Source organism: Oryctolagus cuniculus, chromosome 21 (genome assembly GCF_964237555.1).
Source record: "Oryctolagus cuniculus chromosome 21, mOryCun1.1, whole genome shotgun sequence".
In the NCBI taxonomy this organism is placed as follows: Eukaryota; Metazoa; Chordata; class Mammalia; order Lagomorpha; family Leporidae; genus Oryctolagus; species Oryctolagus cuniculus.
The window spans coordinates 21,280,436-21,423,885 of NC_091452.1; the positions used below are offsets into that span (position 1 = coordinate 21,280,436).

The 143,450-nt window shown below is 49.0% G+C and overlaps 1 protein-coding gene across 3 annotated transcripts; it reads right to left on the reverse strand.

Annotated features, from left to right (window-relative positions):
• Positions 1–20,743: 20,743 nt before the first annotated feature.
• On the reverse strand, positions 20,744–82,511 carry PITPNB (phosphatidylinositol transfer protein beta). 3 transcript variants are annotated; one of them, XM_051826658.2, is made up of 12 exons: positions 82,360–82,507; positions 77,910–77,940; positions 74,673–74,818; positions 66,184–66,275; positions 65,628–65,635; positions 65,069–65,143; positions 63,289–63,372; positions 43,687–43,764; positions 28,295–28,405; positions 26,336–26,458; positions 23,513–23,598; positions 20,744–22,577 (listed from the first exon to the last, which is right to left on the reverse strand). In XM_051826658.2, exons 1-11 carry the CDS (start codon positions 82,377–82,379, stop codon positions 23,551–23,553), a joined length of 816 nt encoding a protein of 271 aa, XP_051682618.1. In that variant the 5' UTR covers positions 82,380–82,507; the 3' UTR covers positions 20,744–22,577; positions 23,513–23,550. The 3 variants fall into 3 exon arrangements, with proteins under 3 accessions (XP_051682618.1, XP_069921879.1, XP_051682617.1); XM_070065778.1 differs by lacking the exon at positions 23,513–23,598 and having other exon boundaries at positions 28,295–28,402; positions 82,360–82,511; XM_051826657.2 differs by lacking the exon at positions 23,513–23,598 and having other exon boundaries at positions 82,360–82,509.
• Positions 82,512–143,450: the final 60,939 nt, after the last annotated feature.

Below are 143,450 nucleotides of genomic sequence, written 5' to 3' on the forward strand. Positions count from 1 at the left end.
CAGCCTGGTGCCATGTACTCTTGAAAAGCACTGCTCTCAGGGCTCACGGACCGGCGGGAGCCAGACTGACCCCGGGCAGGGCGACTGCTCTCCCAGCACGCTCCCAGATCCCTTCACCCCCACTCATAGCACGTGCCATCTTCCCCTTGTCGCCTAACCCCATGGCCACCTGTCAGTTGGCAGAACTGGGCCATCCGCCCAGGGGGGCTGTGTCTCACCTGTCTTTGTGGTCCCAAGGCACCAGGCTGAGTACCCAACACGCAGTAGGTGTGCAGGCTTAGTGCCTGACACACAGTAGGTACTCAGACTTAGTGCCCAACACACAGTAGGTACTCAGGCTGAGTGCCTGACATGCAGTAGGTACTCAGACTTAGTGCCCAACACGCAGTAGGTACTCAGGCTGAGTGCCTGACACACAATAGTACTCAGACTTAGTGCCCGACACACAGTAGGTGTGCAGGCTGAGTGCCTGACACGCAGCAGGCGCACAGTGTTGTTCTAGAGATGACCAGCACGTGGATTCGCCTGGGGTTTCGAGCCTCAGGTACGTGGGCTCAGACAGGCCCTCCCGCTCACAGGGGTCCCACTTCCAGGGGTAACGCAGGTTAAGTCTTTCTCCAGATCCCTTGCGTCCCAAGTGTCTGGGGCTTCAGACCTTGTTGGAGTTTGGAGTATCTGGCTGGACATCACAAGATGTCTAAGGGATTAGACCCAGGTCCAAGGGAAATGCACCTGCGGCTCATGTACGCTTCAGACGCAGGGCCTGAAGGCCGTTAGTCAGTATACTGGGAGCGCACCTGTGTGCTAACTGCGGCCCCGAGACACCAGGCCACAGGTGGATCCGGGCTGGGGTCTGGTCAGGGCTCAGGGATGTTCTGAGGGGCAGGTGTTGGGGCACAGTGGGTTCGGCTGCTGCTTGCCATGCTTATACCCCCCCATCTGAGTGCTTCTTCAAGCCCTGGCTGCCCCAGCTTCCTGCTGCACCTGAGAGCCACAGGATAATGGCCCATGGGGCTGGGTCCCTGTACCCACGTGAGAGACCTGCATGGAGTCCCTGGCTCCTGACTTCAGCCTGGCCCAGTCCTGGCTGTCACAGGCATTTAGGGGGTGAACCAGCGGATCAAAGATCTCTCTCACTAGGTCCCGCTGCTTTTTAAATACATAAATAAAGTTGTGCATCTTGGAGCATCTTGGATTTCAGGTATACAGACCAGGGATGCCGTATCAGCCACTGTCATTTGTTGGGCAGACTCTTTGTTAGTGCTTTATCAACACTGACTTGTTCATTCAACAAACAAGCACCCACCACATGCCAGGCGATTGTCTTCATGCATAAAAGCTGTTGACCGACCGGGCGCGAGGCACAGCACAGGCCCCGGAGAGTCAGAGTGAGCAGGACAGGCAGGTCCTGGGTTTTCTTCTCATCAAATCCTCACAGCACCCATTGTACAGATAAATAAACTGAGGCCTGGAAGTTCTGACTCCAAGCCTAGCCTTCTGCTCCTCCCATCACTCTACGGGGGTTGCGCAGCCAGAACCTGAGAGCAGTCGAGTTCCTTCTCTTCCCGCAACAGCTTCACGAGCCCTACTACGTGCTGGAGCCATTGCCGAATGCCTGTGCCCAGGGCCTCCTGCCTCCGCACACGCACAGCCCACCCTGGCCTGACCCCGTGCCGTCTCCCAGGCAGCCAGAGAGAAGGCAGGACCTGGGGAGGCAGGCCTGCTGCCAAGGGTGGTCATCTCAGCGGATCCCGCTGGGCGCCTCCTGTGCACCCGGCGCCCGCGTGATTGTGACGTCATACTATTCACAGGAACTACTCTGTAATGATGGCATGGAGATAAACGGTTCTGTTGATGGTTGTCTGCCAATGACCATGGTCATCCCCTGAGCCAAAAAAAAAATGCTACGACAGAGACCTACAGTCACGGAAAAGGAGGCAGAGTAAGACTTTATTTATTTCTTTCTTAAATGTATGTATTTATTTGAAAGGCAGAGTTACAGAGAGGCAGAGGCAGAGAGAGAGAGAGGGGTCTTCCATCTGCTGGTTCACTCCCATATGGCTGCAACAGCTGGAGCGGGGCCAATCCGAAGCCAGGAGCTTCTTCCAGGTCTCCCACGTGGGTGCAGGAGCCCAAGGACTTGGGCCATCCTCCACCGTTTTCCCAGGCCATAGCAGAGAGCTGGATCAGAAGAGGAGCAACAGGGGCTTGAAACGGTGCCCATATGGGATGCTGGCATTGCAGACGGAGGCTTAACCTACTGCGCCACCACGCCGGCCCAAAAAAGTCTCTTTGTTTCATGTAGATGAAATGCACAGGGCATGAAATTGACTATTTTTTAAAAGTTATTTATTTACTTATAAATAAGTAAAGAGAGAAGTAATAAGTAAAGAGAGAAGAGGGTGAAAGAGAGAGTGAGCAAGAGAGAGAGCGAGAGCGAGAGCGAGAGAGCGAGAGAGAGAGAGGCACTCTATCTGCTGCTTCACTCTCCAAATGCATACAAGGCTGGGACCGCAGCAGGCGGAAGCCCGGAGTCAGGAATTCAGTGCAGTTCCCACGTGGGTGGCAGAGACTCCAGCACTTGCGCTCTCGTCTGTTGTCTCCCAGGTGCATTAGCAAGAAGCTGGCACCAGAAGTGGAGGAGCGACTGGGACCCTGGCCCCCTGCTGCGTTGTCTTCGCCGCTGTGCCGAGCCCCCTCGGGACCGGGTAGCACCACCCCACCCCCCCGCCAGGGTGAAGTCCAGTCTCATGAAGCAGCCACTGCCCCTGGCACGGCCACAGCCACCAATCTGCCTGCCGTCCATAGAGACGTGCCTCTTTGGGACCTTTCATAGCGATGCATGCTCCCTGGACCCTGGGCCTGTGTGACGCAGCGCTCAATGAAGCATGTGGACCTCAGGGCCTGTTACCTGTGGCCAAGGTCCCCCTTGGGTTCCCCAGTTCGTGGCTCCACAAATATTGGAGGGACAGCCGAGCCTTGTTCGTTGCTGGATCTGTAGTGTCTGAGTAGCCGCGCTGTGGGTCGAAGGTTCCCTTCCCTCCAAAATGCACCTGCTGGGGACTTGAGCCCCAGCTCATCAGTGTTGGTGGGAGGGGGCTACTGGGAGGTCTTGAGACCCATCGTGGGTTAACACTGTTATCCTGAGCGCTGATTGGTGGTGGCAGGAAGGGGTTACTGAGAAAGAGGGTGCGTTCATGTGTTCCCTCCACACTCTTGCTCTCTGGCCTTGCTGTCTTCCGCCATGCAACGCGGCCCCTCCGCCTTGGGACGGCCCCGCCTCCACAGGAGACATACCTATCTGAGAATCGGACTTAAAATCTGGCAGCTGGCCCCGGCAGAGGAGCACGGGGTTTGAGTGCAAATCCCAGCTCACGTGCATGCTGGGTGACCGTGGCCCAGGCCCTCTCCCTCTGCACATCTGGAAATCAGGGCCAGCGCAGGGGGAGGGGGCCCGCGCTGGCTCCGGGGGGCCGGGCCGTGCAGGGTTAAGGCTCTGCCGAGTCACGTGGCCGGTGGCCTTTCTCAACAGGACAAAAGGCCCTGATTTCATCCCGGGCTGCCGTAGCCACCACCGCTACCGCGGGGGCACAATGGGGCGCCGTCTGCCGCTCAGGTTTCGGGTCATAGCCCCGCCAGCCGGCCCGGCCCCACGGACAAAAGCCTCTTTGTTGCAAACCTATTTTTTTTAAATCCCTGAAGATATTAGCAGTGCAGGGGAGCTTATGCCGCATAGCAAGATGGTTCAGAAAGTGCGCTAGGAATGCCTTCCACGCGCAGGAGCGATCGCGCAGACGGATTCTGCCCGGTGTTTCCTTACCGAGAACAAGAGGGGCTTGGGGCACGCTCAGGGCCTCTGTTCTGGGCTGGCAGCGACGCGTCCAGGGCCAAGCGATCCTCACTCTCACCACCACATCCTCACCGGCCACGAGGCCCCGCCGGTGCCAGCCTGCCTCTGCACGAGACTGCCAGACCTCAGCACTTAGCTTCCGCCTTGTGGTCCCATTCCACAGCCGGGAAAACTGAGGTGCAGGGAGGCGTTGGCCTAAGGGACGGAGCCTCAGAATGGCACGCTCAGCCCCATGTTGCCCCCGTGGGCAGCTGATGGCCACCCAGTCCCACATCAACCCTGTCCCTTCAACTGCCCCACAGAGCAGTTGAGCCTCCCGCCGCTCTCCTCGCCATCAGCCCCAGACCACGTGAGAGCCCTGAGTTTGGAGGAAGTGACCATGACAGAGACCCAGGGTTCCCCAGCTCGTGCAGGCACTCACACCCCTCAGACGCCAGAGGCCCCTGCGGGGACAGCTCAGACTTGGAGCAGAAAGGCCAGCTTCCCGTTTGCCGTCTGTGGCCGCGCGACCCGAGGCCAAGGGCCGAGTTAACTCAGGGCCGGGCATTCGGCTCTGCGTGGGACCAGGCAGCAGGGCTAAAGGCCAGCCTCGGCCGCTGGCCCCGCTTCCGGCTGCCATTCGCTTCGGGAAGCGGCAGGCGGTGGCTCGAATTCCTGCCACCCACATGGGAGATCCATGGTGTGCCAGGGTGTGCCTCGCCCGGAAGCTGGAGTCGGAGCCAGGACCAGGGTCCGAGCTAAGGCTCTGGGATGTGGGATGCGGGAGTCACAACGGATGCGTCTTTTTTATTTTATTTTATTTATTATTTTTTTTTTTGACAGGCAGGGTGGACAGTGAGAGAGAGAGACAGAGAGAAAGGTCTTCCTTTGCCGTTGGTTCACCCTTCAATGGCCGCCGTGGCCGGCGTGCTGCTGCCGGCGCACCGCGCTGATCCGATGGCAGGAGCCAGGAGCCAGGTGCTTTTCCTGGTCTCCCATGGGGTGCAGGGCCCAAGCACTTGGGCCATCCTCCACTGCACTCCCGGGCCATAGCAGAGAGCTGGCCTGGAAAAGGGGCAACCGGGACAGAATCCGGCACCCGACTGGGACTAGAACCCGGTGTGCCGGTGCCGCAAGGCGGAGGATTAGCCTAGTGAGCTGCGGCGCCGGCTGCGTCTTTTAAAACATGCATTCGTTTATATTTATTTGAAAGGCAGAGAGAGAGAGAGAGAGGTCTTCCATCCACTGGTTCACTCGCCCTCAAGAGCTGAGGTGGGGCCTGGCTGGAGGCAGGAGCCAGGAGCTCCATCCAGGTCTCCCACATGGGTGACAGGGACCCAAGCTCCTGAGCCTTCGCTGCTGCCTCCCAGGTGCGCGTGAGCAGAAGCTGCAATTGAGATCAGGGCTAGGACTCGAACCCGGGCCCTCTGCTGCGGGTGGGGTGTGGTCTCTCCAGGGCCGGGCGCCATACACTCCCTCGTCATCATCGCCACCTGCAGCCTCTACACAGTGGGTGCTCGCAGGCAGCCCCTGCAGGGGTGCAGGGCGCTGGGCTTTGGCAACAGGCAGACTGGATCCGGATCCAGGCAATGACCCCGGGCGCCCTCCCGCGTCCCTGACCTTAGCGACAACGGGCGGACACATAGCAGGAGGGAGAGCGGAGACGCGGGTCAGAAGTGCCTGCCTGGCACCTGGCGCCGGCCGAGCGAGGGAGAGTCCATGGCGAGCTGGAAGATCAGAGAGCCAGGAGCCGGCGGCCGCCAGGAGACGCAGCCCCTGGACGCGAGGCAAGGTCAGCCTCCTCCAAGTTCCCGTAAGGCGGCCGCTCCGACTCGCTCCGTAACTTCGGAAAATATTCTCTTAGCTGGTCTTGATCCGAGTTCAGCAGTGACATGAAGGCAGGCTTTTCTCTTCTTGACAGCGTGAACACAGGGAGCAGCGGTGGGGTTTGCAGAGGGGGAGGCAAACACGGCCACGCGCGCCCCAGGTGCACACACACACACACACACACACACACACGGCAGCCCCGCGCCCGCCGCACCCGCGCTCCGCGTAGCTGCGGGTTATGTAAGTGCGGTTTGGGCCCGGGAGCTGGGCCGTGGCCTTGGGTTCTGCAGGGAGGCAGAGGAGTGTGGGTGAGGAGCCACTTGGCTCAGAATAAATCCAGAAACTCAAGGCAAGGGGAGAAAAAAATAAAAGTCCATTGAAGACGGACAGCTTGGAGCGCCCTGGACAAGGCACCGGAGCCAGGCTGGGGTGACCCCATCACGCAGAAAGTGGGGGCCAGAGGCCAGGGGAGGGGGTGTGCTCCCGTACCCTTTCTTTTTCTAAAAAAACATTATTTTTATTTTTGTTTCAAAGGCAGAGAGTCCCGCCCACGCAAGCGCTCACGCACGCACACAGAGAACTGGTCCTCCAGCCACTGGTCCACTCCCCAGAGGCCAGCCACCCCAGCTGGGTCCCCCACATGCGCGGCAGGGACTTGGGCCGTCACCTGCTGCCTCCCAGGGTGCACATGGGCGCCTGCCCGGTACCTGGCCAAGGGCCACCTCCCCAAATGCCCGCCTGGAGCCTGTGACCCCTCCAGCGGGGTGTAGGGGGAACCCCCATTGCTAACATGCCCACAAACACTTTGCATGGCCGTCCGCCGAGACTCCAGCCATCTCTCGGGGCTCTGGGTTTGCGGGGGCCCCCACTGGTGAGGGGTCAGGGCCAGCCAGCGAGAGCTTTGCTCCAGACGAGAGGAAGATGGGGTGGAGGGCGGCCAGCTCCTCCTGACCTGCTCGAGACCTTGTCGATTCTGAAACTGACAGTTTCACATTCTCGAACACTCCTCGGGCCCAAGCAGACAGAGGCAAGCCCTCGTGTTCCCCTCCCCCAGCAGCCCTGCGGGCCGCCACCATTGCCTTGGCACAGCGGTTTCACGTGGGTGTACAACACTCATTTTCCATAGGAGGCCAGGGGAGTCCCAGGGGCAAGACACACAGGGGGAGGGGCGAGGAAGAGAAAGACGGTGAAAGATGCCAGGGCTGGCGTTGTGGCGCAGCGGGTTAAGCCACCCCCTGTGATGCCAGTGTCCCCTATGAGCGCCAGTTTGAGTCCGACTTCCATTCCAGCTCCCTGTTAATGTCCTGGGAAAGCGGAAGATAGCACAAGTGCTTGGGTCCCTGGCTCTGTTTCTAGGAGCTTTGATCCTGTACCTTGGAAGGGAGGGAGTGACCCAGCCCTGCCCCGGGCTGGGGCCCCTTTTGCCTGAAGCGGGAACAGAGAGGAGAAGCAGCTGGCAGGAGGCCACACAGCAAGCCCAGGGCAGTCAGGACTCAGGCCTTCCCTCAGGCTACCAGGCAGGCCAGCAGTTCCTAGCATGGCCCCTGCAGGGTGGAATCGGACCAAAGACACGGCTTAGAGATGCTCAGGTTTTCAAAAACCGACTGTAGCCGCTGCCCGCTGGCCAGCCACATGCTGGTATCCCAAAGTCCTGTTGGTGGATATTTTTCATTGACAAAAATTCTACCATAGCTACGCATCACGGAATGTTGTAGCCGTATAGAAGACGGAAATGTTGGCCGGCGCCGCAGCTCACTAGGCTAATCCTCCACCTTGTGGCACCAGCACACCGGGTTCTAGTCCCGGTCGGGGCGCCGGATTCTGTCCCGGTTGCCCCTCTTCCAGGCCAGCTCTCTGCTGTGGCCAGGGAGTGCAGTGGAGGATGGCCCAAGTGCTTGGGCCCTGCACCCCATGGGAGACCAGGAGAAGCACCTGGCTCCTGCCATCGGATCAGCGTGGTGCGCCGGCCACGGCGGCCATTGGAGGGTGAACCAACGGCAAAGGAAGACCTTTCTCTCTGTCTCTCTCTCTCACTGTCCACTCTGCCTGTCCAAAAAAAAAAAAAAGAAGAAGACGGAAATGCTGTCATCGCGGTCACACGGGTGCAAGATGCGATGCCAAGGGAAGTCAGCCAGGCACAGGAGGACAAGTGCGGGGCCCAGCGCGGCGGCTCAGAGGGGTAAGCTGCAGTCCACAATGCCAGCAGCCCAGTTTCAGTCCCTGCTACTCCGCTTCTGATCCAGCTCCCTGCTGATGCACCTGCAAAAGCAGCGGAAGATGGCCCGAGTGCGTGGGCCCCTGCCAATCACATGGGAGACCCGGATGGAGATTCAGGCTCCTGGCTTCAGCCCGGCCCGGCCATTGTGGCCATGTGGGGAGTGAGCCAGCGGATGGAGGATTCGCTCTCTCTCTTTCTCTCTCCCAACCCTTCAAATGAATCTTAAAAAAAAAAAAAAAAAAAAAAAAAAAAAAAAAAAAAAAAAAAAAAAGACTGAACAGGGTCTGGAACCTTCCAGAATGACCCACGCCTCGCCCCTTGGCCTCTCCGGGTCACCAGGTTGCCAGGGGCAGAGTGAGTGGCTGGCTGACGGGGCTGAGGTGCTGAGAAGCGGGTGACCACAGTGAGCGGTCGTCGGGCACCGTCCCTTCTAACGCACAGAGCTGCCCACAGCCCTGGGCCTCCTGGTCACCACCCGGCGTGGCACGCACGGAGCCCTAGAAAAACGATTGCTCAACCCAAAGGTGCTTACTCCGGTCTCGTCTGGCACAGTGGAAATCTCACCACAATCCGAATGCTCTGCGGAGAGCAAGGACTCATGTGTGCACATGTGTGCACCTGTACACAGGTGTGTGCATGCGTGTGCGTGCACATGTGTGCGTATGTATCCATGTGTGTGTGTGTGTGTGTGTGACTCAGTTACTCTTCAGACACAGCCACAACAGGCAACTTAGCAACTGCTAAAAACGTGAGCCCTGAGAAGCCCGCAGGGACAGGGGGCCTGGCCCCCTCAGAAGGGGAGGAGAAGCGTGTGGTTTTCCCCGCAGCCACGCAAGCTACACGTGCACCGACAGCCAGGGAGCAGACAGCCATGCGGTCCGAGCGCCGGCCCCTCAGATGGCCTTCCTGTTTCTTTGTGAGTGACTTGTAGGTTCAGGCTCAGGCCGCTGTGCGAGAGGAGACGCGGCCCTGGGTTCCCGAGCCGAGCCGTGGACTCCTTCCAGATCCCCGCCGCGGCACGGAGCAGTCGAAGCCTGGAGCAATTATGCTGGCGGGGCCCGCACCCTTCTCCCAGCCTCCTCCAAGATGACTCAGCCCCAGTGAGGCCCCTAATTGTCTCAACCTGTGCGGACGCCCAGCCACAGCCCGGCCCGCCCCAAACCCGCACTACTGGATCCCCGAGGGCCGCAGAGGCTGTCCGGGTTTTTGTTTCCGGGAAACAGGGAGCTAGCTGTCCCCCTCTCCTCTGCCTCGGGGGAGGGGACAGTCCTGGCCAGGTGGGCCAGGATTCCCAGCGCACTGTCCACAAGAACGCAGGGGCCTGCTGCACGCACCACGTGTTCCTTGTGATTTTCACTGGGGAGAGATGGGGTGGAGCGTTAACTGGAAGCTGGATTGGAAGTGGAGCAGCCGGGACTCGAACCAGCACCGCAGGTGTAGCCCCCTACGCCACACCACCGCCCCAGCTCCAAGCGTTATTTCTGACCTCGTCTTCCTGGTCCCCACCGCTGCCTACCACGGCCCCCAGGAACTCCTGGCCCCATGGGAAAGACACGATTCTCAGGCACACGGAAGGAACCTCAGGGACGTGCGTGGCGTCTCACTCACCTCCACTGCTCTGCCCAGCGCCCCGCACTCCTGGAAGACGGGAGCCCCCAGGGCCCTGGTGGCCCGCAGCTCTGCTGATCCCCACCCCACCGCGGGGGGCACCACACCCCGCGTCACACAGCAGGAATCCTCTTCCTGCAAAATCCAGGAACTCACCCACCATCACCGCACACAGAGCTGCGGCCGTGGGCTCTCATTCCTCCCTCGGCCCTGGGGAGCTGCCCACAGGGCCTGCCGAGAGTGGGTCCGGATTTGATGTTGCAGAGAACAAAAAAGAAACCAGAGACCCCGTGGAGGAAACTCAGGGTCGGAGCTGCAGCCCCGCGGAAGCGCTGCCCATATGCTTAATTGTGTTCCAATTATACAGAATGTTCCAGAATCGCCGCTCTGGGGTGGAGAGACACTAATGGCCATTATTACATTTGGACAGCCCTGATCGGCTTTATGGGCTTGGTGTTTTTTTTTTTTTTTTTTTTTTGGCCAGTACCGTGCCGCTCGCTGAGAGTGGCCAACCTGTTCTGACGTGGAAGGGACGCAGTCACCCGCGAGCAATGGCCTCCCCTGGGCGCCCAGGCATGGGGACTTGGCAGTGGTGTGCAGATCCGAGCAGCACAGACAAGCGATGCCAGGAGCTGTGATGGCCGGGAGGGCCCAACAGGTGGTCCAGGAGCTGCCAGGTGAGGCGAGGGAAGGGGCCGGGAGCCGAGGCAGAGGAAGAGCGCTCCAGCCGGAGCCGCGGCCCAGGGCCCCTGCCTGGTACATGCAGGAGTCGCGGCGTGGCTGGAGCGGGTGCCCCTGATGCTGGGCTACTGGGTAGAGCTCTGAGCAGAGGCGTGGACAGGCGGTGACCTCGCTGGTCCTTGAAAGAATCACCGTGGCTCCTCCGGGTGGGGGTGGGGGCGTGGAGAGGAGGGAAGCTCCCCCACCCCAGCAATCCAGGCTGAGAGGAGGGGCGCTGGGCTGATGAGAAGGGGGGTTCTGGACAGAGCTCGAAGGGAGAGCCAAGGGGCTCTGCTGATGCATGGGGGGGGGGGGGATGAGAGGTGCACTTGACCCAGGCAGTGGGCTGGGGGTTGAGCCCAGCCCCTCACACAGCCGCGGCCCAGCCTCTCGCCACCACAGCCTGCAGCGGGAGCCGTAGTGGACTCGCCTGCCTGCCTTGAAACAGCACGCGCAGGCAAGTGGCCCGCGGGGTCCGTGGGCTGGCGAGGTGATCACTCCGCCCCTTCTCCGGCTGCAGAATCGGCTCTGCTCTCTCGCTAGAAAGATGGGCTTGGGTGGGGGGTGGGGCCAGGCCCCTGGGTCAGCCGCAGTGTTTTGTTTTGTTCTTTAAGATTTATTTATGGGGCCGACATGGTAGGACAGTTGGTAAAGCTGCTGCCTGCAACACTGGCATCCCATATGGTTCAAATCCCGGCTGCTCTACTTCCAGTCCAGCACTTGCTAGTGTGCCCGGGAAAGCAGCAGAAGATGGCCCAAGTGGTTGGGCCCCTGCACCCACATGGGAGACCTGGATGAAGCTCCTGGCTTCAGCCTGGCCCAGCCCCAGACACCGTGGCCATTTGGGGAGTGAACCAGCAGATGGAAGATCTCTCTCGCTCTCGGTCTCTCCCTCTCTCTCTCTGTAACACAAATAAATAAAATAAATCCCTTTTAAAAAGGAAAGATTTATTTGAAAGGCAGAATTAGAAAGAAAAAGAGATTCCATCTGCTGGTTTACTTCTCAAACGCCCACAACAGCTGGGGGTGGGCGAGGCGGAAGCCAGGAGCCGGGAACTCCATCAAGGTCTCCAACCACCTGGGCCATCCTCTGCTGCTTCCCAAGGCACGTTAGCCAGGAAGCTGGATCCGAAGTGGAGCAGCCGGACTCGAACCAGCGCTCTGATATGGGATGCCGGTGTTGCAGGCGGTGTCTTAATCCACTGTGTCACCATGCCAGCCCCAAGCTGCCGTGTTTTGTGGACAGCTAAAACCCGTGCAGATGATCCCTCGTCGGCACCCGCTTCCAAGCCGCTGTGCAGAGAAGCAGGGGGTCTGCCCCTTTGCACAGACGAGGAGGCGGGAACAGAGGTGGCGGAATGCGCTACCCAGAGTGACTTTGGGGAAAGCCGGGTGTTGCGGTCAGGAGAACGGGAGACAGTCACGGCCTGGGCGAACCCTGCTCGGGGTGAGTGAGGGAGAGAGCACAGGGCGGGGGCTTGCGGAGCCCAGAGTGGCTGGCTTCCCAAACTCCCAGTCCCCACCACGGGGCCTGCACGAGTTGAGCACCCAGGGAGCCACGGGCTTTAAATTTTTTATTTATTTATTTATTTATTTTGACAGGCAGAGTGGATAGTGAGAGACAGAGACAGAGAGAAAGGTCTTCCTTTGCCGTTGGTTCACCCTCCAATGGCCGCCGCGGCAGGCACACTGCGGCCGGCGCACCGCGCTGATCCAATGGCAGGAGCCAGGAGCCAGGTGCTTCTCCTGGTCTCCCATGGGGTGCAGGGCCCAAGCACTTGGGCCATCCTCCACTGCACTCCCTGGCCACAGCAGAGAGCTGGCCTGGGAGAGGGGCAACCGGGACAGAATCCGGCGCCCCAACCGGGACTAGAACCCGGTGTGCCGGCACCGCAAGGCGGAGGATTAACCTAGTGAGCCGCGGCGCCGGCCTTTTTTTTTTTTAAATTTAATTAATTAATTTATTTATTTTGACAGGCAGAGTGGATAGTGAGAAAGAGAGAGAGAGAGAGAGAGAGAGAGAGAAAGGCCACAGGCTTTAGATGTTCGGAAGCAGAGGGGTGCCGGGCTTCCTCGCTCAGGTTCGCGGGGTGCAGCCTCGGGTCCCCTCTGCCTGCACAAAGCGGGGCGGAGTAATTCCATCTCCCAGGCTCACCGTTCCGCTCCATCACGCTTTAGTTCTTAGACCTCAGGCATTCTTTGTTCCATCTTGAAAGTTTCAAGGTTTTCATCCCCTTAAAAAAAAAAAAAAAACACAAACTGCCTAGATCAAATTCCAGCGCGGCTAGAATTTCCTACCCAAGTCCACCCAGAACGTGGGAGACGGCCGTGGGAAATCCGTGTGGGTCACTCTCCTTCGCATCCCAAGCTCTCTCTCTCTGCTCAGTCTTCTCTGAGTGGGAGAAGCCGGGCCCGGAGCTGGAACCTCCGATGGGACAGTGTGAGCAGGGTGGGGAGTGGGGGCGCGCGCCGAGGGGCCAGACGCCGCATCCCACACTGGAGTGCTAGGGTCAGGTTCTGACTACTCCTCTGCTTCTGGCCCCGCTTCGGGTGGGGGGCACACACCCTGGGAGGCAGGAGGTGATGGTGCAAATGCTTGGGTCCCTGCCACCCAGAGGGGAGACCTGGATGGGGCTCCTGGCTCCTGGCTCTGGCCTGGCCCAACCCTGGCCTTGGAGGGCATTTGGAGAGTGAACCAGCGGATGCACGGTCTCTCCCCCTCTCTCTTTCTCTCTCTGCTTTTCAAATAAAATTCTTAAAAGAAAAAGTGGCCTGGGCAGGGGGAGGAGAACACTGTCAAGCACGAGAGCACTCTGCTAACTTCGTGCCAGACGGTCCCCAAGCCCGGGGTGTACCAGGCACCTGTGCAGGGGCCCTGGGGACACTTGAGGCTTTCTGCCCCAGTTCCCAAACTCAGGCACTCTTCAGAAGCACACGCGGGAATTGGCCAAACACAGAAGCTTAACAGTTCTTCTGCAGGTCCAGGGTGCATAGGGACACCAGCTGAGAGATTCTCCAGCTCAAAGATTTATCCATGCACCTGAGAGGCAGAGTTACAGACAGAGTAAGAGGTCTTCTACCCACTGGTTCAATCCCCAAATGGTTGCTACGGCACAGCCAGGAGCCAGGAGTTTTTTCTGGGTCTCCCACATGGGTGCAGGGGTCCAAGCATGTGGGCCACCTTCCACTGCTTTCCCAGGCCACAGCAGAGAGCTGGATTGGAAGTGGAGCAGCCGGGACTCGAACAGGCGCCCATACTGGACGCAGGCTTTGCCCTCTACGCCACAGTGCCAGCCCCCTAGAGACTAGTTCTACAACCAGGATAGTCCCAGGCTCATCCTCCACCCAGCAGTCTGCGTGTGTAACATGCGCCCCAGGCGACTCAGACGCAGGCAGCCCACGGGCCAGTGGGGCACAGGGACAGAACTCTGAGTCCCATCTTCCCGGGGGGCAGGTGAGTCGGGGCTGGGGGTAAGGGGGTGCGGGTAAGACTGGCTGGAGGGGCTGGGGAACCCGGGCAGAAGGGGCAGCCAAGGTTCCCTGGGGTGAAAGAGACCTTAACCCTGACTCGGGCGCAGTGGGTCCGCCTCCCAGCAGCCCCCAGCACAGCGGGCCACCGGAAGCAGACGCAAACCGTGCAAGGGCTGGATTCGCCCGACCGGGTGCCGACGTCCGAGCTGCTCAGGACAGCCGGGCCAAACTTCCCGGCAAGCCCTGAGCTTGGCTTCCGTGAGCGGTGGGATAGCTGGGATGGAGGCTGAACCTTGGAGAAGTATTAATGAAAATGTCGCAGGCACTAAAGTCATAGCAGATGTGGCTACACGGGCAGACAGAGCTGATAAGAAACAGCCAGAGAGAGAACAAAAGCTCTTGAGATTAGGTCAAGGGCAGGCACCTCCCTCCTAAAAAAACATCCAGGGGTCCCCCTGGGCCAGCGGGCGGAGCGCTGTGGCTCGGGCGGAACGAGCTGACATTTTGGTGCCACTGTGTTATATATCGGCATCGCGACAGGGCAGCGTCCGCGGGCCTCCACGTCGGCAAATAAATATTACGTCTCCATCCTCAGCTAAGCAGGGCTGTGGTTGCATTCCTATTACTTCATGTGGATTAACCATCTGGAAGTTGAATCAAGCCACAGAGTGAAGAATGGGATCCAATTTTGAATTCACCAAAATAAGCCGTACTAGTCTCAATTTACGGCAGATGGCTGTGCCGTCTCAGCGGGCCAAAAAATCTCTCTGCAAAAAAAAAGAATAAAGTTTATGCCAATTACTGTAATAGGAACCAGCATAACAACTGCGCGGGGTTGGGGGAGATCGCAGATAGCGTTCACAACGGCGGGGGGCCGGGAGCGCCATGGGGACCAGGCTAATTCATTAAGAGAATGCCAGGGCAGAAGCACTCCCTCACAGAGGCCGGGAGGGGCCGACCTGGAGCGGCTCCGCCTGGGAGGGGGCCGGGGCCGGGGCCGGGGGCCCGGGGCCGGCAGTGGTTACATCAGGTTATGGAACAAGGCTGCCTGCTTCCCATACGATGTTGCTTCAGCTCCTGCGTCTGTGTTCTCTTTAATTTTTTAAACATTTATTTGAGAAGCAGAGAGACAGAGAGAGAGAGAGAATTTTCGATCTGCTGGTTCACTCCCCAAATGGGCCAAGAGCTCCATCTAGGTCTCTGCTATGTGGGTGGCAGGGGCCCAAGCTCCTGGGCCACCACCCACTGCCTTCCCAGGCGCATCAGCCCGAAGCTGGATGGGAAACGAAGCTAGCAACCAGTGCTCCCTGTGTGGTGCTCCCTGTGTGGATGCCGGGGTCATGAGCTGCGGCTTCACCTGCTGCACGCCGCCGGCCTTTTCCACCTGTTCTTTTATTTATTTATTTGAGAGGTAGAGTTACAGACAGTGAGAGGGAGAGACAGAGAAAGGTCTTCCATCTGCTGGTTCACTCCCCAAATGGCTGCTACAGCTGGCGCTGTGCCGATCCGAAGCCAGGAGCCAGGTGATTCCTCTTGGTCTCCCATGCAGGTGCAGGGGCCCAAGCACTTGGGCTATCCTCCACTGCCTTCCCGGGCCACAGCAGAGAGCTGGATGGGAAGAGGAGCAGCCGGGACTCGAACTGGCGCCCACATGGGATGCCGGCGCCGCAGGCGGAGCCTTAACCTACTGCGCCACGGCACCAACCCCCTACCTGTTCTTAATTCAAAGTGCATCTGACTTCTGGGGCTCAGCACCAGGCTCACCCAGGACTGTCCTGGTTTTTAAGCACCTTGGAACCTTCTGTCCCAGGCAAACAGAGATGCCTGTCACCCTGGCTAATAAATAAACCAAACCAGGGGCAAGCAAGCCCAGGGACGTGGAGGCTTCCATGCACTGCTTAGATGTTTCTTGGGGCACCCATTACCCCGCTTCCAGTGGCAGGGCAAGGCTCGGAGGGGCCGTGACTCACTCATGGCTCCGTCGCTCAGTAAGTGGAGGTGGCAGGCATGGAACGCAGGCCCTGGGTGCTGGAGCTCCCCCAGGCAATGCGGCCTGAGTCAGCCTCCAAGTCCACCAGCAGAGCCCGCGGTCCCCGGGGCGACTGACAGCAAGGGAGGGAGGCTCAGCACATGCTGTGGCCCAGACAGCTCCTGCCTGCTCCCCCAGGGCCTGAGCAGACACGGGGGCTGCGGTTCATCCTGGCGGCCCCGAGCCAAGGCTGGACCAGTAGGGCTGTTCAGGGTCACCAGTGCCCTCCCCTCCGCACCCTGGTCCAGGCCAAGTGGGAGAAGCCCCCGTCCAGGGCCGGGACGACATGTGCGCGGGGGATCTCGCCGGCAGGAATGCAGGCACACAAGTGGAAAATCTGGGCCTGCCGGGCTGGAAGGGGCCCGAGGAATCCAGAGAGCCTCCCAGCTCCCCGCCGGCTTTCTGGCACGCGCCTAGGGGAGAGGAGTGAGCTCATGGGCCAGCCACCAGATGCCGGGCTCAAAGTCCTGCTCCCCGGCAAGAGACGCCGCTGCCTGCCTGTCACGTAGGGCGAGTATGCTGGACGCCTCGGGCATTACAAGATTCTCTAGTGAAGTCCAACAGCGAGGACAACTCCCGGGGTGGGGAGGAGGGGACAACCAGGCACAATCCCAGCACGCGAGCGGCTGCAGGGCCTCCCTGATGTCCCGGCCCCGTGCGGGTGACAGGGACAGCAGCAGCTCCGACCTGGCACCTCCATGGGGTGCAAGTGCGGCTGAACCTTCGCTCGCAGGCCGCTGCCCACAGGGCCCGGGGCGCAGGAGCAGGAACCCTGCAGCTGGGGTGGGCTAGGAAGCGGGGGGGGGGGGTTCTCCCGGCCCCCGGGGCTCTGGGCAGAGACGGCGGCAGCAGCTGGCTCCCAGCGGTGTTGAAGAATGCGGGAGAACATTCGTCCGTCACTTCGGGCCTCGGTGAAGGCCAAGGCAGTTCTGAAAGAGGCCAGGACGAGTGCAGCCGAGTGACTGGCCCTCGACCACAAGCCTGGCCCCACCACTCTGAACAGTCCGACCCGGGGCAAAGCCGCTCATCTGGGCCCGTCTCCCCGTCCATACAAAGGGGAGCGAGGCCGCACCTACGTCATAGGGTGGTTGTGAAACTGGCGCTCTGGAAGGGGGTGCAGGTGTCACAGTGGGGGCTTAACCCGCCGGCCACAGCACTGGCTCAGCCGTGAGGATTCAGCGAGACTGGTGACGTGCTGCCTCGGACCGGCTGGGCGTGTTCCTTTCTCATCTGCTGATTTAAAAGGAACAACCCTAGGAGGAAGGACCCCGGCTGCTCTGCTTCTGATCCGGCTCCCTGCTAATGCGCCTGGGAAAGCAGTGGGAGATGGCAAACTTGGGCCCTCGGGCCAAACCCAGCCCGCTGCCATTTGCGTCAACAGCTCTGCTGACATTCACGGATGTCACGTCTATGGCTACTCCCACGCTAGAGGTGGAGCGGAGACCAAATGACCCACAGAGGCCAAAATGTTTGCCGTCTGGGCCTTGACAGAAAGCTCCCTGCGCGCAGCTCTTCTGGGCTGGAGCCTAAGCCTCTCGGGCGTGGCCAGAAGCACTCACAGCACCCTCTAGGGGGCGGGGCCGAGGCTTCAGAGCTTGTGGGCCCCGGGAGAGCAGGTGCTGCTGACCACAGGCGCCTGCAGGGAGCTGGCCAGCCCTGGGGCGCCCTGAGGTGCCGCCTCCTTTCAGCACACCTGTTGTAAGCCGTAAGCCGTGCCTCCGTTCCACCCCATGGGCCACCCCCACTCCACTGAGCCTGGAAGGGCTCGCCAAGGGGGCGCTGTACTGCTTCTCACAGACCCGAGGGGCTGATTCCACCCAAGGCGGCGTCTCGTGGCCCCGGGGAGACTGAGGCCACTTTCTAGGCAAAGGCCTGGCTCACTGAGCCCCGTCAGAAGCCACGACGTCGAGCCCAGGCTCACACGCCGGCGGTGGCATCTAAGACGCCAAACCTCAACTGTGGGAAGGCACAGGAGACGCATAAACCTCTGTGAGTACAGCATTTACTTCAACAGTCAGATGGCAGTATCTGGACAGCACCGGCAGAGTGAAGCGAAATTTCCATTGGGAAGTTCAACCTCCCGCCCGATGGATCGGCGCCCCCACTGGCACCGACGGCCTTGGCATCTTCAGTTTCTATTGGCTGGGAGTCGCGAGCAGGTCATGTGGTCCACAAAACCTACTGTTCAGCCTTACTTCGGAAGCCTGCAGGCCCCTGTCCCCGCTGAGGATCAGCACGGAGGAGGGACAACGGTTCACAAGCATCCGGGGGCACCTTCGGAGACCTGGGACCAACTCCGCTTTCTGGCTTGAGAGGCACGGCCAGCAAGGGGTTCAGAGGAACGCTGGGCACACACTGGGGGACGAGGCTGGCTTTCCTCTGGCTTGCAGGAGCCTCAGAAACCTCTGGTCTAGATGCCCAGCTAGGGAGAACGTGTTCCCTTCTCGCAGTGTGTGCCAACAGCTCCCGGGACTGCCAGGCCGGCTCAGCTGGTCAGCAGGCATTCACGCCCAGGACAGACTTGATCCTCCGGATCCCCGCCCACAACTCAGGACTCACAGGGGCCTCCGCACAGGCCGGACAGCGCCGTGAGCACAGGAGGAGTCATTTCTGTTTCCTTCGGGAGGGATATATGGGGTCCAACTAGCTTCCAGTGACTGTGGGGCATAGATGACACCCACTGCACGCTAGGGAACGCTTCCTGGACTAAGTGGCACCGAGCTCCGGGGCTTTGAAAACTGGGCAGGGAGCCAACTACCTGGAGGGAAGATCTTCCGGGAAGACACAATGGGAATCCCGTCACTTTCCCCACAATTCGCAAAGGGGGCCACCAAACCCAGGTCTGACAAGGGACATCTTTAAAGGCTTTCCACTCGATCCTAAGGCACCAGGGAGTACACAAGCGGAATTACTTCACACCAGCACCTGGGGCATTAAGAGCCGACACTCAAGAGACCACAGACACTGGGGACGGTGAGAAGGGCATGGCTGGCCCAGGGGAGGCCGTCCTTACTTACATGACTTACAGAGAAACTTGCAAACGAGCGAGCAAACCACGCAGCAGCAGTGGCTCCGGACAGATCGCGGCCTCTCCCGGGGACTGCAGGCCACTCTGAGTGCCAGGGAGCAGAGTGGGCTACCCCGCAGTAGACGCCTCGCCCCAGGGGCTCCGCCGGGAGGGATGGGCCCTGTGCTCTTCTCTGCAGAGGGCTCCCAGGGCTGTGCACGCTTAGCTTGGTACGGGAGCTTTTCTAGAGGTAGCATCAGAGTACCTGCCAATCCTCCTCTGCCCAATGCAACCTGGCTGAACTGGTTTTGGAGGGACCAGGAAGCGCTGCTTAGCTTGCAGCGGGGTTCCCTCGGCAGCAGACTGTGACCTGGTCCACAGCTGTCATCTCTGGGTAGCCGTTGGTTGCTGCTCAACATTTCCACGTTAAGAGGCACAAGCCTGGGGCGAGGACTGTGGCTTAGTGGGTAAAGCTGCCGCCTGCGGTGCCAGCATCCCCTATGCGTGCTACTTCCAGAACCAGCTGCTCGGCTTCCGACCCAGCTCCCTGCGAATGCACCTGGGGAAGCAGTGGAAGATGGCCCAAGTCCTTGGGCCCCTGCACCCACGTGGAGACCCGGAAGAAGCTCCTGATTGGCCCAGCTCCAGCTTTCGTGGCCATTTAGGGAGTGAACTAGAGGATGAAGAGCTATTTCTGCCTTTCAAATAAAAAAAGAAACCCAGGTCTGAGCAACACTGGCAACGTCCCTGGGGAAGCACCCCTGTTGGCAGCAGGACCTCCCTCCCAACTGCGCCAAGTCTCCATCTCCACCACCACAGCCAGTGAACTTGAAAGCGGCTGTCTGGAGGCAATGAACTCCACCCCACTATTGTGTGGCTCTCCTGACAGCAGATCTGGGGGTCTAAGGACCAAGTCGGAACATTCTCATCACAGACTGCACCGCAGTCCCCCACGGAGCCCTGCCATCCTGAGAGATGTGTGAAGGATGCACACCCAGCTTCTCAACTTGGCAAGCTGATGGCACACAGAGCAGCAGACACTGAGGCCAGGGGTCAGGTCCCCCAAGGAGCGGAGGAGCCCCACCCTGGAGGGCCCTGTGGGTGCCACGGACACAGCATCTACACGGACCCGGCCTCCACGCAGCTCGAGACGTGGCCCCTTGGGTCCCAGCTGCCTGTGGCTGGACCTTCTCTCTAGTGAGGCTGAAGACCCCTCTCTGACGGGAAGTTCACTCGCCAGGCGTCTGTCTCCCACGCCAGGCTGCAGCTTTTCTGCACCTCGGTGCCTCTCCAGATGCAGAAAATCCACCCTGGCCACCTCTCTCAACAGGCAGCCCCAGAACCTAAGGTGGAGAGCAGACCGGCAGCACGCGGTCCTCGCAGGGGGGAGGTGAACCAGCCCTGAGCCCAAACGCCTCAATCCTCTACTGGCCGGAACTGAAAAGGAACTTCCTAACACTTAAGGATTTTCCGTATTTTATTTGTTTAAAACCGATTTTCAGAAAGCCAAGAATCATAGTATGTAATACTTTTTCAGTTACTGTTCCAGTGCTTTTTAAAAAAGATGTCATTTATTTGAAAGGCAGAGTTACCAGGATGGGGGTGTGGGGGGAAGAGAGAGAGCACTCCCATCCCCTGATGGCCCCAACGGCCAGGGCTGGGGCAGGCTGAAGCCAGGAGCCTGGGACTCCATCCAGGTCTCCCACCTTGGTGGCAGGAGTCCAGGCACCTGGGCCACCTTCCACTGCCCTCCCCGGAGCAGCAGCGGGGAGCTGGATCCGAAGTGGAGCAGCTGGGACTTGAATGGTGCTCACGTGGGATGCCGGCGTTGCAGGCTGCACTTAGTTTTGAAATCCAGAGTTATTTTAGAAACCCAAGGTAGCAACTTAGTGTCGCACAGGCGCACGGCGAGGGCGAGGAGAGGACAGAGCCTTTCTGTGGCTCCCTTTCCCAGAGCGGTGGGAAAGCTGGGCGCAGCGCTCCACGGCGCCTCAGGCGGATGCGGCATCAGGAACAAGCACTCAGCACACAAGGGGCATTTCTGTGAAATTTATTTTCTGTTTAAATTTCATTTACTTTGTTTTACTGTAATTTACACAAGAGACTGCCAAGTAAACTAGGTATTTTACGTTCACCACACATTCCCTCAAGTCTCCACAGTTGTTAGGAAAACATTAGAATCCATGTGCCGGGCTCTCGTTCGCATGTGCGCCCAGGCTCCCAATGATCCTACAGACGCCAGTGAGAGTTAAGTTCATGATAAGGAGAGGACTAGACTCTTCATTTCACAAAACCAGCAATGACCTCCCTCGCGCAAACCTCTGCAGATGACTATGTGCTGACGGAACCCATCTTACATCAGTGCCCAGAGAGCAGGCCTGGGGCTTCATCCTGAGTACACGGAGGATGTGAAGTGCGGCGGCCTTCCTGGAGGAGGACAACAGGGTCCTTGTCTGACTCCCAGCTGTCACTCCAGGGGGACACAGGCCGGGCAAGGAGGCTGGCTGCCAGCGGGATCTGACTGCAGGGTGTGGTGTGTCTCAGGAGGCACGGGAGGTTACAGAAGACAGTTTGTGACCTGAAGGCTTCAACATCATCATTCGACTCAAGATTCCAGGGCTGACAGGAGAAAAACTGAACCCGGACAGAGAAAGCTGATACAAATCTTACCTAGGCACTGCGCCTGCCTTAAAAAAAATAAAAATGCGAAGAGTGGCAGTGGCTTCCAGTGAGCATTCTCAGGCCGCCTGCGCAGGGTCTGTTCCACGCCGTCCTATGTGAGAGCACAGCCCCAGGCTGGAGGTGCACGGCCCATGGGGGCCTCCCAACCCCAGGCAGGCAGGCCCCACGCCGTGGCTGGAAGCGGGCTTCAGCACACTGCATCCCGTGAGGGCCCCGAGCACCTGCAGGGCTTCCACGCAGCTCCGGAGAAGAGACACTACAGGGACGAGCCCCCCTCCCGCGCTCTACGGCCGACTTTCCTACAGGGCCTACGATACCATTAAGATGAATTTTCTCATCGATTTCTTTGCTTGCCTAGCAGGAACCTACAAACTGTCTAGTGTTTATTATAAATCACAAACCATCATCTCCATTTTTTGCTAGGTTTGGTGTAGAAAAATACTTGAAATGTAAAATACAAAATCCAATAAAAACCGGGCATTTTTTTTTTAAAAGGACTTTCCCCTTAGGGAAAACAAGTAAAAACTGGCCTGTAACTTTACTCCTCACTTAATAGGCTTTGTCAAATTTGGCTGTAAGTTAATGACCATCCAGAAATAAATAGTTATAAATACATTCAGAGTTTATAGTCTAGACTCATTGGAATACCAAAAAATTTCAAAGATATTTTCCTGTGGGAGTCTGCTGATTATGGGATTAAAATAAAAATTTATAGGATACTCATTTTAAGAACAGAAAAGTAAGAAAAGGCTATATATATTGGTCCACAACTTGACATTTATGAAACATACCAGCTAGTATTACATTGCAGTCAATCTGTCCATTAATGGTATTACTCTGATAATTATTATTAAAATCTGTTCCAGGTATATATATTGAAAATATTTTCTCTTGCATTCTCGCGGAAGATAGGTACAGTACTTTGGAGACGCTGGGCTAATCCCTCAGTATTCTGTATGTACATATACACAAGTGCGTGCCTGTGGTCTGTAGCTCTACATGCGTCCTATAGACAGCTACAGACACACGCACACACACATATATACACACGTGGCTGGGGACCTGTGCGTGTGCCAACATCACCAGCCCACGTCTGGCAGACGCCGACACTGCGAGACTCTGGTCAGATTCCTCTTCACTCGTCACTGGCTGCACTTGTTCCCCTCACTTGACCTTGATTGCGTAACTGTAAGAAAAGTGAAAGGCGATGCAGAAGACGTTATTCCACAGCAAGGGACAGAAATGTTAGACAGCAGCTTGTCCCACACATTCTTCAGGAAAAAAAATTCAATGCAGCAAAACTTTTGGCAGAGAATGTTCCCTAACTACTGCATCTTAAAAATTTCATCTGTTCGAAAAAATTCTGGTCTCACTAATGGTATCACGTGTTGTTTCATTGGAGGGAAAATACATTAGAAGCAGAATCACAGGAACTCAGGCAAACTTAACAAAAATAACAACAAACTTAAAGAAAAAAATGTAAATGAACACTGAATTTAAGGAGCAGGCTTTGGAGGCATCCTCAGCTCTTCATTCTTGCGGGGTCCAGCCAGCGCTCTCCGTGGGCGAACACTTCACTGTGGTCGTGCCCAGGGACTAAAGCGCTCACGGAGGGAGGCAGGCAGGGTCAGGGCATGTCGGAGCTCAACACTTACAAGTGCCGACAGTACGCTGTCCCGGTCTTTGCTCACTCACACTGCTTCCAAAGGGGACACAGGGTCTGATGCTCTTTTCCTCCCCTCGTGGAAAATCTGTCAGCTGGGCATACAATGTGTGATAAAGCAGACCACAGGCATGCTTCATACTGTGAATTACAGGGTAAAGCCAACTGCAAAGACAGCTGACGAGCAAATGAAGACTTTCTGGTGCACAGAACACGTGCGCTGCTGTGAGCTGCAGAGGCTGGCCTGCGGGCCGGGTGAGGGGCAGCTGTTGACACCGAGAACTGCCTCGGGATCACCGCAGTCAACCTGCCCCACGGCTGACACCCTTACAGAACAGGAACTCAAGTACTCACTGTCGGCTTCTCAAAACACAACCACATTTAACAGACAGAGCCTCTGCCCAGGAAGTTCGCTGCCCATCACCTTTCACACATTCTTCCCCCAGGTCTTCACTTACACAGTGTGATTCTGTCTCTGACCCTACAGGGGACTCATCTAGACATCAGCAGCCGACGTGCCTCGGACGGAGCCCTTCTTACGCATCTAAACGCAAAATAAAACCGTGAGCTGCTGAAATCAGACTCTAAATAGGGGTTAGTAAGCAGGAGAAGGAAAACAAGGGCTCTAGGAGAGAACACGAAGTGGCGGCTACCTGCTCATAACACATTCCCACTCAGAGCTGAATTCTGAGGTCTCTCTGGTCATCCTGGTTTACAGCCCATCTTATAAAAGGCTCCCCTTGCACAGCACGGTCAACGTGTGCATTTTTGAATCCAAGAAACGAAAGGCTGTGGACTGATGACCTGAGGTTATGGAAGGCCAACAGGTCAATGCACTGCGTGGCTGTGTGTGAGCCCATGCCCAGTGGTCTGGTCCCTGTCTTCACAATCCTAGACAGGAAGCCATGCATGCGTGGCCACTCCTCTGCTTCCCAAGACCAGGGCTTCTGGGCAGTTCACTGAAGAGAGGGGGACTGGGTAGCACAGGAGCAGTACACAGGACACAAGGAAGCACACAGATGCATTGGAGAGAACAGGCACTCACAGCAGCTACAGAGACAAAAACTCAAGGAGAAAATCAATAAGCACACAAATGCAATGAAGACATTCCAAAACCCAACACCCCGCCCCTCGCCCCACACCAGGTGAGAACAAACAGGGCTAAGGTTACTCACAGAGCTCATGCAGGGAGGAGCCCAGCCCCAGCAGCTTTGGTGGGAAGATGGGCCAGGGCCATCTATCCTTCTGTCCAGGACCAAAACCCATTTGAAAGGAACCCGGTTTTTAACATATTTGTGAAGTAAGAGCATCACAACGCAGAGGGGCTTCTGAGAGTGCTCAGCCCCTGGGGAGGGAGGCACGTATGGCCTGCAGGCCTGGAGATGCTCACAGGGCAACTGGGAGGGCTCCAAGCAGCCGCATGGCAATGCCACAGGGAGCCAAGAGCAAAGAACTTAAACAGCACCCAACGCTAAGGAGACCAGCACTGAACGCTGAGGTCTGTCTTCACATGTCTCTGAAACATTCCACGATGAAACTGCTCCAAGGCTGTGTCCTGCTGACCATCCCACAGCCAGGTATCAGAAGACTGACAATTTGCGAGGGAAGCCAGGGGGAAGAGGCGGCCCCAGCCAGGGAGACCTACTCTCATCACCCAGTCAGCGCTGACGACTCTCCTTCCTCTGACAGTTCTTCAGCATAAAAATCAGAACCAATGAGACTTTCTAGACAACTTGCCACAACAGAAATAACCCTGTTTCCTGTCTCTCTGCACTGGGAGCCTGGCATGAAGAGCGGACTCACATGCTGCTCTCTCCCGTGCAGGACCCCTGCTGCTGGAGCAGGAGGCAGGCTGCAGGCTGCAGGGAAGGGGTCGGGCTCGGGGCCGCGGGGCGTCTGCCTGGAGTCGGAGAGGGACTGGACTCTCGCACACGGGACAACAGAAGTGGGAGAGAAGCATGGAAGGAAAGGCAGAAGTGCCCAGGGCCGGCTCTTTAGCTCACGTGTAGGCGAAGCCCCTCATGCCCTACTCTACTCTTTAAATATTTCATCAGGGACTGGCCTAAAAATAAGGGGGCCCGGGGGAGGTTTTAATCACCCTACTCCTAAGATCTAGATAGAACTCAGAGTCCTATCATTAGTCTCAGAAGTTGGGACCAAGGAGGCTTCTACTGGCTGACCTAGAAACCAAAACCCAATTTATAATGTTTTCTCGATAGGAAAGTATGTTCCAAATTCCAAACAATCAAGTTAAAAATTTTTGGAACAAAATCCATTCATAAGTTGGAGTCTGCCTGTAGTTTACTTTTTGTGTAAGATAAGGTTAAAACATTTTATTGCCTTATAAAGAAAATATGTCCCAGGCCCTCTCAGAACATTTGTATAAAGCTAATTAGAAGCAGGCCCGCCGTAATCACCAAACGTAAGCAATTTTAAACACAGATTCTTCAGGATGCGATGTGCCAGGGAACCCGACTTGCTGCCATTCTCCTGTGACTGAGCCAGCCTTGCACGCAGCGTCCATCGCACACTCCGCACCTGCGGGGCTTCCAGACCCGGCCTGCTGGCGGGACTCGGGATGACTGCATGGAAACCACGGCGGGCCCTGGACATTCCTTGGTTTGTTTCCCCCACGGGGCCTCACTGCCAACTGCAGACAAGCGTGGTCCAGAGCAAAACCAAAACCAGACGCACGCAGGAGGAAGCCAGGGAAGAATTCATCCCCGAGAGAGAGAAGGCACCCACTGGCGGCAGGGCCTGCTCACTGGCGAGGGAGGCGAGGTGCTGGGGGAAGACCTGGCACCGACACAGGGTGCGCTGGCCGCCTGCCTGACAACCACCTGACTCTGCCTGAAGCCTCTCAGGAAATGACGACTCACCGCTGGCAGAGGGAGGACGCCCGTCTGCGGTGAGCCCCCAGCCCTACCTTCTCTAGGCGAGGGAGCAGTGCCGACACTAACACTGCGGCTGGGACACAACCTGAGTGCCTGGAAAGCAGTGCCGTGCGGGCGCCATCAGAGGACTGACGCAGAGCAGAACCCAGAGCCACCAGACCCCTTACAGGCTACAAGCTCCAGATTGGGGGCGCTCTCCGATACCTTCATCAGAGATGCCCATGACAGAGAAACGAGGACAAGGGAGGGGCTGTCAGTGTCCCGGAGAATCCAGAGAGGAAGGAATGGCCGAGCACCCTCTTCCTAATCCAAAGTCTACACTTCCAAGCACATGCAAAGTTTCAGAAAAGAGGAAATGAAAGAAGCCTCATAGAATGCAAGTCTTACTGTTTCTAGTTCTTTTTGAGTTTCATCTTCCATTCTCCTAATGTCTTCCATTGTCAGATCAATCCACTTGTCAATCCAACAAAAAAGCTGGCGATGAAAGTTTGTAAATATCCTTTTTTCTTGCTTTTAAAAACAAAGGAGAAAAGTAGCATAAGCTGGCAAAACCCCAAGATTAACGACAATTCAACCTTACATGCCATGATTGACCCACAACATTCACACAGACTTGTTATGAGAAGACTGCTCCCAATCGACTAGCGGCAAGCTTAATTCCAGGCTGTTACTCTGAATAGCAAAGTGAGAAGAAACATTTCTCTCAGGAATGGCAAGGAATCTCTCCTGGCAAAGGTGTCACGATCTAGCAGAACCGGGGAAAAGGAAAGCGTGCTGTGCACAGCTCGATCCAGCCAACTCCCGCTGCACCTGATGTACTTTCAGCTTGTTCTAAATGTCGACGAGCAAAGGCCGACCGCACTTCTTCTGCTTTGAGACCATCACTGCCATGCCTCGCTTCTCTGCCATTCAAAGGAAAACCACGAGGCGGCACACAGCACTGCACTCAGGGAGCCCTGCGTTCTTTATGATACAGATGCTTCACACACTGAGAACTTCTGTAAACTCTACGAATGCTTCAAGATTTACTTATTTATTTTGAAAGAGTTACAGAGAGGAGGGACAGAGAGAGATCTTCTACCCACAGGTTCATGCCCCAGATGGCCCAACAGACAGCACTGGGCGAGGTCTCTCACATGGGTGACAGGGGCCAATCACTTGGGTCATCTGCTGCTGCTTCTCCCAGGCCATTAACAGGAAGCTTGATTGGAAGTGGAACAGCCGGGACACGAACCTGCACCCATATGGGATGCTGGCGTCACAGACAGCAGCTTTACCCGCTACGCCACGGCACCGGCCTGTCTATGAGATGTTTCTATGCTGTATGTTGCTGCCATTATATATCTACAACCATGCATACAATTAGAAGTTTTAGTTTCTGAATTATTTAAGTTTAAACTTTCCCAAGAAGATAGAAAACTGACAGAACCATGAGTATTTTTGGATGGTTCTTGACTTTTTCCACCCCATGAATAGAAGGGACTTCAACTATGAGGGGCTTCAAAAAGTACATGAACAATTCGCATTATTTTTTAACTCCATTTTCCAGGAATTGTGCAGACATGTGGATTGATCAGCTATTACCATGATCCAGGTGGAAGGAAGGAAAGCAGTGTTTACACAGTGCCTGCAATGGGCCGCCTGTACGCAGGCCCAAGACTGATTACAGTTTCCAGCACTGTGAGGTCCTTCGCTTTCCAACGTGACAGCAGCTGCAATTTCAAAGCAGGAAGGCGATGGTGAAACACAGACATGACGAGTCATGGGACTGGGCGATGCAACGGGGCGTCCTCATCAGGATAATGGAATAAACACGCACACTACGGGAGAAGTCCATTCCAGGGACACCTGCCGCATTCCATGGGTATTTGTACAACGGCAAGTCCTCTTCCTGGATGTGACTGCCCACGTCATTTTCACTTTCACAAAGACAACAATTAGGAGCTGGACCCTCGGGAGTGCCCATTCTCAGGGAGGACCGCTAAAGTGCAAGGTACGTGGGTGGCTCTCGAGAGGTGTGGGCTCCAGCTGAGCAGGGGCAGGACACCACGTTCCCGGGGGGACCTGTCGTACGTGCAAATGGCTCTCTGCAGAAAGGCTGGGCACGGGACCAGGAAAGCACAATTCAAAACGCTGCTCTGCTCGTCCCCCAAGACAGCCCTGAAAGCCTCCCTTGCATCTGCCTCCGCTGCTCCTGGGGATGAAGGGCAGGGCAGAAATGCATGAGGCGGGGCCACTAATGCTCACGCCTGAAAGACGGAGAACGCAGTACCAGAGAATGGCTCCGTAACGGAGACCTCAGGTCTCCACCGAAACGTCAGTCCCCACACTCTGAACAGGCGTTACCTTCTGAATGAAGTTCTCTACTTTGCTTTGCAGCCCCCACCACTTGAACTTGATGGTCACCAGCTTATAGGCACACATCTGAGGACAGTCAGGCTTGTTTGCCAGCTCCTTCTAGAAGAAAATGGAAAAGGGAAAACTGTGACTGAAACATGTATGCTTCGATTACAATGGACGGTTGTGGGACAACATCAAAGCCGTTCACGGAGAACATCACAATCTCTTCTGCGTTTAACTTGGCTATCTGGGAACGCAAAATCACTGTAGCCAAAGCGGCACTGCTCCCCTGCTGCGAGCCCTCCTTCCACAAAGCAAGACACCGCTCAGCTGAGTTTGACAGGTGCACTGCTCTACCTCAGATTCACGTGATTCAGTTTTCTTATTAAGTATCAAGTTCTACTCACACATCGATAATGCCATCATTGCACTCCTACCATGAGGGTGTGGTGGGGCACAATGAAAAACGATGAGGAATCTTAGTTGTCTTCTGTAGCTTCAAACACTTGCAGAGTGGAGTGGCACTGCTTATTATATTAACTGAGGTGTTTCGACAGAAGAGAGAGATAAAAAGTGAGGGAGCCACAACACTGATCTCATTATCAAGCATTCGAAGGACATCCTTTACATACAGACTTCTAATGTCCTGGCTCCTAACTGCACCAGTCTTAGCTGTTGTGGCCATTTGGGGAGTGAACCCACAGGGTGGAAAATCGTCTCTCTCTTGTTCTGCCTTTTAAAAAATCTCAAAGACAGAGAATGAAGAGACAAAATATAATGTCTGCAACTGTTTAAGGCAGCAAAAAAGCTGCATCCTAGGATGTCACCCTATGTTCAGAGTGCAAAAATTTACTCTATTTTTATAGGTAGCCAATTTTTGTTTTCAAGAAAATGCATGACTATTCTTCCCACCATCACCATGTTCCACACCTCCAAGCTCTTTCTGCCCTGTATCTCTTTTTTTTTCTTTTTAAAGATTGAAAGTCGGCATTACATAGAAAGGGGGGGGGGGAGGGGGAGGAAGGCAGGGAGGAAGAAAAAGAGGGAGAGGGAGAGGGAGAGGGAGAGAAAGAAATTAGCCGCAATGGCCGGAGCTGTGCCCACCCGGAGCCAGGAGCTTCTTCCACATCTCCCATGCAGGTGCAGAGGCCCAAGGAGTTGGGCCATCTTCTACTGCTTTCACAGGCCACAGCAGAGAGCTGGATTGTATGTGGAGCAGCCAGAACTCAAACTAGGGACCATACGGGATGCTGGCACTGTAGGAGGCGGCTTTACCCACGATGCCACAGCGCTGGTCCCCAGCCGGCAAAAGGGAGGAAGGGAGAGAAAGGCCTGTGCAGAGTGAGTGGGTCTGGCCAAGCGTCAGCAACTGCAGACCACAGGTGGAGTTCACTGCTCTGTTCTTCCAGACCCAGACCCTCAAGGGCTGACCCAGAGCAGAGCAGGCCTGCGGCAGCAGGCACACACATTTCCCCACAAGGGAGGGGCGCACCAAAGGGGAGCAGAGAGGAACTGCAGGTACGTTGTGGGGAAGGGCCATTCTGTGAACCCATTTATTTGACAGGTAGAGTTACAGACAGTGAGAGGGAGAGACAGAATGAGCGGTCCTGGGGCCGGTGCTGTGGTTCACATGGTTAATCCTCCGCCTGCGGCGCCGGCATCCCATATGGGCGCCGGGTTCTAGTCCCGGTTGCTCCTCTTCCTGTCCAGCTCTCTGCTGTGGCCCGAGAGGGCAGTGGAGGATGCCCAAGTACTTGGGCCCTGCACCCAGGTGGGAGACCAGGAAGAAACACCTGGCTCCTTGCTTCGGATCGGTGCAGCACCGGCATTAGTGGCCATCTGGGGGGTGAACCAATGGAAGGAACACCTTTCTCTCTGTCTCTCTAACTCTACTTGTCAAGTAAAAAAAAATCTAAAAAAAAAAAAAAAAAAAAAAATGAAAGCGAGGTCCTCCATCTGCTGGTTCACTTCCCAAATGGCCACAACAGCCAGAACTTGGCTGATCTGAAGCTGGGAGCCAGGAGCCTCCCTCTCTCTGGATCTCCTACGTGGCTGCAGGGGCCCAAGCACTTGGGCCATCCTCTGCTTTCCCAGGCCAGCAACAGAGCTGGATTGGAAGAGGAGCAGCCAGGACTAGAACCGGTGCCCTCTGTAGGCAGAGGATGAACCTACTGTGCCACAGCGCAGGTCCCTGTTCTGTGAACCCTGAGCCCCGACAGCAGTGTTTCTAACATTCTGATTTTATAAAAAAACAAGGACAAAGATAAAACTGTCACCCTAGGACCACTGTGAGGACCACATAAGACAGAGCACTCAAGGGCTTAATGTGCGTTCATTCCCTCTCTCCCTTACCCTGTAAGAGTCGCTTTTGCCACTTCGAGTCTGCACAGTGTTAAGCAAACCCCTCTAACAGTGAGTGGCTGTGCACAACGCTCTGGGCCGCACACCACAGGGCCAGTCGCATGCTGCCACCCCGCTTCCTGCCGGATACACTCATTCGCAATTCCATTTCAGAACGCTGTGCGAGAGTGACGATCCCTCCCATTCAGAGCCTCAATTCAAAACCTGATGTACTTCTAGGTCTTCCTCCAAAACCTCAGGATTATTCCTCATCAGCCCCCACTTCCCCTCAACGGTCTATGATGCCCAGATAAGTGAGCCCGAGGGCTCCCCTCCATGAGAAAGTCCACATTGCTTTATTCATGGGCCTGAAAGTTCCATGGAGTCCCACGTGATTAATTAACCTTTCCCAAGAGAGGTCTGTCCTGAAGCAACACTGCACCTTCTGAATGACCTGGCTCCTTGGTTAAGCCCATGAGGTAACACTAGTAAGCATTCAATAAACATATTACAGTGCCGTGTCCTTCTGCAAGTGAGCTCTAGTCAGCAGACGTTAGCTAGTTCAGCTGCACTTTTCCATTCGGCACCCCGTGAAGCAGTACCAATGTAAGAACTCAGCACGCGTGTGTGCGCATGCGCCCCTCACCTCACACCTGATGAGGAAGATGGACTAGCAAGCAGTGAGGAGACCCCGTTTACCCCTGCGTCTGTGCTAGGTGTGGTCAGATGACGTCCGAGCAGCTCATGGACCAGTGCACAATATCCGGTGGTGGACCCTAAATTCAATCCATCTACAGCAGCCTAATGTTTGAGTGATCATTTTGCATGGCCTGTGTATGCTGTTATAAATATCCACATGGCCCTTGGCAGAAAAAAGTTCCTGACACTCATACAAATAATAGTGAAAAAACATCTCTGCCCTTGGTGCCCTTGTGCCAAAAATTTTTTCCAGAAGGGAGACCCTTTGCTGCGGAGGCTGTAGCCCCGAGCTACAATCCTGTAAATACACTGCCACCACAACTCCTTCATCTGCAGGCCCCTGGCACCACGCAGGGCTACTATGTCCAGCAGTGGTCACCCAGCCTTCCACTGGACAGCGCTAGCTTCTGAGGCCCCGTTTTACTGAAATAACAAGGTTGGTCTTCATAGATACATTCTTCAATAGACAATGATCCAATGCTGAGGTACTAATCCAGAGTGCTACCAAAAACCCTCCAGAAAGTGGGTTTACAACCCTGAACTTGCAGGACAGGCCTGCCCAGCAGCAGAGCTACTAGGCAGGTGGGAGGGGAACGCGGCTGCTCCCATTATGCAAGCTGCCACGGCAGGATCCTAGCCCTGTGCCTGACAGGAAGGGCTGGACTCCAGCAGAGCTCTCTCCATCTTCCACTGAGGTGAATCTAAAGGCAGGGAGGGGCGAGTGAGCTTCGCGTTAGCTGTCGGCTGCAGGTGGTACAGACGTGCAAGGTGCTAGGCTGCGGATGTAAAAGGACAAAATGTCCTTTCTGTCTAACGGCTTGTCTTAAAACTTCCTACTGTTCGGTGTCTTACACTATGCTATGCCTGGGCTTTACCTAAACATTAACACACAAAACCACAAGCCCTGCAGCACCACTGGATAACCCTCACACACCTTCCAGATCAAACCCCGGGCAGTCCTGGGAGTTACACTGCCGAGACCTTCCTGCTGGAACCGAGTCACTGGACACCTTGTTCTGAATGCGAACCCCAGGCAGTCCCGAGTGGAACACTGACTTTTTGGAGTTCTCCAACAATCTTATGAAACAGCAGGATAAAGCATGGTTCTAATTAAAGGAGTAGGCGCAATGTAATACAAACATGTCTCTTCCAGACATGGGTCTCACGTACAGAATGACACACGTGACTAACAGTTAACCAGGTTTGCTTCTCATTCTTCCTGGTGACTGCCAAGCTGCTCACATCAACTAAGTCAACACTGGTAGTCTATAAAGTAACACTAGTTTAGAAAATTTATTTTTAAAAATGGAGTTCTTCAGGCTCACCTCTCTAAAAGGTACATTCAGTCTTCCTCTTTTCCCTCTGATTCACAACTGATTTCATTAAAATGCCTTCTAGGGAAGGGCACAAGAATCAGCTGAAAACCAGAAAAGTGAACAGCTGGCTGTTTTGATTTCCAGGCCCAATTCTGCACTGCACCAACTCCTCCAGGGTGAGTCACACAAGGGACGGTACAGACACAGAACCTCAAACACGCCCAGGAGGCGGCCGAGGACACTCAGGCTATTCCCTGTTTTTCTTCCATTATTATTAGTAGTAGTATCTACATGATATTAATAATATATACATGATATTCAAGATGTCATCTAATCCTAAAACTGGGAGTCATCTCAATCTGAACAAGTCTTCAAACTGGTGGTTAAGTTAGGAACGTCATCTTTAGTTTTCCACGCTTAGTGAGGAAACAGATAATAGGCATACAGACTAGATGTGAAAGCAAAGCCTAAAAGGAACCCTTCAGTGCCATCCCTCTGGGGTGCAATGTGGTACCTCATAGCATCTACCACACCCCCTTTAACCTGGGAATCCACTCTCAGAAACGCATCCTATTCAGCAGGTGAGGAAATCACACTGTGGATTAATTTATAACAGCAAAAGCCTAGGCTCATTAATGATCAACATCAGCGCCCACTTAAGCAGAGTGGTGAAACAGCTCATGGGCCTTCTCGGCAACCAGGGCATCGTGCACACTCATGAACAGGCAACAACATGGCGGCGGCAGGGAACTGGAATCCACATAAACAGTATCTGTGTATGGAATAAACATCTGTTAACAAAATACATGAATCAGGAAATACACGAGAGAGTAGTAATTAAATGGTAAAAAAATCTAATATTTTATTTTCTGATGGGTACAACTCCTTATTTTCAAAACTAATACATAACATTTTATTATAATCAGGGAAGAAAAAAAAAGCTACTGCTTAAAAGACTTGAAAAAAAGTTTGGGCCCTCAGCCAAATGTTTTAGGACAAAGACTTACATTGTCCTAAATTATCTGGGTACCATTTCAAAACTTTTTTGACTAAAACAATCTAAATGTTTTTCTGCTTCTTTTCTCTTTGATGTTTAATAGATCAAAGCTAAACAAAAGTAAACAAAGTCAAGCTAACAGCTGAATCACGATCTTTATTATAGATAACCTTAGTCCAATCCACATTCAGTTTTTCTCAAAAGCAATCACAGGGAATATATGCAAAGGGCATCACCATCGACTCATCAGGCTATCAGAAACCTCCCGAAGAATGTGCTTCCTCAACGCATGCAGAGTCTCAACAGGCTGTCTGGGACCCCCGTTCAGAGAACGTTCTAGGACCCACAGGAGCTCCGGTTTGGCCAGCTCCCAGGAGGGCCACAGCCCGGGTTGGGACAAAGCTTTTCTTTGGTCTTAACACAGATCTCTTCTGATCCTTTCCTTTTTGTAGAGTAAAAGGTAACCACAAAACAAAGTCAAAATCTACTGTAAGATTTTACACACATAACTCCAATCTAGCCCAAATTTGGTACCATCTCATCTAAAGCAAAATGGTTAATGATTATATGTTTCTTAAGAGTAAATAAAATTATTGGGCTATTAAAGGAGTTTATGTAGACTAAAGCATGGAAATATAAAAAGACTTTTTTAAAAAAGAATGTAAAGACTGGTTAGTTACAAAAAGCAATCAAAATTCTCTAAGTTGTGGGTTGACGGAGGAACCCCAAATCATGGCCCATCACTGCATAATTTAAACTTCATCTGTAACGCAACAAGCACTAGTTAGTTGTGAAATGTTTCCAAAATTGTATTTAAATAGTTTGTATATTCACTGAATTCCTAACATTTCATGTTTCTAACTATAAATGTAACTCCCAAACTCAAATCCTGTTTCCAATTTAACAAGACGTATTGGGTTACTCTAAGGTATGTGGACAAGGCCCGAGGGGGAGTAATGTATACTGCAGCCACACAACATAACTAACTAAACAAAACGCAGTGTGTTTGACTGGAATGGGGAGCAATCAGTCCACGATACCCACAAGAAACCAGCTTCTTGAATCTGTGACAAACAAATATATACAAATGTGAAAGAGGATTGAACAAAGGACTCCAAAAGCACTCTGGAAACTCACTTTCTAGAAATGTTCTCTCACGGCCTTTTGAGATGATCTCAACGTTACAGACTTTCCAATTTAAGAACATGTTAGGGAGAGCGGGCATTGAGCCTAGCCATTAAGAGTCTATCCATGTCCCACACCGGAGCGCCCATGTTCAATTCCTGGTTCAGGTTCTGCTCCTGACAAGTGCAGCTCCTGGGAGGCAGTGATGATACCTAAGTAACTGGGCCCCTGCCACCCACACAGGAGACACGCACTGCGTTCTCTGCCACTGCGGACCAGCAGATGGAGTGCGCTCGCTCGCTCACATAAACAAAAAAAGGAACAGAGCTGAGATGGAGACAGAATAGGTATATGCTGCGTTTAATCAAAGATAACACAGCAGGTTCTAGAGGCTCACACACCCTTCATATGCTGATTTTCAATTTAAGCAATCTGAATGCTCAATTTCAGCTGTTGATTCTGTAAGATAAGTTTCCAACCAGATTTCCCTAAGAAAGTTAAAAATAAATGTGCTGCTGGGGCTGCTGCCAGCGTGCGTTTCAGTCAATACCAACACAGGGCTACACAACATACATGAATGATGTGCACCGCAATTTAAAGCCAACCACCCACCTCAGGCCCTCTTCAACCGAGAGCCCTGCTCTCATTTTTGTGTAGGTAGCCATGGGTCAAGATGTGCCGTGGACATGAGGGCAAGTCCAACATCAGATTTTCATCTGGTTTAAGACAGTTAACATATCCAGCCAGTCCTGAGCACCTACTCTGAGCCAGCCTCTGCGCCAGCACTTCCACACACAGCGAGCAGGCAGCCAGGCAGCCAGGCAGCGGAGAAGAGGGACAGACCACTGCCCTGACAGAGGCACCAAGTGCTGTGAAAAACCGTTGTCCACACTCCTCCAAACGAGTATTCTGCACAGCTTATACCCACCCCACCCCTCCCCCTTTGTAAAGCATGCAGGACTGTGGGGCTGGCATTGTGGCACACTGGGTTAAGCTACTGCACGTGATACCAGCATCCCATGTCACAGCGTCGGTTCGAGTCCTGGCTCCCAATTCGGCTCCTTGCTAATGTGCACAGGAAGGACCAGAAGACTGTGGAAGTGCTGGGGTCCCTGCCACCTGTGTAGGACACCAAGCTGGAGTTCCTGACTCCTGGCCGGCTCAGCCTGGGCTATTGTAGCCATTTGAGGAGCGAACCAGCAGGTGAAAGGGCTCTCCCTCTGTCTCTCTCTTGCCACCTCTGCCTTTAAAATAATAATCAGAGGCTGGTGTTGTGGTGCAGATTAAGCAGCATTCCCTATGAGCACTGGCTGGAGTCTGGGCTTCTTCACTTATAAGCCAGTTCCCTGCTAACGAGCCTGGGAAAGCAGCAGAAGACGGCCCAAGTATTTGGGACCCCTGCTACCTATGTGAGAGACACGGATGAAGCTCCTGGCATAAATATGTATTTTAATAACTGAATTAAAAATCCAGTTGCTAGGGCCAGCACTGTGGTGTAGTGGGTAAAGCCGCTGCCTGTAGTGCCAGCATCCCATATGGGCGCTGGTTCTAGTTCCAGCTGAGCCACTTCCAATCCAGCTCTCTGCTATGGCCTGGGAAAGCAGCAGAAGACGGCCAAAGCCCTTGGGCTCCTGTACCCTCATGAGAGACCCGGGAGAAGCACCTGGCTTCAAATCGGCTCAGCTCCGGCCATTGTGGCCAATAGGCGAGTCAACCAGCAGTTGGAAGCTCTCGCTCTCTCTGCTTCTCCTTCTCTCTCTGTGTAACTCTTTCAAATAAAATAAATAATCTTAAAAAAAAATCTAGTTGTCAAAGGACTCAAAAAAGGAAAAACAAAAGCAGCTATGTTTAAAGGTCTGCCTTGTCACATGTGCTCTGAAACCTGCTCTAACCGGAACCCAGTGATTGCGCCTCTGGGTTACCACTGGGAGGTTTCAGAAGTGCGATTACAGGGCGGGAGCTGTCGACTGCCTTCCGTCCTCCCGAGCCTCAGCGCCATGCCCTTACAAGACACAAGAGCGCACCCTCAGTCTTTCTACCAAGGTGACCACCAATAAAGCACACTGCCCTCCGGCCCCGTGAGATGCTGGTCACTCTCCTGACAGTCTATCTGACATTTCCATGGCTAGATTTCAACGTCTCTCTTATCACCTGCTTATATTCCTTAACTTAGGCCACCAACAACCAAGGCTGCATCACCCTTTTATAGATTAGGGTAAAAAGAACAAGGTACCACGGTAATAAGGCAGGCAGCCAAACACGGCGACCTCCGCTGGTGTGGAGGGTCCAGGGCGACGTGCAGAGTCTACGGCTCAGTCTATGGCTTAGGACAAACCTGAAGGCCCTGCTAGAGCTGCTAGAGCTTCTGCTCAGACCAGAGTGGCAAGCGGGACCACACCTTTGTGATGAGAGAAAGCACATGCATGAAGACGACACATGAACATCACTTCTACATCAACTCCATCCTGACCCTTCTGCATGCCAGCCTTCAGAGTGCGGGCTGAAGTTCTGGAGACATGGAGACAGATGCTTTGGCAAAGCCTCTACAAAGACCTTTCAAGGCCCAATTCTTAATAAGGAAATAGATGTAGACACAGAAGCTCAAGTCTTCAATAGGTGTCTGACTTAAATTTGAAGAAAGAATACAAGGGCTTGCCACAGGATAAACCGGAAATCATAACCTTCAAAGGTAGGGCTTCAATTTGATAAACAACTGCATCTCACCCAGATCAGAACAAGGCCAACTGGAAACCTAGAAGAAATCCACGTGGGCAATGTTTTTGATAAGCCATCAGAACAGGCAGTCCTGTCTACACAGAGAGCACACACCCACACCTGAAACCACAAATGGAGCACGCACACAATGCACACGTGTGCATGCAGCGCTACAGGGAAGCAAGACATTTGCGTCCACCAGAAATGGACAAGGGGCTGGAGATGGGGCACAGAGGGCAAAGCCCCCACCTGCAGCGCTGGTATCCCATGTGGGTGCTGCTTCCAGTCCCCGCTGCTCCCCTTCTTTTTATATATATACATATATATATATATATATATTCTTTTTTTTCGACAGGCAGAGTGGACAGTGAGAGACAGAGAGAAAGGTCTTCCTTTTGCCGTTGGTTCACCCCGCAACGGCTGCTGCGGCCGGTGCACCACGCTGATCCGAAGCCAGGAGTCAGGTGCTTCTCCTGGTCTCCCATGGGTGCAGGGCCCAAGCACTTGGGCCATCCTCCAATGCACTCCCAGGCCACAGCAGAGAGCTGGACTGGAAGAGGAGCGACCGGGACAGAACCCGGTGTGCCGGCGCTGCAGGCGGAGGATTAGCTTATTGAGCCGCGGCACCGGCCTGCTCCACTTCTGATCCAGCTCCCTGCTATGTCCTGGGAAAGCAGTAGAAGATGGCCCAAGTCCTTGGGCCCCTGCACCCGCGGACCTGGAAGGAGCTTCTGTCTCCTGGCTTTGGATCAGCCCAGCTCTGGCCGATGTGGCTATTTGGGAAGTGAACCAGCAGATGGAAGACACCCCCTACCACTCCGCCTCTCTGTAACTTTCAAATAAATAAATATTTAAAAAAAAAAAAAAGAAATGAACAATTTTGCTTTGAAGCAAAAATTTTCATTAGGTTATAATTTGTACTCTTGGGGTCGGTAATGTGGTTTAGTAGGTAAAGCCACTGCCTGTGATGCCAGTATCCCATATGGGCACCGGTTCTAGTCCTGGTGCTTCACTTCTGATCCAGCTCCCTGTTCATGTGCCTGGGAAAGCAGCAGATGGTCTAAGTGCCCCTGTGGGAAACCAGGAAGAGGCCCTTGGCTTTGGTCTGGCCCAGCCCTGGCTGTCGCAGGCATCTGAGACGTGAACCAGTGGATGGAAGATCTCTGACTCTCCCTCTCTCTGTAAATCTGCCTTTCAAATACATCTTCTCACACACACACACACACACACACACACACTCCTATTACTATGCACACAGTTACTTAATCAATTGGTGAACTCAAAGTAATAAAACATGTGCTCAGATTTTTAAAAAATCTTTCTTCATGGGGCTGGCACTGTGGCGCCACAGGTTAACGCCCTGGCCTGAAGTGCCGGCATCTCATGTGGGTGCCGGTTCAAGACCCAGCTGCTCCACTTCCCATCCAGCTCTCTGCTAAGGTCTGGGAAAGCAGTGGAAGATGGCCCAAGTCCTTGGGCCCCTGCAGCCACATAGGAAACCTGGAAGAAGCTCCTGGCTCCTGCCTTCGGATCGGCACAGCTCCGGCTGTTGTGGCCAATTGGGAAGTGAACCACTGGATGGAAGACCTCTTTCTTTCTCTCTCTGCCTCTCCTTCTCTCTGTGTATAACTCTGAATAAATGAAATAAATGAATAAATCTTTAAAAAAAACTTTCTTCATAGGAAAAATGAAGTCTACATCTGGGTTTGTTGTTTTTTGAAAAATAAAAGGTGTGTATTATATAGTAGGCTAGACAAATGGTATGGGATCTAACTAATGTGGAATATATGACAATCTGTTCCCAACAAAGCCTACCTTCCCTGCTGTCAAAGGCTTTCTAGACTGTGTGGCCCTCTGCTTTACAGCTGCCCAAGTCAGCCATAAATACCTAACCACGAGGGCCAGGGCCGGGAAAGGCAGGAGGTGGTTAACCACCACCAGGCACCAGGATGAGGGTAGGGAGTAACGATGTCTCATAAGGGTGAAATACAGCTCTCGTCAATGCCAGAGTGTTGAAAGGGAACAACTTGGTTTTCAAAGACAAAAACATGCTGACAATTGTTGCTCCCCCTCTTCGTGGAGGAACGACACAGGACCCTGCGCTGTTCTTTTGTCTGCTCGGCCCTCCCCGGGTTTGCTGCTGGTTCTTCCCGGGTTGGCTACTGTCCCTTCCACCTCCGTGGAAGGGCGGTTCCCCCTGCCACATTCCCCACTTCCGCGGGGGAGCGGCACACCGCCGGCCGGCTCTCTCGGGGGCTGCACAGTTGTTACTTCAGATAGATGTTCCCCTTAGATGTTCCTGGTGCATGCTGTCTCTCTCCTCCTTTATAGTCCTCTTCCACCAATCCCAACTCTGCTACCCACACGCCGAGTACGCTGCTCTCCTCCAATCAGGAGCAGGTCCTACAGTTTATTGGTTGAACTGGAGGCAGCTGCGTAGAAGCTGTTTCTCCCTTCTCAGCGCCATATTGTGGGAGAGCAGATGCATAGAATAAGTCTTAATTCCAGTAACTTAGTCTAGTCCGAGTTGCTCCCCACAGACAATGACGAGAGCTAACATTCACTGTGCACCGTCTCTGTACTGGAAACCTAACGTTCATGGCTTTACTCAGGCAGGCATTCGGTACAGCTGCTGAGCCACCAGCTGGGGCAGCTGCACCCCATCCCAGAGGGCCGAGGTCTGCGTGCTGGCTCTGCTCTCCATTCCAGCTTCCTGCTTCCTGCTCCAGCAGCGTTGGTTCAAAGACTTGGGGTCCCTCCTACCAACAGAGACACAGGGTGAAGTCTCGGCTGTGGTGGGCATTTGGGGAGTGAACCGTTGGGTATGAGATCTCTAATCTGTCTCTCTGCCTTTCAAATAAATAAGAACTTAAAAAACAAAAACAGATTTTCCAACTTTGAGGTGGTAACAAACACCACTCCCATTTCAAAGATGGGGAAACCCAAGCTCAGAGCTCTCTTGACCCTCTGGTCAAGTCCATCCATGCCACAGTTGTGCAGATTCCCAATGGACACGTAATACACTTCCCTCAGTGCCCGTCAAGGGGGTGTGTTCCCCCACTGTTATACAACGTATTGTGTAACAGAAATGGTCAAATTCTGGACAATACCAGACACACACAGAGTGTCACACAATGGTCATGGTTCAGGAGGGCATGGAAAGTACAGAGTGGTGACCAGGACTCTCTGCTACGTCTCCACGCCTTACATACTTGTGACTAGCACTGGATCCAGCGCTCCAGAAACGGCAGACATCATGCTGTTCTCCCTACAACCATCATTTGTGTTTCTCTGGCCAAGTTCCTCATTCAGAAAATGAAGCAGCTGTACTCATCCCACAGGAAGGCTGTGAGACGTGACCTGTGAACGTGACCTGCTATGGTCCCCGTGCTAAGGAGATTGCTCTCTCCTATCCAGTCCAGTGCAACAAGCGAGGGCAGTGCACTCTGGGAGCGACTGCACACAGGCTTCTCACCAGGCTCATCTGATCTGCACTTGGCCTTGAATGCAGAGTGTAGTTTACTGGCGAACGAGCACCATTCTGCTGAAAGGCACGGGGTGGCTGGCTGAGGGCTCGAGAGGCTGGGGAGCCACCAGGCAGCACTCACTGTGCATTCTTCCATACAACCATGGCGAGGCATGTCCAGAGCAGGGTTTCCTTTTCCTTCTCGCTTATCATGTATTTTCTATCTATTACTTCCTCCCATTTCTGAAGTACAGTCATCCTCCCCCGGTGCTACTGACAAAGAGGGCCTGCCCAACGTCTTTACAGAAGCTGCCCAGAAGATCCAGGCCACAGGCTCCTACTTTCCTGTGTCGTAGTCAACTCCTTCCGCCTCTTCTTGCAGCTGGAAGCAGACGGTTCATTACTCTTGTTTATCCCCTCACTACTTCTGAGATCACAGGGACGCACTGAAAACCAGTAACTCAATTTTGAGGTGGAGCAGCCTCCACCATCACCTGGCTGAAGTAAAAACCAACAGGCCAGTGAGTGGAAAGGTTTCCCGTTAGCCAGCAGTCCACCATCATTAATGTTTAACACAGAAAAACCAGGCGGGGAAAGACTGCCACTACGCTACCCACAAAAGTGTAAAATTTGTATTATTTCTAAAAACCTACTCCGAAATTTTTAAGTAAATGTTAATCAATAGTAAAAGAAAAGGTTTGTTTAAAAAGGTCAAAACAACAATCCAATACATTCCAAGTTCCTGACCAATTGGCAATCGGAGAGAAACCACTTCAGGTGCCTCTTATAAACTCAGTCAGGAGTTCTCACAGGAGAGATTTGAGCGCATGCCGAAGAATGGCCCACCATACGACACAGCGATTCTTTTAGAGCGTATACTTGGAAAACTGATGATCTGAAGAAAAATCACTGTTTATTTCACCCACGAGTCTCAATGCCCGGCTCTTTTACTCTTTTACTCCCTGTGGAAGTCCCACGGGCTAGACAGCTGGCACTCAAGGGAGCAGCCACCTGGCTGCTGCTCTCACTACAAGACCCAGGGCCAGCTCAAATCTCAAAGACTCTTACCTTTGGAACCAGGAATGTGAAAAGGGTGAGTCCATTTTTCAAATCCGTTACTGGATGATGCATACTGAGTTTATTCGTGTAATAGGCAAGTAACATCTATCACTTTCTGAGTGTTAAGCATGTTTCCTTTTTTAGATTAATTCATTTTTTAAAGTTTTTTTTTTTTGAAAGGCAGAATTAGAGAGGCAGAGACAGAGAAGGTCTTCCATCTGCTGGTTCACTCCCCAAATGGCTATAATGAATGGGGCTGGGCCAGGCCGAAGCCAGAAGCCTCTTCCGGGTCTCCCAAGCACTTGGGCCATCCTCTGTTGCTTTCCCAGGTGCATTAGCAGGGAGCTGGATCAGAAGTGGAGCAGTTGGGAATCGAACAAGTGCCATATGGGATGCCAACACTGCAGGCTGGGGCTTTAAACTGCTGTGTCACAGCACCGGCCCCTAAGATTTATTTATTTCAAAGTGAGAGAGAGAGAGAGAGACAGACACACAGACACACAGACACACACACACACACACAGAATGAGAGCTCTTTAATCTGCTGGTTCACTTCACAGATGGCTGCAACAGCCAGTGCCAGGCCAGGCCAAAGCCAGGAGCCTACAGTTTCATTCAGGTCTCCCACTTGGGTGGCAGTGGCCCAGACACTTGGGTCATCCTCTGCTGCTTTCCCAGGCCATTAGCAGGGAGCTGGATCAGAAGTGGAGCAGCGAGGACATAAGCCAGCGCCCACATGGGATGCTGGCATCGCAGGCGGCAGCTCTACCTGCTATGTCACAAGGCCAGCTCCTCTGGTATTAAGTTTAAAAGTTTGCAGTCATAGTTGTTAAATTCGAAGAATTTTCAACTGATCTCTCTCCAAAGAACGAGAGTGAAAATAAGATACTATGAATAACTCCTTCTAAAACACAGTCACAAGATGGTCATAAGCAGTCTGACACCCATGGAGAACCACTCAGCAACAGGCATCCTCCACCTGCAAGCAACAACCAGTGCCAAGACATCATCAACGGATGGCCTGTGACTGGCTACGGCACCAGCAGACTGTGGGGGAAAATCTGTTCTGGGCAGGTTTAGGTCTCTCTGACCCTCCTCTTCTGTCGAAACAGCTGTAATAACTTGCCATCAACATACTAAGCCTCCATGAAGAGTCTGTCCTTTAGCTACTGGACGTCTTTAATGCATTCTTTTCTTTAGCACTGTAAATGATTGCCTTGGCATTACTTTTTTCACTTCCATGAATAAAGGTGTTCTTCTCATTCAAGAACAGCCTCTCCCCAAGACTGCTCCCCAGCATCCTGCTTCCCAAAGGTCCAGCTACTGAAAGCGCAGGAACGTGAGCTTGGTTGAAGGGAACTTAAACTATAAGCCTTCATTTAACATGGATTTCTGCAGTGCTTCAAGTCTCGGAGGGAACATTAAAGTCCCCAAAGCCTAAGTCACTTGTCTGTTTAAGGGCTAGCAGCAGAGCATTCACTATGCTCCGAGTGACAGTCTGGCTCCACTCTGTGAAAGCAGCACAGACTTGCTGGCCACTTGCACGTGGTTCTAAGTCCTTATCACAAATAAAACCATTTTCATGCCATTTCTATTTTTCACTTAAGCAGCTCAAGACTCAGGACCTGTCAAGCATTCTCTTGCCAAGACTCTGCTTGTCAGAAAGGTCAGAATCCAGTACCTTCCAGTTGGGTCCCAAAGGGCCTCTCTTGGTCTTGACTGACTGGAATAATGCTGGATCTTCATCAGCTTTGTAGTCCTATAAAGCAAAACAAAGTCAGAAGAAAAGAAAACCAGAGAAATCCCCTAACCTGGACACAAGAGTTCACTTTCCAGCCACCAAAACCCATGAGAGAGCAATCAGAACTGGAGGCCTCGCAGAAAAGGGGAAAACGCTCCGGGGCACTATGCTTCAGCCCAGCCTCCCCTGCTTTAAGCGTTCACCTGAGGCACAACCGCCACGCAACAGGAAATAGCAACAGTGCTGACTAGCACGCAGCTGCCTGGACAGCTTTCTCTAAGCACAACTCTCACGCTTGGCAGCTGCCTCAGAATTCTGACACTAGAATGCACCAGACAAATCCCACTCAAACACAGCCATTCCAGTTGTGACAAGGACTCTGGACTCCTTACACCCCCCAGAAGGCTGCCACTGCGATGGAGCACAAACCAGTACTGCAGATCTTCCAGCACCCCCCAGTGGCTTCCATGTGGGGTCTGTGCGGGAGACCTCCATTTCTTGGTGGGCCTCTGCAAACCCTTGCCCACAGACAGCAACAGTCCACATTTACTTTGGCTTCCTCATGGAACAAGAATGACACAAAGGCGGGTGAGGGAGGGGCATCATGGAACTGCCCTGTTACATTACTCAGCAGGAGAAAAGACCCAGATGTTGGTTTCAGTAAGGTTCTAGTGTGTGTAAATTGCTTCCCTTAGCATTTGCTACTATTGAAAGGCTAACACCAGATTTTAAAAACACAGAAGTGGGTTGTAACAGTTAACAGTAGCCAAGGGTCAGCAGGTCAGTTTAAAACACCCCAAGGAAAAAGAGCTCCCCGGCCTTCCTGAGTGGATTTTCTGAACTGGGGTCCTGTACAGCATTAGTGAAAGGACCACCTACTTCGGACAAAACATAGGCAAGTCAGATATGAAACCCTGGGTAAAACTGACTGTTCTAGAGATAAGGGCAGCAAACACTGATATGTTCTGAAGTACAATGCAAACTTCCACAACTCAACACACTGAGAAGCAGCCACTTACGACTCAACAACTACTCCGGTAAATGCAAATGGCAAGTCAGAAATTCCTAAACAGAATGTAATCAACTAATTACACAAGGAAGAAATGGGAAAAAGGGGAGAAAAATGAAACTTTGAAGACTTGGGCATGTGATCCTGAGCTTGAAGTCTGTCTAAAGGTTGTCTAAGAAGTCATAAAAGAGGACAGACACTGAGCTAAAATAATTAAACAGGCACACTTAGCTGGCTATGAGGGTTCTGCATGCTCTCAGACATGCAACTTGGGAGAGGAATGAGGAACTGGGATGAGCCGCCTGGCAAGGAGATGGACAACTCGAGTTCCTTCGTCTGTCTGGGCACCAGCAGGAAGTACAATTGCTGTCAGCTGGTACGAATCCTTAGCTTCCTATTCCAAAAGCATCCTCAGAATTAAACCCTTTGCACAGGTGGTCACAGGACCTGGAGTCACAATGGGGCAAACGTTCTTCTGCTAACATAAATCAATCTGTAAGTACAGAAAATATTTTTCTACATCAGAAGCTTAGAATCCAAATCCAAAGACACGTTCAAAAAAAAAGACTTTTCTCAATAATTGAAAATACTGTGCATGATATCAAATAAGCGCTCTCAGCCTCACTGCCTTCAGCACCTAAGTAGAAGGTTGTTAAGTTAAGGGGCAGTTCAAGGAATGAGGCACTGAGAAGAACCCACCCAGGGCTCCAGAACCTAAAAAGCCAGTACAGCTGAGAAAGGAAAGCAAACAAAGAAAAGGTAACTAAAACCCCAGGACCTATGGTTTAACTGACAAGAGAATTCAAATCAGAACAGAAACCAAAGAAATGCATTTCTAAAACCAAGTGCATGGGCATCTAGTGGTTTTTCGTCTTTTTTTTTTTGACAGGCAGAGTGGACAGTGAGAGAGAGACAGAGAGTTTTCGTTTTATTTTAAACAAAATCTGAGTCTGGATGAGTTGAACAGTAAACAGCACCTTTCCCAAGTGGAAGTGGCCAGCAGTAACAGGACAGTCACTCCATGAGCTGATGTGCCATTAGCAAGTAAACACTCGGCCAACACACAGGCCACGACTGGACAGGAAACTTACTTTGGGATTTATTAAAATATGAGGGGAAAAAGAAGTGGGAGCTTTGAATTGATGATGTAGAGCCTACAGAGCTACCTCTTTTGAGTTTTAAAGCTGCCCACTCCTGGTGAAACACCGAATAAAGTATACACAATTATCATGAGGGCTAAAGGAATAAAACTGGTAACATTGTATAAATGTTGAATATACATGAAAAAACAAGTTTAAGAGGTCTAAACTGTGGCCAGCATAAATCTCACTCACGAAGGGGCTACTTGACCCCAGGAGAGGCCTAGGCACGACGGGCACCCAATGGCAGTGTTGTGAGCGAACGGTTTTCCTTCCTAAGCTCAGCTCCCTACCGGGTTGACAACGGCAGGCATTTTCCATACCTACCGGACGCAGTGGTCACTAACTGAACAAAACGGAGAGGCCCTCCGGAGCTTCTCCACTCTAGGGCCCACTGTCAGTGAGGTCATTCAGTTCTGGAGACACTGTTCTGAACCAAGGCTCCACAGAATCCAAAGGTTAATTGGGGGGCCGGTGCTGTGGCACAGCTGGTTGAACCTCTGCCTGTGATGCCAGCACCCCACATGGGTGCTGGTTTGAGTCCTGGATTCTCCACTTCTGATCCAGCTCCCTGCTGATACACCTGGGAAAGCAGCAGAAGATGGCCCAATGCTTGAGCCCTTGCACCCCCATGGGAGACCGGGAAGCTCTGTGCTTCTCCTGGCTTCGATCTGGCCCAGGCCTGGCCTTCTGGGCAGTGAACCCATCTCTCCCTCCCTCTGTGACTCCACCTCTCAAATAAATAAATAAAACCTTAAAAAAAAAGAGAGATTAACTGACGTTTAAAGACCACCCACAACCACACATTTCACAGAGGAGGAGATGCAGTCCAAAGAGGAGGTGTGATGGCCTACAACTCAAGCCACTGTGCTGGGCAAACCCTGGCTCACCACACAGGAGGGGAAAAGGTGTTGACAAGACACCAAGGAGTCACCAAGAAGCCACAGCACCAGAAACAACAAGGCAGGTTTTTTTATGAGACACAAGTTTGTGTATACAATACACACACACACACACACACACACACAAGAAACCAAGTCTTCCCCTCTCCACCTTTTCCTCTCCAATACAAAGCAGCAAATATTAAAGATAGTAAACTGAAAACATAAGAAAACCCAATCATTAACAGCAGCACCTTAACCCTGACAGGTGAGAATAATACATCTTGTCAAAACTGAGGAATGTTTGTGCTTTTTTACGTTAGCTGGAATACGTAAATATTTACTCAATTGCATTAAGCAGCAAGATATTAAAGAGCAGGAAGTAGGTGTAGTTTTAACAACCTCAGTTTTGTATCTCCACAACATTTAATTTTTTAACAGTGCCGTTTTTGCTACAATTTGATTGTTGGGATCTAGTTTGGTCTTCCTGTATTTGAAAATCGGCCGATTTACATCCCTATCACAATGAACAAATATATTCCTTCATGTATGACAGTTTCAGCATACAGAATGCAACCTCAGCTACCAATTATAGCTGCAAATGAGCAATAGTGTGGAATGAGACAGCCTGCTGGCTTTGTTAGTATTCTGTCTCCTTTGGGATCCCATGGGGAAAGGGGAGGCTCTGATGAAGAGAAGCCCTTGGCTCATGGTTTATTGTGCTTGCCACCAGCTGCAGACTTCTCATCTCATTAGCTCTTTTAGAATACTGTGGGGGAAGACAGCTGTAGCCTGCTTGAGTCTCCAGCTCCTGGGTATTCTGAAGGCTGAATTTGCTATGCACTCTCTGTAATCCTTGGGAAAAAAAAGAAAGCAAATGCACCAGGCCAAGGAAATGCATTTTTAAAATGAGTTTTAAAATCATGTGTGAAAGAAAAATCTCATTGCTAAGGTACATTGTGTTTAAATTTTTCTATGATCTGATTTTAATTATCTGTGCAATGCCCAGAGGCCTGGCCAGGACAGCGGCTTGGTAAAACCATCATTATCAAGGTGGAGTAAGGTCCCCAGACACCACCTGCTCTACCAATGATCGCGACTTAACAACAGAAAAACACAATGATCGCAGCAAACAGTAGATTCAGATAAGAGCTAATACAACTCTATTCAATTGAAAATTCTTCTTTAGGTAAAAAAAGGAGGCAAGCGAAAGTCAAGACACCCTTTAGAGAACAAAATAAAATATAATATGGTAAATAAATGGATTACTGAATCTGCACACTGGAGCTACAGAAGACATTCATTAAATTCTTATAAATCACTGTTTTCTGTCACTGGAATACAAAAGTTGTGCTACCTCTTGGGTGTACATCTGTTACTCACTACAGCTCTCAACACAAACTCTCAATAGAAACCAGATTCATTCTGAAGGCAAAGAATATTAGTTTTATGAATCTTTTAGCACAGTGTCTGTCCCCCAAATGCCAAGTACAAAATCTGTGCTGGGCCAACCTAAGTGTCCTTGAGCCCAGATTTAGCTCATGATTATGAATGGGGAACTGAGCAGGAGGTGGGGGGCAGGCTGGGAGGAGTTTCTTGACAGCTTGTGGAAAAACTGAGATGAGCTCCAGACACTGGAAACTGCTTAAGGAGCCATGCATGGGTGACCAGAGGTGAGGCTGAGTGTAAACCAGGGAACAGGGAGTCCAAACCTCCAGCATTAGCAACTCCTTGACACCTGCTTATAAAAACCAGCCCTGCCCTCTGCGGGGTCTCCCCTCACCCCTCACCCCTCACCAGGCAGGGAGGAGTTTACAGGGCAAACACATAAACTTGAGAGGGATATTACTTATCCACTGCCTGCTATAAAGTGCTTTCCTTTAGCATTAGATGATTGTCTATTCAAACAGCACACCCAACGATAACCACTATGCATGGGCACTGCTGCTTAACTTAGCAAAGCTTATTTAATCATAACTCAAAAATAAAGCACAGGATTGGAGGAAACGCTTAAATAGGAAGATACATAGCAAACATCACTTATTAGAACTGCCCTGCACTTTCCAGTATTGTGCCACATTAAAAAAAAAAAAAAAAAAGAAAGAAAGAAAGAAAGAAAAGGTGTTTCCTGGATCCTGTCGAAGCTGACCCTAGAGCCAAATGCCTGACTAATGAGCTGACAAAACTCAAGCCAGATTCCTAGGGGTAAGCCCATTAAAAAAAAAAAATATCTGCATTAAATTTTGCAATTGCAAAAGATGGAGGTATACAGATAAAGAACATTTACTAACTTGTTTAAGAAACTGATTCCAACAGTTTATTTTCTAATAAACAGCTTTCTTTACAATTTTTAATTACCTCTCCCCAGTGACTGCTCACCCTTTCAGGTTCCCACAGAGTACTATTAATATAGTATAAGTAAATCTCATTAATTCAGGTCCTACCACCTCGGAATTCATAATCATTCGGACAGGGGCTGGGCTGAAGTTTATCTTTGCGTGATCTATGAAAAAAAGATTTGCTACACAAATTAATAGAGTAACAAGATCTCAGGAGGGCTGTTTAAACAGTTCAGAAGTGTTTTAGAGCAATTCAGAAGCATTCATTTGCATATAATTATTATGCTAATTACAAATCATTCTTATCTATTCATTAAAGTAGATTCCCAAGGGACCACTAATTGTCAATAACTTGTTGGCCTAGTTTCTGTTACTGAATGTACCTCAGAGGAACAAAACTGCATTAAAAAATATTCTATAATTCAGCCCTCTCATTAATCCTAACTGGCTTTCCACCAATGAATCCTAAAAGCTGAGTTTTTAGACTGTAGTGAGATGCAGTCAAATCTGCACATGTGAACAGACCACCTTTTTGTGTGACTTTTCTACTCTTTTAGACCCTCTATGAGCACTGGGCAGTGGAAGGCCCCACAGTTCCACTCCAGGAGAGCCCACTTGGACCCCCATGGAGGCGCCTGGAGGGCACACAACTGGGCTAAAGCTACTGCCCTCTTTCCTGATCTTCTCTCCACAGCCAGAGGTCACCAATACTGTCACGCTCAGTGTGCTTCATGCACAAATACTCGGGATTTCAAGAAGTTCATAGAAAAATGGAATTAAAAGATGATTTGGATTTTCATGACTTTCCTGAAGCCCCTTTGTATAGATATTAATTTTGTAACAAATTTATCGGCATTTTTAAAAAAAATATGTATTTATTTATTCGAAAGAGTTAGAGGAAGAGGTATCTTCCATCGGCTGGCTCACTCCCCAGATGGCCGCAACAGCCTGGAGCCAGGAGCTTCTTCCATGTCTCCCACATGCGTGCAAGGACCCAAGGACTTGGGCCATCTTCCGCTGCTTTTCCCAGGCCATTAGCAAGAAGCTGGATCAGAAGTGGAGCAGCTGGGACAGGAACAGGTGCCCATACACAATGCTGGCACTGCAGGCGGCGGCTTTACTAAGCCACAACGCCAGCTCCCATCAGCATGTTTTTCTATAACATTTTAAAATGAAGACCTTTCAAGCTTTAGACACCAACGAAATAAGTTTTAACATATTAAGTCCAGTCAGTCAAAGGTCTTTAGCATCACGTATTTTAAAATTAAATTACATATACCCGAAACATTAAACAGGGTGTTTAGGAGAGTACTATTTAACAAACAGGTATGTATTTCCTTGTATGACAGTAGACCAATGAACACACAACATCAGATTCCTTAAACTGAAAAGGGGGGAAAATGTACTATTGAAAATTCATCGAGCCGGCGCCACGGTTCACTTGGCTAATCCTCCGCCTGTGGCGCCGGCACCCCGGGTTCTAGTCCCTGCACCCGCATGGGAGACCAGGAGGAAGTTCCTGGCTTCGGATCAGCACAGCGCGCCGGCCATAGTAGCCATTTGTGGGTGAACCAACGGAAAGGAAGACCTTTCTCTCTCACTGTCTAAATCTGCCTGTCAAAAAAAAAAAAAAAAAAAGAAAAGAAAAGAAAATTCATCGTAAAATGTTAGCTCACTATTTGGCCTTCAGCTCCTAACTCTTGAGATTCCCTTTAATCCATTAGTGTATTTCACAATAGAGAAACAACTCGCTGGAAAACAAAAAACAGTTAAACACCATCTTTCAAAGCAAATATCCAAGCAGCAGTAGGATCCTCAGCCCGTTGGGGAGTGCTTCCTCCTGCGCCAGGGATGCACATTCCCCCAGCCGCCCCTCATACACTTGGAACTACGGTGTCGCTATCACCTCTGGGAGCACTGGCCCAGGCCCACCACTGGACTCAGACGTTGCCCAGACTCCAAAGCTAGCTAAACTTTATCCCAACAATATGACTGAAGCTTTGTCATTCGCTCAGACCCAAGTACCTGAAGGGATCTTTGCTCCCTGGCAATCCAGATAGTCTTCCTCGAGAAAGAGATGAGACGCTGTTGAAAGGGCGCTTTTATGAAGAAATGGACTCTCAACACTCGCCCCGGAGCTGTTGTTACCAATTTCTCAGAAAGCTGGGCAAAAGCAGCCTTTCCTGGCTCTCGCCAATCCCTACCCAAACACTGGGACCAACCACTTCCCACCCCACCACCTCCACCACTTTCCCACCTTCCTACCTGAGGACACGGAAAGAACCAGGAATGCATCTACAATTAATGACGGGTTTGAGTGAAAAACCATGTAGTGCTGAAGAGGCTGTACGTCAAATTTTAACAGAAATCCGACAAGCCCTGCTAAGATTCCAGCATGCTGCTTTTCCACAAGAGGGCACTGCCATCCAACTAGGCCTTCAAAGACACAGGAGGGTCTCTAACTGTGCCACTGAGGGGGCCTCCAAGTATCTGACCATATAAGGCAGCAGACTAGAGTGGGAAACACGTTCACACTTCATTCAAATAGGAACCAGGCTCACACATATTAATTCCTATCTTCTGTGAAGATGAGGGGAATAATTAACTTACTACAAAACAGCTGGACAAGTTTGCCTCCCCACATAGCAAAGGCAAGATGAGCATTTGATAAGTGGAAATTTCTTACGCACATTACTGCTACCTCACAACCTGTCTGTGGACTGTTTCTTCCCCACGTGAAGGGGGCTGCGAGTCCAGGCCTCACCGAGCTAGGAGCAGCATCACAATCAGCTGCCTTTTGAGTTCCTGGAGAGCTCTCACGTACATCGAGGGCAAGCTAGCACTCTGACGAGGGGAACGTCCAGGCTCCTCTCAACAGCAAAGGGAAGAGGCACTCACTTGGGCCGGTGTCTGCTCAGGCCCTAGAGAACAAGCCCGGCGGCAGCAGCTGGCTCCCACAGGGCCTGCTGGCTCTCTGCCACAGACTGCTGAGAGACAAAGGCGCTTTTCAGATCTCAAGACCTGGGGAGCCACTGGGCCGCTCCGAGAAGCAGAAAGCCTTCTTAGGAAACAAGGAGCAACAGTTGGAACAGACCTAACATCGAAAACACACAGGCGTCTGGAAAGCTGTGAGACCAATGCAGCCCTGGCCAGGAAGAGCCGCTTTGAGTAACCTGGAGGATGAGCTGAGCTCACCCGGACAGAGATGTCATTTCTGTAGCTGACAAATATTAGCAATGTCACAGAGGTGACCTAGAATTAAACCTTTTCCCGCCACCTGTATTACATATGGAATAGGGAAAAATCTAATCACCTTAAGATGATTTAGAAAATACATTTTCAGGGGGCCGACACTGTGGTACAGTGGGTAAAGCCGCTGCCTGCGATGGTGGAATTCCACTGCTCCACTTCTGATCCAGCTCCCTGCTGGTGGCCTGGGAAAAGCCACAGAGGAGGCCCAAGTGTTTGGGCTCCTGCCACCCATGTGGGAAACCTGGATGAAATTCATGCTTCAGTCCTGTATGCTGGGGCCACTTGGGAAGTGAACCAGCAGATAGAAGATCAATCTCTCTCTCATTCTCTCTGTGTAACTCTGACTTCCAAATCACTAAAATTTTAGAAAAAACAGAAATACACGTTACAATTCTTCTATGTTTTTAAAATCATGAAGCTTCTCCTGAAGGCAGTGCAGCAGAGCATGTTACCAAGACACTGCCAAGCTCTGCAACCCTGGACAGGGCTCCCAGGCCGCACGATCCACGGCACAGGTAACACAGGGCCCCTCCCAGGCGCTCAGAGCGCAGGGAACACGGTCTGCTCAAGGTGTGGCCACGCTTACTGCCTGAGGAGTCAACCCCAAATAAACCAGACCAAGTCCCATCAGCCTAGCAACACTAATGTTTAGGACAGGGAATTTTTATGAGCAAAATACTGTAAAACAATACACACTCTTGGCTTAAACCAATTAAAAAGTGTTAGACTATTTACCAGAAACACTCAAAATAGTGCGATGGAATGTTCCAAATGCAAACAGTTAAATGCACAGAAAAGCTAATCACATATACTCGTTTCCAAAGGCAACTGGGATTTCAGAATATCAGGTACTGGCTTATCCCCGGCCTCTACCGAAAAGCGACATTGTTCTGCCCACCCAAACACCCAACAAAAATGACCCTAACCACAGAATGACAGTGTTAGAAAGAAGCAGTGAAAAGCACAAACTTAAAAAAAGCCAATTCATCTTCCTTGACATCACAATCCTTAACATTATCCTGGCCCTCCACAGGCTGCTCGGGGGAGCAGCAGAGATGAGCCTGACGATCCCATTACAGTCCTGTGGAGTGCAATTAAACCGAGAAGGGGCTGTCCACTCCAAACCTCTGATGAGCCTTTGGAACCCTGACTGGCTTCAGCCTGGAGTCTGGCGCTGGCCTCTCAGCAGCAGCACAGCCACACAGCCAAGAGCGGCAACAGACGAACTCCCAGTCACTTACGTTCACTGATGAAGAATCTTGTTCTCTGTTTAGACATAAAATTATTCCCTTATCTGGAAAAGCATTTACTGCACCAGCCCAGAGCAAACAGTACATTCCCATTAAATGTTTATTAAACGAACAAATGAGAAAATGAGTACTGTTTCCTCTAAGAATCCACACCAAAACACATCTTTGGTTTTGATCTCCAATCCTGGTATTCCACAGCCTTCTGCAGTTGTGGAAGGAGACGGCCAAGGCCACTGTGAAAACTGGTGTTTCAGGTGGCTGAAGACCAGGCAGCCGCTTGACCATCTCCCTTACTAGTAATGGCTCCAACCAACAGTCCTCCAGCTCCCCCAGTCCCGAAGGCTGCTGATGACCACGGTCATCATTAAGTGATCTGGAGCACAGCTGACTATTCACCTGAAGAGCAGGCCAGAGCCCTGACCCCTCTCCAGAGACTCTCAACAGGACACGGGCAGCCCATGCTTCACTGGGAAGGGACTCAAATGTTTTGGCCGGAACCCAATGAAAGGTTCCAAGAGACAAGCTCTAGAATTAGCTCCTTAGAAACCCTCAGGGGCTCTATAAAGAATCACTTCTTAGCTCCCAAGGGAAGTCCAGAACACTGAACCACTGGGCAGACCAGCCCACAACTGGGACTCCCGTGGAAGGGCATTCTCAATGGCTGTGCTGGTACATCTCTCCAAAGGAGATGAGATGGATGGGGAGGTGCAGGAAGGTTACTCCAGGTACTCCAGAGGCTGAACTTTGTCAGCCACTCCAGCTGTCCTCTCGCTGAGCCTCACGAGTGGCCTGTGTCCTCTAGGGTAGTAAGGAAAGAACAGTGATGAGTGAGGGGACAGGTGCAGCGATCACAGGAGTATGCTGGGAAAGTGGCTCCCACAGTTGTTCTGATGGAAGGAGATGTGCAGAGCAGCCCAGAGCGCGGCTTCCAGTGGGACAGCCATCAGGGCTGCAAAGAGGACTACGGCTGTGAGCCCCCAACGTGAGACAGCCTCCCTCCAATACTGCCCGGGGGCACCTGCCAATGAGCAGACTCGGGTAAACCTCACATGGAAACTGTGCTCATGGGCAGGTACGAAGAGGCGCATGGGAGTATGGGAGTTAGTAATCAGGGCACAGGGATTACAGAGGACAGAAAGAAAGGTGGCATGAATGAAATCTGAGCCTCATCTAGAGTTGGCTGGTAGCAGCCCTCTCCAAGTGCTACAGGGAGCTCCCCGTAGAGGACCCCTCCCTGGAACCCCACACTCTTCGTGACCCACAATATGGCACAGGACTTTCCGGCTTTTCTCTCTTCCTTTCAGGAACACAACCTTTGGTGCAATGGTCACAAAAATGTGTAAACCTTGGTTGCGAGATGCCTCATTTCAGAAAATCTTTCACTAGCAATCAAAACACTACACTCAGATATGCTGAAACACAATGAAGGAAAGTTCCATTCTTCTTCTGACCTGCTGTGTTTTAATATAGAATATTCTAAAACTACATCTTCCAAACAATTTAATACTTTCATATGATTAATATTTGCTTACTACTGACATCTAAAACACAGATGTCATCCTCCATCATTCACAGAAATGTAATCCTTGACATTTTGAATTAACATCTTTTCTATTAGAAAAAACCCCCACTTTGAAAACAATAGTCACACGGCATGTACGGAGGAAGGCAGGCACAACCCTTTCTTGTTACACATAAATACCTTCAAATGTGCTTCCAATTTTTTTTTTAAACTGTGCTCATTTTCTTTCAAATTATTTCCAAAAACGAAGGTCTCTCTGATGTTAATCGTGTGTACACTTCGGCTTACACTTTAAAGGCTCTTCCTCTCCGGGGAGGTGACTTTTGTATACAAATCATGGAAAGCTACTTAGACAAAGTGCTGGAGATGATTAAAAGAGGTTAGATTCAAGTTTAGACCTTAAAGAAAGCAGAAGCAGATGTCAACCAACTGGCTCGCGTGTGCTGTGGCAGTGAGCTGAGCTTGCCTGCACACTTCGTGAGAATCCCCTACCGCTCACTGTGGTTCTGTGTCAACGACAGACGTTTTCCAATTTTTTTATACTCAGGAGAAAAAAAAACTTTAAAATTCACATTCTGGGGTTTTATGCTGGCTACTCTGCCTCTTACTGCAATGTGATGTAATCAAAACACCTTTTAAAATATGACCAAAAAGAAGTACCGGCTCATTCACATAGTCTGATATTTCAGAACTGAAGGCACGTCACATACATTTCATCACCTAGAATCATTAAAAAAAAAAAAAAAAAAAAAAAAAGCAAGAGCAGTATTCTGTACATGTACTATGTGAATAAAACCTCAATTCCTCCCAATTGTCTTTTTCTTCTTTTTACCACTACAGAAAAAAAAAATCTGCAAATTCCCTTGGATCCCAAACCTTTACTGAAACATCCACACCATGTCAGGAACTGAGCCCCCTGCTAGGTCCTGGCAACAAAGCCTGATCGCAGTGGGTGCCGTCCAGTCCTGGCCCCCAAAGGTCACTCAGTCAGAGGAAGCTGCTCAGGAAACAGGCGAGGAGGGGAGAAGCGTGGAGAGGGTGCAGAGGGCAGGCCGCACAGGTTCCGCTGGGGCCCCTGGCAGAGGACCTTTCCTTCTCCAGGGATAGGAAGCCTACACCACTCTCTCCTTCTTCTAACCGACCAGAAGAATCAGGTGGCAGTGCCTGCAGAAAGCCTGTTCTGTCAGGCAATGACATACACACAGAAAATTACAGAGAACAATGCTTAAAGAGCAACAGTTGCACAGAGACTTCCCATAACCTATCTACAAAACCCCCAGTAACCCATATATTTACACGTGTGTCATTTCCATAACAAACTATTCTGTGATGCTGACAGACTTCTACAACAAACCTTGTTCCTGGAGTTATTGTGACAATGTCACCCTTTGATCATGTAAACACGTCAAAGCAACCACCCAAGCATCCAGTCACACCACGGGTCAAATCACATCCCTTCTGTGCACTGTGGGGTACAATTTGCAAGCACAACTGAAAAACAGCCAATCTACAAGAGCAATACACAAGCTGCACAACAACCAGGCAGAGTTAAATCATACAAGTAATCAACTGAATTAAAATTTGTTAATTTTAATTGATTAAATTAAAATGTGCGGGGCCTGGGCCGGTGCGGTGGTATCGTAGGTTAAGCATCTGCCTGTGGTGCTGGCATCCCGTATGGGTGCCAGTTTGAGTCCCGGCTGCTCTACTTCTGATCCAGCTCCCTGCTAATGCACCCAGGAAAGCAGAAGATGGCCCAAATGCTTGGGCCCTGGCACCTGCGTTGGAGATCCAGAAGCAGATGCTGGCTCCTGGCTTCAAATCGGTTCAACTCCCGGCCATTGCAGCCATTTGGAGAGCAAAACAGCAGATGGAAGACCTCTTTCTGTCTAAATGCTTTTCAAGCAAATAAACAAATCTTTAAAAAAATAAAAATATGTGGGGCTTTGTTAGCATCAAATCCATCTGCAGTGACAAAAAGTCCCCACCAGGTGGAGCTACAAGATTCAAACTTCACGTTCAAATTCTTGGTATCTAGGACATTCAAGTATTTCACATTTGTCCTATTTTTACAAGACTTGGCTACTTCTCAAAATTACTAACGTAATCTTAAAACTTCTTTTAAGGCAAATAATATGAGGGAAACACCGCCATTTTTTTTTTAAATGAACTCACTCAAGGAAAACCCAATCAGTTCATTAAAAAGAGTGAAAACTCACAGAATGAAGGCAGACTGAGACTAAAATCTCCAGGACTCAAGATGCTGGTCTGAACGCTGAGAAGTCATTGATGTCTTTAGAAGGTCTCCCTGATTTTTTTTATCTAAGGGAAAAAGGATCAACTTTATCTTTTAAACTGGGTAGGATTCAACACACTCATCTCCCTGTTCATTCTGGGGTACTGCTTACTGCACAAGTAACCAGCTCTAGCACATGCGACAATGCCATCAGACACATGAGCACAAGAGCAGAGGGACAGGTCCCAGCAGTCACAGGACCTCCTATTCAGAAGACATCCTCCTTAACTCACACAGCAGTGCTGAGAAAAGGCAAGCAGCGCCAGGCACAGCCTCCCAGCACAGCCCTGAGAGGATGGTGGCCGGCAGGAGGGGATCGCACCCTGCTCACAGAGCTCACCGCAGGAGCCTGCCCGCGTGACGGGGTAGGATCTGACCACCAGACGCTCCTTACCCAACCGACCGAGGCCTCCACACGTCATTCTGCAGCCCCTGCACAAGGCAGACTGAGGGCATCTGGAAGGGGCTTCTGCCCCAACTCTCCAACCCCACCCCACCTGCCCCAGGTGTAACAGGTGACCTACTCCACCAGGTGCAGCCCCTCCCACCCTGCTGCTGTTAGTTACTCAGCTCCAGTTCTAGTGTTGCTCCAATCCCAGGTTTTCTGGCACTAAAAGGTGATGCGGGGGATGGCAGGAGTACCTTAGTGATCACCATGAATCACACTCTGCAGAAGCCCCTCTCCTAAGCACAAGTGGAACTGACTTCATTCCAACCAACAAACCGTGGCAAAGGAGACGGGCTGCCATCTCTTTGATTAGGTTACATTACCTGCCGATTTGTTGTGCAGCAACAGAAGATGGGTACAGTTGGTAAAAGATGACACCCCCAACTTATCCTGAGAGAACTGTCTTGGTACACACAGAGCTCATTCCCTTCTAGTGACTGCACTGAAATCCATCACCCGGATGAGCCGTCCTCTTTCTACCCAACTCCCGCCTGTGGAAACATCCAGACCCCAGGCCACTTCCAAGCGTGCGTCTGTACACTTGCCACCTCACACCGGACAGGGTCAGTCCTGAGCAGTGGAATTTTGCAGGGTTAAAGGGCACACAGAGCCATGATTCTGCCAGACAGGTTGCACCAATGCTTCGTTCCCCCAGGCAGTGAGCGTGAGAGCCTGTTTCAGCACCGCTTGCCAACCCATGTGTTATCAAACTGACATCAAACTGATTTTGTATTCCAGCGTGAACTCCTGATTCACTTGGTTAGCTTCACCACTCTCCTCAAGCACAGCAGGTTCATGTCAAACCGCCCTGGAGGAAGTGAGAGCGACCTAGATCCTGAGGGACACACAGGCTTGACAGAGGGGGCAGGAGGTGGCGACAGGCAGTGCCCCAGGACGGGAAGGCACAGATCTTGATCAGGGCAGACCAGTGGGTGGGGAAGATCATGCTCAAGCCACAGCTCAGAGCGTGGCTGACAAAGGCCTTCGCTGGGAGGAATCACGAGTCAGTGGACACAACACTGCACTGAGAGTCACAATTCTGACTTCTGGCATTAGCTAAGTGACCTTGAGAAAAACCGGTTTACCTGGGCTCCAGTTTCTTGTAGAACAGGGATGCCGGCCTGAAACCAAGCTTCCTGTGGTCACAGACCGTGCGTTCACGGCAACTCAATGAACAGGACACAAACTGTGCTGACAGAAGAGCAGTTGGGAGCTCCTCAGCCCTAGATTCTACTCACCCCACCCGGACTTACAGATGCCAACAAACTCAGGATTGCAGTCAGCACGGTCAGAAAGAGGACAGCCTGGGTGGCCAGATCCCTTTCATCTCTGAACACACCACCACCTCATGTAACGCTACACTGTGCCTTCACAGCCACTCAGCTCGCCTACAACGCACTCCTTCCCTCACCACGCACTCACCAGGACCCTGCTCCCTCTCGGGCACTAACGAGGGGCTGGGGCCACAGGGGCGGGTGAGCAGGACCGAGACTTCCCTCGGAGGCATGATTTCTACTGAAGGACCCAAGGGAAAAGAACACCTGTATGTGTCGGGGAGAGTGAGCCAGGTGGGTGCCATCTGACGGCCACCCAGTAGGTGCCTTGGCCCCCGGTCTGCTTTTCTGGATTTGCACCCATAGGTCTGTTCTCTTCTCTGAAGTCCTGCACACTCTGGATCACCCAGGAGCCTTGGTCACCTGTTAACTGTTTCCTGCGCCAGGCCTGTCCCACTCAGAAGGGAAGTCCCTCGCGGGCACTACACCAACCTGGGCTAACAGCCACAGTGCTGCACCTGCAGCCACCCTGGATCTGCTGGCTTCCAGGGTAACAGTGCCTTTTACAGCTGCACGCTCACTCTTACAGCTTTCTTCCTTTACCCAACACTAGGAACTACGATTTTCAATTACCTAGAAGAGCAGTATCAAGTGAACACACATGCTCAACCTACATCTGGTAAGTAGGGCTTTCCAGCTGTTTGTGATGGACACTCATTCTAAAGCAAGCAGGAACCACAAGGGCACAGCAGAGTGGAACCTAAAGGGAATGCAGGTAGGTCCAGGTGTCCGTGCCAGGGAGTGGACAGATGAACACGTGCTGAAGGAAGGGCCGACTCAGAGCCCTGCACCCGTACACCTCACAATTAGCGCCTCCAAGGGACGGGGGGCCTGGCCACACGGCCTCCCCAAGCACCCAGGCCACACAGACCCCAGACAGATGAGTGCTCTGTTCCTACCAGTTGTGGCAAGAGCACCTCTGGCACCTCAAAGTTCCCTTCCTCCTCTTTGTATTACACAAAAATGTGCTTGCTGGACACGGTACTTTTCTTCCCATCAGAGAAAGCACACAGGCAAAAGGCTACTGTGACACCAACGTTCAGAAGCACTGCTGACAGCAGCCACGACCCAGAAACAGAACGTGGTATTGCCCATGCCGTGGAACATTACGCGGCCATAAAAAGGAATGCAGTGCTGACCCATGCTACAAAGTGGACAGACTATGAAAATATGATGTTAATACAAGAAAGAAGGCAGACACAGCAGGCCAAATGTTGCACGATTCCATTTCCATGAAGCATCTGGGAACAGGCAAACTCAAGGAGACAGAATACAAACTAATGGCTGTCGAAAGTCGGGGGGAAAAGAGCAGTGAGGGTGACTGTTATCGGGACAGGGTGTCCTCTGTGGCTGACAGTAATGTTTTAGAGCTAGATGGTGGTGATGGGTGTACAACACCAGCAAAGCATTACATGCCACTGAACCGTACATTTTAACGTGGCAAATTTTATGTGTCTTTTATCACAATAAAACAAAGCTATTGTGAACTCAACAAACTTTAAAATAAATTCATACTCTACAAATATCCAAGATGTAATTCGCAAAATAGGAACCATGAAGAACAAAACCACGTGCACACAGTGGAGCCTCGGAATCTGAAGCCAGTTTGTGTACAGTCACAACTCCGTGGATCCCCAATGCAGACTGTCCACTCATCTGGGCCCACTGCACCTCATGCCTTTTGGCTCACAGAGAACCCCCACCCAGCCCGGCCCCTGCAGAGCTGTCTTCTGAAGACCAGCAGTGCTTCCTCCAGTCTCTGAAGGCCATGCTGGTGCAGGATGGAATGAGAAGCAGGGCCTCCAGGGCTCTCACGGGACCTGCCTTACACGGCTCCTTCCACCCACACTCGGGCCACGAACACTGACCGCCTGCCCATCTTCACCTGAGGACATGAACAAAGAACTGCTTTTCTGTCCCCAGCAAAATCAATCGTCCCTTGTACTCTTGGTGGTAAACAGCATGGAATGAAAACCTATGACCAGAAGGGACCAGTGGAACCATTTTGTCCGGCCAACTCAGTGTTCGTAAACACCAAAAACATTCTCTAAACCCTTGCCCAGGGCACCCGATTCCGGTGTGCCACAGCACTGCTCCAGATTGTCTTGTGGCCAGTGGCTCCGTGCTTGCAGGCTATCATTTTTTTTTAAAGACTTATTTATTTATTTGAAAGTATGAGAGAGAGAGAGAGAGAGAGAGAGAGAGAGAGAGAGAGAGAGAGAAAGACACAGAAAGAGTTCTTCCATCCATTGGTTCACTCCCCAACTGGCCGCAACAGCCAGAGCTGCGCTGATCCAAAGCCAGGAACTTCTTCTGGGTCTCCCACATGGGTGCAGGGGCCCAACGACTTGGGCCATCTTCTGCTAGCAAACTATCCTTGACCCAGCCATACACAGACTCACATACAAGTTGAGTACCCCAAACCCCAAATCCCAAAGCGGCAATGCTCCAGAATCTGGAACATTTTGAACCCCAGGCCACTGCAGATCTCAGATCAGGGACGCTCAGCCAGTCAAGTTTACACAGATATTCCAAAACCTAAAAAATCCAAAGTGAAATACTTCCGACTTCTGCTCCCAAGCATTTTGGATAAAGGACACACAAGCTGCATGGCAAATCACAGTTGGGAAAGACACTAAAGGTAATCAGACAGCCAAGCAGAGATGGCATCTGAAAACAAAACATGTTCACTTTCAAGGATTACAAACTCCCCATATAATTCCAAAGGTGGAAATGCCTCTAAAATTGAAATAATTCGAATAACTGCATAATGAAATCTACCACTTTTCACAAGTCCCGACTTTAACTCAATGCTTGACCTGTCAGCAGGAAGGGGGCCCTCGAGAGCAGGACCCAGGCTGGCAGAGGGTCACTGCTGGAGGTTCCAGCCCAGCAATTTCTGACCTCTGTTTTAGAAGGTTTACTTTTCAATTTCAACAGCAAAAGCATTTTGTGTTTATTTCTGTTCAGCTTACAGCACTGCTCAAGTTCACAGAATAAACACTAGAAATAGAAAATAGAAGAGGATGCTGACTGCACAAACTGTGCTTGACCATTACAAAACAAGGGTGCCATCCTCACCCCAAAGCCTTAGCTCTCTGAATCAGCAGGAAGGGGCTCTGGACATCCTAAGGTGGAAAGTCCTCAAGTGAACTCTGCAAAGTCAAGGCAGCACTCAGCACATTGCACAACAGGAATCGAATTCAGATCTCCGCACCACAGCAGAAGAGGATGTGGGTCTTCATTAATTGTCAGGGGGAGTATCTTCACTTGTAGAAAAAAAATTATTGTCAGAACCCTGGAGTACAAGTATTTACATCTATTAAGAATCAAAAAAAATTTATCAAATTAAGATATTCTACATTAGGGGTCCGCATTGTGGTGCAGTGGGTAAAGCCTCTGCCTACAATGGTGCATCCCATATGGGCACCAGTTTGAGTCCCAGCTGCTCTACTTCCAATCCGGCTCCCTGCTAATGCCCCTGGGAAAAGCAGCAGAAGATGGCCCAAGAGCTTAGACCTCTGCTGCCCATGTGAGAGACCTTGAAGAAGCTCCTGCCTTTGGCCTGGCCCAGCCCTACCATTGTGATCATATGGGGAGAGAACCAGAGATGGAATATTTTTTTGTCTCTCCCTCTTTCTCTGTAACTGGCTTTCAAATAAATTAATTAAAAAAAACCCCAGATTTCTACATTAGCCATTTCTCGCAAATGACAACTTCAGCTCTAGCTGAACGCTGGTATAGTTTAATTTTTACTTTCTTAATAATAGTGAAAAGTACAACTCACATTATTTAAAGAAGGTCAAGGGAAAATTTTTACAATGCAGTTGATTTATTTTTCCCCAATGGAAGTACATACCTACATATCTCAGGTACACTGGGATTTCTTAAGGGTAAGTAGTACTTATACCAAGGCAAAACTTGCACAAAAAGCAAATCACATACTCTCTGGTGTTTCTGCTATAGACCCAGACATGTTCCAAACTCACTTCAGTGTAGAAACGTAGGCCATGCAATAGAAACTGTTTAAGTAAAAGGGAGCAGGCTCAGACGGCACTGACTTAATACTTACTGCTGGTTCAACTTGACTTCGATCTGCAATATCTATGTGGACAATTTCAACTGTTTTCCACGTGTTTGGATCTAAACCATGTACCTATAAAAGACAAGGTGAAACAAAACAAACTACAGATTACCTATGCTGGGTAAAACTACTACACTGCACTTCAAAAGCCTCATGGAATAGTGGGACTGAAAACTACTACACGGCACTCAAAAACCTCATGGAATAGTGGAATTGAAAGGTAAGGTTACTTTGGAGCAGGAATTTCAAACTCCACGCAGAGCTTTATGTAATACGCATTTCCTCCTATGATCTTTCTGATGACATCTCGTATAATCTTCGAGTCTCTCAGTGCACATTATGGAGAACTTAAAAATCTGAATTACTGCTTCAATTAAGTTAGCTGTCTGGAATCTGAACAGATCTAGAAATCTTTTATTGTCCCTTGTAACTCCAAATAATAAGGTATATGACCACATGTAGACAACGCCAAATGAACAGAAATCTGTCAATATCAGTATTATTTTCTGGTAGTTCTTAGGAGATGATTTACATACAGCATCGTGGTGTTGATCTGTGTTTAACCCAAATGATACCCGAAAAAGTTCTTGTAACTCAGAAGCTCTACACAAACCTAAAGCAACACAACCAGATTGAAGGAACTGCACTCTATGGTATTAAAACCTCTCTTGAATCTAATTATCCCAAAACTATTCGGTGTTAGTGTGATGTCAACTCCTCTGGACTTCATGTTGTGCAATCACTGATTTCTGAAACTCCATCTACGACTTGTTTAAAAATTGCCAAGATCCGCCCATCTGAAAGCTGAAAATGGCAGATTAAATCATACATAGATTAAAGCATATCAAATCATCTCATTTAGACCCTAAAAATTCTACTATAAAAAACAATAGGAAATGTCAAATGATCACTTGAAAGAAAACTCGAAAGTCAAATGTTACAAATTAATATTCCAAAATTCTGTTCATTGGCATCAATAACATGACAATACAGTCAAGGAAAGTTAATGGAATTGACCAGAATTATTAATTTAATTCTCCTCTAATAGCAATATCATAAGGTTGGAAGAGCACTCAGCAAATCGGGGCATGCACTAGAAAACAGACTGCTGGGCCCCAACCCCAGGCACCCTGACCCAGCAGCTCTGGGTGGTGCAGGGACTCCGACCTCCCAGGAAGTGGCCAGGTGTCACTGCTGCTGCTGCTGGTCCAGGGACCACACTTTGAGAACTACTGGGCCCAGGGTATCTAAAAAACTAGGTGACCCCCAACCCTGGCCAAAATAATGCAGTCCGAACTGATGCTCCTCAGGATAAAACACAACAACTTACAACTACCTAAGTGAGGAGCCTGTCAAAGCTTCTGCAAGTTATGCAAAGGACTTTCTCCTGCCTTCAGGTCACTTCTGTGACACCAACCCACATCCCACCAAAGCAGACGCAGGTGAAAATTAAAGCAATCATCCTGCTATACAGAATAGCTCTAGCAAATACAGAGATGAAAGCAACCGAAAACAAGTGGCTAGAATTGGACTGGGGATTATCTGTGAACTAATGTTTGTCCATATTCCCTGTATTCCAGAAAACACAGCAACCCCACCAAGGTCTCCTCAAAGGTCTAGCTGCTCACTTGCCTCAGTTCCACCCGAAAGCCAGGGTGTCCAGATGCTAGTCTAACACAGGCCCTCACTCTACTGAAGACCAAGTGGACCACATACAGTAAACCCTGTATCCAGGGGCTCCTGCACTGGAATTGCCATTGAAACTTACATTTTCTAATGTTCCCAAGTCTGGTTTGTGCCAGGTTTCAATTTTAATGAAGAAATCATCTTTCATATATTCATTCTGCAGAAACACAACAGGAAAAATGAGTGATCTTTCACTAGTTCTCTGCGGCTACTGTCTACACAAGCCTCACCAGCATAAACACACGTGCTCTGACCCATGAGCTGATTAGACTCAAGTGACAGAGGATCATTAGCCACCGATTTTTCCCAGACTTGTCAGGCAAATCAAATACTGCACGCTCTTGAATAATTTAAACAATCTTACCTTTCATGCAGCACACAGGACTAATAAAGAAGCTATGAGATTGGTGAACAAATTTGACATTCAAAGAAAATAGCAAGAGCAAAATAAAATCAATAGGGAGATTCTGAGACAGGGCTGGCAAGTGACCATTGACACGGGAGCATGTGGTGAGGTGTGGGCTGGTGGAAGAGCACACTGGATGAATCACACAGGGAGGGGCAGTTTTAGAGAAAATAATTACAATGTAAACCAAAGTTTGGAGATGAAGAGTATGTGACATAAAAATAGTTTTACTCACCGTTACAACTGAAGCACAGCACAGCAAAGAGGTAGGCAATAAAGAGGAAAAATTTCAAAATATTAATTGGAGTCAGTACAATCTGTCCCAATATTTAAAGTCACAAAGACTAAACTACCTGAAAACAGAGAACAGTTAGGAGCTATGTGTACAGTTTTTACACATGACACTACCAAATATATTACAGAATACAAATAAAATATGAAGAATTTCCAAATAACGCTAAAAAGCAAAACATTACTTCTGAAGTTCATTTGGCTAACAACAGGACGCTGACTCAGAAGCTGGACACATTACATAGCCATTAGAGTAAACTACACCAAAGACACTCCTGAGGGTGGATGTCCTTCCGTAAGGGTCCTGGAGCCAACACGGCCCTCACAGACCCGATGTGGCTCTTCCCCAGAAAGGAAGCCCTGCCTTTCCCACGGCTGGAGGACCCCACGGCAGCCTCCCTCTCCCAGCACCCAGGTGGTGACTATCTGAGAACCCACAGAAGGGCTACTTCCTTATGCTCAGGGCAAAAAGGGCAGCAGTCACGGGGAACCAGGCTTACTTGTTCTACAGTAGGGGTAGGCGTTCCAGGCTTTTTCGTGAAACACCAAGGAACCCTCGGGAGCAATCATCCTCACGAAGGCAGGAACTTTGCTGAGGAGAGAGGTCATAGATGTGTATTTCAAACGCACCATCAATTCTTTGTGGACACGTATCTTTCAAAGTGTACTGAAATCTAAGTTTGATGTTTAGTACTCAAGACTTCCATCCCAAAATAACCATGTAGAAAACCCAGATGAAAATAATACAACGGGGCCGGCGCCGCGGCTCACTGGGCTAATCCTCCGCCTAGCGGCGCCGGCACACTGGGTTCTAGTCCCGGTCGGGGCGCCGGATTCTGTCCCGGTTGCCCCTCTTCCAGGCCAGCTCTCTGCTGTGGCCAGGGAGTGCAGGGGAGGATGGCCCAGGTGCTTGGGCCCTGCACCCCATGGGAGACCAGGAAAAGCACCTGGCTCCTGGCTCCTGCCATCGGATCAGCGCGGTGCGCCGGCCGCAGCGCGCCGGCCGCGGCGGTCATTGGAGGGTGAACCAACGGCAAAGGAAGACCTTTCTCTCTGTCTCTCTCTCTCACTGTCCACTCTGCCTGTCAAAAAAAAAATATAAAAATAAAATAAAAAAAAAAAAGAAAAAAGAAAATAACACAACGATTAAGAATGTCTAATTACAGAGAGGTTTACTGCTTAACAGAAAACAATTCCTTTTTCTAAGGGCTGTTGATCTACTCCCCTGATGTGAAATCTAAGAGTTAACTGAAACTGCCCAACTGGCGTAGTAATACAACAGACGTCCTCTAGTGTGGCTACAACTCCATCATTCTGTTTCTTAATGCAGAAGGCCCTGGAATAAGGGCTTTCACTAACAAGTTTTAAACACATTTCACAGAAGAGACTAATGAACAATGACAATGTCAAAGACCCATTTAGAGAATGAGAAAGCAAAGTTCAGTCCACATAGACCAACTTGTAGGTCTGCGATGACTCACTGGCTACCCTGAGGGCAGTCTGAGACGGACTGGAAGGTTTACATACACGTGAACACTTAGAGGGCGTGTGCAGATTCTGAGAACAATCAGGAACAACCTCCACAGGTAACCAGGCAAAGGACACTCCGACACATTACAAACATCACTCAGTGACAAACCAGTGGGGGATCCACCTTCAAAGGTGTTTCACATACACCCTACTCAAATCCCAACATCACCACTTAGAAGCTTTGTAACCTCGGACCTATTACTTGACTTTCATGCGTTGAATGGAGTTCGTACTATTCACTCTGCAGGCTCACAGACCGAATCAGGTGTCAGTGATGTGCTTTACCTCACCGCTTACTGCAGTGAGAACTCAGACAGTGGCCGCTGTTCTGCAGTCACAGGCTGACAAGAAGCTGGGTTTTTCACGGGCCTTTCTTCATTTACACCTTCCACTAACTGCGAGGCACAGGTTATTTCTTCATTTCAGTGGCTAAATAATGCAGGTCAGAATCCTGTCCCTTACCTTCCACAGCCAGTCACTGCTGCTTCTAAGAGAGCTTTCAAGTATGTCTGTAGCCAAGAGAAGAACCAACCAAGGAAACGGGGGAACAAGACCTCAGCTGTTGAGACTGAGCAGTGGCCCACTCTTCCTAGACCAGAACCTGCGCTGTCCACCAACATCAGAGATAATGATGTGACCACCCTTTCAATTCTTCCTCAGTCATCTCCTCATTTACCCACAGGGGCACCAGTCTGAGTCCCGGCAGCTCCACTTCTGATCCAGCTCTCTGCTATGTCCTGGGAAAGCAGCAGCAGATGGCCCAGTGCTTGAGCCTCTGCACCTGCATGGGAGACCAGGGGAAGCTCCTGGCTTTGGATCGGTCCAGTTCCGGCCATTGTGGCCATTTAAGGAATGAACCAGAGGATGGAAAACCTCTCTCTCTCTCTGCCTCTCTGTAACTCTTTCAAATAAATAAATCTTAAGGAAAAAAAAAAAGCCCAGAGGCAGGTGTTTGATGCAGAAGGTCAAGACACCACCAGGGACACCCAAAACCCACACCTGAGTATCTGAGTTTCGGTCCTGACTCTGCCTCCTGCAGATTGTGGACCCTGGGACACCGAGTCTACTAAGATACCTGCCACTCACCCAGGAAAACCGGGTTGAGTTCCAGGGTCCTGGCTTTGGCCTGGCACTGCCCTGGCTGCTGTGGGCCTTTAGGGAGTAAACCAGATCTGTCTGTCTCCCTGTCTTTCAAACAAAAGTCAAAATAGAAAAAAAACAAAAAACAAAAACACTAATTTCTTTTAATTAGATAATGATAATAGTTGCCTGTGAGTACACTAAAAATCACTAAGTATATATTTTAAAAGGATGAATTTCATGGTATGTAAATTTCATCTTAATTTTTTAAAAAACCCAAAGGGGAAAAAAAAACCTAGTAGGCTATCAGTCTGGAGGTAACAGGAAAGTTGAGTAGACAGATAATGGTAACTTCTATTAACACAGTAAGTGATGGGGATGGAGGAAAGATGAAAAAAGAGGAGACACACCAGAAGCAGAAAACTGCAAAAATAATTTACAAATCCCAATTTGTGGGAAAAGAATAAAGTAATGAGATACAAATTGGCTAACTTCTAGGAGATCTAAGACTCTAAAAGTAGGGAATTACAGAAACAGAGAAGGAACATGTTCACTTAATGAGAGAACAAGAAAAATGAGATAGACAATAAAGAGGACACAATGCATTTCAGAAAGTAAGTGTGATGTTCTGTCAGAGGCTCACTTTTGATTTAGAAAGCTTTGAGCTGCACAAATTTTAAGACTCTGAACCACACTGAGAAAAAATGACATGCTCTTTCTATGGTGTTTAATTCTTGACTGAAGAATTAGAACTACAATCAGCTAATATTTGCTAATTACTTGTGTAAGACACCCTGAGAATGAGCATATACATATAAATGTATGTGTGTGTGTATAAACAATCTTTTTGCATCTTCAGGTGACATAAACCTAACTGAAGTTCTTGGCAAAAGACCCTTTCAGTTCCAAAAATGAACTCGTACCTTAAACCACATAAGATTTTAAAAGAATGGTAGGTCTTTTAAAAACCTTTAAAAAAGATTTATTATTTATTTGAAAGGTAGAGTTAGAGAAAGGAAGAGACAAAGATTTTCCATCCTCTGGTTCACTCCCCAACAGGCCACAGAAGCCAGGGCTGGATCACACTGAAGCAGGTGCCTGGAACTCTATCTGGGTCTCCCACGTGGGAGCAGGGACCCAAGGACTTGAACCATGTTCCACTGCTTTCTCAGGAGCATTGAGCAGAGAGCTGGATCAGAAGTGAAGCAGCTGGGACTTGAACTGGCACCATATGGGATATCGGTGTTGTAGGCTGCAGGTTAACCTGCTGTACCACAACACCAGCCCGAAAAGGATGACATTTCACTAAAACCTGTGCTGTTTCAACTTCTGGGAAACAAGGCCATTTCGGGGTCAGCCAAGCTTTACAACTTCTCCATCACCCAGGGCTGACCGGAGATGAAGGTATAGTGTTTACGCAGATGAGGAAGAAGACAGCTGACCTTCCCCAAGAAGGGAAGGCGAGCAAATACAAAGAACTGCTAAGGATGTCATATGGAAAGATCTCAGGAGAGCTCCATGTCCTTCTCTGCAACATGGGGTAATTCTTTGTCCAGTAAATGCCCTCCTGCCAAGCTACCGTCCACTACTAATTCAGTGTAGATTAAGTAAACACTCAGCTTTTTGTGGCCAATGTGGCACAGGACAAACACGTACGCATCTGGAAATTCAAAAGGTGTCAAAGTGAGAAGGGAGCAGCACTGATGAGTTTAGGAGAGAACAATCGATTGGATTTAGTGTAGCCAAGAAGCACCCTGGTCACGAGGCTCACACCCAGGGAAGAAAGGTGCAGGAGGGACTGCACCAAGGTTCAGGGTCTGCCTAAGAGGAGAAGGTGGCTCGCTTATAGACACAGATTCTCATTCTGGATGGACTTACAACAACTGGGGACATGTGATAATCCTGAGTACACTGTTAACTTTATTTTGAAAGGAGATTTTAAAGAATTATGAGAAAATGAAATATGGTGAAAACCTTATTTGGGAAGAAGTTTCTCCGTGACCTTCTGTGGAGCACAATCCAGAAATGGGAAATATTCCACCTCTCCCACAGGGCCCAGCAGAACAAAGTGGTGACGAGGGCAGGGGGCAGTCCCTTGACCCTTGCCTGGACCTGTCTTCATCACTGCACGAGGTTGCTGCAGAGCAGATAAGCACCCAGCTCCAGCGCTGACTGGAACCCAAGGAGCAGCACCCAGGAGGACGAGAGACGGGATCCTCTGCACACAGCATCATGGGTGTCACTCACTGTCAACTCGGAAACACAGACAGAAGCGCACTGCTAAGTCTTCTCCGTGACAGTCAAGGAAATCAGACACTTGAAGGTCCTGGCAGTGAGTCACTAACTTCTGGACTGTTTCTCAGTCTTCTGCCTGAGACCAAGTATATACATCTTAGAGTTCCAACTGGAAGCACACCAGCCAAAGAATTCACAGACTGGTCACACTGGGTTACGCTAACCCCGGAATTCCAACCATCTCAAATGTAAAATAAGGTGTTGATGGTCAGAGCCAAGCCTGCAATTTGAGTAATGTCATATGGTGACAGCATACATAGCTTAACAGAGCAGGGCTGGAAAAGGAAACACATAGCACCACATAGGTAAGTTTCTTAAGAAGGGAACTCTAACACTCCATAGGGTCCACGAGTTTGTCTTCCGCGATGTGAACTAATGCCACTATGGAAACTAATAAAAATTTAAATACAAAAAAAAGCTAATCAAGAAAAACTTTACCAGAACATGTAGAATGTTCCTTGGTGGTAGGATGTGAGTGTTAAAATGTTTTTATTCACCGGTGCTGTGGCACAGCGGGTTAACACCCTGGCCTGAAGCGCCCGCATCCCATATGGGCACCGGTCCGAGACCTGGCTGCTCTACTTCTGATCCAGCTCTCTGATGTGGCCTGGGAAAGCAGTGGAAGATGGCCCAAGTGTTTGGGCCCCTGCACCCACGTGGAAGACCGGAAGAAGCTCCTGGCTCCTGGCTTCAGATCAGCGCAGCTCCAGCCGTTGCAGCCAATTGGGGAGTGAAGCAGCGGATAGAAGACCTCTCTCTCTCTCTTTCTCCCCTCCTCCTTCTCTCTCTGTGTAACTCTTTCAAATAAATAAATAAGTCTTTAAAAAATAGTTTTTATTATTCCATATCTTAATTTTTATGAAAAAAAAAGTTAAATATTTTTTTTCAAAGATTTACTTATTTACTTGAAAGGCAGAGTTACAGAGAGGCAGAGGCAAACAGAGAAAGGTCTTCCATCCACCGATTCACCCCCCACATGGCTGCAATGGCTGGAGCTGCGCCAATCTGAAGCCAGGAACTTCTTCCTAGTCTCCCAAGCGGGTGCAGAGGCCCAAGGACTTGGGCCATCTTCTACTGCTTTCCCAGGCCATTGCAGAAAGCTGGGTCAGAAATGGAGCAGCTGGGATGCAAACCGGCGCCCATAATGGATGCGAGCTGCAGACCAGGGCTTTAACCGCTGTGCCACAGAGCCGGTCCTTCAATATTACTTTCTGAAACACCTGACTTAGGCCCCACGTCAGTGTAAGTGATGGAACCTCTGAATAAGGGGCTGTACCGCCAACCCTGTCCTGGGTGCAGCACAGCGAAGGCCCTGCTGAATGTGTTCTTTCCCCTTCCACCAGGAGCTGCCCTGCCAGGTTAAGAGGCCACCTGCAATGCCTGCATCCCATACGGGTGCTGGTTCAAGTCCCGGCTGCCCCACATCCTATCCAGCTCCCTGCTTATGTGCCTGGGAAAGCAGTTGAAGATGGCCCAAGTCCTTGAGTCTCCGTACCCACATGGGAGACCCTAAGAAACTCTAGACGGCTTCAGCCTGGAACAGCGCTGGCTAATTGAGGCCATTTGGGAAGTGAACCAGTGGATAGAAGATTTCTCTCTCTGTCTCTCCCTCTTTAACTCTGCCTTTCAAATAAATAAATCCTAAAGAAAGCAAGCAGAGTATAAATAACAGTATTATCAACATTATGTAGACTATACCTTCAAGAATGACAAAATTTTCTTTCTACTGACACATTTTTTTGGATATTCAGTCATCTACCACTCCTGTCTGAGAAGAATCGGTTCCAGTGCCCCAGAAGATACCAAAGCTCACAAAGCTAAAGTCCCTCACATAACACAGGATAGTGTCTGCATATAAACTACACACACCTTCCTGTAGGCTTTAAATCATCTCTCGAAACTTAAAATACGTAAGACAACATAAACACTATCAACACAGTCGCTGCACTGTACTGTTCAGGGCATACCGACAGGAACAAAGTTTGTTCGTGTACATAACAGATACAAATATTTTCCCCAAACAGTCTGATCTGAACACATAGTTGAATCCTCAAATGTGGAATCCTTAGACATGCAGGGTGATTATTCTTAAGGTGCCAACAAATGAGAAGAAACCATGAGTAACAGTCTATAGGCAACTGGCTAATCAGTTACTGTCTTAATTTTCAAGGCAAACAGAAGCAAAGAAATGTTGTATTCTAAGATAGACTAATAATCAGATCTAAAGTTCTGTACAGTGATGACCTGTCTTCCATTCTTATGCTACTTTAAAGCAACCAGCAAAGTTTAACTGAGTAAATGTGAGCTCTATAGCAGTATGACTCACCTCAATATTAGAGAATAAAGGCTAAGAACAAGATTCCCTCTTACCGTGACTTTGGGAAGATTACTGATCAAATGGAACCTTAAAGGGCAATAATGTTTAGAGTGGGCTTTGTGGCACAGGGACCAAGCCACCCTGGCACCCCCACATCCTGTCTCAGAGTGCCAGGGACCAACTCCGGCCTCTGCTTCCCATCCAGTTTTCTACTAATGGGCTGGGGAGGCAGAAGGTGGCCCGGGTCCTTGTTCCTGCAACCCACAAGAGACATGTCTGGGTTCCTGGCTCCTGTTTTCAGCCTGGCCTAGCCTCACCTTTTGCAGGCATTTGGGGAGTGAATCAGTGGATAGAAGATCTTTCTCTTCTGTCACTCAACTTTTCAAATAGATAAACTTTATTCCTTTTACTTTTTTTTAAAGAAAGAAAGTCATTAATGGTCTTTGTCCTTATATAAATACTGACATTTTCCATTTTAAAGGATCTATGCCAAAAATAAGAGATTGTCTTTGTCAAAGTCAGGAGAATGTACAAAAGATATCTGACAAACCAAAGACAAAAAAAAAAAAAAAAAAGAAATGAACAAAGAATCAGAGCAGCAAGTCAAAGAAGGAATTCAAATGGTCAATTAACATGAAAAGACATTCAACTGCCTTAACAAATACAAACGTAAAGGAGACTATTTTCTCCCTATGAAAATGGCCAAAATTAGTAAGAGAAATCAGGAAAACTGAATACTGTCAAGTCTGGCAGGACAATCCGGCAGCAGTGCAAAGTCCTCCAAGCAACCATTTCGTGACTCTTACCCACAAAAGGGGTAACCTGGGTGGATGGCCATTTATCTACATATACATAAACATCTGTGACAGGCAGACACAGCAAAATCCGTAAAAAGTCTTATCATTTAGGCAATGCTTACGTAAACTACACAGTGACACACCAAGAAACCTCAGTCAGCTTTAAAGGAATCACACAGGTATTAAACTACACTAAGGACGTTTGTGATACATGGTTACGTGACACACCGCAGAACCACATATAAAGCTCGAGTCCACCCAGAAAACTGGGGCCAGCGCTGTGATGCAGCGAGTTAAAGCCTGACCTGCAGTGTTAGCATCCCACATGGGTGCCGGTTCGAGTCCCAGCTGCTTCACTTCCGATCCAGCTCTCTGCCATGGGCTGGGGAAGCAGTAGAAGCTGGCCCAAGTCCTTAGGCCCCTGTACCTACATGGGAGACCCGGAGGAGGCTCCTGGCTTAGGATCAGCTCAGCTCTGGCCGTTACAGTCACTTATGAAGTGAACCAGTGGGTGGAAAACCTCTCTCTCTGGCTCTACCTCCCTCTGTAACTCTTTCAAATAAATAAAAATAAATATTTTTTTAAAAAAACTAAAAAGGCACATGTAATATATCTTTGACTTTTTTTACAATTTCTTTGAATATATACAGAAAATTATCTGCAATTCCAGTGTTGCTCTCTGTGGTTGCAGATATTTGATGGCAAGGAGTGGAGACCAAGTTTTTATCTGACAGTCTTCTCTGTGTGAATTTTTGCCATAAGCAAACATACTACCTTTAAAAATTTTAAATAATTAACATCAGGAGTCTCTCAAAAAATTAAGATGCAACACATTACCATACTGAAATAAAAAATGCCTTTTAGCATTATCTACTAGCAAGGTAGTTACACACTTCCTAAGTAATCTAGGGAGCTACTTCGTAACTGTTCCATATAATGACTACGCATCAAATGTGCATGCCCCACTTACCTCTTCAGGTGGTAAATTTTATGTGTGTATTGTCCCTTTTCTCCATCTTTCTCATAGGGTTCATTCTTTAAGACTTCAATTCCTTCTCCACCACCAGTCTCATTCTTACTAGCTTCTGCAACAGAGTAAAGCTGTCCAACCTGATACTGAAATATCAAAAGGCACAGAATTTCAGCAAGTCAGCAGTAATATACAAGATACAGAAAATTGTATCTATACTATTCAGCATATATTTTCTATATGAACATATGACTTAAATTAGAGTAATATATTTAGGAAGACAAACACTAGATAATCATAAGACTTTAAGAAACTATTTTACAGGATTTCTGTTCTTTGAAAAACCTCTAGTTACAAATATTCCATGCTTGAATATATACTATTTACTTATCAAAACATGTCTTGACAGTTGGTACAACTCACAAACACTATAATTTGTACTTTCCAAAGCATATTCACATCGACTGTACTTCATTTAATTTCATAAACTTCTGAGGAAGTTGTGGCAGGAATTTGTCACTGCCAGTTAACACTGACCAATCAGATTACGGTTCTCAATGACAAATAGGAGCTATACAAAATATAACAACAAAGAAACCCAACATTCAAAAACCATGACAGCTCTGAACTCTGGTCTTTTTTTAAGCCCTGGCTTGTGTATGACATGCCCAATTTGGCCCTTGATCAACCAGTCAGAAACAGTGCTCAGGCTCAAAATCATTCAATAAGATTCTTCAGTAAACAGAATTCTTAAGGTATTACAAATACACAAGGCAATCGCAAAAATTTTGTGGGAAAATGGAAATAAAAGTTTATTTTGATGTAAAAAATCTGTAATCCAGTTTTTTATAATATGAATTTCCCATGACAAAGACCCCTTGTATGCATGGATTTCAAAACTTTTTGTCCCAAAATAAACTTAGCTTTCAATTCCATTTTCCTTAACGTTCTAGAAGTACCCTCATACAAGCCCAACCAAGAGCCAGGAAACTGCTGTCTGGAGTCTATCTCATTTAAAGTGAGCTCTAACACCTGAGAATCAGCAGTATTGCTCTACACCAATCCGGAGTTGCTAACAGCTGCAACAAACGATAAAAAGCAAAGGTCTTGTGTTCTTTTTCCAGTTGCCAAGCCACAGCACTACCTCCAATCTCTTCAAGTCTGGCCAGATTTTTTTTTTCCCAATGAAGACAGCCGAAGAAGCATTCTTCTTCTTTACAAGCGTATTTTCAAAGAAAAATACTAAAAATCTACCTCTAAGAACTTGTAATCCAAAACTAACAGCCCCAGGAGAAAAACACAGGTCACTGTATTTACATGTTCCTGTCCAAGAAGCTACTGAGGATATGACGCCACTCTGCAGGTCAATTTAGTCACGCACAATCTTACTCCACGTGGAACCGCTTGGAGCGCAAGCACACTTCTCACACGCTCCATAAGTGTCTGCAGGGACTGTGGACCGTGCAGAGGGCTCCCTTACTTCTCTTGGTTTTTCATGATACAATACATTCAAGTCCTTCAAAAAATACTTTTCAACAGTCATTTTTTTAAAAAAGGACTAAAATGTGTCTAAATCAAAAGGTAATTTGTCTTAGTCAAAGATACAGAGTAGGAGAAACAATCAGACAATAGTACCCAAAACTATTATTGATGGAGTAACATTTTTGTGGTACGCTACTACACTTTCCCCTGCTTCTGTTACGAATAGTTTAAATGGAGACATGAGGCAGGCTTATTAATCTTAATATGACAAAAAGCTGAGATTATTTGGGGGGTGATAATTTCAAGACTTGGATTTCAACAAGTTGATTCAACCAGCTAAAATCAGAAGAGAAAAATCTAACAAAAACAAATGTCAAATTCCACATTCAAGTTCAAACAATCAATTGCACAAATAAAGAACTGGGCTGTCTGGCTTCCCTCCAGTGTGGTTTAATATACTGAAAACTCGGGCACTACTCAGATACATACAGCTGTGTTCAAGTCTACACTAAACAGGGCCAGAGCTACTCCTTCTTAGTGCCTGGCATTTTCTTCTGTCTTCTGTCAGCTGTCACTTCATAGGTTATCAGTTTGTTTTGTCCCATTTCCAACTCACTGCTTCTACTCTACTGTCAACTCCAGGAAAACCAGATAGCTGAGCAAGTCAGAACTGTAAGCAAGTTCAGAAGGGTCTGGAGGTTTTCTGGGTTTTGCTACACATTTCTTGATTTCTCAGAAATCTTTTCTGCTTTTATTCTCTGCTTTATACTACAGAGAGCTCCAACTGCAGGATATGCATGTTCTGAATAGCTGATGTGTTTCTATGTCATGTGCAGATAAAGATAATAACTCTCACAGCTACGTGCTGGCCAGACCATGTCTGGAATACTGTTTTCAGCTCACAGCAAATACAGCATTTGCAGTAATGAGGCCCGCTGTTGGGGAAGTCTAGAGGTCATGTTATATTAGGCCAAATAAATGTGCCAGGAATGTTTAACCTTCTGACCTTTTGAGATGAAACAAAAGGGCTGGGGACAGGGAGGTACTGGGAGAACTAGCATCCAAACACCTGAAGGGACACTGTAGGCAGGATAGCAGCATTATCTCCTCCTGCTTGAGGGGGATGAACCATGAACAGTATGAACAGTCAAACATTACAGGAAAGTAACGTGGTTGAAAGTAAAGACAAAAGTTTTAAAATGTCCAACAATCAAGTAGGTTGCTTCTCTAAGCAGCTAGCTACTAAAATTTTAAAGAACTTAAGTTGAGGTTGGAGCCTCATTTCCTGAGATGTAGAAAGAGTGCCTCACTGGCACACAGTTTAAACTACTTTCCAATTTCATTTTTAAAGGCAAAGAGATATCTCTCATCTGCTGGTTCACTCCCCAAATGCTAGCCACAACTGGGGCAGGCCAGGAGGAAATCAGGAGTTAGGAACTCCATCTGGATCCCCACCTGAGAGAGAGGGACTCAAACCTGGGCACACTCACATGGCCTATGGGTGTCCCGAGTGACATCCCAACCACTGGGCTAAATGCCTGTCCCCTAAACTACACCTCCTTTAGATTCTTCCAAATAAGACAGTGTAGAAGAAATCATTTGCAATTGATCACCATAACCCATTCCAATTCATGTTGTCATATAAACTGGAAGGAAAAGGTAAATGGAAAGTACAAGGAAATGCACAAAAATAAGTTCAAACAAAGACACAAAGTGATTCATACCAGGTAACCACGTACATCATAAAAGACCTACCTCCTGGACTGAACATGGTAAGACCACACGGCTGAAAAGACAAAAGGGAAAAGGGTATACGTTACATATTACATAGCTTTAAAACATGGCTTTCAAGACTAAAAAGAGCTTCCAAGTCCAATGATACCATAGACAGATCTTTTAAATCTGAAAATATGAGCATGTCGTTCACGGAAGGAGTTTTTGCAATGCGTACAGCCCTCACAGCTGAGGATTTTTAAATCCGGGAACTCAAAGTACCATTCCTGGATCTCAATGATCATTTGCAGTCGTGTCCTCACACCAGGACCCCAGAGATGCAGCTGCAGAGTGGCAAAGCAGCCAGCAGAGTGCACTGAAAATTGCAGGGGACAGGTGTGTGATCTGTAGGCTGTAGGTCAGGCTGCCCTCATGAAATTGTTAGCATGGTTTCATTTCCCATCTTTGCACTGTGCATTTTGTTTTTGACACTTCTTACAGAAAATTCATATCCTTTTTGAATCTTTTTTTTTTTTTTTTTTTGACAGGCAGAGTGGACAGTGAGAGAGAGAGACAGAGAGAAAGGTCTTCCTTTTGCCGTTGGTTCACCCTCCAATGGCCGCCGGGGCCCGCGCGCTGCGGCCGGCGCACCGCGCTGATCCGATGGCAGGAGCCAGGAGCCAGGTGCTTTTCCTGGTCTCCCATGGGGTGCAGGGCCCAAGCACCTGGGCCATCCTCCACTGCACTCCCGGGCCACAGCAGAGAGCTGGCCTGGAAGAGGGGCGACCGGGACAGAATCCGGCGCCCCGACCGGGACTAGAACCCGGTGTGCCGGCACCGCTAGGCAGAGGATTAGCCTAGTGAGCCGTGGCGCCGGCCTTTTTTGAATCTTATTAATGAGTGAAATGTTCCCAGAAACTGTTTCCCTTACTACCCAATTATTCCTCAAGTTTAATAAGATAAAAATAAGAGGTCCTTTAGGAATTAGTAACAAAGAACTTCAACAAGGAAATCTAGCTTTATGACTTCTTCCAGAGCAGATTTAAGGTTGATGCGAATTTGATCTTGTCCAGGACTGTTGGTTATTGGATATATCAAATGAATGTCATGACAGTTCCGTTTTACCTGTGACACAGTACTGAAGGTGAATCCACAAACACTACAGTATATTCTTTTACAGAATACTGCCTTGTATCTCCAGATTTTAAACTATATGAAAAGCACAGGAAAAAAACTCTTGTAGCCAATCTTAATTTAATGCAAAATTCCCAATAGTTTTACTATTTCAATTTCAGTTTCTCTTTAGCTCCACTCTTAAGATTTTTTTTTTCTGTTTCTAATAGTGACAACATTTTAACCTACACATTCTTGGTTACTAGATGTTCTTTAAAGAAACATAAGAGGACAATATAACCCAGACTATTCTATGTAGCTTTCATTCCAGGCGCACTTTCCACTCAGCTATCTATGTCCGAACGTTCACATCACTATCTCCAACATGTACAAAACCTGTCTCCTATTATTCCCTCCTCTCTGACTTCGGGGGGGGGGGGTCCCCTCATTACTGTCCTTCTGATAATGGTGATCTAAAAACAACTGCACATCCTCCTCAAAGTCACAACACTACTTATTTCCATTCTAATCAAGAAGAAACTTAGCCTAGATCCTTCCATACCTCCAAGTCTCAACCATCCTAGCTTGTCTCCTCAGAGTACATACGAACTTGCTCACTGTCTCAGTAAACTGGGGAAATGGAAGTTAAAAACACAGGGTTCGGGACTGCTTTCCCAGAGGCTGGGATGCTAGGGTAAGAGATGCGTTAAATTCATCAGGTAGTAAGAACTCCTGAAGGATTGTTCCAAGGAGTGAGTGATGTACCCAGCGCTGAGCTGAAGTCACCTGTAGGTGGTTAAAAACACTGAGAAACAGGAGGAGGGAGGAGGCAGAAGATGTGCTGGGGAACTGTAAGGGGCTATCAGCAGAGGTCACAGCCAGGATGAGTGGACAGAGTGGGAGTGTGGTACAGCTTTCCCTGAAGTGTCGTAAAGCGAAATTCCCGCTGCGGATGACTACTCACTAGCAGAAGCTCCCTCATTTTATTTAACACTTTCTTTCTTTCTTTTCTAAATTTATTCATTTGAAAGTCTGAGTTACACAGAAAAGTAGAGGCAGAGAGAGACATCTTCCTTCTGCTGGCTCACTCCCCAGATGGCCGCAACGGCTGGAGCTGCACCAATCCGAAGCCAGGAACCAGGAGCTTCTTCTAGGTTTCCCATGTGGATGCAGGGGCCCAAGGACTTGGGTCATCTTCCACTGCTTTCCCAGGCCACAGCAGAAAGCTGGATTGGAAGTGGAGCAGCCGGAACTTGAACAGGCGCCCATATGGGATGCTGGCACTGCAGGCACTGGCTTCATGTGCTATGCCACAGTGCTGGCCCCTAACAACACTTTTGGAGAAATTTCTTTCTAAAAGCTGAAGTAACTGATTAAAACATTCTGAATGCGGAGTCAAGTCACTTCAAGATTTACTTGATAGCAAGTGGCCAAAGGGACAGGTTTTGATTTTTCATTAACCAAAAAAGCAGTATTTTAGAACAATTTGAAAAAAAAAAAAAAACTAAAACTTATGAAAATCATTTCCAAAATGGGACTAGGAACTAATCCTCTAAAACGTCATCTACTGCTCAGGTACCACCTGGGAAAGTCACTTCTGACCTGAAACAGGAGGAACTTTACAGCACTGCAGATCCCTGCGGAAGCGCGAAACCCCACCAGCCTCGCCACGCTGGAGCGCCGTGCTTACTGCTCCTGAGGAAGAGGCCGGCCTTCCCAGGGTCCAGGAGGAAACCATCGCGGGGAGCCGCATGCGCGTGAACGAGCTGCCACTCTGGGCACATCTCGACATCTGTCACTTCGGCGAAAGAAAACAAAAGTCTGCGGAGAGCGTGATGGGGGCATTCCTGGTGGGTGCTGCTCTCCCTGTGTTAGGCTGACAAGCTCCCTGGACTGGCAGAGGGCTTTCCTGAACACCCGATTCACGTATTTGGAAGAAGGAAGTAGCTCTGATAAAACGCAAATCACTAAATCCATCTGGCCTACATCAGTTCTGCAACCCCCTTGCTAGGAAACTTGGTCATGTCCACTTCCTCGTCCTGGTCCTCCATCTGTCTTAACTTCTGCCACCCAACTGCATCAGGCGCCAGAGCACTGAAAGCCACTTGCTTGAAACAACGTACCAACCTGGAAGCTTCACGTCCACCCCGAGTGCAGTACTGAAACCAACTTCAGTAGCAACATTTCACTCTACAGCAAAATGCAAAAATAAACAAAAAAGCATCTTTTCCCAGGATCCCTGTCACCGACCAAAGCTGCAACCCTTCCTCCACGGACTGAAGCGTTTACTGAGCACCTGCTATGCGCCAGGAACTACTCTAAAGGCTGGGCGACGCGAGTGCGCGCCGCGGGCAGGTCCGCGGACCTTACACAGAGATTCCCCGAGAGGACAACACCTGAGCAGAGACCTGGACGACGAGGCGGTGGGCTGGGGTCGCAGGCCCAGCGCAGGCCAGTGCAGGGCCCGGGACGGGAGGCACAGCAAGGAGCGGTAAGACAGACATCAGATGGCCGCTGGAAACACTTTCGCCTCTTTATTCGTGGTGCCACGGGGAGCTTTGGCAGAGTTTTACGCACAAAAGTGACAGGTGACTTTTTTTTTTTCTTAAAGGTTTCAGAGTTAGCATGAATAATAACGTGCGGGAAAAAGCAAATGCGGCAAGAAATGTGTGACAATTCTAAAAGCATGGGCCATCTTGGAAATCCCGAGCGGCGACAGCGAGCGGGCCACCCGCCGGCCGGCCACCGACAGCTCCCAGCTCTGCACACCTGGAGATCCCTGCATTCCACACACCACGTGCTATCTCATCTCTACCTCCGGCAGCAGGTGGGGCCCGCGGTGCCGCCCCGTCTGGGCCGGGCGCCCGGGACCTCCAGGGCGCCCGAGTGGCCCCTCGAGTCCCACCCCAGGGCCGCCTCCGCCCCGCAGCCCCGTCTCCCGCCGAGGAGGAGCAGGCTCCACCCCAGGAAACAAATCACAGTCAGACCACCACCCCCCATCCCGCCCCGCGCCGCCTTCACCCTCGGACCAGGGCTCCGCGGCCCCCGGCGAGCCTGAGGGTGGGCCCGGGCCGGGGAAAAGGCGGGTCCCGACGGAAACTCTCGACCGCGCCTTCCCGAGCCACGCGCTTCGGCCCAGCAGCCTGCCCCCGGGCCCAGAGGGCGCCCGCGTCGCCAGCGCAAGGCCTGGAGGACACAGGGGCGCGCGGAGACAGGACCCCGGGTGGGCCGGGGGCGCCTGTCGGGGGGAGGGGACGAGCGCCGGGAGCGGCCGGCCCGGGTCTCGCCCCGTCTTAGGAATATCCCGTCACTCCTCAGCTAAAGGAACCTCCCACTCCTGCCCTCCAGGAGCCTCGCTCGCGACCACCGACCCACTCACAATTCCTTAATGAGCACCATCTTCCTGGAACCCCCTCACAGCTGCCGCCGCTACCGCCGCCGCCGCCGCCGCCGCCGCTACCGCCTCTCACAGCGCCTGCGCGGCCCCGCCCCCTGGCCCTCGAGCCACCGCCGCGCCTGCGCCCCGGCACCCTTCCGCCGCGACCCGTCGCGTCAGCGCACCAGGGGGCATGGCTCCGCCCAGTTCCGCGCCCCACCCCGGCCGCACGAGGCCGGCACTGCGGCTGCGCGTCCTGAGGGGCGGGCGCACGCGACGTCTCCTGCGGTTGCGCGAACTCGAGGCGTGCACGCCCGTCTGCTTCCTTGTGCTCCTCCCTCCAGCCTCGGTCCCTCGGGGCGTCTGTGCAGCCTACGCTTTCCGGTGAGTGTTCCAGTCAGTTCCCGGCAAGGCGGGCCCGACTTTTTCTCTCTCTGTCCTGAGAGGGCGCCCGCCTTTCTGACCGACACGTTGCCTCCAAAGTCACATTAAAGGCTTCTGGGAGTGGGGCTGGGGGTTCCATGACCTCTGACACCCCCGGGGTCTGTCCGCTCAGGCTCGGCAAGGGCTTGTCCTACCCGGATGGCCGCTCCCTTGGCCGTTCCAGAAACTTCCGGAGTGCCCACCGCCCCCCCCCCCCCAACCTGCCTAGGGCCAGCAGCTGGGGCCACACAGCCTCGGCACCCGGACCGAGACCCCCTTGGGGAGAAAGAGGGCCGGAGCGAGGGGCTTCAGGCTGGGTACGGCCGAGGGGCCCCTCGCTGTGTGCCAGGCGCGGTTCCAGACCCTGGGGTACAGCCGGAAACGGAGTGGACCGAGAGCTGCCCTCAGGAGGCGCCCTGTCTGGACGTGGAGCGAACTCCCTTGGATAAAGCCCCCGGGTGTCGCTGGTGGCGGTGCCCGGGGAAGGCAGGCCCGCGGGGGCCAGGTGCGGCCAGCACGAAACGGGGCATCACGAGAGCTGTGTGCGTGGATTGCAGAAAATGTCTACGCTACGCTTCCATTCCTGCGCCAACTTTTTTTTTTTTTTAAGTATTCTCATAACCTAGATCGCTGGGTGTTAGAATTTCTATCTTGAGAACCATGGAAGCTATGGCAAGACTACTAAAAATAAAAACGGAAACACGTGTGAAGCTGTGGTACCTCTGACACTGGACTATGTAGGGTTACAGCCGCTTCTAAAGTCACGGGGGGAGGGGGCAGGCGTTTGGCACAGCAGGACGTCCCCGCGTGGCACACCTGTGTAGGAGTCCTGGTTCAAGTTATGGCTCCTCCACTTTTTTTTTTTTTTTTTTTTTTTAAGATTATTTATTTGAAAGGCAGAGTTAGCTTCCATCCACTGGTTCATTCCCAAATAGTCCCTGGGGCTTGGCCAGGCTGAAGCCAGGAGCCTGGACTTGCAGCCTGGTCTCCCACCTGCCACTTGGGCCATGTGCCGCAGCCTTTGCAGGCACCTTAGCAGGGAACCGGATCAGAAGTGGATCAGCGGGGATTCCAGCCTCCGGCCCCTGGGCCCATGTGCGGTGCTAACCTGCTGAGCCACAGTGCTGGCCCCTTCTGCGCATGTGCACCCTGGGGGTCCGTAGGTGGTGGCTCTGGGTCTTGGTTCCCTGCCTCCCAGGTGGGAGATTCAGTTGACGTTCTGGGCTCGTGGCTCAGCCCTGGCTGTTGTGGGCATTAGGGGGAGTGAACTAGCAAATGGAAGGTTGGTTGATCTTTTTCTGTGTTTCAAATAAAATGAAAATTATGAACGAAATGGAAGTGACCTAATTGCCAAAATGCTAGAAACTTTCCTGTAAGTCATTGCGTTTTTGCTGTATGTCAGTTTTTAAACAAAATTTTTTTTAATTATTTATTTGACAGGTAGAGTTATAGCCAGTAAGAGCGAGAGACAGAAAGAAAGGTCTTCCTTTCCGTTGGTTCACCCCCCAATGGCCGCTGCGGCCGGCACGCTGGGCCGATCTGAAGCCAGGAACCAGGTGTTTCCTCCTGGTCTCCCATGGGGTGCAGGGCCCAAGCACTTGGGCCATCCTCCACTGCCTTCCCGGGCCACAGCAGAGAGCTGGACTGGAAGAGGAGCAACCGGGACTGGAACCCGGCGCCCATGTGGGATGCTGGCGCCGCAGGTGGAGGATTAACCAAGAGCCACAGCCAGGCCCCACTGTTTGTGGGTTTATGGACTAGTTATTGTGAATGCAGGATTCAAGGAAGTTACCTGCTCTTGGGTGCTTAGAAGCTGACAATCACTCATATTGTTTGGGCACCTTTATTTTTTTATTAAAGGTTATTTTATTGGAAAGGAAGAGACAGATTTTCCATCTGCTGGTTAGCTCCTCAAATGCCTGCATCAGCCAGGGCTGGGCCAGGTCCAAACCAGGAGCCCAGAAACCCACCTGGGTCTCTCACGTGGGTGGCATCTGCTGTCTCCCAGGTACGTTAGTTGGGGGCTGAGTCAGAAGCACGGAGTAGGGGATTAGTCACTGTTAGGGACACCAGCCTGTACCCCACAGCAGAGTGCCAGTTTACCTGTTTGTGCTAAACACTGTTTGAAGTGATAGAGATGTTAGTGGAGACTGTAGCGTGGGGTTCTTGTCTTCGCGCAGTAGAGAATTCAGGGGTGAGTCAGAGAACAGAAGTAGCGAGGTTCATTGGGCATAGGGCATCCGTCAGAATGGAATGGGCAGAGAGAGTGCGCAGTCACTCAGACTGGGGAGAGCGAGGGTATGTGGTTGAATGGAGAGAGTGCACCTGGCAGGCCAGGCTGGCTCAGCAGAGAGCTGAGCTGGTGGTCTTTGTTCAGACTGGGGTTTTAAGGGACTGAGCCACCTTCTTCCCACGGTTTCTCTGTCTCTCCTACCCCTTCTCCAGGACGGAGGCGTTGCTGAGTGTAGACTGGGACCGTTCCTCCCCAGGCTTAACCACTCAGTGCCCTCAGACTGAGTAGCCCGCCTGCCGCAGGGCAGGGCCGCTGCCCCAGGTGCCTGCCTTCCGGGAGGCCGAGGAGGTTTTATTGCTCGGTGTTATCAGGCCAGGTAACTCATTTGGGGGTGAGGAGAGAGGAGTGTCCTGGGGGGCTTCCCTTAGGGGGAAGGGCTGGGACCACCTGGAAGGTTGCAGGGTCTGGGCAGGACAGTTGAGCCATGCAGGCAGTTCTCAGAGAAAGGATGTGATTATGGTCAAAATCTAGAAGGTATTTAGAGACCGTAGGGTGGGAGTATCACACTCCTGTGTCGGAGGATGTCATTTAGATGGAGCAGACTGATTGCCGCATTTATGTAAGTAGTCACGTCGTGTTGTGGATCACTTTGTGATTTTTTTTTTTTTTTTTGACAGGCAGAGTGGACAGTGAGAGAGAGAGGCAGAGAGAAAGGTCTTCCTTTTGCCGTTGGTTCACCCTCCAATGGCCGCCGCGGCCGGCGCGCTGCGGCCGGCGCACCGCGCTGATCCGATGGCAGGAGCCAGGTGCTTTTCCTGGTCTCCCATGGGGTGCAGGGCCCAAGCACCTGGGCCATCCTCCACTGCACTCCCCAGCCACAGCAGAGAGCTGGCCTGGAAGAGGGGCAACCGGGACAGAATCCGGCGCCCCAACCGGGACTAGAACCTGGTGTGCCGGCGCCGCTAGGCGGAGGATTAGCCTAGTGAGCCGCGGCGCCGGCTTCACTTTGTGATTTACATGCTTTTATTATTATTATTATTTTTTTTTTTTTTGACAGGCAGAGTGGACAGTGAGAGAGAGAGAGAGAAAGGTCTTCCTTGTTGCCGTTTGTTCACCCCCCAATGGCCACTGCGGCCGGTGCACCGCACTGATCCGAAGCCAGGAGCCAGGTGCTTCTTCTGGTCTCCCATGGGGTGCAGGGCCCAAGAACTTGGCCATCCTCCGCTGCACTCCCGGGCCACAGCAGAGAGCTGGCCTGGAAGAGGGGCAACCGGGACAGAATCCGGCGCCCCAACCGGGCGCAGGTGCAGGTGGAGGATTAGCCTATTGAGCCACGGCGCCGGCAACATGCTTTATCAGTAGGAGAAATTGCAGCATTGCGGAGTTTCTCTGATTAGTGAAGGCGCCCCAGAAGTGTTCGCACAGCTTCTGCTCGTAGTTAATACTCAAGTGTCCAGACGACTAAAAGAGTGCTGGGGGCTGGCGTTGTAGCGCAGCAGGTTAACCCACTGCCTGACACTGGCATCCCATGTGAGTGCCGTTTCGGGTCCTGGCTACTTCACATGGATCCAGCTTCCTGCTAGTGTGCTGGGAAAGCAGCAGAAGATGGCCCAAGCACTTGGGGCCCTGCACGCATGTGGGAGACCAGGATGAAGCTCCTCGCTTTAGTCTGGGCCAGCCTGGTCTTTGGGACATTTGTGAACCAGCAGATGGAAGATCTCTCTCTGTCTCTCCCTCTCTTTCTCTAACTCTTTCAGATAAGAATCTTTTTTAAAAAAATTCCATTCTACATTACCAGTAAGTCTGTGCTACAAGTATGCTTAAAGGATAAAAACAGAATGAGAGAAGGATGAGAACTATCCAGTAGAAAAGACATGAGACACCCGTAGTGAAATGAAGGCCATGAACAAGGGGGCTGGTGTTTTGGCAAAGCGAGTAGAGCCGCCACCTGCAACACTGGCATCCTTTGTGGGCGCCAGTTCCTGTCCCGGTTGCTCCACTTCAATCAAGCTCTGTGCTGGGAAAAGCAGTGGAAGATGGCCCGAGTGATTGGGCTCCTGCCACATTGGTGGGAGACCCAGAAGAAGCTCCTGGCTCTGGGCTGGCCCCACGCTGGCAATTGCGACCATTGGGGAATGAACCAGTGGATGGAAGATCTGTCTGTCCCTCTCTGTAACTCTGACTTTCAAATAAATAAATCTTTTAAGAAAAATGACTAATGTATTAACACCTCCATTGTGGAAAGTTGTATTACAACTAAGGAAGCTGAATTCTGTGATTGTTTTTTTTGCAAATATACCTATGAAGTGGAGTATAACTTAGTAGAAATTGTCTCTAGATAAGAATGCAAACCACTTTTTTAAAACGAATGGCTGCCTTGTCCTTACTTTCATCCTTACTTTCATGAGATTGGATTAAAGTAACTCATTTTTCCAGGAGTTTATTTTTAAGATTTACTTATTTGTAAGGCAGAGTTAGAGATCTCTGTCCACTGGTTCCTACCCAGATGGCCACAACAGCCAGGGCTGGGCCAGGCTGAAGCCAGGAACCTGGAACTGTATCTGGGTTTCCTACATGGGTACAGGGGCCCAAGTAGTTGGGTTGTCTTCTGCTTTCCCAGGCATATTAGCAGAGCGCTGGATCAGAAGTGGAGCAGTCTGGACTTAAACCCACGTCCATATGAGATGCTGTCGTCAAAGCTGTTGGGTTAACCTGCTGAGCCACAGTGTTAGCCTTGAGTTAAACTAATTCTCCCAGCCTCATGTAACCACCTGTCTCGTTACTTTACGTAGTTCTAAAGTGAAGAGATGATTATAGTGAAGAATGAGCTAGCTTTTACTGAGGCAGGTCAAGATTTCAGAACAATCCGTGTGTGAAACACTTTATGTAGTTGACAGAGCACAGCTGTGGTCAAACAAAGACATTTGCACAGTCCTTTAAATATTAGGATTGAGGCCGGCGCCGCGGCTCACTAAGCTAATCCTCCGCCTAGCGGCGCCGGCACACCCGGTTCTAGTCCCGGTCGGGGCGCCGGATTCTATCCCGGTTGCCCCTCTTCCAGGCCAGCTCTCTGCTGTGGCTGGGGAGTGCAGTGGAGGATGGCCCAGGTGCTTGGGCCCTGCACCCCATGGGAGACCAGGAGAAGCACCTGGCTCCTGCCATCGGATCAGCGCGGTGCGCCGGCCGCAGCGCGCCGGCCGCGGCGGCCATTGGAGAGTGAACCAACGGCAAAAGGAAGACCTTTCTCTCTGTCTCTCTCTCTCACTGTCCACTCTGCCTGTCAAAAAAAAAATATTAGGATTGAACTTCTTTCCCTAAAGTAGATACTTTTAACCTGAGAGCCAAGAGCCTGTTGATGGAGCCCCAGGGTCTTTGTGAATCACTGAAATTATATGGGTAGTTTCACACCTGAACATTTTTCTGCGGGAGGGATCAGTATTTCATTCGCCCTATTTAACTGGCCTTTTGCCATCCCCCCCCCTTTTTTTTTTAAATTTGACAGAGTTAGACAGTGAGAGAGAAAGACAGAGAGAAAGGTCTTCCTTCCATTGGTTCACCCCCCAAATGGCCACCATGGCCGGAGCTATGCCAGTCCAAAGCCAGAGGCCAAGTGCTTCCTCCTGGTCTCCCACGTGGGTGCAGGCGCCCAAGCACTGGGGCCATCCTTCACTGCCCTCCCGGGCCACAGCAGAGAGCTGGACTGGAAGAGGAGCAGCCAGGACTAGAACCCAGTGCCCATATGGGATGCCGGCGCTGCAGGCGGAGGATTAGCCAAGCGAGCCACAGCGCCAGCCCATGCCATCCCATTTTTAAAAATCTCTATTCCAGAATGATGTTGAGAATAGTTCTACAAAAACTAAAAATAATCCCAAAAAACGTCCAGGTACAGGTTGTAATTACTTTACCACTGTGTGGGAGACAGGGTTGGGCTTCGGGATAGACGGACTTGGGCTTGAATCCTGAACACCTGGGCCTGAACACTTGCTGGCTGTGTTCCCTGAATAAAGCAGTCTCTTAGAGACTCAATTTATGCTTCTAAAAAGGGTGACTACAAATGTCCACAGGACATAAAAGGACACAAGTATATACAGCACCTGTGTTACAGATTGCCTAATAGGTAAAGGAAATTCAGTGAGCTGGAGCCATCTAGAAGTTTCTGAAGAGCAGCAACAGTAACCTTGTTCTTCAGATTTTTGTTGGAGGGGCAGAGAGCTCCCATGCACTGGTTTTCTCCCCAGATGCCAGTGGCAAGGACTGGTCCAGGCAGATCCCAGAACTCATAGGGTCTCCATGTAGGTCAGGAACCCAGTTACCTGAGCCGTCACTGTGGCTCCTCAGGGACTGCGTCAGCAGGAAGCTGGGGCAGGAGCCAGAGTCAGGTATTGAACCCAGGCACTCTGGTGGGTCATGGGCCGCTCAGCTGCCACGTGCCTGCCCCAGGAAGGGTTCATTTAAATTGAGATAAACACGTCACTCCTGGAGGTACCCACTGTCCCTGATCACTGTTGGCGATTCTACTGTGTAGTCTGTATGGAACATCATTCATGTTGGCTGCAGTCCACCCTTTCCTGCAGTGCCCAGGACGGATTTCTGTTGATGTCCTCACCAACATTCATAATTATCACAACTTGTATGTTTTGCCCTTTCATTTGTCTTAAAGGGCTGTCTCCTGTATTCACTTTGCATTTGCCTGCAGGGTCAGGATGTTTTCTTGTATTGACAGTGTTCTTTCTTGTTCCTTCCTCTTTTTCCTGTTTTTTGTTTTTTTTCCTGGTAGGAGACCTTTACAGCCCTCCTGGATTTGAATGCCATGTGAAGTACCTCCTCTCCTGCGGAGGGTGGTTTTGACACTGTGTCTATGGCTGGCTTTCTCAGCCTATGTTGTATTGACCTTTGGGGCCAGGTACTTTGGGGTAGTGGAGGCTGTTCTTGTGCCTCACACAGTGTATACCACTGCCCCTGTTGTCTCCATGAGATGCCCGTAGTATGTTTTAATCGTTAGAAGTGTAGGTAGTCATTGCCCAGGCCCCGGTGGGTAAAACTGTCCCTAGTTGAAGTCCTCTGGTTTGTAGTGACCTTGTCATACAGGGTTAGTATCTTTAAATGAGGAGAATTTTTATCTTGGTAACATTTTTTTTAAGCTTTTATTCTATGTCAGGCAGTTCTTCATGCTTCCCACAAACTCATCTGACCCCATTTACTGGTCACAACGTATGGAGTAGGTATTGACTGGCATTGTCCCCATCTTAGGGAGGAGAAATCGTAGTCCAGCCTTCTAATGTGCAGAAGATGTTAAACTTGCTTTACTGAGGGATGATTCACATACAGAAAATACGCTCCCTTTAGGAGTTGTCTGATACGTGCTCATTAGACTTTGCTTTTCTAGAGTGTGACCTCCTTGAATTATAGTGTGTGATCTTTCATCCAGCTTCTCTAAGCATAAGATTTTTGAGAGTCCCTACTACTGTTGTATGTGGTTCAGGCCTTTCACTGCTCAGTGTTCTTCTTCTGTATGGGTCTACCAGGGTTGGTTTCTGCATTTATCTATTGATGGACTTTTGAATTCTTTCCAGACTTTGGTCATAAATAAAGTTGCTGTGACTATTTGTAAAGGAACCTTTCTGTGAATGTGTTTTCATTTCTTATTTTTTTTTAATGTTTATTTAAAAAGCAGCTCGACAGAGATCATCCATCCACTGGGTTGGTCCCCAAATGTCTGTTAGGTCTGGGCCAAGCCAAGGCCAGGAGCCCAGCATGCCCTCCATGTCTCCCAGGTGGTGCAGGGAACCATCACCTGCTGCCTCCCAGAATGCGTTCGCAGGAAACTGGTTTGGAACCAGAGTAGCCAGCAGTTGAATCAGGCACCCCCATGTGGGATGTGGCTTAACCCACCCTGCCACAGCCCCTGCTTCCGTGTTTTCTTTGGGAAAATTTCTCTTGGACCAGGAAGTGTATGTTAGGAGCAGTGGCAGAATTGATTTGGGAAGTGATTGCACGGGTACGCCGCCTCACGCGCAATGTGTGAGTCAGCCACCCCATACCTCCATCAGCACGTTTTAGCCATTCTAGTGGAAGTGCTGCGCCATCTCACTGTGGTACACTTGTAGTTTCTCTAGATACTACTGATGTTGAGCAGTTTTTCATGTACTTATTGATCATTTGTATCTTTTGTCAAATGGCTGATCAAACCTTGTGCCCATTTTTAACTCAGTGAGTTTTTTTTTTTTTTTTTTTTTTTTTTAAGATTTATTTGTTTATTTGAAAGGTGAACTTACAGAGAGGGAGAGACAGAGGTTTTCCATCTGCTGGCTCACTCCCCAAATGGCTCCAACTGCTGGGGCTGGGCCAGGCTGCATCCCGGAGCTTTCTCCAGGTCTACTATGCGGGTGGCAGGGGCCAGGCACTTGGATCATTTTCCACTGCCTTCTCAGGAGGAACAGCAGAGAGCTGGTCAGAAGTGGAGTGGCTGGGACCTGAACTGGTGCCTGTGTGGGATGCCGGCACCCCAGGCAGCTGCTTAACCCACTGTGCCACAGCACTGACCCCAGCTTGGTGACTTTTACTGATCTGTGAGAGTTCTCTTTATATATTCTAGATAGAAGTCCTGTCTCAAGAGGAGGTGCGGGTATTCTCAATGAGCAGCTTGCCTCTTTGTTTTCTTAGTGGTATCTTTCAAGCAGCAAAAGTTCTAAATTCTGATGAAGTCTAAGTTGTCAGTTTTTTCTCTTATGAGTCTTGCTTTTTGTGTCCTTAACTTCTCCAGTCACAGGCACTTTCATGTCTGTGTTTGTGAAAGTTCAAGGTTTTAACTTCTACATTGAGGTCTGTGTGTGCACCATTTCAGGTAAGATTTTTTTTGTATGTGCAAGGTAAGAATCATGATTGAATTTTTTTTTTTTTTTTTGGGGGGGGACAGGCAGAGTGGACAGTGAGAGGGAGAGACAGAGAGAAAGGTCTTCCTTTTCTATTGGTTCACCCCTCAATGGCCACTGCGGCCGGAGAACCACACTGATCTGAAGGCAGGAGCCAGGTGCTTCTCCTGGTCTCCCATGGGGTGCAGGGCCCAAGCACTTGGGCCATCCTCCACTGCATTCCCGGGCTGTAGCAGAGAGCTGGCCTGGAAGAGGGACAACCGGGACAGAATCCAGCGCCCTGACCAGGACTAGAACCTGGTGTGCCGGTGCCGCAGGCACCTAGAGAGCCTAGAGAGCCGCAGCGCCGGCTCATGATTGAATTTTTACATATGGATATCTAGTAGTTGTAGCCCTTTTTGTTAAAAAAAAATTTATTTTACTTATTTGAAAGGCAGAGTGACAGAGAGGAAGAGACAGATATCTTCCATGCACTAGTTCACTCTCCAAATGGTCACAATGCCTAGTGCTGGGCCAAGCCAAAGCCAGGGCCCAGAATTCCATCTGGGTCTCCCACAAGGTGTCATAGGCCCAAGAGTTGGGCCATTACCTGCTGTTTTCCCGGGAACGTGACCAGGGAGCTGGATTGGAAACAGAGCAGCTGGGACTTAAACCTGTGCTCCGATACAGGATGCCAGCCTCGCAAACGGCAGCTTAACCCGTTGTACCACAGCACTGGCCGTTATAGCTCTGTTCCCCCCCCCCCCCCTTAAAGATCTGTTTTTATTATTTGAAAGAGTTACAGAGAGAGGTAGAGCCAGAGAGAGAGAGAGAGGTCTTCCATCCACTGGTTCTCTCCCCAGATGGCTGCAACGCCAGAGCTGAACTGATTCGGAGCCAGGAGCTTCTTCCAAGTCTCCCACACAGGTGCAGGGGCCCAAGGACTTAGGCCGTCTTCTACTCCTTTCCCAGGCTATAACAGGGAGCTGGATCGGAAGTGGAACAGCCGGGACTGGGATGCCAGCGCTGCACGTTAAGGCTTTAACCTGCTGCACCACAGCGCCGGCCCCTGTAGCCCATTTTTAAAAGATTTCTGCTTTACTCATTTGTTGCAGATCACCAGACCGTACATGTAATATGTGTGTGGGGGTCTGTTGCTGCACTGCGTCCTGTTGGCATTGGTCACTGTGTCTGTCATTGTGCGAAAGTACCGCAGTTCCTCCAGTTTCTCTATTTTGAAAATTGTTTTGGCACGTCTAAATTTTTTGCATTTCTCATAATCATTTACAATAAATTTACTAATTTGTATAGAAAAGAAGCCTTATGGAATTTTTATAGGAATTTCATTCAGTCTGTAGAACTGTTGGGAACAACTGACATGTTAATATTGAATCTTCATGGATGGTAAATTTTGTCATTTAGGTCTTTAATATTTCTCAACTGTATTTTTTTTTAAAAATTTTATTAATTTGAAAGGCAGAGTTACAGAGAGAGAGAAAGAGAGAGGTCTTCCATCTGCTGGTTCACTTCTCAAATGGCCAGAGTGGTCAGAGCTGCACCAATCTGAAGCCAGGAGCCAGGAGCTTCTTCTGGGTCTCCTACATGGGTGCAGGCCCCAAGGACCTGGGCCATCTTCTACTTCTTTCCCAGGCCATAGCAGAGAGCTGGATCAGAAGTGGAGCAGCCAGGACTTGAACCAGTGCCCTATGGGATGCCGGCACTACATACAGGCAGTGGCTTTACCCGCTGTGCCATAGTGACAGCCACTTCCACTGTATTTTGTAGCTTATAGGTGCAGGCTTTGTGCATATTTGGTTGTATTCATCCTATTTTGGATGCTGTTTAAAAAATTCTATTTTTGCCGGCGCCACGGCTCACTAGGCTAATCCTCCGCCTAGCGGCGCCGGCACACCGGGTTCTAGTCCCGATTGGGGCGCCAGATTCTGTCCTGGTTGCCCCTCTTCCAGGCCAGCCCTCTGCTGTGGCCAGGGAGTGCAGTGGAGGATGGCCCAGGTGCTTGGGCCCTGCACCCCATGGGAGACCAGGAGAAGCACCTGGCACCTGGCTCCTGCCATCGGATCAGCGTGGTGCGCCAGCCGCAGCGGCCATTGGAGGGTGAACCAACGGCAAAGGAAGACCTTTCTCTCTGTCTCTCTCTCTCACTGTCCACTCTGCCTGCCAAAAAAAAAAAAAAAAAAAAAAAAAAAATTCTATTTTTTTCAAATTTTCAAATATTTATAGTTTGTAAAGATGTACTTGATTATTGCATATTCACCTTGCTGGATCACTTGTTGAAGCACTGTGTGATTCATAGGATTTTGCACATAAACTATAACATTGACTTTGACTAAAGACAGTTTTATATCTTCATTATCAATATTTTTTATTTTTCTTGCTTTAGTAGCAGGCATTTGACGTAGCAGTTAAAACACTGCCTGGGATGCGCACGTCCCATATCCAGCTGCCTCCACTGAAGTCCCATCTCTGCTTCTGATTCCAGTTTCCTGCTAATCCACACCCTTGGCCACCCACATGGGACACCCAGACTGAGTGCCAGGCTCCAGGTGACTGGGGAGTGAACAAGTGGATGGAAGATTGTGCGTGTGTGTGTGTGTGTGTTTCTGCCTTTCAAATGAATAATTGAACATTTTTAAAAAGAGCTCCAATGTGATAGAAGTGCTGAAATCAGTCTTTCTAGAGTCTATTTTATTGATCTTTTTAAAGAACCATTTTCTGGTGTCTTTGATTTTCTCTATTTGTACCCTAGCTAATTGATTTTTTACATTTTATTATTTCTGCCTAATTACTTTTGGTTTAATTTTTTCTGTTCTCAGCTTTAAGTTCAAAGCTGTATAGTATGGCCGGCGCCGCGGCTCACTAGGCTAATCGTCCACCTAGCGGCGCCGGCACACCGGATTCTAGTCCCGGTCAGGGCGCCGGATTCTGTCCTGGTTGCCCCTCTTCCAGGCCAGCTCTCTGCTGTGGCCAGGGAGTGCAGTGGAGGATGGCCCAAGTGTTTGGGCCCTGCACCCCATGGGAGACCAGGAGAAGCACCTGGCTCCTGCCACTGGATCAGCGCAGTGCACCAGTCACAGTGCGCCAGCCGTGGCGGCCATTGGAGGGTGAACCAACGGCAAAAGGAAGACCTTTCTCTCTTTATCTCTCTCTCACTGTCCACTCTGCCTGTCAAAAAAAAAAAAAAAAAAAAAAAAAAAGCTGTATAGTAAATCTGGAATTTCTTGCTTTTGCACCTTGCTTCCTTTATCTCTACGCTCTACTTTAGCTACACTCTAAATTGTGTATTTTTATTTTCATTCAATTCGAAATGCTTTCTAAATTTCTTTTAATTTCTTCTTAACCTTTAGATTATTTAGAATTGTATTTTTTATTACCAAATATTTGCATATTCTCCACATTTCTGCTTTAATTTCCAATTTAATTCAATTATAGTTCAAGAATATACTGTGATGATTTTAATCCTTCCAGATTTACTGAACGTTGTGTTACGGCCTGGTTTGATGCTTCTGCCTCTCGTGTGTTGTCAGCAGATGCAGGCACACTCAGGATGTGTGTGTCGTCTTGATGGATTGTCCCGTTACTGTGATGAAATACCTGCCTGTATCCTCCATAATATTGCTTGTTCTTCAGCCTGTCTTGCCTGATACCAACTTTAATATGATTTGTGTTTCCATAGTATCTTCTCCCTGCTTTTAACCCTTCTGTTGTCACATTGACAGTATCTTATAAGAGGCTGTGTTGTTGGGTCTTAGTTTTTGTCTCTGTTTTTTGTGATTCATTTGAGAAACAGGCAGAGGCAGGGAGTTCCCCTCTGCTAGTCCAGTCGCCAGAAGCTTGCAGTGTCCAGGAGTGAGCCAGGCCGAAGCTCACAACTCAGTCCAGGTCCTCCCAAATGGGTGCAGGGCCTCAACTACTTGAGCTGTCATTTGCTGCCTTCGCTGGGCCTGCATTGAGAGGAAACTGCAATTGGAAGTCAGAGCCAAGAGTCCAATGCAGGCACTCTGAAAAGGAACACAAGCATCTTAATTACTGTCGGAATCATTAGGCAAAAGCCTACCCTGGATCTTGCTTTTCAATAAAGTGCAAATTTTAAAATTTACTTATTTATTTGAAAGGTAGAATTAATAGAGAGGCAGACACAGAGAGAGAGGTGTCTTCCATCTGCTGGTTCATTCCCCAAATAGCTTCAACAGCCAGGGCTGAGCCAGACTGCAGCCAGGAGCTTCATCCAGGTCTCCCACGTGGGTGAAGGGACCGAAGCACTTGGGCCATCTTCTGTTGCTTTCCTAGGCACGTTAGCAGGGATCAGAAGTAGAGCAGCCAGGACTTAATAGGTGCCCATATGGGGTGCTGGTGCTGCCCGCTGTGCCACATGGCTGGCCTCAGTTTAATCTTTTTTACATTATTAACTGAAGAAAAGTAAGTTCCCTTTAGAGCTTTTTTTTTTTTTTTAAGATTAGTAAAAAACTAAGTTAGAAGGTGCCAAATCATGATTGTAGGGTAGATGTCAACAGTTTGCAAACGCATACAAAAAAAAAACCTGTTTCTCAACAGTTGAGACAAGGGTTGTTCAAAGTCATTGCATCTCAAAGTTCATGTCACTTTTTTTTTTTTTTAGAAACTTAAATAACTTTAAAGAATCAGCCAAGTAGGCTGGCGCTGCAGCTCAATAGGCTAATCCTCCACCTGTGGCGCCAGCACACCGGGTTCTAGTCCCGGTTGGGGCACTGGATTCTGCCCCGGTTGCTCCTCTTCCAGTCCAGCTTTCTCCTGTGGCCCGGGAGTGCAGTGGAGGATGGCCCAAGTGCTTGGGTCCTGCACCCGCATGGGAGACCAGGAGAAGCACCTGGCTCCTGGCTTCGGATCAGCGTGGTGCGCCAGCCACAGCGCGCCAGCTGCAGTGGCCATTGGGGGGGGTGAACCAACAGAAAAGGAAGATCTTTGTCTCTCTCTCTCTCTCTCTCTTGCTGTCCACTCTGCCTGTCCAAAAAAAAAAAAAAAAAAAATCAGCCAAGAATAATACAACTTCTGCGAGCACTTAGACATAACTATAACTTATGACACATAAGAATATTCTCCACTTAATAAAATGAAATCTTTGAGAACAAGTTTTACTGTTAACTTTCTTTTTTTATTATTTTATTTATTTGAAAGTCAGAGTTACAGAGAGAGAGAGGTCCTCCATCCGATGGCTCACTCCCCAACTGGCTTCAGTGGCTGGAGCTGTTCGGATCTGAAGCCAGGAGCCTCCTCCGGGTCTCCCATACGAGTGCAGGGGCCCAAGGACTGGGACCATCCTCCACTGCCCTCCCAGGCCATAGCAGAGAGCCAGATCAGAAGTGGAGCAGCCAGGACCCAAACCAGTGCCTACATGGGACACTGGCACTCCAGGCCAGAGCATTAACCCACTGCGCCACAGTGCCAGCTCCTACTGTTTACTTTCATAATACAACTCTTTGAGGACAGAAGTCCTGCATGGGAAGTTAGTGCACAGTGACTCCTGTTGTTAATTTAACAATTAACACTCTTATGTATGATGCCAGTGATCACCCAAGGCTCTTGACATGAGCTAAGACATTTATTTTTGAACAGATAATACAATCACATTTCATAACTTGAAATGTACAGAAATTCTTCTGTTTCTGTCCTGGCACCTCCAGAAACTAATGTTACCAGTATCTTTGTGTCCATATGGAGATGTGGTATATATAAGCAAATACAGTTATTTTTTTTTCTCCCCTTCCCACCCTTTTTTAAAACAAAACATTAGTTTTTTTAAGATTTATTTATTTGAAAGAGTTACACAGGGAGAGGAGAGGCAGAGAGAGAGAGAGGTCTTCCATCTGATGGTTTACTCCCCAATTGGCCACAACGGCTGGAGCTTCTTCTGGGTCTCCCACACAGGTACAGGGCCCCAAGGACTTGGGCCATCCTCTACTGCTTTCCCAGGCCACAACAGAGAGCTGGATGGGAAGTGGAGCAGCATCCCGAACCAGCGCCCATATGGGATGCCGGTGCTTCAGGCCAGGGCATTAACTCCTTGTGCCACAACGCCGGCCCCCAAAACATCAGTTTTAGTGTATATAACATTCTGCATCTTGCTGCTGTTCCTTCCTTCATCTCAGAGAATGTTTGAGACAGTTCAAAGGAATGGAGCTGCTGCGTGGATTTGCGGTGTGAGTTGGGCGCAGGAGTTGCTGGGGGGAATGTCCAGAGAAGAGAGAACTGGAGAATGAGAGGAGGACTGGCCAGCCAGGGGAGACCTCGTCGGGAAGGCTGAAAACCCAAGCCCGCGGCTGCTGCAGGGAGGTTACGCAAGGGAGCAGCGGGTCTAGAGCGACTTCCTGGTGGCGAGCCTGGGGCTGCAGGCGGTAGTTGGGCTGGGTAATCTTGCAGGAAGGGCTGGACTTGGAACCCAGGAGACACTGCACAACATACTGCCGTCCATGGACCTTTGTGCTCATCGCTGTCTGCTTCCTGAAAGCTTTGTTGAGCAACGGCCGTACTTTGTTTCTGCCCCATAAGCCCTGTGTGAGTTCTTCCTGGCCAGATCTAACTTAGAGCCGCCGTCTAGGCCAGCAGATCCAGGGAAACACAATCCCGGGCTCGGCCATGTCGTAAAGCTTGGCTCTGCCCGCAGAGCGGTCTCTCTGGCTGTGTGCCAAAAGCTGCCTCCGTTTTCAGCAGTTTTTTGGCACGTGATTTTGTGCAGTCCTCATCACCATCCATCTTGAGAACCCTCTCCTCCTCCTCCTCCTGAAACTGCGTTAGTGATCGCCCCACACCCCAGGTCAGTGCCGCTCTACTGTGTCGATCCTGACGACTCTAGGAACTCCATACAGGGCAAACCAAGCAGTGTTCGCCTGTCTGTAACCGGCCTGTTTCACTTGACATCGTATCCATGGTGTACCCTGTCACAGGAAATCATTTCTTTTGTATTATGCAAGGGTAATTTAAAAGTTCATGGAAAAAGATTGAAAAGTCATGTTTATTTTGGTGCAAAAAATTATGAGATCCATGCAAGGAGTTTTTCCATAATACTCATTTTCCATGGGCTATTTTTTTAAGACCCCCTCCCCTGATCCTGTCTCTCCTTGGGTGGCAGGGGCCCAAACAGGCCATCTGCTGCTGCTTTTTCCAGGCCATTAGCAGGGAGCTGAATTGGAAGTAGAGCAACTGGGACACAAATTGGCCCCCATATGGGGTGCCAACATCTTAGGCAGTGGCTTTACCTGCTTTGCCACAATACTGGTCCTGCAGTGTCTTGTTACTATTTTCCAAGGGTGTTTGGGGTGTGTGGGGTTCCTTCACATTCCATATGAGTATTAGGATGAGCTTCTGATAAGAGTTGCATTACATGTGTTGATTAGTTTGGGCTGCTTCAGTTTTTATGGGTGTGGGTGTGTGTATTTTATTGTATGCATGCACTGCACTCTGACTTGTCATCTCCTATGAGCAGCTGCTTGGGTTGATCTAATAGTTGCTGTTACAAGAGTCCTACAATAAGCAGCCTTTTACATGTGTATCCTTGTGGAGCCAGTATTCCATATGAGCACCAGTTCGAGCCCTGGCTGCTCCACTTCGATCCAGCCCTCTGCTATGGCCTGGGAAAGCAGAAGATGCCCCAAGTCCTTGGGCACCTGCACCTGTGTGGGAGACCCAGAAGAAGCTCCTGGCTTTGGCTTGGCTCAGCTCAGCTCTGGCCGTGGCCATCTGGAGAGTGAACCATTGAATGGAAGACATCTCCCTCCCTCCCTCCCTCTCCTTCTCCCCCTCCCTCCCTCTCCCTCTCCCTGCCTTTCAAATAAATAAATAAATCTTTGAAAAACAACAACATGTGTATTCTTGTAACTATAAGAGAAATTCCTCACAGTAGAGTTGTTCAGTTAAAGGATATGCACATTTATGATTTCTACTGATAATCGCCTAATTGAGTCCTGTAAAAACTACCAATTTGCACTTCTACCAGAACACCTGTTTCTTCAAACTCTTCTATCATAGTTTCAAACGTTTTCCTAAAACCCTTTCTGTTGTGTAATATAATACAGATACCCCCGAGTTACATAAAGCAAATTAGTTACTGTAGCAAGAACAGCAGTTGTTTGGTCTACCTCCTCAAGAGACAGGTGAGTGCCAGTTTTCTCCAAAACCCCAAGTACCCTCTTCCCCGAAAGTCTCTGCCTTCTTGACTTCTGAGGGAATCGCTTCCTGGCCTCTCTTCATAGTTTGGGCCACCGCGATGTGCATCTCGGCAGCTCTCTAGTGTACCTGGTGTCTTGCAGTCTGCAGATGGTCCCGTCCCTCTTCTCCACCCATGCAACTTGCTGAGGGAATCAGGTTGTTGGACCTAGGTGCTTTCCCACGGTCTGGGTCCTGCTGCTGCTGGATCCGTAGGCTCGGTCAGGCTCAGGTGTGGCATTTTTGGCAACTTGTCTCAAAACAAGGTGGCTGTTTCTCCTCCAGGATGTACCTCCATTGTCCCTTTTGGTGATCACAGCCCTTACTGCTAAATCGATGGAGGCATTCATCTGTTAGGAGCTGAAGAACAGTGACATTCTTAAATCAGTTCTTGATTCGTTGGCTGCAATCCTTCTAGAGAGAGAAACTAGCCATCTAGTGCAGTTTGTACAGGGAAGCCAGCATAAACCATTAATTTTTGTCTCTTTCTTTTCAAATTTGCAAAATGAGTTTCCTGCTATCCTCAGGTGATCAGTTACTATTCTTCAATGTAGATTTAGGGGAGTTTGAAGCACTAGCATATACTTCCTCTACTATTCTAATTGTTACGCCATCCTGTCCTCAGTCTGAGATCTCTTCACGTGGTCTCCAAGACCTTTGATGTCTTCCTGGCATTCACTGAGAGCTACCTCGCCGTGACAGGACCCAGCAGGAAAAGGCTGGTCACAAACAGTTCCTGCTGCCCCACACTGGAATCTGCTGCTCTGCCAAGAAAACTGGTTTTCCCTTAATAGCAGATGGAGCTGGAAGGACAGTGTTTTGCTGGGTGTGTTATGGCTTCTGAGTTTGCCGTCATTTAGGGGCCTTTTTTTTAAAGATTTTATTTATTTGAGAGGGAGAGACAGAAAGAAATGTCTTCCATCACTGGTTCACTCCCCAAATGGCTGCAATGGCCAAAGCTGGGCATATCCAGCGCCAGAAGTCAGGAGCTTCTTATGGGTCTCCCACACGGATGCAGGGCCAAGCACTTGGGCCATCTTCCACTGCTTTCCCAGGCCATAAGCAGAGCACTGGATTGGAAGAGGAGCAGCCAGGACACAAACTAGCACCCATATGGGATGCTGGCGGAGACTTAACCTACTGTGCCACAGTGTTTTCCCCCATGGCTTTTTTTTTTTTTTAATCACATGCTGTCTGATTTTATTTATACAACAGTTTTCTTTCCCTTAGGTTTATTTATTTGAAGGGCAGGGTGACAGAGGCAGAAACACAGATCTTATATCCGCTGGCTCACTCTCCAAATGGCTGCTACAGCTGGGGCTTGGCTAAGCAAAAACTAGGAGCCAGAAACTCCATCTTGGTCTTCTACGTGGGAGACAGGAGTCCAAGTACCTGGGCCATCTTCCACTTTGTTCCCAGGCACATTAACAGGAAGCTGGAGCAGGAACAGAGCAGCCAGGACTCGATCATGCACTGTGATAGGGGATGCCAGTGGCACAAGCAGCAGCTTAGCCCACTGCACCACGACGCTGGTTCCCCATGAGTATCCTATTCATTCAAACCCAGATCCATGTAGTTTTTACTAGTCTCTCATATCTCTCTTCAGCACTCACTGAGAATCCTGGTTCCCACTGAGGTTCTCACTGCCCTGTGGTTTCTTCGGCCCCAATGTGTTTAGTTCTCTTTCACAAAATTCTACAAATTTGGGATTTTGTTACATTTTCAGGGATGTCAGAATTTTTGTTACCAGGTTCTTTCAGTTAAGTATATGTCTTTGACATGTACTGACTTAAAACTCACAGAATTTTAAAAGCTTCAAGAGGGATAGGATGCAGCACTCTGGCTTCAGAATCAGCCCTTAAGGCATTCGGATCTGGCTAGAAGGCCCATGAGAGTATCTCAGGCATGAAAAGCCAAGACACTGTGGCAAAAAATGACCTAAATGAAAGATCTCTGTGAGATCCCAGCGGAAAGAACGGGCCATCAAAGAAGGAGGTACCTTTCTCTGAAGGGAGGAGAGAACTTCTGCTTTGATATGGCCTTGTCTAAATAAGGTCGGAGTTGGCGAACTCAAGAGGCTTCCATAGCCTTGGCGGCTCATGACAGGAGCCTTGGCTGATTACTGACGTCATAAATAAGAGTGTCAGGCCAGCGCTGTGGCTCACTTGGTTAATCCTCCGCCTGCGGCGCTGGCATCCCATATGGGTGCTGGGTTCTAGTCCTGGTTGCTCTTCTTCCAGGCCAGCTCTCTGCTGTGGCCCAGGAGTACAGTGGAGGATGGCCCAAGTGCTTGGGCCCTGCACCCGCATGGGAGACCAGGAAGAAGCACCTGGCTCCTGGCTTTGGATCGGCACAGCAGCGGCCGTAGTGGCCATTTGGGGGGTGAACCAACGGAAGGAAGACCTTTCTCTCTGTCTCTCACTATTACTCTGTCAAATAAATTAAAATAAATAAATAAGAGTGTCAATTGTTAAATCAGGACAGGGGTCGCTGTATGCTTGCTCCTCATGTATGACCTCTGTCCTTCATGTATTGTACTGTGAGAATTAACAGTAACACCTGTCTTCAAACAGTACTATATACTTTGTGTGTCTGTGTGGGTGCAAACTGCTGAAGTCTTTATTCAGTACAGAGTTAATCTTCTGTTTATAAAGATAATTAAAAATGAATCTTAATGAAGAATGGGATGGGAGAGGGAGTAGGAGATGGGATGGTTTGTGGGTGGGAGGGTGGTTATGTGGGGAAGAACCTCTATAATCCAAAAGTTGGACTTTTGAAATTTATATTTATTAAAGTTTTCTATTAAAAAAAAAGAAAAGGGATAGGATGGGTCAGCATTGTGGCATAGTGGGTAAAGCCTGCCTATGACGCTGGCTTCCCACATGGGCACCAGTTCATGTCCCAGATGTTCCATTTCTGATCCAGCTCCCTGCTGATGGCCTAGGAAAAGCAGTGGAACGTGACCCAAGTGTTCACACTCCTGCCTGCCATGTGAGAGACCCAGATGAAACTCCTGGCTTCAGCCTGGCCCAGTACTGGCTGTTGTGGTCATCCGGGGAGTGAACTGGTGGATGGAAGCTCTCTCCAGCCCCCTCCCCAGCACTGATTTTCAAAATAAATGAACCTTAAAAAGCCTAGGAAATACCTGCTTGACATCCCCCCTTACCCCAACACCCCCAGAAGAGGGGAACCACATAGTGCCATTTATACATTCATTTGCTTTTTCTTTTCTTCACTTGGGAATCATTTATTGAGCCCCTTATGTATGCTAGGTCAGAATGAGAGTCACATATGTAGACATCCATACACAAAAAATGCAGATCATTCAATATTGTATGGAAGTATTTTTGGAGGAAATTTTTGTTGAAATGGGTGCTGGGTTTTCCTCTTGTGATATTTTAGGGCAGAATGTGGCCTGAGAGGATAACCAGCAGTAGCATGGCATCCAAGTAGTGTTTTACAGAGAGGAACAAGTTACACATAAACTGGTAGCTAAGGAGGTTGGGGGGCTTTTCCCCCCACAGAACTATCTGGGTTGAAAACCTCCCTAGTCCTGTGACTTTGGGCTGATCCTGGTTCTGTGATGATCTGGGGGAGGCCTTTTCCACTGCTGGGCTCAGGAACTGAATACTCTTTGTTGAATGTGAGCATCTTTTATGGGTTACTTAATGATCGCATACGTGCATACACACACTCTGCCCACTGGGCTGCTTCTGCTAGTGCCAGCATGTTAAAATGGGAAAAATAATGGCTTTGGAGCCAGGAAAACTGACTGCAACATTTATGGTATGAGAGCACTATTTTTAATACAGTAATAATACATACTTAAAAGGGTTTCACGTGAGCTAAATGGAAGGTTTTTTTTTTTTTTTAAGATTTATTTATTTATTTATTTGAAAGAGTTACACGAGAGGAGAGGCAGAGAAAGAGGTCTTCCATCCGCTGGTTTACTCCCCAGTTGACCAAAATGGCTGGAGCTGGGCTGATCTGAAGCCAGGAGCCAGAAGCTTCTTCCAGGTCTCCCACGTGGGTGCAGGGGCCAAGGACTTGGGTCATCTGCTGCTTTCCCAGGCCATAGCAGAGAGCTGGATGGGAAGAAGCAGCCGGGTCTTGAAGCAGTACCCATATGGGATGTGGTTTCTTCAGGCCAGGGTGCTAACCCACAGTGCCAGCCCCTAGATGGAAGTTTTTTTAAGCATGTGTTACAGTAGGCACTGTACAAAAACTGGTTTCCTGCTCATTGTTTTGGGTTCTGTGTCTGAAAAGATGTTGGTTATTGTGATCTTTGTCAAGTTTCCCACTTTCCCTCTTTTCCATTGACATGGGTATCATCTGATCTGCATCAGTCCAACCTTTACTCCATGAATGAACTGTTGCAGTTCATGTATTTTGCAGTAGTCTAGGTGAGTGTTTGCACTTTTGCACCCTTTACATTTAAGAAGTACTTAAAATTTTCTGATATTCCATGTTTTAAAATTTTTATTCATTCTATTTGAAAGGCAGAGAGAGAGAGAAAGAGATCTCCCAACTACTGGTTGATTTCCCAGTGCCCACAAAAGTCCAGGGTGGGGGCCAGACTGAAGCTCAATCCTGCTCTCCCATGTGGATGACAGGAACCCAGCTGCTCGAGCCGTCATCACCGTCTCCCAGGGCGCACAGTAGCGGGAACTGGGCATGGAGCTGGGACTCCAGGCAGCCCTGTGTGTGATGCTGGTGTCCCAGTAGCATCCTAACCACTTTGCCAATACCTGCCCCAACACGGGCACTTTGAAAGCAGGAAGAGGTGAAGGACTCATACTGTAAACTGTGCAGCCAGCTAAGAAAACATGGCCAGTGCGGCTGATGCTTCACACATCTCCAGGCTCTGTTTCATCCGCCTCCTCCCAAGGTTCACCACCCTGAGTTACTAGGGATTAAGCTGTTATTTCAGAAATAAACTTCTCCATGCTGGGGTCATACAGGTATTTGATATTCTATACATTTTTAAGTTTCACATTTTACCTTTGGGTCTCATTTAGTCTGCCTGGGTGTGGTTTTGTGTGACATGTAGGGATCTGTTTTGTGTGTGTGTGTGTGTATGTTTTCCCCTACATGGGTAGCAACCAGTTTCTGCGTCATTTATTGGACACTGTCCTTCAGTATCTATGCTAACTCTGATTAGATCAAACTTTTTTCCTCTGGGGGCTGACGTGGCTTGATGGGTAGAGCTGCTGCCTGTGATACCCACATCTCCCTTATGGGCGCTGATTTGAGTCCCAGCTGCTCCACTTCCAGTCCAGCTCCCTGCTAATGGCCTGGGAAGAGCAGTGGAAGATCCCTGCCACTCATGTGTTTGACCCAGATGAAGCTCCGGGCTTTGGCCTGGCCATTATGGCCACCTGGGAAGTGAACCAGCAGATGGTTTCTCTCTCTCCCTCTATGTTTGTCTGTTTCTCTCCCTCTCTGTGTATAACTCTGATTTCAAATAAATAAATAGAGATCTTTTTAAAAAGTTTTTTCCTTTGTGTATGTGTGACATTCTTAGAAATTCTACTACTTTTGACAAATCTGCTTACTCCAGTTTGATTGCAACACTCTTTTAGGTCAAATTTATCAAGCTGTATAGCTCAAATTTTTTACCTATTTAGTGATGTATGTTTGTGTTTGTGTGTGTATGATATAAGAACTGAAAGAGAGGAGTTAAAATTTCCCCACATAATGGTTAATGTGGTTTTTATTCTCCTTGTAGTGCTTTTCCCCATAGACTTTTGAAGCTATGCTATAGGTACATAAATGGTAGAACTTTTATATTTTTCAGATAAATCAGTACTCAAATATAATGCCTTTTCTAGGTGTGCTTTTACATTAAATCTTTAGGTAGCCATACCACGTGGCATTGGGTTAGTATGCTCCCAGAGTGTCTTTTTCTTTAAAAAGACAATTTTAGGCCAGCGCTGCGGCTCACTAGGCTAATCCTCCACCTAGCGGCACTGGCACACCGGGTTCTAGTCCCGGTCGGGGTGCCGGATTCTGTCCCGGTTGCCCCTCTTCCAGGCCAGCCCTCTGCTGTGGCCAGGGAGTGCAGTGGAGGATGGCCCAGGTGCTTGGGCCCTGCACCCCATGGGAGACCAGGAAAAGCACCTGGCTCCTGGCTCCTGCCATCGGATCAGCGCGGTGCGCCGGCCGCAGCGCGCCGGCCGCGGCGGCCATTGGAGGGTGAACCAACGGCAAAAGGAAGACCTTTCTCTCTGTCTCTCCCTCTCACTGTCCACTCTGCCTGTCAAAAAAAAAAAAAAAAGACAATTTTATCATCTACCCAATTGGAAAGTGTAATAATTTTCCATATACCTGTCACCTGTCTTGAACAGTTGTCAATTTGTCATCCTTGTTTACTCTTCCTCCTAAATTTATTTTTCTTGTGGAATATTGTAGAGCGAATCCAAAGGCATTGTAAAATTTCTCCTGTAGGTGTTACTGTTTCCCGTTCTCTGACTTTCAGCTTTTCTTAGGTTTTAGATGTGGTTTTTATTAACAGTTTTAAAAGTATTTTTAGCATTGATTTCCTGATTTTTAAGAAATATATTCTGATACCTTTTTTTTTTTAAAGATTTTATTTATTTATTTGAGAGGTAGAGTTACGAACTGGTCTTCCATACGCTAGTTCACTCCCCAAACAGCTGCAGTGGCTGGAGCTGAGCCAATCCGAAGTCAGGAGCCAGGAGCTTATTCCAGGTCTCCCACGCGCGTGCAGGAGCCCAAGGACTTGGGCCATCTTCTACTGCTTTCCCAGGCCATAGCAGGGAGCTAGATTAGAAGAGGAGCAGCTTGGACTTGAACCAGCGTCCATATGGGATGCCGGTGCCACAGGTGGAGGCTTAGTCCACTACATCACAGTGCCAGCCCCTGCTACCCTTTTAGCTGGTGCATTTGTGCATTTCCTTTGCTGTGAGTTTATTTTACAATTCTATGTTCATCCTCCCCCTCTTACTAACTTTTGTATAGAAGGAACCCCTTCCCTCTCATTTAGTTTTGTTCATCTACATTTTGGAAATTCACATGCTTTTCTCTCTTCTTTCAATTATTAGCCTATCTTTTCAAGATGCATGCTTAAAGTATAAATGAAGTAGTATTTTACTCTCTTGAACAAGTATCTTAGAATGCTCTTTAAAAACAAAAAAAAAAAAAAACAAAAAAAAAACAAAAAAAGGCCAGTGCCACGGCTCACTAGGATAATCCTCCACCTGCGGCGCCGGCACCCCAGGTTCTAGTCCCGGTTGGGGCGCCGGATTCTGTCCCGGTTACTCCTCTTCCAGTCCAGCTCTCTGCTGTGGCCCGGGAAGGCAGTGGAGGATGGCCCAAGTGCTTGGGCCCTGCACCCGCATGGGAGACCAGGAGGAAGCACCTGGCTCCTGGCTTCAGATCGGCACAGTGCCGGCCGTAGCGACCATTTGGGGAGTGAACCAATGGAAGGAAGACCTTTCTCTCTGTCTCTCTCTCTCTCACTGTCTAACTCTGCCTGGCAAAAAAAAAAGAAGATGATTGGGGCCAGTGCTGTGGCATAGTGAGCTAAGCTAAGCCTCTGCCTGCAGTGCCAGCATCCCATATGGACACACCGGTTCAAGTCCTGGCTGCTCCTCTTTCCATCCAGCTCCCTGCTATGGCCTGGGAAAGCAGTAGAAGATGGCCCAAGTGCTTGGGCCCCTGCACCTGTGTGGGAGACTCAGAAGAAACTCCTGGCTTTGGATCGGTGCAGCTCTAGCCATTGCAACTGTTTAGAGAGTGAACCCGCAGATGGAAGACGTTTCTCTTGGTTTTGCCCTCTCTCTGTAACTCTGCCTCTTAAAATAAATAAATAAAACCTTTTTTTTAAAAAAAAAAAAGATTTTACTTATCCAACAGGCAAAGTTAGAGAGATTCCATCCACTGGTTCAATCCCAAATGAGTCAGGGCGAAGGCAGGAGTCTGGTAACATGACTGCAGGGGCCCAAGGACTTAGTCCATCTTCAGCTGCCTTCCCAGGCACGTAAGCAGGGAGCTGCATTTGAAGTGGAGCAGCTGGGACTTAAACCAGTGCCATATGCCATGCCAGCATTGTGAGCAGTGGCTTACTCCTCTGTGCCACAATGCCAGTTCCTGAATGCTCTTTTTTTTTTTTTTAATTTATGTGGTGTTACTTATTTGAAAGGCAGAGCAAGCAAGAGAGATCTTTTCATCTGTGGGTTCACTCCCCTCAGATGCCCACAACAGCTGGGCCAAAGGCAGGGCCCAGGAACTTCATCTGGTCTCCCACAGGAGTGGCAGTGACCCAGCTACTTGAACCGTCATTTGCTGTGTCCCAGGGTGCAATAGCAGGCAACTGGATCTGAATCCCAGACACTCCAGTATGTGGCACATGTGTCCAGATGCCCTCCTGTACAGTGCTGTAACTTTGACTAAGAGTTTCAACAAAATGCTGGTCCCATCATGTTTTTCTCTTTGAAATTAAACGTTTTTGTTCCTTTTCTATGCAATGGAAGAATACTTTACTTTGCTTGTGTCGGTCGTTGTGCTGGCTTCTCCTTTCCTTATGCAGCTCAGCCCTTCCATCTCAGGGTATTGTACTTCTGCCTTAAATTCGTATCCTAAAGTTTTCCTTAATGAGAGTTTGTTGGCAGTAAATTCTGAGAATTTTGATATGAAAATGTCTTTACCTTCTCATTCTTTTTTTTTTTTTTTTTGACAGAGTGGACAGTGAGAGAATGAGAGAGAGAGACAGAGAGAAAGGTCTTCCTTTGCTGTTGGTTCACCCTCCAATGGCCGCCCCAGCCAGCGCGCTGCGACCAGCGCACCACGCTGATCCAATGGCAGGAGCCAGGTACTTCTCCTGGTCTCCCATGGGGTACAGGGCCCAAGCACTTGAGCCATCCTCCACTGCACTCCCTGGCCACAGCAGAGAGCTGGCCTGGAAGAGGGGCAACCAGGACAGAATCCGGCGCCCCGACCGGGACTAGAACCCGGTGTACCGGTGCCGCAAGGCGGAGGATTAGCCTAGTGAGCCGCGGCGCCGGCCTATGTTCTCATTCTTTAAAAAATATTTTATCATTGAGATTTGGTTTTTGTAAGGCCTGTATAAGATACCATTGCTCTGCCTCCTGGTTCTCATTGAATTTGTCTTTCTGGGGCTGGCGCTGTGGCATAGCAGGTAAAGCCACCACCTATAGTGCCAGCATTTAAAAAAAAAAAGTCTTTCTAATTTTCGGGACTTTTGAGGCCATACATGTTTTCAATTCTTAAAGGAAGATTTTTTTTTTTTTAAGATTTATTTATTTACTTGAAAATCAGACTTACAGAGAAAGAGAGAGAGCGAGAGAGAGGTCTTCCTATCCGATGGTTCACTCCCCAACTGGCCGAAACGGCCAATCCGAAGCCAGGAGCCAGGAGCTTCTTCTGGGTCTCACATGTGGATGCAGGGGCCCAAGGACTTGCGCCATCTTTCACTGCTTTCCCAGGCCATAGCAGAGAGCTAGATGGGAAGTGGAGCAGCCGGATCTTGAACCGGCACCCATATGGGATGCTGGCACTGCAGACCCGGGCGTTAACCTGCTGCGCCACATCGCCGGCCCCGAAAGGAAGATCTTTATTGAAGTGTAACATGTATAAAGAAGTGTGCAAAAATCATTAGTATATACTTGGTACATTTTTAATAATAAAGCACTAATGTAACTGTAGGCAGTTAGATAGAACACTATCAGGATTCCACGGGTGCCCCGTTGTGGGCCCTCCCTGTGTTTACCATCTGCATTCCACTTCATGCTGGTGGAAGACTCATGGGTCTTTGTGTTGAGCTCTTAGGTAGATAGAGCGACGCGTGAGCTGGCTTCTGTGCCTGGCTCCCTTTCCTCAGCACCGAGAGATCCCCTCAGCAGTGTCTTGGGGCTGCCGAGCGTCCTCAGTTAGCGCCACTGTTTGTCCCTTGTCTTTGAGCGTATTTGACTTGTTTCCGGTTTTCCACTGGTAGGAGTGCCGTTTGTCTTTCAGTGACATTTTTACTCATCTCCATTGTGTGTACACCTAGATGTGAAACTACTGCCAGTAAGAAACTGCCAAGTCGTTTTCAAAAGTGATTGTGCCTTTTGATGCTCCCCCTAGAAATTTATGAGAGGCCTGATTACTCCATAAACTCATCAACTTCTGTGTCCTCAGAATTTTTAATTTTACCCGTTGTGTTGAATGTGTAATGATATCTCTTTGTGCCTTTAATTTGAATTTCTCCAGTGATTAATGTGCTTATTGGCCACTTGTGTAGCTTTCTGTTCAGAGTTTTCGCCCTTTTTTTTTTTTTTCAAATTGCATTGTATTGAATTGAGTTGTAAAAGATTTGTTTTAAAAAATATCTGGGTATGAGTTCTTCGATATATATGTAATTTATTTAATGTATCATTTACTTAGTAATGTTAAAAAACAAAAGTTGTAATTTCATGAAGTCTGATTTATCAGTCTTCTAATTCTTATATCTCACAGATTTGTGTATCCTAAGTAACCTTTTCCTGCTTCAGAATTGTCAAGTTTTTTCCCTCTCAATGATTTCTTCCAGGAGTTTTGTGGTCTTAGTTTTATTTAGACCTTTAGACTCTTTCAAATTGACTTTTTTTTTTTTAAAGATTTATGTATTTAATTAACAGGCAGAGCAACAGGAGTGTTGGGGTGGCAGAGAGAGAGGGAGAGAGAGAATTTCCACCTGCTGGTTCACTCCCCAAATTGCTACAACAGCCTGGGCGGGGCCAGATGAAACCAGGAGCCAGGAGCTCCATCCACGTGGATGGCAGAGACTCCAGCACTTGAGTGCTCCTCAGTGGCCTCCCACTGTGCTCATTAGCAGGAAGCTGGGTAGGAATCCCAGGAGCCAGGACTCAAACCCAGACTTTCCAAAATGAGAGGCAGGCATCCCAGGCAGCCGCTTACCTGCTGTACAACACCGGCCTCTAGTTGCAGGGGTTTTTGTCTTCATTTTTTTTTTTTAACTTTCTGTGTCTGCTTTGTAACCTTCCCTCTTTGCATTTCTGAAAGCATTTGCTATATTAGAAGTATAAACTTATCCATAATGTACAGCCTATAGAGTTGGAGACACTTTCAACTGCTTGAGCTTCTTACTCTGTCCCCATGTCCAAAGGGTACAGCTGTCAACCATAATAGTGCACTCCTGCCCTACAGTTACAAGGTGTGCTTTTCCAGTCATATGCATTTTAATGAAATTAATGGGAAATAATGACCTTTTACATTTATGCTATATTTACCATTTATATTCCTTTATTTGTTTGTAAACATCTGTTTCCATCTAGCTGGCCTTCTCCCTACAAGACCATCCTTTGGCTTTTATTTCATTTTTTTAAATTTTTATTTACCTTATTTGGAAGGTTGAGAGACAGCACAGAAAAAGAATAGAGCTGGATCTGATATCTGCTGGTTCACTCTCTGGATGCTCAGAGCAGCTGGGACTGGGCCAGGCTGAAGCCAGAAGCTAGAACCCAACCTGGCCTCCCACGTGGGTGGCCGAGACCCAAGTGCATGAGCCGTCACTGTTGCCCCCCAAGGTGAGCATGAGCAGGAAGCTGGAATTGGGAACGCAGCTGGGACTTGAACTCGCACACACAGCTGGGACTTGAACTCGCACACTACGAAATGGGATGCAGGCATCCCAAGCAGTGTCTTTGCTGCTGGACAAAGCACATGGCCCTTGAACGTTTCTCACAATGCAGGTCTCCTGACCATGAATTTTCTCGATTTTATTTTTATCTGAAATGTCTGCTTTTTAATGAAGTTTATAGAGGGTTTTTTAACTGGCTGTAAAATTCTGGATTAATTGTTTTCATTTTAATTTGAGAGGTGGTTCTGTGCTGTCTTTGGTTTCATTCCTGATAAGAACTGGAAGTCATTTGAATCATCCTTTCTTTTATGTATAGTGGTTTTTTTCTCTCCAACTGCTTTAGAGATTTTGGCTTAATTTTGGTTTTTATCTTTCTTACGATTTTGTGTCTTGGCATAATTTTCTTTGTATTTTTGTATTTCATGGGAGTTCACTGAATTTCTTATAAGTTTATGGTTTCCAGCATTTTGAGTTCATTTTTGGCTATTCTTCATTCCTTCAAATATTTTTTCTGCTGTATTTCCTCTGCTCTTTCTGGGACCCTGGTCACATATATGTTGTACCCTCTGATGTCCCCTCAGTCCCAGAGGCTTTGTTCGTGTTTTGAAACCGTGTTTCTGTGTGAAGATCACTAATTTCCAGGGACCTCTCCCCCAGGTTACATATACTTCTGTTTCCTTCAAACTGCACTTACCCATCCGGTGAGTTTTCATTTCAGATATTTCTCTTTTCATATCTAAAATGTCCACCTGACTGCTTGGGTTTGAGTCCCAGCTGCACTTTAGATTTGAGCTTCCTGCTACAGCAGCAGGTGATGGCTTGAGTCCTGGAGTGCCTGCCCCCGCCCTGGGAGACCTGGATGGAGTTCCTGGCCCAGCCCTGGCATTTGGGGAGTGAAGGAATGAAATTTTAAATGTCCATTTGGTCCTTTTATGTAATTTCTTTTTCTCTGTTCAGTTTTTTTATCTTCTCATTCCTTGTGAGCCCATACTCCCTTATGTCTCTGAATATCAATGTAATAATAATTAAACCCCTTCTCTGTATTTTCAGAGCTAATGGTTCCTCTTGGAGTCAAGATCCACTGAGTGTCCAGTGTGGTTCAGATTTTCCCATTTATGTGCTGTGCTCTTGGCTTGTATCCCAGACATTATGAATGATGCAGCATAAAGACTTGAATTCTGTTACGGTCTTCATAAGTGTATTGATTTTTTTTTTTTTTTTTTTTTTTTTTGGTTGGGCCATTAGGTCAGTGGAACTAGCACCTCTGTCCCTCTCAGTGGAAAGCAGCTAAAATGTTGGTTTGGTTCTTGGAGGCTGCCCATCAGGTATACACGTCAGTCTTGGGGCTGTAACCACACCACTCTGGCTGTATGGCCTGCATCTCCTTCCCAGCTGCTGCATTGGCCCTGAAATTTGTTGTTTGAGACCAGAGAGTTAAGCTGTGGATTTGACAGATAGAGTTAGACAGTGAGAGAGAAAGAGAGAAAGGTCTTCCTTCCATTGGTTCACCCCCAAAATGGCTGGTATAGCTGGAGCTATGCTGATCAAAGCCAGGAGCCAGGTGCTTCCTTCTGGTCTCCCATGTTGGAGCAGGGCCCAAGGACCTGGGCCATCATCTGCTGCCCTCCTGGGCCACAGCAGGGAGCTGGACTGGAAGAGGAGCAACTCTAGAACCCAGTGCCCATATGGGATGCTGACGCTGCAGGCGGAGGATTAACCAAGTGAGCCAGGGCGCCGGCCCCGTGAGTTGCACTTTTTAACCTCCGTGCATGGCATGGATTGGGGCCTGCCCAAAGAAGAAGACAGAAAACCCATCCCATGTTCACCCCCTTGCCAAGAAAAAAAAGTTTTTTTTTTTTTTTAAGATTGCTGCCAAGAATCTTGACCTTGATCACTCTCCCAGGGCCTGTATCTGGTTGGGGTTTTGCTTTTTTACTATGCTTTGTCGAGATTATCATTGTCATAGGTCGAATTGTCACTTCAATAGGAGCTACTCAGCTATGATTAGCAGAAGCTCCGGGCTCTTTTCAGTGCATGGAGTTTTATAGTCACCCCTCTGAGGACATCTCCCATGTGGGCCTCATAAATGCCTATTTTAAGACGAGAGTTCCACTCTATGGCAGGCAGGAGTAACGTTGTTCCAGGCTCCGGCTGGCAGATGTGGTGTTAGTAATCCCTGGACCTTGCATCCGGTCAGGGAGTTCTCCATGCTGTGCAGCGAGTACACTGCGGGCTTGCAGGGCCAGTGTTGGAGCAGAGCATACATTTAGACCCCGATTAGGAAGATGCTTCTTCCCTGTGGTCAGTAAGTGTGAAATCATTATGATAAACCACTTCAACTCTTATAAGTGATTCTAAAAAAATACATAATTTAGAGTAGTGATGAATTTGGGTGTGCCCAGGGAAAAGAAGATTGCCTGCAATATTAGGAAGTTCAAGATCCATAACCATCTGCGACTTGATGGAGGGGGTGTAACATAAAGATGTATGATGCCATTTGTAAAACTAATTTCTCTTTTCATTTAATCTCTTGTTGCCTAAGAAACTGCAGCTAGTAATTAAGATACCATTTTGGTCTTGCTTGTAAATGCTGTTGCCTTCATTAAATTTCACACTTGTGAGAAGGAGCTATTAAGAGACAGCCTAAGGTAACACTTTTGAATAGCTAACTTTGTTAAAAATACGTTTTCCAAATTTCTTGCAATAAAATGTAATTGCATTTTCTGTTTTCACTTGTGTGGAATCTTCTCTCACATTATCAATTAGAGATAAGTCTTGGTGCTAGAGGGAATATTATGTTAAAGTGGAGTGGGATAAGTACAGTGACTTGAGTTCTTTCTTTGCCATTCATAATAAATAGTTTTCTCGTTTCTTTGCTATTTTTTTCTTGCAAACTATTTCTCATAAGGTCAAAGAGTGGCAGAGGAAAAAGTCCAGAATATGTACTATTTTGAAACTGTCAGATGTTTAAATATTTGTCTTAAATTATCCAAAGATGTTAGGAAGTATTCAATAAATAATCATTGCAATACCAGAATACCTTGGTTAAACAAACAGAAACAGGGTGGAGGGAGGTAGCCATGGGGTTCCTGCCACCCACTTGGGAAGCCTGAATTGAATTGCTGGGTCCTGGCCTCTGACTTTGGCCTGTCCCAGCCCAGGCCATTGCTGGTGTTTGAGGAATGAATCAGGGGATGAGAACACTCTCTCCTTCCTTCCTTGCCTCCTTCTCTTCCTTTCAAATTTTTATAAATATTTATATATGTACTTATGTGTTTACATGTATTATTTATAACTCTAAATACATATTTATTGTTTGCTTATATATTATTTATGCATATACATACATAGAGGGAGAGGGAAAGAAAAGAAAAAACTGTAGTCTCTTATCGTTGGTGATTCAAAGTCATACCAAGGAAAACATGTTCTGCTTTGTAAATGGATGCATGGTAAAAAGGTTGGCACTGTATGTCGGAGCAGTGAGCTTTTTGTAATATGTCTTCTTTATTTCTTGTGTTTTGATTTTTCCATTGACTTTCTAAATCCTTATTTCTGTGGCCCGTCATGAGATTAGTAGTAACCAAAGCATTTTCAGATTACATGTTCATATTAGCTTTAAGTATTATGTATCAGTTTATTTCAAAACAAATCCAAATTCCAGTGTGTTTATCAGTAGCTCAGTCAGATCGAAGCAACACTGAATGCTTCTTTCTACCAATTTTATTATTTAAAAAATATTTATTTGAAAGGGAGAGAGGGAGCGAGAGAATCTTCTCTCTGCTGGTTAATTCCCCTAATGGCCACAAAGGCTAGGGCTTGGTCAGGCCCAAGCTAGAAGCCAGAAGACAGGAGCTTCTTCCAGATCTCCGACGTGGGTACAGGGGCCCACGCACTTGGGTCACCTTCTGCTGCTTTCCCAGGCTGCTTAGCAGGGAGCTGATCAGAAGTAGAGCAACAGGGACTCTAACCAGTGCTCTTGTGGGATGCCGGTGTCTCAGGCAGAGTTTAATCTGGGCATCACAGTGCCAGCTCCTCTTTCCAATTTTAAGTCCATTTTACATATTTTTAAAAGGTGACAGTACTAACATGCTGTTTCTAAGGCTCTTTGTCCAGATACCAGTAGTATTCTCTGCCATATAGTCATTGTAACCCCGAAAGACAGTCTAGAAGAAGACGTCCAGTTTTATCCTTGGGGTTGACTTTGCGCTGTGGCTCCTGTGTCAGGTGAGACCCGTGCAGTGCAGTAGTCCCCTCGGCCTCATCTGTGGTTCCACTTTCCACGGTTTGTTACCTGTGATTAGCCAAGGTCCAGACTACTAAATTGGAAAAAACCACAGATAATTCCTCCAGGAGTCGTCCCTTCGTCCAGCATGTCCACACCATACTGGTGGTCCCTTAAGAGCTGTCTGGGTTATCAGGTGGATCAACAGTCAGATAGGCCGTTCACCTATCTGACATGGAGCTTTTGTTCAAGTCACCCTTACTTTGTGACACGGTGGCCTCAAATCACAGCAGCAAAGTGGCCCCAGAACTCAACACGGGAAAGGGCCGATGAACTCCCCTGTGGCGTGGCAGGGCCGCAGGACAGTGGACAGGAGCCTGGTGGTCTCAGGTTCTGGTCATCCGCCGTTTCGTCCCCCAGAGAGAAGGCATGTGTATGTGTCTGGCTCACTTCATTTCACACAGTCGCCCCGGTTTCCTCCATGTTGTTGCAGATGGTGGGGCTGCGGTATGCCCCGCTGTGTGTAGCTGTGTGCTCTGTGTTTTCTTTGTCCGTTCGTCCAGTGGTGGACACTGGGTGACTTGTGTCTTGGCTGCAGTGACCAGTGCTGCAGGGAGCGTGGGCACACAGATGTCTCATCGCGGTGCTGATTTCATTCCTCTGGATGGGAGTGCTCAGGCTTATGGCAGTCCTGTTTTTAACTTTTTGGGGCCTCTCCATGCTGTTTTTCATAGTGGTGGCACTAATTCACATTCCCACAGAGTGCAAGGATTCTGTTCTCCACATCTTCTCTAACACTTTTTTTGTCTTTTTGATAATTGCCATTCAGACAGGTGTGCAGAAGTGTCTCATTGAGGTAGGTAATAAGTTACCCTGATGAGTGATGCCGAGTATTTTTTCATTTACGTATTTGGCCATTTGTATGTCTTTTCAGAAATGTCTCTTCAGGTCTCTTCTTTTTAGTTGGGTTGTTTTCTAGCGTTCCTGACATGGTTTTTATACTAACCCCTTATCAGATACGTGGCTTGCAGATTTTTTTTCTCCCCTTCTATAAGCTGTCTCTTAACTCTGTTGTTTTCTTTGCAAGACAGTAGCTGTTAAGTTTGATGTTTCTGCTTCTGCTTTTGGAATAAATCCAAAAAATCCTTGTCCAGATGAAGTATTTCTAACTCTGACTCGATCTCATATGTTGACACATTTGACTGCATGAAATTCAAGGGCCTGTATATCCAAAAGTCAACAGCAAACCATGGAATAACACTGGAATCTATGTCACAAAGGGGGGGTTAATATCATTAATACACAAGGAGCTCTCAGAACACGAGAAGAAGAAAAACCCAATGCAAGACGAGACAGAAACCTGAACATTCAGTTCGCAGGAAAGGAAGTCAGGTAGCTTGGAACTCGGGAGAAGGTGCTCTGCCCCTCAGGAGTGAGGTTCGCGTGGAAACCACACTGGGATGTGAGGAGGAACAGACCGTTGATCCCAGCGTTCCGTGCGCTCAGTGATGCCTGGCACAAAGCTGGGTATTGTTCTGTGTGTGGCAATTCCTGACATTCTGGAAAAGGCAGTGGGACCCGGGATAGCGTGCGGGAACTGAGTGCTGTTTGTCACAAGACAAACGAGGAGTGTTTCTGTGTGTAAATTATACCTCAGTAAACCCAATTTCAAGCTTTCGTATTAAAACCACACTATGGAGGGCACCGGTGTTGTGGCTCACTTGGTTAATCCTCCTCCTGCGGCGCCGATATCCCATATGGGTGCCGGATTCTGTCCCGGTGGCTCCTCTTCCAGTCCAGCTCTCTGCTGTGGCCCGGGTGCTTGGGTCCTGCACCCGCATGGGAGACCAGGAAGAAGCACCTGGCTCCTGGCTTCAGATCAGCGCAGCGCCGGCCGTAGCAGCCACTCTCTCGCACTAAGTCTGCCTGTCAAATAAAATAAATAAATAAAAAAAACCACTATGATATCGTTTCTTACTAGCTTAGCAAAATTTCAAAAATGGCACAACCCTAGCCTTCGGGAAAGTTGCCAGAACCTTAGAAAGCTGCATGTGCATTTATTTAACCGTTGACCTGACAGCCCTGGTCCTTTATTGCTGCCTCGCCCCGCCTGCTCCCACGCCCTGAGAGCTGGTTGTTCTGCGTTGGGTTAATGCAGACACAGCACGTGGAGATGAACCCGTGCCCTCCTCCCTCTACACAGATCGGGTCCTCCTCCACACACGGTTCCTCGCTTTGTTCCTTCACTTCTGATACCAGAGTTTACTGATCACTGCATGAAGAGCAGTCTCTTCGTGAGTTTGGGGGGTTCTGTGGCAGGGGGTACCCTAGAGGATATTCCACCAGGAACCTAATTTTCTGTGTAACTGGTTTCCTTCTAGTTCGCTGTCTTTTTCTATTACAAACAGTTCTGCGTAGCAAAACCATGACATGTGTTAATTCCTGTTTTTAGTAGCTATGTAGGATAAATTCCAGGAATTAGAATTGCTGGGTAAAATGCAAAATACAGGTGTAATTGTGAAGGTTCTTAACAAGTTGCCAACGCCAGAGTGTGTTGTACCAGTTGACACTCTTACCTGTGACCCAGGAGAGTGCCTCCTTCAGCGTTGCCAATAGAGATGTTACCGGGTTTTTGGATTTTTCACAGAATGACCTAATCCTAGTTTTGTTCATTGTCATTTTATATATCAGGGAGATTTGCTTTTCGTGACAGGAGATGCAGATATTTTTCCCTCTCTGCCAGTTGATTTCTGAATTTGTGGTTAGAGGTTTCTTTTCCTCCATAGAACTTTGTGATTTTTATGGTGTTAAATAGCTTTTCTCTCATTGTGGATGCTGAGTATAGTTCAGAAGGCCTTTCCCACTCCAGAGTTATGAAAGACCATTGCTGCAATTTTTCTATTTTCATTTTTTTGCATTGAACTTTTGATTCACTTAGAATGTATTTGATGCGTGGTGTGAGATGTAGATTCAGTTTTTTCCCCGAATAGTGAGTTGTGTTAATACTGTTGAAAACGTATTTCCTGCCAGTGGTTGGGGAGGTACCACCACACTAGCTCTTTATCATTACCAGGGTCTGCTTCTGGCCTTTGGTCTTATTGCTTCGTCTTTATGTGTGAGTGCTGTGCTTTCTTGATAGGGCCTTTGTCATTCGGGCAGCCAGTCCACCTGCCACACATGTGGCTCTCCCTTGGGAGCTTTTCTGGACATTGCTACCTTTTATGTTTCCAAGTGGACTTTAGAACCCTCTATCTAATTCAGCAACAATGGAATCTTCCAGAACAAACACCTCGATACTAACCAGAAGCTTTTTTTTTTATTAATTAAAGTTTCATTCCATTGCTAAACTAACATCAAGAAAATTTGGTTTTTTCCTAAATGAGGATATCACATACTGTACACTTGGAATACTAGTGTTTTTTTTGCATTTGAAAAATCAAACTGTTCAAAGTAATGTTAAATAACGCAGTGGTAGCATCTGATGTCACACTCAGTGTTTAGGAAAGCGTCACAGTTGCGTCAGTAGGTGCTTTCAGCTGCGTTTCTTTTTCACTTTCCTGCTGCTCTCACCTAGTCCGCCCCAGTTCACACGAGGCAGTTTCTTCTCAGACACCCCCTCAGTGCTGCCGTGATGTTGTGATGCAACATGGTTGACTTCCAGCTCAGCGAGTCTTGTCCCTCATCATCCCACATGTGAGGGTCACGTTGCCTCAGATAATAAATACACAAATGTTCTTACGAGGATTTGGAACTCCACAAGAGCTCAAACAGCAGAAACATAGCAGACATAGACAAGCCATTGCTTTAGTTAGTAGCTTTTCTGGTTCCCAGCACTGACAGTTTAGAAAATACGGTGGGGGAAAAGACCCCATTTACAATTCAACAACATTTAGCAAGAGATATGCACAAGGATCTATTTGAAGAAAATTATAAAATTTTAATAAAGGAAAAGCATTTGAAAAAACGAAGAGGTCTCTGATTTTACTAGAATAACATTTGTACTTAATGCAGTTCTAACAACAAATACCAGCAGGAGTATTTGGAAGTTTAAGGGTTTATTTTTCCCAGACAGGATTTTTGTTAGCTCAGTATATTTAAATATTTTACAGTTCATCTAGAAGAGAGGACCCTGGGAAATTTGAGGAAGCATGAAATACTAGAATGTACTGTAAAGCTGCAGTATCTAAAGCAGTACAAGTCTGTGACAGGAACACAGGTGGTTTTAAAAAGGAGAAGAAACTGCTAAAGTACTACAAGTTAATATGTTTTTTCTACCATTTTACTATTTTTTCAAATGTGGACAAGATGGAAGGATTACACAGCAGACACTCTCTGGAGTATCCAGGTTCTACTGTTTACCTGTTAATGTCCTTTCTTTTTTTATTTTTAAAGATTTATTTATTTATTTATTTGAAAGAGCTACCCACAGAGAAGGAGAGGCAGAGAGAGAGAAAGAGAGAGAGAAAGGTCTTCCTTTGCTGCGCTGATCGGATGGCAGGAGCCAGGTGCTTCTCCTGGTCTCCCATGGGGTGCAGGGCCCAAGCACTTGGGCCATCCTCCACTGCACTCCCTGGCCACAGCAGAGAGCTGGCCTGGAAGAGGGGCAACCAGGACAGAATCCGGCACCCCGACCAGGACTAGAACCCGGTGTGCCAGCACCACAAGGCGGAGGATTAGCCTAGTGAGCCACAGCGCCCGTACAAAATCCATTTCAAAGTGAATTTGAGATGTTGTTTTCCCCCAGCATGGCAGTTCAAGAAAACGTGGCTCTCACATCTTTTAGAAATACTTTATTATACTTGTAAATACATAATATGAAATTATTTCAAAAAGGTTATGGAAAATGAAGTTAAAAGATAAATGTATTTGGATGCAAAAGCTTTTGAAATCCTTGCTTAATTTTTTCATATTATGTTACCCGTAAATTTTTGAGGCCCCCTCATATGCAATTATTTAAAAATTTTTTGCCTTTTCAAAGGAGAAAATGAACTACTTAAATAAAGAAATCAAAGTTGATAAGATGTTGCCAGATTACCAAAGATGTAAAATGTGGGCAAAACCTAGTTTGGGCAAGAGGTAGAAACCAGGCACCCTCAAAGGTTGGTTTTAGGCAGGTAATGATTCAGCTTCTATGGAAAACATCTGGTGCTACATGTCAGTATATGTAATACATAACACCTTTTACCCAGTAGTCCCACTTACAGAAGTGTATTTCAAGGATATAGATACAGAAAGTTGTTGATCTGAACATTATTTATGAAACTGGAAAAACGGGGGGTTGCAGCACTGTGGCATAGCAGATTAAAACTGCTGCCCGTGATACTGGCATACCGTATGGACACTGATTCAAGTTCTGGCTGCTCCACTTCCTGATCCAGCTTCATGCTAATAGCCTGGGAAAGCAGTGGAAGATGGCCCAAGTGTTTGGGTCCCCGAAACCCAGGTGGGAGACTCAGATGAAGCTCCTGGCTTTGGCCTGCCCCAACCCTGGCCATTGCTGCCATCTGGGGAGTGAACCAGTGAATGGAAGATCAAGCTCTCTCCCTTCCTCCCTCCTTTTCTCTCTCTCTTTGTGACTTTCAAATAAATAGGTAAATCTTTTTTTAAGTGAAAAACTGGGAACCTAAATGTAAGATAGGTAATTGATAAATTATGGCTGTGTATACTGTAGCATCTGTGTTTGTTAATAATGATGATGTCATAGAAAACAAACAGCGAATTGACAGATGTAAAGCCAGCCATTATAGGTAATTCTATTCAATATGAATGGAATAAATATTCCAAAGACAATGTTTGTCCAGCTGCAAGATCCAAAATAAGTGCCATTTGCAAGGGACACATTTTTAAAATTCTTGTTTTATTTGAAAGAGAAAGAGTTCTTCATTCACTCTCTCCAAATGAATGTAACAGCTAGGACTGGGCAAGGGCAAAGCCAGGAGCCATGAACTCAGTCTGGGTCTCCCATGTGAACGGCAGGAAGCAAAATACTTGAGCCATCATTACTGCCTACCAGGTGGGCGTTAGCAGGAAGCTGGGTTATAAGCAGAGCCTGCACTCAAACACAGGTGTTACGGAAATCTGAGGTGGGAAGACTCCCTGTGTTCAAACAGGCACCAGAGACAGTGGAGGATGGCAGCAGTTGATTTCGCCAGCGGGCTCAGCCGAGCGACAATCCCAAGTTTCTTAAAATGTTTATAGGTTCGTCAGCATCATACCTTAGCTATTACAGCACTGGCGGGTTTAAATTGCAGCCTTCGGGACTTAGGACCACACTTCCAATGGTCGGTGGGCCTGGTATGTTTGTAAAAGAGATACTAGGGACAGATTCACTAGGCCAGATTCATGACTGGAGTTACAGAAGCAGAACTTAGGACTTCTTCCCTCCGTAGACAAGGTAACAGTGGGCAGTGCTTCACTAGTTAATTGCGAGCAGCCACTTCTCAGGGCCTGTGTTGGGAGGAGGGGTCTGCTGCTCTGTCTCTGCTTGCGGCCTTATTTCCTCTACACAGGCCCTCAAAAGATGGGGATACCAGCATTCTCTCTCTCTCCATTTTTTTTTTTTTTTTTTTGGCAGGCAGAGTGGACAATGAGAGAGAGAGACAGAGAGAAAGGTCTTCTTTTCTGTTGGTTCACCCCCCAATGGCCACTGCGGCCGGAGCACCGCGCTGAGCCGATGGCAGGAGCCAGGTACTTCTCCTGGTCTCCCATGGGGTGCAGGGCCCAAGCACTTGGGCCATCCTCCACTGCACTCCTGGGCCACAGCAGAGAGCTGGACAGGAAGAGGAGCGACCGGGACATAATCCAGCGCCCCGACCAGGACTAGAACCCGGTATGCCGGCGCCGCAAGGTGGAGGATTAGCCTAGTGAGCCGAGGCACCGGCCCAGGATACCAGCATTCTAAGCAGCGACTTAATTTCACCAAATACCTGTTCCCAACAGGTACATTTTAGACTAACAGGCACAAAGACCTGAAAAGAATAAAAAATGATATGTCATACAAACAGAAACCATGAAGTGGCTGGAGTAGCCATAATAATACCAAGCAAAATGCACTTCAGCAATTGTTGCTAAAAACAAGGCGGGGTGGGGGGTGCTGGTGTTGTGATGCATCAGGTTAAGCCGCACCTGTGAAGGCAGCATCCCATATAAGCCCTATTTTAAGTCCCAGCCTCCGCTTCTGATCCAGCTCCCTGCAAATATGCCTAGGAAAGCAGCAGAAGATGGCTCAAGTACTTGGGGCCCTGCACCCACAAGGGAGACCATTCTGATGGAGTTCTAGGCTGTTGGCTTTGGCTTGGCCCAGCCCAGGCCTTATAGCATTTAAGGAGTGAACCAGCATGTGGAATCAGTCTCTCTTTCTCGATCTAAGTCTGCCTTACAGATAAAAAATAAATAAATCTAAAAAAAAAAAAAAATAGAGGAACAGTTCATAATGATAGAAGGACCAAGCACATCAGGAAGATAGTGCTGCCGATGACAGCCCGCAAGTCTGTGATGCAAACTGACAGAACTGGAAGGAAAAGGCAATGCAACAATTGTGTTTGGAGATCTCCCTTCTCTTGCAGTGACTGGTAGAAGGATGAGACGTAAGGATGTAGGAAATTTGAGCAGAATTACCCACCAACTTCAACTCAGATCTATAACCTCTCCATCCAATAATGACAAAGAGGTCTTTGCAAATGCAGATGGAGCATTGGTAAACAAATTGTAAAGGATTCAAATTATTCACATTACTCCAGGCCAAGAGAATTGAAGTAGGAATTCACCATAGGAGGCCACCTGAAAAGAATTAAGCACTTGGCAATTGAACTGCCCACATTTGCGTCTGAGAAGAAATGAGAGGGATGTTAGAAAGTACCTTGACCTGAATTAAAACGAATACGAGCATGAAGATGTGTGGGATGCCACGACACAGAGGAAGGGAAAGGCCTGACAGTGCTGACCTGCTTCTGTCTGAAGAAACTGGACACAGAACAGCAAATCCAACTCCAGTAATTAGAGGAAGGAGGTAGAGTTCAGAACACAAGTCAGTGAAATAGGAAACATAAGAAAATCCATGAAAGCAAGCGATGGTGGTTAAAAAAAAGTTTTAAATACTGTCTTTAACTAAAATAGCCGAGGAAAAAAGGCAGAGATTACCAAAATCAGAAATGAGGGTGGTGCGTTTAACCTAGTGGCCAAGATGCTGGTTAAGACGCCCACCTCCCTTATAAGAGTGCCTGGTTTGATGCCCAACTTTATTCCTGATTTAGCTCCCTTCCAGTGCAGACTCCAGGAAGCTGCGATGATGGCTCAACTCAAATCAAGTTCCCAGCTCCTGGCTTTATCCTGCCCCAGGCCAGGCTGTTGGGAACAACTGAAGAGTAAACCAGTGGATAGAAGCTCTCTCTGTCTCTTTGCTTCTCAAATAAGTAAATAAACTAAAAGCAGAAATGAGTTTAAAAAAATTGTTACAAACCCTGCAAAGATTTAAAAGTTTATAAAGAAATGTTACAAATTATTTTTCTCAGACAATAAATAGATTGTTCTAAGGATACAAAATACCAAAGCTAAAGAAAAAATAGGAAATCTGAATACACATATATTAAGTTTAAAAATTGAACTAGACTTTAAAGTTTATCTTCCCAAAAAGAAAAGTCCAACCTAGATAGCTTTCCTGGTGAGTTCTACCAAAGAGTAAATGCCAGCTGTTCACAAATCCTTCCAAAGGTAGGAGAGCAGAGGACATTTCCCAGCTTCCTCTGAGGCCACTGTTATCCTGACATCAAAACCACACACATCACAGAAAATAAAACCATAGACCAAAATATTCTAGAATATAGATGTGCAAGTTGTTGAATAAATATCAGCAAACCAAATCCAGAAATAGATAAAAGTTATTGTAATACCAAGTGAGATTTGTTGCAGGAATGCAGGGTTGGTTTAACCTCCAAAAACTAATCAGTGCTACTTTGGGGCTGGCACTGTGGCATAGTGGGCTAAGCCTCTGTCTGCAGCACCAGCATCCCAAAAGGGCACCATTTTATGTCCTGGCTGCTCCTCTTCTGACCCAGCTCTCTGCTATGTTCTGGGAAAGCCGTAGAAAATGACCCAAGTGCCTGGGCCCCTGTACCTGTGTGGGAGACCTGGAAGAAGCTCCTGGCTTTGGATCGGCTCAGCTCTGGCCATTGCGGCCATTTGGGGGGTGAACGAGCAGATGGAAGACCTTTCTCTCTGTCTCTCATTCTGTCTGTAACTCTACTTTCAAATAAATAAATCTGTAAAATAACTGTTAGATTAATAAGGCGATACATTATTGGTAAATGATGAATAACACATGCTTTTAGTAGTCACAGAAAAGGCATTTGACAAAATTCAGCATTCCTTTATGATAAAAATCATTCAGGGCTAGTGTATAGCGGGTAAAGCTGCGACCTGGGATGCCAGCATCCCATGTGGGCACCGATTGTGTCCCAGCTGCTCCACTTGAGATCCAGCTTCCTGCTAATGGCCTGAGAAGTCAGCGGAAGATGGCCCAAGTGCTTAGGTCCCATCATCCACGTGGGAGACCTGGATGAATCTCCTGCCTTTGGCCTGGCCCAGCCCTGGCTGGTGGGGTGGGGTGGGGTGGGGACATCTGGGGAGTGAACCAGCTGGTGAAAGATATTCATGTTTTTTCTTTATCTCTCCCTCTCTCTCTCATTCTCACTCTCACTTTCTCTCTGTCACTCTGCCTTTTTTTGAAGGGAAGAATTGGAGAAAGGGAGAGAGAGAGCAAGCTTCTGTTTACTGGTTCACTCCCCCAAATGGCTGCTACCGCCAGAGCTGGACCAGTCCAAACCCAGGGTCCAAGAGCTTCTTCGGTGTCTCTCACATGGGCACAGGAGCCCAAGCACTTGGGCCATCATCTGCTGCCGATGAATTGGAGCAGCCAGGACCCCAACCAGTGCCCATGTGGTATGCCAGTGCCTCAGGCATCAGCTTCAGCCACTACGCCACAGCTCTGGCTCCAATAAATAAATCTTAAAAAAAAAAAAAAAAACACACACAATAAGCTACAGAAGATAAATTCTTCAATCTGGTAAAGAGTATCTAGGCAAAACCCACAGCTAGTATAATATTGTACAAGACTGGCCAAGATCAGGAAGAAGACAAGAGTGTCCACTTATATTCAACATGTGGAGATTCTAACCAGGGCAATTTGTCAAGAAGAAGAAAAGACATCAAAATTGAAAAAGGAATAGTAAAAACTGCCTCTTTGCAGATGACTTGATTTTTTAAAAAGATTTATTTTATTTATTTGAAAGGGGGAGAGAGAGGTCTTCCATCCACTGGTTCACTCCCCAAATGGTCGCGACTGTTGGAGTTGGGCTGATTCAAAGCCAGGAGCCAGGAGATTCTTCTCTCCCATGTGAGTGCAGGAGCCCAACTACTTGGGCCACCTTCCGCTGCTTTCCTAGATATATTAGCAGAGAGCTAGATTGGAAGTGGAGCAGCTGGGACATGAACCAGCACCCATCTTGGTGGCCCCAAGATGACATGATCTTATATGTAGAAAATCCTGAGGAATAAACTGTTAGAACTAGTAAGAAAGTTCAGCAAGGTTTCAGGATTCAATATCAAAGTTGAAAAATGTATTAATTTTTTAAAAAGATTTCTTTGAAAGGCAGAGTTAGAAGGAGACAGAGATTAATCTGCCATTTATTGATTTACTCCCCAAAATGGCTGTAACAGCCAGAACTGGGCCAGGTTGAATCCAGGAGCCTAGAACTCCATCAGAGTGTCTCAAATGGGTGGTAGGGGCCCATACACATGGCCCATCTTCCACTGCTTTCCCAGGCACATTAGCAGGGAGCTGGATCAGAAGTGGAGCCGCCGGGACTTGAATTGGTGTTCATATGAGACTCTGGCATTGCAGGTGGTAGCTTAACTCACTGTATCACAACACCAGCCCCCAAAATCTATAAATAAATCTATACATAATCTATACATAACTCTTTATGATAGTGTCAGAAAGAACAGAATATTTAGGGATCACTTTAACAAAAGAGTACAAACCTTACTGTGTTGCTTTGCTGTACCACCAAATGGGTCCCTGAAACAGCAGAAGCACACTCTCACATTGCTGGAGGCCTGAAGGCCAGGGTCAAGGCCAACTCCTCCCTAGAGCTGTGCAGGAGAACGTGTGCCTCTCCTCTGTCTCATGGTTGCCTGGTTCTCTGGCATCTCTTGGCTTCTGCTCCATCAGCCCCCATCCATCTCATGGTGTGCTATCTGTGTGTGTGTGTTTGGATGTGCCCCTATTTATAAAGACACCAGTCACACTGGGTTAGGGCCCTCCCAGAAGACCCGATCTTAAGTCCTCTAAGTCCCTATTTCCAAATATGGTCGTGTGACCTTACCTCCCAGCTGTGGAGGTTAGGACCTCAGCATCTTTTGGGAGAACACAGTGCAGCCCAAACACAAATGTGAAAACTTCTGAATGTGTGGATTTGTGGGTCAGTAGACTTAAGATGGCAGTACGCTCTAAGTTACTCTGCAGACTCAATGTGCTCCTTTTATGCTCCTAACTGGCTGCTTTGCACAAATTCGTAAGCTGATCTTAACATTTATATGGAAATTTGAAAGGCACAGAATAACTGAAGCAATGCTGGAAAGCATCATTTTGAGGGATTCCTGAGCTTTGGTTTTACAAGTTCACTAACAGGAATCGAGCCAGTATGGCACTAGTATAAGGAGACAGAGACCAGTGGGGTATAATTGAGAGGTTGGAAGCAAACTTGTACAGTCACTTGCTTTTTAACAGAGGTGCAAAAGAATGAATCTGAACCCACACCTCACATCATACACAAAAACTGAAGATGGATTTAAAGGCTGGGCGCTAGGCCAGGCAGTTAGGAGGCAGGTTGGGGTGCCCAGCTTCAGCTCCTGACTCCAGCTTCCTGCCAGTGTCACCCTGGGAGACAGCAGTGATGGGGGCTCAAGTCACTGGGTGCTGCCTGGCTTCAGTCCCAGCCCAGCCCTAACTGCTGTGCTCATTTGGGGATGACCCAGCAGGTGGGAATACTTACACACGTGTTTCTCTCTCTCTCTCTCTCTCTGTTTTCCTTCTTCTCAAATAATTTTTTAAAAACTGGATTACAGGCCTAAAAGTTAGCCAAAACTGTACAACTCTTAGAAGAAAACAGACTTGAATCCTTGTGACCTTGGATAAGCTGTGGTTTCTGAGATACAACACTAAAAGCACAAGCAGCAACAACAAATAAAAACTCCTGTGCTTTAAAAGACACTGTCAAAGTGGGAAGAATATCTAGAGAGGAGACCATGTTGGCAAATCGTGTACCTGATAAGGGGTCGATCTCTAGAATAAATGAAGTACTCCTGCAACTCAGTGGGGGACCATCAGAAAATGAGCAGAGGCTGTCAGCGGACATTTCTCCAAGGAGAGCAAATTGAATAAACACGTGAAAATGTGCTTGATATCGTTAGCCATCAGGGGTGCAAAGCAAAACAGCACAGTGCCGCTGCACACCCATTGGGATGTTGTCATCAGCGGACCCTAGAGGTGCTGGTAGGATGCGGAGTAGTCAGGACTCTCGTACACCAGTGGTGGGATTTGAAAATGCTGTAGCCACCTCAGAAGACAGTCTGCTGTTCCTCAGGAAGTTAAATGTGATGACATATGACCCAGTGATTTCATTCCTAGGTATGTTCCCAAGAGGAATGAAAACATGGACCCACATAAAAACATGTGTGCACATGTTCACAGCAGTAGTGAAAACAACTCACATGTCCATCAGTTAGGATTGAGCTTTGAGCTCCTGGCTTTGGCCTGACTCAGTCCCAGCTGTTACAGGACTTCTGGGAGTGAAGCAGCACATGGAAGATAGTGTCTCTCTTTCTGATTGTCTTTCTCACTGTGTCTCTGCCTTTAAAAAAAAAATAAGAATTACAAAAGGATAAATTGGCCTGCGCCGCGGCTCACTAGGCTAATCCTCCGCCTTGCGGCGCCGGCACACCAGGTTCTAGTCCCGGTCAGGGCACCGAATTCTGTCCTGGTTGCCCCTCTTCCAGGCCAGCTCTCTGCTGTGCCCAGGGAGTGCAGTGGAGGATGGCCCAAGTCCTTGGGCCCTACACCCCATGGGAGACCAGGAGAAGCACCTGGCTCCTGCCATCGGATCAGCATGGTGCGCTTGCCGCAGCGCGCCAGCCGTGGCGGCCATTGGAGGGTGAACCAACGGCAAAGGAAGACCTTTCTCTCTGTCTCTCACACTGTCCACTCTGCCTGTCAAAATAAATAAATAAATAAATAAATAAATTTATTTTGATGCAAAAACTCCTGAAATCCGTGGTTTTCTCAAAACACGTTCTCATGAACAAACCTTTGAAGATTCCTTGTGTGCACAGATTTCAAATTTTTTTGCATCAGAATAAACCTACCATTTAATTCCACTTTCCACAGACTTGCGGAAGTAACCTCGTTCTTTAAATGAGTTTGGTACATGAGTTTTATATAAAAAAAAAATTACTAAAAATCAATAAATGCAAGTCACTGTGTTGCTAGGGTGAAGGGGAAAAACTGATCGTCTTTGATACAGAAAAATCATTTGAGAAAATCTAAACACTCATGTTAGTTGAAACGGAACACACCAGGAAGAGAGGGACTCCCCCAGCGTGGCTGCAGCCGACACGACACTTACTGGTGGAGACTGACGCCTTCCCCAAGACAAGGAAGATGGTGATTTAGGCCATGATTTCATGCTTGCACATTTGATGTTTCTTGTTGAATGTTGAGCATAGGGAATTTTACCATTTAGGGAGCTGAGTATTTTTTTTTTAATTATTAGTATTCCTGACAGTCCTGAGATTATTCGAGAACACAGGAAAATTACCTGGAAACCATTTGATCCTTCCTGTTTTTGCTTTTGAGATCTGTTGGGCTGGACTAGAGCAGTGGTCAGCCTTGGGCTGCTTGTTGCCCACTGTGAGGCAAGGAAGGCCCTTTTGTTGATCTGCGGAAGTGCTGTTCGTCGAATGCTTCGCATGGTCCTTGCCTAGGCTCCCAGTAGCCTCCACACACTCCGCAGTTTGTAGGTGCTCAGGTACTCCCCGGGTCACCCTGCACAACTGTCATCTCTGGGACTCCGTGCTGAAAACTGGTCACCCTGTTCTCCCCACGCTCTCATCTTTGTCTCCTCAACTTGGGGGATCCACTGCACCCCACAAGACTTCCGTCAGGCTCCGCGTCCTAGAAACCCTGGCCAAGCAGTGAGCCGGGACAGGTGGAGAGCACGCTTGATTGGGTTCCGTCTCAGGGTCCCTGGTCTTTGTTGCCTGATCCCCCGTATCTCGGAAGCTGCGGTTTCATAGCTGTTTTGTCTGTTCTCTGGCTTCAGACAGGGTGGCAAACACGGGCACTCTGAGCGAGCCAGCAGCATGCAGGCTTTTTGACAAAGTTGGCAGGGAAGATCCATGAGGGGAAAACAAGTCTTCCCAACACAGGGAAGAGGTGCAGTTGAATGTCCATATGTGGAGGGAGGGAGAGAGACCTGGAGGCTGGGAGGGGAGGAGGCAGGCAGGCAGGGAGGGAGGGACAAGAGGAAAGAAAAGAGAACTGGGGCCCTTCCTTAGCACCGCACACTAACTTTAATTCCCGAAGAATCATTTGTGGGTCTGAAACATAAGGGCTGAAACTGTAAAAGCCCTAGAAGAAAGTACAAGAGGAGGTTTATAAACTTTTGGGTAGGCATTGATTGCTTAGGTATGACCCCAAAGCACAATTCTTAATTTTTTAAAATATTTTTGTTTATTTGTTTGACAGGTAGAATTACAAACAGTGAGAGAGAGACAGAGAGAAAGGTCTTCCTTCCGTTGGTTCACTCCCCAAATAGCCGCAACGGACAGAGCTGCGCTGATCCGAAGGCAGGAGCCAGGAGCTTCCTCCTGGTCTCCCATGCGGGTGCAGGGCCCAAGCACCTGGGCCATCCTCCACTGCCTTCCCGGGCCACAGCAGAGAGCTGGACTGGAAGAGGAGCAACCAGGACTAGAACTGGCACCTTTATGAGATCCTCATAAAGGCCTCTGGTGGAGGATTAACCTAGTGCACCACAGCGCCGGCCCAGAATTTTTAAATTAATTGGGCTCCATCCCCAGCAGTTCCACACACAAGAGACCAGACAGCGAGGATCAAGCAGATACTGGTACAGCAGTGTGTAAAGTGTGCACGAGCAGGAGCGGCACCGAGGTGGACGAATGACTAAGTGGACACGTGATCTGCACACACAGCAGCAAGTGACTCATCCGTGACAGGTAGAATTCTGATGCATGCCACAGCGTGGGGGAGCCCTGAGGACAAAGCAAGCCGGACACAGTGAACAGATGCTGCGGGCCCACTGCGTGCAGGGTCCTGAGTGGGCAGATTATAGAGACAGAATAGAATGCAGGTGTCTGGGCTGGGTGTCACTGTTGAGTGGGGTGTCATTTCCAAGGCCTGCCATAATGGATGCCACACGAGGAGGGTTTAAGAACCAGAAGCAGGGGCCGGTGCTGTGATGTACCAGGTAGAGCTTCACCTGCAGCGCTGGCATCCCTTATGGGTGCCAGGTCTAGTCCCAGCTGTTCCACGTCCAGTCCAGCTCCCTGCTAACATCCTGCAGAAGCAGCGGAAGATGGCTCAAGTGATTGGGCCCTTACACGCACAAGGGAGACCCAGAGGAAGCTCCTTGCTTTGGACCAGTCCAGCTCCAGCTGTTGCAGCCATGTGGGAGTGAACCAGTGGATGGAAGATTTCTCTCTCTCTTTCTTTGTAACTCTGACTTTCAAATAAATAAATCTTAAAAAAACAAGCAAACAAACAAACAAACAGAAGCATGCTGACACATGATTCTGGAAAGTGGAAGTCCAAATGCAGGGTGTCGGGTGCTGTGCTCCTCTGAAACCTGGCCTGTCCCTGGGATTCGGTAATCTCGGGTGTAAATGCCAGAGGGTGTGTCTTGGATGTGTGGGTCTCTCCGTGCTCCATCCTCACGTGGCATTTTCCCTGAGTGTTCCCGTCATCCTCCCTCTGTGTGTGTCCATGTCCAGATGTCCCTTTCACGAGGATAGCAGTCAGCACCCATTCCAGTGATCTCAGCTTGACTGCAGCTGCAAGGCTGTTCCAAGACAGGTCAGGTTGAGACTTTTTTTTTTTAAGATTTTTTTATTTGAAAGGCAGAGTTACACAGAGAGAGAGAGATCTTTGATCCACTTGTTCATTCTCCCAAAATGGCTACAGTGACCAGACTGGGCCAGGCTGAAGCCAGGAGCTTCTTCCGGGTCTCTTCTGGCACTCGGGTGCTGGCAGGCTATGGCTTTCCCTGCTGTGCTCCCGCGCTGGCCCCTGGGTTGGGGCTGCAGCACGTCTTTGTGAGGCCCAATCCCGTCTATCACAGACAGGCTCAGAGAGGCAAGCGTGTGGCTTAGCAGTTAGGACGCCGCTGGGACCCATGAATTCCGTAGTGGAATGCCTGGTTTGTGTCCCAGCTCTGCTCCCAACTCCAGCTTCTGCAGCGTGTGCCCTGGGAGGCAGCGTGGTGACTCAGGTACCTGGATTCTTGCCACCCATGCAGGAGACCCAGGCTGAATTCCTGGTTCCTGGTGTGGGTCTGGCCCAGCCCAGTCTCTTGACTGTTGCTGGAATGTGGGACTGACCAGGAGAAAAGAAGAGACACAGCGAGAGAGATCTTCCATCCGCTGGTTCAGTCCCCACATGGCTGCAGCAGCCAGAACTTGGCCAGGCGAAAGCCAGGAGCCAGGAACTCCATCTGGGGTCTGACTTGAACTGGCACCAAATGGGATACAGGCATTGCAGGCGGCAGCTTAGCCCCCTGTGCCAAAACACCGGCCCCTGGCATGTGGAATGTTTAAGAGCAATTACTTTCTTTTTTTCATTTGTAAACTTTTATTTAATGAATGCATTTTTACATGGATACAACTTTAGGAATAGAGTGGTTCTTTCCCCCATACTCCCTTCTCCCACTACCCCCCCTCCGCTCCCATCCCACCTCCCATTCACTCTCCCATCTCCTTCTTCATTATGGTTCATTTTTAGTTTGATTTTATATACAGAGGACCAACTTTATGCTAATCATAGACTTCAACAATTAGCACCCACGTCCACACAAAACATATAGAGTACAGCTTGGGGAGAGAATTTGTAGTCGATTCTCATATTACAATTCAATAGGGACAGAGGTCTTACATGGGGAGCAAGTGCACAATGACTCCTGTTGTTTCTTTAACAGTTAAACAGTTAACACTCTTTTTATGATGCCAGTGATCATCCGAGGCTCTTGCCACGGGCTGCCAAGGCTATGGAACCTTTTGTGACCACAGACTCTGTCAGAATTTGGACACGGCCATAAGCAAAGTGGATATTCTTTCCTCCCTTCAGAGAAGAGTGTCTACTTCTTTGATGGCCCTTTCTTTCCTCTGAGGTCTCACAGAGATCCTCCGTGTAGGATTTTTTTTCCATAGAGTCTTGTCTTTCCGTGCCTGAAATGCTCTCGCAGGCCTTTCAGCCCGACCAGGAAGCCTTAAGGGTTGATTCTGAGGTCAGAGTGTTATTTACTGTGAAAGTCATTCTAGGAGTCTGCTGTGTGGACTGCTTCCCATGTTGGTCCTTCCTTCCTTTTTTTTTTTTTTTTTTTTTTTTTTTTTTTTTTTTGACAGAGTGGATAGTGAGAGAGAGAGAAAGGTCTTCCTTTGCCATTGGTTCACCCTCCAATGGTCGCCGCGGCCAGCGCGCTGCGCTGATCTGATGGCAGGAGCCAGGTGCTTCTCCTGGTCTCCCATGGGGTGCAGGGCCCAAGCACTTGGGCCATCCTCCACTGCACTCCCGGGCCATAGCAGAGAGCTAGCCTGGAAGAGGGGCAACCGGGACAGAATCCGGCGCCCCGACCGGGACTAGAACCTGGTGTGCCGGCGCCGCTAGGCAGAGGATTAGCCTGCTGAGCCGCAGCGCCGGCCTCCTTCCTTCCTTTTTAATTCTATTTTTTATTTTTGCCGAGTACTTGATGTTATTTATATCATCCCTTTTAAACTTAGACCGATCTATCTGTTGCCTTTAACATTTAATATGATCATTCTAACAGTGAAGATGGTGTTTATACCACCGATTCTTAGGGGTTTGGAGCCCCATGATTAGTTCTTAGGCTGCACCCTGAGAGGTGAGTCTATGTGCCTGTATGCAGAACTATACTGTTTTACAGTTACAGACTACCACCTCTATCTCTTATTCTCTCTCTTATTTTTAACTGGAATCTTTTTCCAATGCCTTAAAATACGTATGATTAACTCTGTGTTACATAGAGAGTTCAGCATATAGTGTGAAGTAGAGAAGTGAGAAAGAAAACAGAGAAAAAAAACCAGCAAAACAAAACAAAAAGGATATACACAGTAAAATGTAACAATGTTTAACTGTCTCTCAACAATCAGGTCAAGGATTCTTGAAGACATTGGTTCTAAAAGTGACTATTTCGCTTCTATAGCTTTCATTTTAGCTGCACTATTAATTCTCCCAAATCAGGGAGAACATACGGTGTTTGTCTCTTTGGGACTAGGTTATTTCACTAAGTATGAGGTTTTCCAGCTTGCTCCATTTAGTTGCAAAGGACCAGATCTCATCCTTTTCCACTGCTGTGTAGTATTCCATAGTGTACATATCCCACAGTTTCTTCGGTTGATGGGCATTTAGGTTGCTTCCATAGCTATTGTGAATTGAACTGCAGTAAACATGGAGGTGCAGACAGATTTTTTATTTGCTGATGTCATTTCCCTAGGGTAAATTCCCAGGAGTGGGGTGGCTGGGTCATACAGTAGGTCTGTATTCAGGTTTTTGAGGTATCTCCACACTGTGTTCCACAGTGGCTTTACCAGTTTGCATTCCCACCAACAGTGGGTCAGGGTGCCCTTTTCCCCACATCCTCTCCAGCACTTGTTGTTTGTTGATTTCTGTATGCGGGCCACTCTAACTCGGGTGAGGTGAAACCTCATCGTGGTTTTGATTTGCATTTCCCTGATGGCTAGAGATCCTGAACATTTTTTCATGTGTCTGTTGGCCATGTGGATTTCCTCTTTTGAAAAATGCCTGTTGGCCGGCGCCGCGGCTCACTAGGCTAATCCTCCGCCTAGCGGCGCCGGCACACCGGGTTCTAGTCCCGGTCGGGGCGCCGGATTCTGTCCCGGTTGCCCCTCTTCCAGGCCAGCCCTCTGCTGTGGCCCGGGAGTGCAGTGGAGGATGGCCCAGGTGCTTGGGCCCTGCACCCCATGGGAGACCAGGAAAAGCACCTGGCTCCTGGCTCCTGCCATCGGATCAGCGCGGTGCGCCGGCCACATCGCGCTGGCCGCGGCGGCCATTGGAGGGTGAACCAACGGCAAAAGGAAGACCTTTCTCTCTGTCTCTCTCTCTCTCACTGTCCACTCTGCCTGTCAAAAAAAAAAAAAAAAAAAAAAAAAAGAAAAATGCCTGTTAAAGTCCTTGGCCCATCTTTTTATTGTGTTGTTTGTTTTGTTACTGTGGAGTTTCTTGATCATTTTATAGATTCTGGTTATTAATCCTTTATCAGTTACATAGTTTGTAAATAATTTCTCCCATTCTTTCCGTTGCCTCTTCACTTTCCTGACTGTTTCTTTTGCTGTAAAGAAACTTCTCAATCTGAGGTAATCCCATTTGTTCATTTTGTCTTTGACTACCTGTGCCTCTGGGATCTTTTCCAGGAATTCTTTGCCTGTGCCAGTGTCTTGAAGGGTTTCCCCCTATGCTCTTGATTAATTTGATGGTGTTATGGAGTAGATTTAGATCTTTAATCCATGTTGAGTAGATTTTTGTATATGGTGTAAGGTAGGGGTCTTGCTTCATACTTCTACATGTGGACATTCAGTTTTCCCAGCACCATTTGTTAAAGAGACTGTTGCTGTTCCAGGGGTTGGTTTTAGCTCCTTTGTCGAATATGAGTTGGTTGTAGATATTTGAATTGATTTCTGGTGTTTCTATTCTGTTCCATTATTCTGTCCATCTGTTTCTGTAACTGTACCAGGCTGTTTTGATTATAACTGCCCTGTAGTATGTCTTGAAGTCTGGAATTGTGATGCCTCAGATTTTGTTTTTATTGTATAGGATTGCTTTAGCTATCCGAGGTCTCCTGTTCCTCCATATGAATTTCAGCATCATTTTTTCTAGATCTGAGAATGTCTTTGGTATTTTGATTGGTATAGCATTGAACCTGTAAATTGCTTTTGGAAGAATGGACATTTTGATGATATTGATTCTTCCAATCCATGAACATGGCAGGTTTTCCTTTTGTGTGTGTGTGTCATCTTCTATTTCTTTCTTTAATACTTTGTAATTTTCATTGTAAAGATCTTTGACATCCTTGGTTAAATTTATTCCAAGGTTCTTGATTGTTTCTGTGGCTATTGTGAATGGGATTGATCTTGGAAGTTCTTTCTCAGCCATGGCATTGTCTGTGTATACAAAGGCTGCTGATTCCTGTGCATTGATTTAAGAGCAGTTACTTTCAAATGAGAAGTAGTTTCCTGTTTCGTAGGTATTCGTGGAGGGCGCCCATTCTCTTAGACACCTCACCTGCAGCCCATCCCCAACATTAGTTTCCCTTCTTTGCCTCCAGTGAGTATCCCAGGAAAAGCCCAATTCCCTCCCGTGGGATAAAGCCAGCTTCCGGCACCTCTGCTTTGTGCCTGCGTGTTCTCGGTAAGCTTTCCGGAAAAGTGTCGTTGGTTTCCAGTGTCAGTTTCCAGGTTTCATAATTGTATTAGGAGTAGAGGGCCCAGGAAAACAGGATTTGAGGTAGCCTCAGCTTGATGTGGTTAGACTCGTCCTCCACAGACTTTTACCCACGTGATTTGACTCAAAAAACGGAGTGGATGATCCCCATGGAGAGCGTTGTCCCTCTTCTCTTCCGTGTCCGTTGAGGAAGACGTCTCAGGTTCAGTGTAAGGAAGGCTTCCGCTCTGGCCTCAGACCGCGGAGCGCCTCCCGGGCCGGGGACGGCTACGGATCCAGGAGGCATCTGAAGTCACACGAGTGTCCTTGCTGGCAGGCTCCCTGCACAGGGCTCTGCGGAGGAGTTCTGAGCTGATGTGGAAAGTGAAAGCGTGGAAATACTGGCTTGTTTACCTCCTAACTGTCTTCAGACTCTCATGAGCGCAAAGCATTTTTATTTCTATCTCACTGGCATTTTACGTTTCTGCTTTACTTTCAGAAAATGCAAAGTACAGATACTGTTCATTGGCATTTGCCCTTAAAAATAAATAAAGACTTTTTAGTACAAGATTAGCAAGATACTAGAGCTGTGGTAATTGGATGTCTTTCGGGTAATAAACCACTCAAGTTTATGAATCACGTTCACAGAAAGCCCTCTAGGTTCCCTTTCTACAATAAACATAAAATCCTCTGCCCGAAGTTCAGGGCACAGCAAGGGAGAGGAGAACAGGCAGAAAGGAAAACCCAGAAGGCCTCAGTGGGGAGAGTCAGTGACCTTCTGAGCTCCAGCTCACGACGCACGCCCAGTGCGCAGCGCCCCGCTGAGCCTGGCAGAACCAGGCCACGGTGACCTGACTGTGGCCTCCTGGACTCACAGGGCCTGCTGCCCTGTGTTTACTGGATGTAGCCCCAAAGTCACCATGGTCATGAAAAAGAACAACAGTGGTATGTTTAGAAAAGAAACTAGTGACAGGAAGGGCTTTCTGTAGCAGAAGCGTCTCTTGGGAATTCTTGATGCCTGGTGCAGCTGGTAGAAGACTCTAGAAGAAGCAAGGGGGGGCTGCAAGTCTCAGCACAGAGAGTAGGTGCACTCATCACTGGTGCAGACCCCGAGCCCGGCAGTGGTAGAGAGCCACCCTGTGCTAGCCCTACTCAGAGGCAGCCTTGGGCGGCACCTGTGGCAGCAGCTGTGGGACTGACCCTACACCACGGCACATAAAGCCCCTCATGGAAGCGGCTCCCTTGTCTCCTTCCTCTGCCCTCTCATTACTTCTTTTATTTTTTATTTTGTGGATTCTGCTCTGTACTTTTAGTTTATTTAATTTTTTATTTATTTTTATTTGAAAGATCTATCCATTGATTCACTCTCCAAATACCCACAACAGTCAGGGCTGTGCTAGGCCAAAGCCAGGACTGGGTCCAGGTCTCCCACATAGGCATCAGGGGCCCAGGTACTTGAGCCATCAGCTGCTGCCTCCCAGGTGCAGTCAGAGTGAGCTAGAATTGGGAGTAGAACTAGGAGTCAGACCCAGCACGCTGGTATGAGATGCAGGCATCACTGATGGCATCTCACCTGCTCTACCAAATGCACACTCCAGTAGTGTTAGTGTGAGCTCCTTAAAATATTTTTGGAAATTGAAGGATATATGTGTATGTATGTTTTTGTTTGTATTAGTGTAACAAAAATCGCTGAATTAATATATGGAGAAAAGCAGGTTATTTATGATTTGAGAAAATGTTAGGCAAATCCTGTTCTTCCAAAACAGTTGTGGTTTTTGTTTTTGTTTTTTGTTTTGTTTGTGTGTTTGTTTGTTTGTTGACAGGCAGAGTGGACAGTGAGAGAGAGAGACAGAGAGAAAGGTCTTCCTTTGCCGTTGGTTCACCCTCTAATGGCCACCGCGGCCGGCGCGCTGATCCTAAGGCAGGAGCCAGGTACTTATCCTGGTCTCCCATGGGGTGCAGAGCCCAAGCACTTGGGCCATCCTCCACTGCACTCCCTGGCCACAGCAGAGAGCTGGCCTGGAAGAGGGGCAACCGGGACAGAATCTGGCGCCCCGACCGGGACTAGAACCTGGTGTGCCGGCGCCGCTAGGTGGAGGATTAGCCTAGTGAGCCACGGTGCCGGCTCTACAGTTATGGTTTTTTATAAAGACTTATTTGAAAGGCAGTTACAGAGAGGCTGAGGCAGAGAGAGAGAGAGCCTTCTGTGAGCTGGGCCAGTCCGAAGCCAGGAGCCAGGAGCTTCTTCCGGGTCTCCCACGTGGGTGCAGGGGCCCAAGCACTTGGGCCATCTTCCACTCCTTTCCCAGGCCACAGCAGAGAGCTGGATCAAAAGTAGAGCGGCCAGGGACTCAAACTGGCACCCATATGAGATGCCAGCACTTCAGGTGGTGGCTTTACCCACCTACACCATAGCACCAGTCCAGTTTCTTGTTTGTTTGTTTGTTTTTTATAATAGATTGATTTGTAAGAATCATGGCAAGGAGACAGATCTTCTATCAGCTGATTCATTCCCCAAATGGCTAAAACAGCCAGGGCTCTGCCACACTGAACCCAGAAGTCCAGAGCTGTCTTCAGGTCTCCCACGTGGGTGCAGGGGCCCAAGCACTTGGACATCTGCTGCTGCTTTCCCACGTGCACTAACACGAAGCTGGGTTGGAAGTGGAGCATCTGGAACACACTAGCACCCATATGGGATGCTGGTGTCACAGATGATGGCTTTACCCACTACACCACAGCACCCCCCCCCCAAAACAATTCTTTGATTATAAATTTTTAAAGGGGAAAAAGACCATTGTTTGCTGCTTATTCTTCAAAAAGGATTCTAGACTCCAGATGTTCCTTCTTTAAGATTTATTTATTTATATGAGGGGCTGATGCTGTGATGTAGCAGGTAAAGCCACCGCGTGCAGTGCTGGCATCCCATATGGGTGCCGATTCGAGTCATGGCTGCTCCATTTCCAATCCAGCTCTCTGCTATAGCCTGGGAAAGCAGTAGAAGATGGTCCAAGTCCTTGGGCTCCTGCACCCATGTGGGAGATCCAGAGGAAGCTCCTGGCTTCAAATCGGCACAGCTTCGGCCGTTGTGGCCAGTTGGGGAGTGAACCAGAGGATGGAAGACATCCCTCCCTCCCTCCCTCCCCACTTCCCTCCCTCCCTCCCTCCCTCTCTCTCTCCCTCTCTCCCTCCCTCTCTCTCTCTCTCTCTCTCTCTCTCTCTCTCTCTCTCTTTTTTTAAAATATTTATTTATTTGAAAGAGTAATAGAAAGAAGGAGAGACAGGTCTTCTATCCACTAGTTCACTCCCCAGATGGCCGCAACAGCCAGGGCTGAGCCAGGCCAAAGCCACAAGTCGGGAACTCTATCCAGGTCATGGGTACAGGGGCCCAAGTAATTGGGCCGTCATCCTCTGCTCTCTGAGGTGCATTAGCAGGGAGCTGGCTTGGAAACCAAGCTGCTGTGACTCAAAGCGGCACTCATATTTGGGATGCCGGCATCACAGGCAGCGATCTAACCTGCCCTGTGACGCTAGCCCCACCAGATGCTCTTTGTCATCAGGAAGCTACATCAGAAACCCAGTCTTGGGGACGCTGTGGTGTAGCGGATATAAAGGTGCTTCCTGTGATGCTGGCATCCTATATGGGTGCTGGTTCAAGTCCTGGCAGCTCCGCTTCCGATCCAGCTTCCTATTAATGCGCCTGGGAAAGCAGTGGAAGATGGTGCAAGTACTTGGGACCCTACCACCCATGAGGGAGACCCGGAGCAGGCTCCTGGCTCCTGGCTTTGGACTGGCCTAGCTCTGGCTGTTGCAGCCATTTGGAGAGTGAACCAGCAGATGGAGAATCTGTTTCTCTCCCTCTTTTTCTCTGTAACTCTGCCTTTCAAGTAAATAAATAAATCTTAAAAACAAAAAAACCCTTAGTCTTCTGTTAGACCCATAACGCCCTCCTTGTGCATGTGCGACTGAGCGTGTGTGTGGGAAGGACCAGAATCTGGGGGGCTGGGCATGCTGGGCTCTGCTGCACAGGCTGGGAGCTCACGGGAGGTTTCGGATCCCTACGCACACAACCATTGTACTGCTTGCTAAGGTTGGAGCTGAGGTGACCGTCCTTGGGCCTCCACAGCCAGCGTAAAGGAACTGTTCACTTCCCAAGCAGTCGCTTTCGCTCAAAGACAGCGAATGAAGCAGCTCTTTCCATTTGCCTCTGAGTGGGAACCTGCGGCTCCTGGCATCTGGGAGGTGTGTGTTTATCTCCTGGCTAAGAGTACAGTGATGTTTAGGTTAGTGAGCTAACCATCTATGGTGCAGTTGAACAGGTGTAGCTGTGTACACCTGCTTGGCAAGTAGGCGGGGCCGTTACTCCTGGGCATGGGCATGGGCTCAATGTTGTATCCCAGTTGTCTTTCAAGACCAGTGAAGTTTCATCAGCTGCTCAGACCTGGGCTAGTGACAGCTCTGTCAGGTTCCAGATGCAATGCACAGACTTGCTGCAGTGTGGGAATTAGCCAGATGTTTTGGGAATTGTTTGTCAATACAGTGAAAGTTTACCTGATGTTGCCCTCATAGACTTCCTTATAAACACATTGTCCAGAAAACCAATGGTACACTAATGTAAATCTATTTTTGTTTTTTTTTAAAGGTTCATTTGTTCATTTGAGAGGCAGAGCAAGAGACAGATCTCCCAACTGCTGGTTCACTCCCCAGATTGCTGCAATAGCCAGGGCTGGGCCAGGCGGGAGCCAGGAGCACCATCCGGGTCTCCCACAAGAGTGGCAGGGATCCGGAACTTGGGACCTCTTCCACTGACGCCTCTCCCCGCCAGGCGCATCAGCAGGGCGTGGAAGGGGAGCCGCTGGGCTCAGACCAGCACTCCGGTGTGGGATGTCTGCGCTGCAGGCAGTGGCTCGGTGCTCCGTCTGCCGCGGTTCTGACCCTGAAAGTGAGACGCTTCCAGCAAAGTTTTTATTTTAACTATTCGGGATGGGAAAATTTCAGCTTAGATTAGTGACATTTTCCCATAGAGATATTTCAAACACAAAAGCAAAACGATTAGCAGTGAAAACCCAGCGGTCTACCCTCTACTCCAGGAAAGCAAGCATTGTGAATACCACAGAGAGAGTTGGCATTTCCTCGCAGGGCGCGCGGTGTGTCCTCCACACCTGCCCTGTAGGTCTGCTCTTGTGTTCCCCGTGCAGCTCTGCAATGCAGGGTTTCCCCCACTGTGCTGAAGGGCCTGGTCAGTGCTGGGCTGTGCACCTCTGCCTCACTCTTTCTCACCGTGGGGCATTTAAGTGGCTGTCAGTGCCTCTGGCCCTGTGGCGCATAGCCCAGTGGTCCCGCACACGAGTCTGAGGCTCTGTGGAGCGTGAGTCATGGGTTAGGAACACCTTCCACAGCTGTTAGCCGCGTACTCTCCCAGGCTCAGTGGTGGCGTCAGTGTCTCTTGTCTTGGGTATTTGTCAGAAATGCCACAGAAGCAGTGCTGAGATCTCAGTGCACCCAGTAAAGATTTAAAAAAAAATTATTTTATTTGAAAGGCTGAGTTACAGAGAGAGAGAGAGAGAGAGGGAGACAGAGATATCTTCCATCCGCTGGTTTACTCCCCCAAATAACCGCAACAGCCTGGGCTAGGCCAGGCTAGAGCCAGGAGCCAGGAGCTTCTTCCAGGTCTCCCATGTCAAGCACTTGGGCCATCCTGCACTGCTTTCCCGGGCCATTAGCAGGGAGCTGGATCAGAAGTGGGGCAGCAGGGAACTGAAGCAGCACCCATATTGGATGCTGGTCGGGGGCTTTCGGGCTATGCCACAGCGCCGCTGCTCAGTAAGGATTTTGTTTGCACGTGCGGAGTGGCGTGGCTCTCGTCTGTCCCTTGATCCCTGCATTAACGTCTTTGGGCTTCCCTCCGTGAGGTTGCCCTGTCTGTCTGGAGTTGGTAAGGATTTTGTGGGGGTTGCTGTGAAGCAGCGTTAGTACCCTGTCTTCCACCTGCTCCTCCAGCCCTGATGGGACGACAGGGTCTGGGGCCACCCCGCTGTCTGACGCAGCAAGAGGTCAGAGGACACAGGGAAGCAGTAGTTTGCAGACATTGGATGCCAGGCAGTGCGGGACGCAGTGCGCGGGGAGAGGGAGCCAGCAGGTGAGGGCAGCATGGCGGCGTCCCGCCTGGGAAGGCAGGCAGAGCCCAGGCAGAGCCCGCCGTCCCTGAGTGCTGCTGCGACCTGGGGAGGTCAGCGTGGCCAAAATTCACAGCACAGAGCGCCCAAGAGGGGACGGCGACGCAACTGGGGGTCCACAGGGGACTGGCCCTGGGCCCTCCCCAGGCCTGGGGTCCTCCCTGTGGCTGGGGACAAGCGCCACAGAGGCGCAGGCAGAATCGTCTGGGGGCCAGACAGGGATGGGAACAGGAGTGGAGAGACTTTCTCCTGCATAACACGGCTGGAGTCCCTGCAGGGGGCCCTCGGCGGAGGGGCTGAAGGGGCCTGCACCCGAGGTGGCTCCAGCAGTGCCTCTGTCCAGCCCCGTCAGGTCCCTCTGTGTTCCCCGAACTAAGTCCTCCCGGGGATCACTGGATCCTTAAGTCAGCCGTGTCTTCCATCAGTCTCACTGTGTGCCACAAGTCCTCAGTGCCACCACTGCTGCCCTGCAGGGGGTGCCCCTCACCCCACCACCGCAAGGGACCCTCGTCCAGGCTCCCTTGTCCTTCCCAGGCCCACCATGGCTCCACCCACAATTTGGGCATTGCCTTTGCTCCAAACTTGCTCTGAGTGTTTTGGAAAGAAGAGAAGGTGCTTTTTGGCCCACAGTTAATTTCTCTTACGGTTTGTGTT

What these genes read in the sequence shown, in the direction of transcription:
- PITPNB (XM_051826657.2), bottom strand. Translation starts at nt 82,379, where the DNA reads ATGGTGCTCATTAAGGAATT. An exon ending in ACTTGGGAACATTAGAAAAT is followed by an intron (nt 63,373 to 65,068) that starts GTAAGTTTCAAT and finishes TGTCTTTTATAG; the next exon opens with GTACATGGTTTAGATCCAAA. An exon ending in CTTTGGGACCCAACTGGAAG is followed by an intron (nt 28,406 to 43,686) that starts GTACTGGATTCT and finishes ATTTTCTTCTAG; the next exon opens with AAGGAGCTGGCAAACAAGCC.